Source organism: Archocentrus centrarchus, chromosome 16 (assembly GCF_007364275.1).
Source record: "Archocentrus centrarchus isolate MPI-CPG fArcCen1 chromosome 16, fArcCen1, whole genome shotgun sequence".
Classification (NCBI taxonomy): domain Eukaryota; kingdom Metazoa; phylum Chordata; class Actinopteri; order Cichliformes; family Cichlidae; genus Archocentrus; species Archocentrus centrarchus.
The window spans coordinates 7899064-8035545 of NC_044361.1; the positions used below are offsets into that span (position 1 = coordinate 7899064).

The window sequence follows — 136482 nt, forward strand, 5'->3', positions numbered from 1 at the left end:
GACTGGACTTCTTTTGTTTCTTGAAGACGTTTCACCTCTCATCCGAAAGGCTTCTTCAGTTCTCAACCAAATGGTGGAGAGACCCAGGTATTTAAACCCCTGTGGGCGTAGTCCCCTGGAGGTGGTTATGACCCTCTATTGATCATGTGCTTGAACACATGTGCCCAGGTGTGAAGGGGGCGTGGGTCATATTTAATCAGTGGTTTCAGTTGAAACCAACTTAGGACTCCGCTCCATTGTTTCCTGTGGCCTATTGAGGTCACTGGAACAAAGGTGTGAATGGGGGTTGAGACGTCTGGGAAGGGAGCTCAGGACAGCACTGTAAGCGGGGGAAAGTTGGTGACGTAATCCACCTCCTCTGTTCAATGACAAAAACTGGTTCATCCCAAGGACAAACCGCCAAACACAAGATCAGCGATGTAGTGTATGCTGTTCAGTGCAGTGAAGAGTGCTCGGACCTCTACATTGGTGAAACCAAACAGCCTCTTCACAAACGAATGGCACAACATAGAAGAGCCACTTCGACAGGACAAGATTCAGCAGTACATCTGCATCTGAAGGAAAAAGGGCACTCTTTTGAGGATGCCAATGTCCACATTTTTGGACAGGGAAAACAGATGGTTTGAAAGAGGAGTGAAAGAAGCCATCTATGTCCACTGTGAACGACCATCATTGAACAGAGGAGGTGGATTACGTCACCAACTTTCCCCCGCTTACAGTGCTGTCCTGAGCTCCCTTCCCAGACGTCTCAACCCCCATTCACACCTTTGTTCCAGTGACCTCAATAGGCCACAGGAAACAATGGAGCGGAGTCCTAAGTTGGTTTCAACTGAAACCACTGATTAATTATGACCCACGCCCCCTTCACACCTGGGCACATGTGTTCAAGCACATGATCAATAGAGGGTCATAACCACCTCCAGGTGACTACGCCCACAGGGTTTAAATACCTGGGTCTCTCCACCATTTGGTTGAGAACTGAAGAAGCCTTTCGGATGAGAGGTGAAACGTCTTCAAGAAACAAAAAGAAGTCCAGTCGCCTTTTTCAAGCTCCAGAGACATTTAAGCCTTTAGGTTTCTGCGTGTTCGTTTCATCGAACAGGAATGACATAACACAAACAGGAATAAGGAGTTTAATTATTAAATTTAATAAAGCCATTTCAAACAGTTCAGATATCTGGGTCAGACTGCATGCCATGAGATGGCATGAAGTACTGGCACATTCTAATTCAACTTACAGTTTCATATAGTCACAGCATATCAGTCTTGATTACATCATTTACAAAACAGAATGTGGAAAACAGAGAAATTCAACAACAGGGTGACCTCGAAGTCTCCATTTCTATCATTGTGTAGTCTTCACAAAGTTCAAGATGACACGGAACATTATAAGCTTCTGTATTTTTAATCAGTATTGTTATTTTCCAGACAAATTTCTCAGGGAAGTAAATGTATGTATATATGTGGCATATATCATGAATATTCCTACATTAACGATCTGTATTCGTTGAAATAAACCGAAAACGTTAAAAAAAAAAAAAAACAAATAACAAAGGCAATCATATCATTTTGCAAGTAAACTAAGTGTATTTTAATGCTAATTTCACCACATTGCAGTTAAACTGTGCAAATGTTATCAGGCTGCGTTTGCCAAAATACGTGCCCCCTTCTGTAATGCACACTCACAGTGCTACCGTGAACTGTTTTATGTACTAAATAAAACAGAGTATGCATTATCGAAGTGTCTTAAAAGCTATTTCTTCTTAAACAAATGAAACTCTTAATGGTAGGGCTGTCAATGTGCATCACAGAAGGGGGGCACACATTTTGGCAGACGGAGACACGCAGCCTAACAAAATCTGTAGTGGGGATACAATTTCTGTCAGGGGTAACTACTTTGGCACAACATCGGCTCAGTGCATCTTATTAAGAGTGGAATAAACGCTTTTATGAGCCCGATCATCCTCGCATCATCTCATTCATCATTCAATCATTTCCAGGCTCTAAACTTAGAAACTGACAGTGAGAGAATCAAGCACACTGCCTCCTAGTGTCAGTGTGCGTTATTACCACCAAAACACGAAGCACCAAAGACATGAATGAAAGTGTGAAATGTAGCTGAGTCAAAGACTGAATTCAGGAAATTTAATAGAATCTGTATTTACAGAAATAGTTGATTTTCAGTCTCTTGATTAAAGATTGAAACATCACTCTGATCCCTTTAGTCACTGAATCTCAGCAATAAAACCAAATACTGAACATTGTTACTAAGTGAGTACAAATGGTTCAATTCAATTCAATTCAATTCAATTCAATTCAATTCAATTTTATTTATATAGCGCCAAAATCACAACAAACTGTCGCCTCACGGCGCTTTGTATTGTGGGTAAAGACCCTACAATAATACAGAGAAAACCCAACAGTCAAAACGACCCCCTATGAGCAGCACTTGGCGACAGTGGAAAGGAAAAACTCCCTTTTAACAGGAAGAAACCTCCAGCAGAACCAGGCTCAGGGAGGGGCAGTCATCTGCCGCGACCGGTTGGGCTGAGGGGAGAGAAAGACATGCTGTGGAAGAGAGCCAGAGATTAATATCAATTAATGATTAAATGCAGAGTGGAGTATAAACAAAGTAAATAAGGTGAATGAGAAGAAACAGTGCATTATGTGAACGCCCCAGCAGACTAGGCCTATAGCAGCATAACTAAGGGTGGTTCAGGGTCACCTGATCCAGCCCTAACTATAAGCTTATCATAAAGGAAAGTTTTAAGCCTAATCTTAAAAATAGAGAGGGTGTCTGTCTCCCCGAATCCAAGCTGGAAGCTGGTTCCACAGAAGAGACGCCTGAAGCTGAAGGCTCTGCCTCCCATTCTACTCTTAAGTATCCTAGGAACCACAAGTAAGCCAGCAGTCTGAGAGCAAAGTGCTCTGTTGGGGTGATATGGTACTATGAGGTCTTTGAGATAAGATGGTGCCTGATTATTCAAGACCTTGTATGTGAGGAGAAGAATTTTAAATTCTATTCTAGATTTAACAGGGAGCCAATGAAGAGAAGCCAATATGGGAGAAATATGCTCTCTCTTTCTAGTCCCTGTCAGTACTCTAGCTGCAGCATTTTGGATCAGCTGAAGGCTTTTCAGGAAGCTTTTAGGACAGCCTGATAATAATGAATTACAATAGTCCACCCTAGAAGTAATAAATGCATGGATTAGCTTTTCAGCATCACTCTGAGAAAGGATGTTTCTAATTTTAGAAATATTGCGCAAATGCAAAAAAGCGGTCCTACATATTTGTTTAATATATTAATATTTGATAGGTAAAGCTGAGTATTATCTGCATAACAATGAAAATTGATGCAGTGCTTTCTAATAATACTGCCTAAGGGAAGCATGTATAATGTAAATAAAATTGGTCCTAGCACAGAACCCTGTGGAACTCCATAATTAACCTTAGTGTGTGAAGAAGACTCCCCATTTACATGAACAAATTGGAGTCTATGAGATAAATATGATTCAAACCACTGCAGTGCAGTACCTTTAATACCTATAGCAAGCTCTAATCTCTGTAATAAAATGTTATGGTCAACAGTATCAAAAGCTGCACTGAGGTCCAACAGGACAAGAACAGAGATGAGTCCACTGTCAGAGGCTGTAAGAAGATCATTTGTAACCTTCACTAATGCTGTTTCTGTACTGTGATGAATTCTGAAACCTGACTGAAACTCTTCAAATAAACCGTTCCTCTGCAGATGATCAGTTAGCTGTTTTACAACTACTCTTTCAAGAATCTTTGAGTCAAAAGGAAGGTTGGAGATTGGCCTATAATTAGCTAAGACAGCTGGGTCAAGTGATGGCTTTTTAAGTAGAGGTTTAATTACAGCCACCTTGAAGGTCTGTGGTACATAGCCAACTAATAAAGACTGATTGATCATTTTTAAGATTGAAGCATCAATAATTGGAAAGACTTCTTTGAACAGTCTAGTAGGAATGGGATCTAACAAACATGTTGCTGGTTTGGATGAAGTAACTATTGAAGTTAACTCTGAAAGATCAACTGGAGCCAAAGAGTCTAAACAAATACCAGCAGTGCTGAAAGCAGCCGAACATGAAGAATAATCTTTGAGATGGTTATGAATAATTTTTTCTCTAATGTCTAAAATTTTATTTGTAAAGAAATCCATGAAGTCACTACTAGTTAAAGTGAAAGGAATACTCGGCTCTACAGAGCTCTGACTCTGTCAGCCTGGCTACAGTGCTGAAAAGAAACCTGGGGTTGTTCTTATTTTCTTCAATGATGAATAGTAAGATGTCCTAGCTTTACGGAGGGCTTTTTTATAGAGCAACAAACTCTTTTTCCAGGCTAAATGAGCATCTTCTAATTTAGTGAGACGCCATTCCCTCTCCAGCTTTCGGGTTATCTGCTTTAAGCTGTGCGTTTGTGAATTATACCACGGAGTCAGGCACTTCTGATTTGAAGCTTTCCTTTTCAGAGGAGCCACAGTATCCACAGTTATACGCAGTGAGGACGTAAAACTATTGACAAGATAATCGACCTCACTGGGAGCAGAGTTTAGGTAGCTGCTCTGCACTGTGTTGGCACTGAAGAGCATAACAATGAAGGAATTAGATCCTTAAACTTAGTTACAGCACTTTCAGAAAGACTTCTACTGTAATAAAACTTATTCCCCACTGCTGTGTAATCCATTAAAGTAAATGTAAATGTTACTAAGAAATGATCAGACAGGAGGGGGCTTTCAGGGAATACTGTTAGGTCTTCAGTTTCTATGCCATATGTTAGGACAAGATCCAGAGTATGATTAAAGTGGTGGGTGGGGCTCATTTACATTTTGAGAGAAGCCAATTGAATCTAACAATAGATTAAATGCAGTGTTGAGGCTGTCCATTCTCAGCATCTACATGGATGTTAAAATCACCCACTATAATTATTTATCTGAACTGAGCACTAAATCAGATAAAAAGTCTGAGAAATCAGACAGAAAACTCTGAGTAGGGACCAGGTGGACGATAGATAATAACAAATAAAACAGGTTTTTGATTTTCCCAATTAGGATGGACAAGACTAAGAGTCAGGCTTTCAAAAGAATGAAAACTTGGTCTGGGTCTTTGATTAATTAATAAGCTGGAATTGAAAGAGTGCAGCTAATCCTCCTCCTCGACCTGTGCTTTCGAGCATTCTGACAGTTACTGTGACCGGGGGTGGTGATTCATTTAAACTAACATATTCATCCTGCTGTAACCAGGTTTCTGTAAGGCAGAATAAATCAATACGTTGATCAATTATTAAATCATTTACTAACGGGACTTGGAAGAGGAGAGACCTAATGTTTAACAATCCACATTTAATTGTTTTATTTTTGGTGCAGTTGATGAAGCTGTATATTATTGTTTTGAATTTTTATGCTTAAATAGCTTTTTGCCTGATTTTAGCTTTGTTTTTGGTGGTCCTGGAAGCAGGCACCGCTCTATGGGGATGGGGTTTTTGGGGGGGATGGCAGGAGGAGAGAAGCTGCAGAGAGGCGTGTAAGACTGCAACTCTGCTTCCTGGTCTCAACCCTGGGTAGTCAGGTTTTAGGAGGGTTAATAAATTTGGCCAGATTTCTAGAAATGAGAGCTGCTCCATCCAAAGTGGGATGGATGGCCGTCTCTCCTAACAAGACCAGGTTTTCCCAGAAATTGCCAATTATCTATGAAGCCCACGTCATTTTTTGGACACCACTCAGACAGCCAGCGTTCAAGGAGAACATGCGGCTAAACATGTCGCTCCTGGTCTGATTGGGGAGGGGCCCAGAGAAAACTACAGAGTCCGACATCGTTTTTGCAAAGTTACACACCGAGTCAATATTAATTTTAGTGACCTCCGATTGGCGTAACCGGGTGTCATTACTGCCGACGTGAATAACGATCTTACCAAATCTACGATTAGCCTTAGCCAGCAGTTTCAAATTTCCATGAATGTCGCCTGCTCTGGCCCCTGGAAGACATTTGACTATGGTCGCCGGTGTCTCTAGCTTCACGTTTCTCAAAACAGAGTCGCCAATAACCAGAGTTTGTTCTTCGGCGGGTGTGTCGCCGAGTGGAGAAAAACGGTTAGAGACGTGAACAGGTTGGTGGTGTACCCGGGGCTTCTGCTTAGGACTACGCTTCCTCCTCACCGTCACCCAGCTGGCCTGTTTTCCCTGCTGCTCGGGATCTGCTGGGGGGGAGCTAACGGCGGCTAAGCTACCATGGTCCGCACCCGCTACAGGGGCCTGGCTAGATGTAGGATTTTCCAGGGTGCGGAGCCGAGTCTCCAATTCAGAAAGCCTGGCCTCCAGAGCTACAAACAGACTACATTTATTACAAGTACCGTTACTGCTAAAGGAGGCCGAGGAGTAACTAACATGTGACACCCAGAGCAGGAAAGTGCAGGAGAGACAGGAGAAAGAAGCCATGCTGGTAGTGAGTCGGCTAAGGGCTAAGCTATCAGCTGAGCTAAGCTAGCGAATTTCTAAAACAAATAAAGTGAGTAATGTGAATACAGGTGATTCAGCAAAGAGTATGCTATTTAAAGTAGGTGAAGATTACACCTAAAATATGTTATTATCCAGATAAATCGAGTTATACAGATATAACAGCTAACAGGACAGCAAAACACTGTGCTCCGAAACAGGAACAGGAAGTGATACAATACCGCAGTGAGAGCCAACACCAAGTGGCTCCACTGCGGTAGTGGTTACAGTGTTGTTTCGTGGTGCAAGATGTGCGGCTGAGATCTTAGTCAGAAAAGAAGGTGGTTCTGTTTACAGTCACTTCTGCTAACTCATTTTCACAGTCACAGTGCCGTTTGTGTTTGTTCCTCATTTTATATACATTTTGAACACTTCTTAAAAAACTCATATCTTGCAGATCATACTTCATAACCATCACTCTACGGACCTTGTCAGAATGTAAGTTCATGTCTTTAATATGGCACAAATATCAGAGTTTTAACCAAAGACGACATGATTTTTATTAATTCTTTGATTCACTGCTGCTGAGAGTAACCGTCATATTTTTCAAAGTCTGGACAAAACTAAAGAAAAGGTAAAATTTCCACTGGAAGAAGCTGAGGGGTTATCTTTTTCTAAATTTTGAGACATTAATTTACTGTGTTCAGCAGATTTTTCCTCCTCAGTGTTTCAGAAACACAAATTGTGTTTATTTCAAAACATTACAATAAAATACACAATTTATTTCAAACTTCTTCACTGTCACTTTCCACCATAACAACCTTTCACTGATAATGGTGAACAAATAATCATGTAAATTGTTTCATGTGTAAACTTCAGATTTCTTTAAACGTCACGTTTTTGCAACAAAGTGGCTGCAACCTGAGCCTGATTCTCATTAGTTCTCTGCTGCAGGGTGAGTGCAAGAAAATCAACATCTGCTTTTTATAAACAATATTATGTTATTATTATTATTAATAAAATATACTGTAGCTAATTTAAAACATTTTACATGTTAGTATATCAGTGTCTATGATATCACTGCTTAAAATGAAAGATGCAGCAAACAAGTGAGCCTGTCCATTATTAGTATTTACCTGTAATATTTATTAGTATCTGAATTTAACACATTAATGCCTTTTTTAAGAGTTATAATTTTGGAGAAAAACAACAGGGATAAAAGCTGTTGCTGTAAATTACAGTTTTTCATTTCTTCTTTATAAATCATTGTGTTGTGTTTCAGGTGGTCTGTGTGGATCGTTCGGAGTCACAATGCCACAGAGTATAAAGGCTTTGAGTGGATCCTGTGTGACCATCCCCTGCTCCTTTGATGTAGAAACCAAACATGACAACGACTTAAATGATCAGTGTGTAGCATATTGGCACAATATACTTTCATTTACCAGTGCAAATGTAAAACTAATTGCAGCTAAAGAAATGACAGGAGACTTAACAAAGAAAAACTGCACCACAACTTTCAACACTGCAAGTCTTGCTCAAAGCAGTAAATACTACTTCAGAGTGCACTGTGAAAATGATCTGAAATACACTTTTAATCAAGCTGTAGATATTTCAATCACAGGTAAGTTTTTATATCCATTTCCAGATGATTCATGAACAAATGACACTTGTGGAGCTGCTCTGACTTTATTCTGAATTCACTTGATTTACAAAGCATAAAAACCCTGAAAGGAATTGCTGCTCATTTGTTTATTGTCTTCCCACCAGCTGCTCCTCCCTCACTGACTCTGACTCCATCCACACTGAAGGTGAAGGAGGGAACCTCAGTGAGTCTGAGGTGCTCTGCTCCAGCTCCATGTTGGTCTCATCCTCCAGCTCTGACCTGGACCCCTGACCTGGGTCAGAGTCAGGAGACACTGCAGGAGAATCAGGACAAAACTAAAGTCAAGACCTCTGTTGTGAATTTCACTGCTTCTCACCTCCATCATGGAAAGAAGATCTCCTGTACTGCAGTCTACAGGAAACAAGATGGCAGCTCTGATGCTGCTAATGAAGCAAGTTTAACTCCTGTTATTTCATGTGAGTTTGTTCTCTTCTAAAATGAAATGTTACTGCTACTGACTGACTTTTCTTTACTTGGTTTAAATTAGATGAAAACAATTACTCAGTTAAATAATTGTTTTCGTTATTATGCTATTATAATATCTTTGGGTTAGTAAAATATAATGGAGGCTTTAAAAGTTTGGACTTAATGATATATTTGCAAACTTTTCTTTTCAAGTAATTACTGATTGCTTTGCATGATTATCTTAATCATCTAAGTGAACAACAGGTCATCCTGACAGGATCTAAAATGTCTGCTAATACTGTACATACGTAGTTCTGTTATAAACTTCTCCAGGAACTCTCTGACTCTCTACTGACTTATATTTAAACAAAATCACATCTAGTGAATCACATTTCACAGCTGATTAAAGTGTAACCTACAGTTTTTCTTTCACATCATATTATTGTGTACTTTTCACACATTATTGTGTTTTTTTAGTTCACACATGAGCTTGCGTAACCTTTAGATGCTGAAACATGAAAGCAGACTTGCAGACAAATGTTGCCTTTGTCACTTGGGTTTGTGGTCTGCAGTGAGTTGTTCCACTAACAGTACAGTCAGAGTGCAAAAGGAGCTGTGCTCTTTTTCTTACACAATATTACATTTTAAAAAATTATCTTCGTGTATTTTTTAAATTTTGCTGTGGATATCACAGACGAACACTATTTCCACCCAGAGATGTCAGAATTTCAGTCAGTCCCTCTGGTCCACAACCAGAGAACAGAACATTAACTCTGACATGCAGCAGTAATGCTAACCCAGCAGTAAGGAACTACAGCTGGTACAGAGCTGATGGAGACCAGGAGACTTTAACTTGAACTGGATCTATTTTAAATATTGAAGTCAACAGTCATTTTTTCTGCAAGGCTGAAAATGAGATTGGAGGTGGACATTCCAGCAACATGAAAATAGATGTTCAGTGTAAATGTCACATTTCATATCTCTTTTACATATCCTGAAATTTACACACTTTTTGAATAGTCATCAATAGAAATACAATTTTTTTTGGGGGGGGGGTTGTAAAGGAACAAAAAAGTGTCAGCATTCCTAAACTGCTATCCTAGCTAATATATACAACACAAATGATGTTACTATTTCAACCAGACTAACACAGCACATCATCATTTATAAGAAAACAACTTAAATAAGAGACACATTCCTCAAAATGACCTGAACATACTTCATAGGATTGTGTATTGGCCTCTACAGAATGTAAATCTGATTCTGTCAGGGATCCTGTGCAGAGATGGACTCTGAAGGCAGACTGGAAAAAACAAAACAAAAGAAAAAAAAACTTTGCTTAAGCTGAAGCAGGAGCCAAACAAAACAAACACACACACTGGCAGAATTGATGGGGGACGCACATATTTAAATATTAAAACCTTACTTGACTGACTTTGAAATTTGAAAATTAGTTTGAAGTCAGTGAAATATGTCAGTGATAAAGTATCCCGTGTTCATAAAGGATTTCACTTTGACTCATGACCATCTTCACTCACAACTTTTTATCAATTGTTTTGTCCTTAAGTATTTTCAGGAATTTTTGTTAAATTTATTCCCCGTGCCTTTGACTGACTCCTCTCTCTCTCTCTCTCTCTCTCTTTCAATGACAGTTCCTCCACAGATCCTGCTCTCATCTGATTGTGTCAAATCTTCAGGTCAGGTCAACTGTTCCTGTGAGACTGTGGGAAACCCTCATCCCACTGTGCAGTGGTATTTGAATGGGCTACCTGTCAATCAGTCTGGCAAATCTGAAATATTCAGTGAAACTCAAAACAGCACAGTTCTGAGGAGCTTCTTCACTCTGAATCAGCCACATAAGAGGGATGTTTCCACCCTGCACTGTCGCAGCTTCAACTCTCTGGGATCTGCCACTCAGCGATTTTCTTTAAACACCTCTGCAGAACATCAAGGTCTGTCATTTGTGCACTTGTAAATATAACTGGTTAACCTGCATGCATGCTGCAGTGGAGACCAAGGCTATCTGAAACCTTAGTCAGTGGTATAATGTACTTTATAGCGTGTCAGCCTGAGCACGTGACTGACATGAAAGGGTCTGGAAAGGCATAGAGAACATTATGCTGCCTGTAAAATTGTTCAGCCTGAACGGTTTGGAGTTGTGTCAGCGATGGTCTGGGGAGGCATATCCATGGAGGGACACGCAGACGTGTACAGGTTAGGAAGCGACACCCTGACTGCCGTTAGGTACTGGGATAAAATCCTTGGACACATAGTCAGACCCTGTGCTGGTGCAGTGGGTCCTGGGTTCTTCCTGGTGCACAATAATGTGACAAGCGTCTGCAGGCAGTTCATGAGGATGAAGGAACTGATACCACTGACTGGCTCCCATGCTAGCCTGACCTAAATCTTATCTGGGACATTATGTTTTGGTTCATCTGACACTGTCAGGTTGCACCACACACTGTCCAGGAGCTCAGTGAAACCCTGGTCTAGTTCTGGTTGTCAGGCATGTATACAAGCATGTAGGGGCCAAACAAACTCCTGAGTACCATTTTGAGTTGCTGAAATATAATTAGGCAAAATATACCAGGCTGTCACATCATTTTTTTTCACCTGGATTTCAGGGTGTATCTGAATTCAGCCATCTGTAGGTTGATAATTTTTGGTTCCATCAAACGGTCTGTCATCCTTGCTTACACGTTGCCCAGTCCATGTCAGTGTAGATATCCAGCATGATTTTGTTTTGCCTTTGACATCTGATGTGTTTTCAGTGTGTTACTTTAAGCTTTTGAGCAGTATATACAAGTTAGATCCTAGCCAAGTTGAATTCTTTACAAAAACCTTTTTTTTTTATCCAGTTCTGTATCCAGTGATCATCTCCACTCTTGCAGCGTTACTGCTAGTACTAATATGTGTTCTGCTGTTTGTTATCAGGTATGTAGACAACTTAAGACTCAAACTTTTTAAGCAAATTTGCACAATTTACTTGGCCAGCTTTTCAATCTCTGACTGAATACAGATAATTACTGTGTTTGTTTGGGCCTTCATCCATCAGAAAAAATAATGCATGGATTTAACATATTCCTCTGAGTTCAGTTCTTGTTAGTTTTAGTTACTGTTGACATGCAGGTGGTTTCTAATTAGTTCCCTTTTGTCCCTTGGTGTCCCACTTTCATCCACTTTTGTCTTTCAGTGGGTCCCTGCGCAGTCCTTTTGTTCTCTCCTATGTCAGTTAACCCTTGTTTCCTGTTCAGTTGTCTTCCTGTTTCATAACTGTTGTTTCTGTGGCTTGTGTTGTGTTTACTTCCCCTGCCTCTCTAGGTCTGGAGTTTAGAGCCGTACTTCCCATCTGTTATCTCTCCTCCCATATGTATATTGTCTCTGTCTCCTGCTATTTTTCTTGCATCTTCCCTCAGTGCTGTGTGCTCCAGTGTTCCATGTTTTACCGTGATCCTAGTTTGCATTCTTGGTTCCGGCCCAGCTCTGTTGTATTTTGTGTTTTTGGAAAAGTCTTCAGTCTTCTTTTCAGATCACGTTTTGTCAAAAAGCCAAAAGCCTGCACTTTGCAGTACAGTAATAACAAGTGCAAACTTCTTAAAATGCATTTTAAAAGAACAAAGAAAACAAAATGAATATATACAAAATACAATTTTGTTCCCTTAAAACTAAATACTGCCCAGAGAGTGAGCTGCCTTGGAGCAGGTTGGGAGTGCTTCTTATTTTAACACGTTTTCATTATCAAGTCTTTTGTCTGTTAATATTCAGTAATGCTTTACAGCTGAATTATTGCTTGCTAGGTGAAAGCTAATCTATCATAACCCACCTTTGTAGAGGTGGTTGATCTGATGACACTGTGTTTCAGCGGCTCTTGTGAATTCATCCTGTGAACAGTGACAAATCAATGTATGAATTATAATCATACATGCTTGATGTTGTATTTATTTTTTCAGGGCTCAGAAGAATCACTGTAAACCTAAAGGTCAGTTATCAGATGAAAACCGCACAATTGCGTCAAGTCACCCTCAAACAAGAAAAAAAATGAGGTACTTTGACTTTCTTTTGCCAAAGTCTGATTCTTTTAAATTATACAGGGAGGAGTAGATTATCTTTACCATTGATACTGTCTATGTAATTGTAGGCACCAAACACAACAGACGAGTGTATTTATGCAAACACTGATGGGCTGAGAGGGGCTGAACATGCCTACCCTGCAACCATTGCTGAGCCAAGCAACACCAACTTTCCAGGTTTTGGGCCAAACAATGCAGAAGGAGGAAGTGAAAACTCAGGGAAAAAGGGGACATGTGTGAAGTGATTTACTCTGATGTGAACTGGAAGACCAAGAGCAAGAAAAAGAAGAAAAAAACCTCCGTGACGCGTGGCAGTTCTTATCTGGAAGAGGAGAACAGCATGGAGGGGGGAATTAACAGGAATTTTGTCAGCAATGCACTAGAGATGGGAAGCCTGTATGATGAAAGTGGAGCCTAAAAATGTGAGCAAGGAAGTGGAGTGTCACTATGCTCAAGTGAAATTTAAAAAAGAGAGTGCTATTCAAAAATAGATATACGGTACTGTGAAAAGGTATTTGCCCCCCTTCCTGGTTTCTTTTTTGCACATTTGTCACACTTACATGTTAATATTAGACAAAGATAAATGCAAAATACAGTTTTTATATGATTGTCTTATTTATTAAGGGGGGAAAAAAACTATCCAAGAAAATAAGAAATCAGGAAGCTGGAAAATGCTTTTTTCACAGCACTGTTCTCTGAATGTCTTCAGTCAAACGAGGACATTCAGAAACACAATTACATTCCCTTTATTTGGGTCACAAGCTTGTCGGGCACAGTATTTAATGTTCGAAACAGTCAAAAACTGGTTCACCACCACCACAGCTGACACACCTAAAATTCTGAGTGCTTCAGACCAGTCTCTCTGATATCATGAAGTAATTTGAAAGGCTGGTCAAAGGGGAACTGTCGGAAACGGTTATCATTAGCCAGCAACATACAGACTGTACTCTGAGCAGTAGTCTGAGTGTTAGTCTAGTATTATATGTGGTGTGAAAAAGCCTTCCTGTGGTTGATGGTGCAAAGCAAGCATTAAAATGCAGAGCTTAGAAACCAACAGGAAATACTGTATTTCCTGTGTATTTTATATATACTCTGTGCTCTAGCCATTTCTGACCAAATTTGTCAAATACAATGAATATTTTTGTTTTTTGAAACCTTCAGTTATGAAAATCTGTAAGATGATAAAAAGCACAATGTTTGCAGATCACTCAGAAGTTGTAGAATATCGTTGCTTGGTAACTGAACATCAGTAACAACAAACACCTGAGTCTTATTATTATGATGATGATGATGATGATGCAGTTTCTTCTCTATTTTAACTTACAGTCTTTCTTTTGCATGCCTTGACGTGAATGTGCTTATACTTTCTCAAACATTTTAACATTGATATTTTGACATGTAATTGTAGGAAAATAAGAATTATTAATATTAGTTGTGTATCCAATTACACACTGTGTATTTACAAGATATTCATATATTTACAGTTGTAACGAAGAGGGTTTTCGTTACTCGTTTATATTATGTGTATGGTTTTGGGTAGTAAATGTTGGGACACCTTTTGCACTTTAGTAGCACTTGGCACTTTTTGACATACACTCAAAAAATAAGGACTCCTAAATATTTATTCTTTATTAAGTATTTTAATAATTGATATTGTTCTGTCTTCCAGGCACGTGAGCAGTTACTCGGTGTGTGGCAGGCAGATGCTGCAAAATAAAAAATTAGTGTTAGCCATAATTATAATTGACCTGTGGTTAAGAAAAGTGTGTGTGTTTAACTTATACAGATATAGTGCAAGTGGTTTGTGGTGTAGCAATCACTCACCTGTTTCTTCCTTTGTCCTTCCAGGGTGTTTCAGGCAAATGTGTCCCCGGGGGTCTGAACACTATTTAAAGTTTCCAGGAGAGACCAAGGAGGAAATTAGGTGGGGGAGTTGTTTGGGATTTTTGAGGTATAGGTTTAGGTGTTTTGTAGGGGTATCTGGTTTTATTGTAGATATTGGGTTATGGAGATGTTGGGGTGATGGTTTTAATTGTAAATGTTGTTGTTTGACTGTTTGTATTTTATTGTTGTTAAAATGTGTGGTACTCCTGCAAGTTGTGGAGCAAGGTGTGGCTCATCAGCAGCTGTGTATAAAGGGGTTTTGTCTTTTGATGGTTGGGGCTCTTCTCTCTTTTGTACTTGGTTGGGTTGCTGGAAAGGTCACACCTGCTTCACAGGGCAATGGAGTTAATTGTCTAAATTGAGCTTGAGAAATAAAATGGAAAATGGGGTATAAAAACAAAGTCTGCCTCCCATGATTTAAAGCCTTGCCGCTCAGGTTCATCTTGGCGTTACAACAGTATTTTGATATTATGACATCCAGATATGACAATTATGAAAAGTACTAAGATGATTAAGAGTCAGCTGTGCCTGATTTAATTTTCTATCTTGTTGTAGGCTATATTTATATTAAACAATGTGTAAGTGATTAATGTTTCTTTTCTTAGTGGGGTTTTTTTAAAAAGTAGTTTGGAAAACATTTTAAAAATGAAGTACCTTGTGATCTTAGTTTGTTGTGTTTTTTTTGTTTTTCTTTGTTTTTTTTGGATTTATCTTTTTTATGTGTTTGGTACTTTTGAGATCCTCGTGGGGTTTCTTTCATTTTCTTCATCTCTCAGTAGGTATTGACTTACTACCAAAGACTATATGGGAGTGACCGACTGGCAGATATGTAGTTGGTCTTGCTCTTTTCTATACCACTGTCCTCTATTTCCAGAGACAACTTGACATCATTCCACTGAGTGGCTGTTGTTAATTGCACAGCATTTTGCATTGTGTGCCAAAAATTCATCTGTTTCATGCTCCATCACCTGGTTTGAATTCTGAAGGCTCACTGTCATTTCTTTCTTAGTGTAGTTTTTAGTTAAATAATGAATAAACAAAGACTGAATACATAATTTTAATACAGGACAGAAAAAAAACAATGCATTTGTTTTGGAGGAGCTAGTTGCAGATTTCTTCCATGCATGCTTACTAGTGTGTCTGCATTAAAGGTGTAGTGTGAGGAGTATTATCAGCAGAGCAGTTGAAGCAGCTTCAGCGCTCTGCTTCTGAATTTAATGTTCAACAACTCATGAAGTGAACTAGAAATTTGGAGAAATGCAACAGAGCCTCTCTTTCAGGGTTTCTCATTCTTCAGCCTGACTGCCTTAAATGAGCTCAGCAAGTTTCCTGTTTGAGGCTGAATAGCGCAGAGGGTTGTAGAGGGATTAGGTTGTGGTAAAAAGGTGGACTTAAGCAATGAAGCAGACTAAGAGCCTTCGCAGAGACACTGAAGCAGCAGCTCGACTGCCCTGGTACGTTTCTGTACTTGCTTTCTGAAGAACTGATTATTTATTTAAAGTTCAAGCTTTGTTGTACTTTAGTCAACCTGGAAGTATTTGAGGACTCTAGTATGGGGAAAACCAACTACAACACTAAACACCTGCTCAGCAGCTGTTTTTTGTGTTGTGATCTAATATAAAAACATTTTTACAGCTACTGTGTTTCAGAAATTAAAAGGTAAAGGTGGACTCCCTGGACGCTGTAAACTACTGTTTTCATGGAGGCTGTTCATCTCTTTACACTGCTGAGCTTGATTACTGGTAATAATGACCTGCTTCTATCTCTGGTTCTGTTGCTGAGTAACATTTTTAATAGATAATACAGTATAATAACAATTAGTGTCATCTGAAAATGACTAAAATGCCAGATGAATGGGAGAAAACAAACAAAAGAAAACAAAAACAGCATCAAAATTGCATAGTTCAAAGTATTACTGTATTATCTTCCTGTAGCAATGTTTTTGGTCTCTTTGATAACCTGAATTGAAGTCCTAATTGTGTAACCATATCAATTTAATCTTTAGTAATACTTTAATCAATTAAAGTAATGTATATATTTTAGAATTTGTATTTTACAGGAAAACAAAATATCCTATAACTTCTTTACCATCATGCAGCAGGTTCCTTTCTGAGATGTCACTGGTGGTGGTTGTTATTTTTATGCTGCTGATGCCTCTAGATGCTGCAGCAAACCTGAGCTTTAGTGGTTAGCCAGCTTTCACAATAGCATCTCTCTGTGCATCAGAGTTTCCAGCTGTGTGTCACATATTTTATTTTATTATTCATCACCAAAGATATGATTACAGTGCACATAAACTGCAGCATTTATGGTATTCTAATGTTTACCATCTTCTCTAATACATTTTCACTCACCCCTTTGAGGCATCTCAGTTCTCCAGCAGGTGAAATGCTGGAGCATTAGGGTACCCGAAACAGTTACTGCTGTGGAAGGGAGCTGTGTTGTGGTGCCATGTCAGACAGAACCTCATCAACGAGTCATCTGGTACAAGTACGATAATATGAAGTATCCTGTTGTTTATGATGGACTTCATCCTCATAAAGTGGAACGCCAGTTCAGAGGACGCACCAAAGTATTGGGCGAAGCTGCAGAGGGAAACTGCACCCTGATGATTGATGATGTGAGCGGAGCTGACAACCACCTACGCGTTTATGTGTTGATCGATCCAGACTCTCAGACAACTCAGAAATTCTATAATCAAACTGTAACTATCCTTGTTGGTAAGTGAATATTGGTAGACTTCCATGTTGCCTTTATTCTGAGACCTTTCAGGAGTTTGATAAAAAATTTAAAAAATCAGAAAACCTAAAAAACAGTAAAGAAATAATTTGGAAAACTTAAAATGTTATTTCAGCATCCTGTAGGTTTACATACTGTATACTTAAAGATGTACTTTCACAATATTAAATTGATGACTTTACTGCGACTGCATCAAAATTCACCTTACATAAACTGTGTTTGTTGTAATGTAAAAGGAAAACCTAATAGCATTTTGTCATACAGTATGCATGTTATTTACACAGTTGTAAATGTAATGATAGCCTTCTACATACAATTTCTTTATATTGCACTTTTTTTGGACTTCTAGACAGAAGCGCTCCCATAATCTCCCTTCAGAGGCAATTAGTGGAAGGGGATATTTTCCTGGCTGACTGCAGTATTTCCTACTCTTGCCCTCACTTACCTCCATCACTTCAGTGGAACTTGAACACGTTTCCAGAAAGCTACACTTCAGTGGATTCCAGCATGGAAGTGCAGGGGCAATGGTTCTACCAAAAGACACTGCGTGGACTAGCAACCCATCTAATGCATAACAGTGGGATTAGCTGTTCTGCAAAGTTCAGAACCTTTACAACGGATAGTCAACGTATGACTCTTGACATTTCATGTAAGTAAAACAACATGTCTGTTCAAAATACAGTAAATAGCAGTAGTACATTTATTTCACTTAAAGTGCATTCCTACATCCACAGACAAGCCAGTCACTGTGACTCTGGAAATGGAAAAGAAAGATGTGGTGGAAGGTGGCAGCATCACCATTGACTGTGCTGCCAATAGTAACCCTCCGCCACACACATACTCGTGGTTTATAAGGCAGTTAGACCAGAATAAGAAGTTAGATTCAACTCAGAGTAAAATGTCCTTCAACAACATTACACGAGATACATCTCTGTCCTGCATGGCTCTCAATGACCTTGGAGAGCAGCAGTCCATCTGGGTGGATCTGGATGTTCAGTGTAAAAAAATAATCCTACCTTGTACTAGAAATTAGTTTGGTAAACTATGCTTCCCATAATTAATACTAATGTGAACTGTGGCTATGTCACAGCATTAGCTGTTTGTGTGATCCTCTGCTGATAAATTGATTTGACAAAGGTCATCACTTGCTACATTTTCCAGTTACCAAATATGTTCATGCAGTAATAGCTGCCATTTAAGGAAATTATAGTTCTGTGGGAGATGTTACTGCATCTCCAGTGGGATTGTTTACATGCATGATCACTTAACAATGTAATCTATAATATTTCATTAACTTACTGTTGTTAAGCGTTGTAGGACATTTATATTTATCGTATATTTGTTTATCTGCTATTTTTTTTTGTTTTGCATTAGAAAATTTTAAGCTTCTAAAACCTCAACACTCCTACTGGCTAAGACGCATTTGACTAACTTTTATCTCTACCAGAAGCTAGTCTTTAGCTATCGTATCGTCTGTCAGATACATCATGCAGTGTCTTCTGAGAATTTTTTTTAACAAATAAATGTTAAATAAATCTCAAGTATTAATATTTGTCTTTGGTCTTTTTAGATCCCCCGGTAATCCTACCTGAGTCCTTGTGCCACCTGAAGGGAAATGTTCTGAGGTGTGTCTGTTCAGTTGAGGCATCCCCTAATGCTTCTATAGACTGGATTATTGATGGAAATTACACTCTTTTGTCTTCATTCGCCTCTGCATTCACTAATAAGAAACATGCAGTGTCTGTGGAAATACAGATTCCAGCTAAAACCCAGACCAATGTATCTTGCACAGCCACGAACCGACTCGGAAGTTACACTAAACAGATGTCTACAGAGTCAGGGTCATGTAAGTCAAGCTCAAGATAAAGACTGTGTGTGTGTGTGTGTGTGTGGACATGTACATATAGGGATACATTTTTACTTAATAAGTTTTGTTTGTTTTGCAGTCTCTTGGCTCCTGTGGTTCATTCTCCTGGGAATCGCTTTGCTGTTTGGATGTGCTGTCTTCATTTACAGAAAATATCCCAGGTTGGTGATTTGTAAATTTTTGTTAAATACTTGTCAAACATGTATCTTACTTTTGCTAAATTCAAAACAAACTTTACATTTCTTTTTAGGTCACAAAATTTTGAGAATGATATTAAACAAGAACAGAGATACAGCGTTTGTCAGAGGTAAAGAAAACTATCATTCTTATTTATTAGCTACTTAAGTTATATTGATATGACAGTATGCAATAAGTGAAGTGAAAGAAAATATGAGCCTGTCTTATTGGAACAGTCTCTTCTGTAAGACATTAAATATGTGTACAAAAATCGAAGAAATATTGTTGTGGGGAAGAAGAAATAAGATGGGGTATATCTAAATGAGCAGAGATGTTTAAAGTTTCTGGGTGACTCTTGATAGATCACAAAATAAAGACACACCATCAGGCCTACAGAGACCTGACAGAAGCCTGGAGATGGAAAGACTTTCTTGTGTTTATGACAATGATTTCCTGGAAGAAATTGAAAGTTTAGAGAGACCTCACCAGCACCAGAACAGTGCAACACCTCTCCAAAGCAAAAGTGACATGCAACCAGTGGCAAAGGTCAGGGGAGTTTCATCACAAACCATCATTCATTTCAAGCATAAAACCAAAGGCAATGGGTCAGAATGGAAGTTGATGTAGTCCTTGTCACCACAGAATCAAATGACTCAAATCTGACTGTATACTCTTTACTGCTGGACAACTGGATATTTTCTGACATTTTTTTTATTCATCAAACATCTAAAAATATTAAAACCATACATTTGACTTCCCACAGGGTCTGCATTGCAACATGGAGCTCTATCTAAACTGCTAACCAGAGGAAATTGGCTGCTGTCTTGCATAGTAGGTTCCATACAACTGTGCGTCCAGCCAAAATAGCTGGAGCAGTACAGTCTTCTTATTGGTGCATGTCAGTGCAATATTTTTGCACTCTACAGCTTTCTTTTTCATAGTTCTGTTAGACTTGTGTGTGGTTTTGCAAAAGCACCAGTGATATTTTTCAACATATATGTGTCTATCTTTATTTCCGCTTGCAGTGTTAACTGTTATTAATGCTAACAGGGTTCCTACAAATGGGATTGTGCTGTCACGAATGGTAGCACTGTTAAAAAATCTGTCAGAGAACTTCAGATCGCGGTTTCACAACTTCAAAATCCCACAGCAACTGCTACTGTTTGTGCGCAACCCGTTCGCCGTTGCTGTCACCGGGAGCTGCCCAGCAGATGCAATAAACGCTGTGCCTGCTATCAGCGAGGGCGCTTTCCAGCTGGAACTGGTCCAGATGCAGGCTAATGATGTCCTAAAAGCCAAGTTCAGAGAGAGAGACTGTGTGAATTTGGGCACACTCTGTTCATCAGTATCCGAACTCTAAAAGACTCGCTATATACATTTTGACAATGTTCGGATCCACTTACATATGCGAGTCGGGGTTTTCAGTGATGAATCTAATTAAGGACAAAAAGCGCAATAGCCTCACCGACTCACATCTCAACCAGTGCTTGCATATTGCCTTGACCTCTCAGAAACCAAACTTCAGTAAGCTCTCAAAGGAAATGAGATGTGTTACCTCACATTAAGCATGTAGTCAATAACTAATAGTATGTGATGCATGAAGAGGTTAAAACATAAACATCTGATTACATACCTGTGCTGTCTGTTCCAAACTTTAAAATAACTGAAATATAGTAAAGCAGCTTTTTATTTTAATTGTATTTCTGAACTATTCCAACATTTGGTGGCTTGCACTGTGCAGTTATGTGTTTAATATATTTTATAAACAGCTTTCACACCAAAAGAGCTGAAACATGTTCATTCATGCCTAAGAATTGTTAATAATCATTTTCATTTTTGAATTTGTCCAATATTTGCCTGCATAATAGGAAACGATCCAGCTATGCTGTTCAAGATGGTTCAAAATATATCTTGCTGAATTGCAGTGGAGCTAATAAAATGCATCAAAATATGAGCACAAGCTATCAGTCTTTTTTAAAGTTTGCTCATTTTATATGAATGTAGTTTAATGACTGGCCCTCGGCCACTTCTCATTTTCCAAATGTGGCCCTCGGCTAGATCAAGTTGAGTATCCCTGGTGTACATGCTCATACTTTTCATGTTCATACTTTTCAGTTGGCCAATATTTCTCAAAAATTCCTTTTTTTGTATTGGTCTTAAGTAATATTCTAATTTTCTGAGATACTGAATTTGGGGTTTTCATTAGTTGTCAGATATAATCATCAAAATTAAAAGAAATAAACATTTGAAATATATCAATCTGTGTGGAATGAATGAATATAATATACAAGTTTAACTTTTTGAATGGAATTACTGAAATAAATCAACATTTTCATGATATTCTTATTTTATGACCAGCCTAAATTAACAGAGAGCCGATTATCTGGACAAAAGCCAACTGCAGTTTTGCATTTTAGTTAATATTAACTCAGCGACGGCTGCTATAGCTCATTAGAATGTGTGTGTCAGTTAGATAAAAACATGTCATATCATTTTTATATCAGCTCGTCTTCAAACTCACAAGTTATAAACCTGGAAGTCTTTGATGAAAGACAGCTGAGTTAGGCCCAGCATTTTGGAAATCTTCTACTGCTCGGTAAGTAAATTATTTACTTTATCAAACAAAATGTATACAAGATCCTTCTTTGTAAGTCATCAGCAGTTACATTTATAAATAATTATATCCATATTGTTATGAAATTGAATTATAAACACAAGTGAGGTTTTTAACTTATCGATTGATGAAAAATCATCATGAAAATTTAATTTCTAAAAAATCAAGTCTTTTATGTAACACTTTAACTGTAATAGAAGTCTAAATGTATGATGTAAGTAAACCTACAGGACCTGTTAATGTGTGATTCATTGCAGGTTCCAGTTGTGTTTCAGTGGTGGTTTATTGTCTTAAACTTTAAGATAATATGAAGGGGAAAAAAGCTAAGCTGCTTCCTTCTTTACGCAACATGCATGCACACAAAGTTTTTCAGAGTATAAATATATAAAATAATTTTTACATTTTGTCGGTCTAACCGCAAAAATTCTAATCAATATGTGTGTGTGGTTTTTTAAAATTTTTTGTTTGTTTCAGGTTCACAATGGAGTTCATAGTGAGCAGTGAGGTCATTCTCTCAGTTTACATTATTTCCTTCCTGATCGGCTTCCCCTGCAATCTCATCGCTCTCTGTGCATTTAGTGTGAAGATCCACTCAAAGCCACTTCTATCAGACATCCTGCTGCTCAATCTGACCGTCTCCGACCTGCTCTTCTTGATCATCCTGCCTCTCAAGATGTACGAGGCCGCATCTGGTATGAAATGGAATCTGCCAAACTTCATGTGCTCCATCACTTCCTTCATCTTTTTCTCCACAATCTACACCAGCTCCTTCCTGCTGATGGCAGTCAGCGTGGTCCGCTACATAGGAGTAGCATACCCTATCACCTATCATCAGCTGCATAAACCCGTGTATGCAATTGTTATTAGCTCTGTTATTTGGCTGATCTCAGCAGCACACTGCAGCATCACTTTCATCATCCAACACCACCCATCTCTGGCCAGCAAAAACTCCAGTGTATGCTATGAACACTTTACAGAGAAGCAGTTGGGGGTCCTACTGCCTCTACGTGTGGAGTTTTTCTTTGTACTCTGCCTCATACCTCTTCTAATTTGTATTTACTGCTACTTGCGCTGCATCTTGATTCTGTACAGCCGCCCCAATATATCCCAGATGCAGAAACAGAAGGCCATGGGCATGGCTTTGGGGACTCTTGCTGTGTTCCTCATTTGTGTTCTGCCGTACAATTTATCTCATATAGTGGGTTATTTCCAGGGAAACAGTCCGGAGTGGAGATACTACACACTGCTGCTTAGCTGTTTCAACACCTGTATTGATCCCATCATCTTCTATTTTTCCTCCTCCACCTTCCGATTCTCAAGTGAAAAGTTCATTTTCAGGGAGTGGTGGCTCATTGTTTCAAAATTGCAAGGGAAGGTCACCACCTCTAGCTAAGAGTACAGAAATAGTACATAGTTTCATTTCTATTATTTACTGTAAAAAAACAGATATAATATCAGAAATGTAATCCCATAATCAGCACCATCTGACACCTTTAACATATCCAAGCTTACTGCTGATGATGATCTAATGTTATTCATTAAGAATGTGTACTCCGACTCAGGCTATTTTTCCCATTTTTTACCACAAGCAAAGACATGTTTGATACATGATTGATTTCAATACGTTATTGTTTTATTATTCTATAGAGGTGAAAATTATAAAATGTAAAATGAGCCATGCAGCTCTGTTATATTACTTCCTCTTTTCTTTAATTTGGATTAGCCACTCTTCTGCACTCATGCATTCTGTGAAAGAACTATGCTGTTAATTACCAAAACCAATATTTTTATGCACACACATTAAGTATGAAATGATGACACAAGACACATTTTTGGTAAATTAAATATTTGTTGAGAGGGCAACTTTAAAAGTATTCATATGGCAGAATTTTATTTCTGATTCAAAGGAATTTAAAGAAAAAAGCATTGTAATTTGGGAACAGTCACTATTTTACTGGATTTTTAAAAGCTGTTTCATATAATAGCTGATTTTCTTTACTATCACCATGATACAGTAATATATTGTAGCATACATTAACTGCACTCATTTATATAACCTAGTATGCAAAACTCACAAGAAGGTCATATGTAAATGCAATGATCAGTTTAGTGGTATACTACAGTTTTGTTTTGTTTTTTGGTCACAATGAGGCTAAACATTAATGTATATAAGTATATATCACACAACAATTTCTGTTGTGAAGTACGTTTTCCACTGGCCCTGAACTTTGTTTAAACTTTGTATTATTGCAAATGCAGTGCGTCATACATTGTGAATCTGCAGTCCAAAAGAATACATTAATTTGGTTATTGAATCATAAAAGCATGCCTGCCATCCCGGTATTCCGAGTTAAAGGTGAGATGATGACGAACAACATGTCAAATGCATGACAGCAAAATTTGGTGTTCTGCAGGGTTCCAAGCTTTTATCAAAAAAGTCAACAAAGAAAGCATTTGATGTAAGTGGAATTGTGTTGTTGTTACACTAAGTGAAACTGTGACACCTTGTTCAGTTTGGTAAAATTTTCTCAAATCCTTTTGCAAGTCCAGTTGCAAACATTTAATTTGCATTCCTGGGCTTCTGCAAGATTCATAAAAAACAAAAGTTTACCAAAAATAAAATAGAAATTTTAATGTAAGTGGAACCGTTTTTCTTGTTCAAAATACATTAAATGGCAGAATCACAAAGTCCAAAACACCACACTGGTCTTCTGAGCTAATTTATTTAAATTTACTTTACTCCGTTTTTACATTTGCAAACATTTTATTTGAATCTATGACACATGATATGGTAACAGTATATGGCACATCACAGTGCTATTGGATGTGAAAGAGCATACCCCTAGATAAGATAAGATTACTTTATTGTCACTGTACACTCAGCAAAATTTCCATTGCAACCACCGTGTTAAAAAAAATACACAGTAAGTTAAAGTAGATCTAGTGGTACATTGGTAAGAAACTAATTGCCAAATGATTCTAAACTCTAAAGTCATGAATGCTCTGATGGCTCAATACTGGCTGAGTTCCAAACCTCCTCTGACATTAAGATCAGAAAAAAACTGTGTTTTATGGCATGGGTTTCTGCGGCCAGACAGCTACTGTACGTGTAATGTTTACAGTGCTGTGCAAACATCTTGAGTCACCCCTCATTTCTTTACATTTTGCTTCCAAGGGGCTAGGCTTTCTTTTTCTTTTCTTTTTTTTAAAGTGGCCTTGAGCGATAGTTCTCCAGGTTTTCTGTGTCATGGTCTCATCTATGCTCTCAGATTCCAACCTGCCATCTTTCTGTTCTCCTCTACATTCTCGGTCACTCTTTTCTCTGGTTCTTGTACATGTGTTTGTCCACATGAGTATTAAGTCTCCTCCCAGAAGAATGTGTAACATTCTGAAGGTCTTTCGAAGTTTTTCCTTGGACATTCGTTGCTTTTTTCACTTTTTCAGTCCAGTCCTTGTACCTCACCATTTCAGAGAAAAGTTTTGTTTTTGTTTGTCTTTTAAGCCACTTAAGATTCACCTATGAATATTTCAGTCTCAAAAACTCTTGATTCAATGGATTAAACTGTATTATGTGTACACATAATAGACAACTTAGCAAGGAACCATTTTAAATTTGTATCTTCAAGCTTGTCACACAAACGGTCATTGATCGGCTGAGTAAAACATCACGGCCATGTCACAAGATATGACAGTGAAGGAAAGCTTCTTCGTGGTTCAGAGGTCGCTCAGCGTGTTTGCTAAGCTTTATAAATGCATTGGTCAGAGTGAAGATGTGAAAATGATTGTGGAACTAGTCAGAATTAGCCCGTGAAAACGTAATAAATGTCAGTCTTTTTTTTAAAACAATTATTTTTGAAATAATAGAAAATAAAGCCAAATGCTACATCAGCTTCTAGCTTTGTTTGACAGTGTGTAGAACAACCCTGATGACACGAACTCCCAGAATGCTTAAAAGTCAACCAAACATGCAAACTTTTTTTTCCAGGGGTGGCAAAAAAATTAAACTGAGCCCAAAGACAGCTGTGTGATTATCACAATAAAAATAGCAGTCATTTCTCAGTATATTTTTTATAAATTGCTTTATTTCCATCCATCCATAAGAAAATGGATAGCTGGATGGTTGGATGGAAACTGGTTTATTGTGTGTTCCACTGAATTACTCAGCAACTGAAACAGCCTCACAAATGTTAACATAGAGAAAACAGTCTTTGTTGAAACACTCTGTTCACTACAGTCACAGATTGCTGTCTTCCTCCCAAAAAATTACTGATAGTCAGGTATAATCAGTAGCTATGTTTGGACTTGTGCAGGGCTTGTTTGTCATCGTTTTATAGAACAGCATTAGAACAGCAAGTGGCCATAACCAAATTGTCCAGCAGGTGTCACTGTGGCGTTTCAGATCGTTTCGAAGCGTCGATACATTTCGGGCACAAATGCTTAGAACGCTTTAAGTGTTTCACAAAGCCTCGCTTTGCCCATCTGAGTACGACCACAAAGACAGCAACAATTTATTAAAAGGCGGGCTTTTATTCCAGAGGAGTGATGAGGAAATGGGAAGCAGGTGTGCAGTCTGTGGTAGAAAGTATCAAAAAGCCAAATGACAGAACAGCATGCCAGGGTACTGCCCAAACTCCACCTGAGAGCATGAGAAAGCAGGAAACAGGACTCGCGCGAGTGTTTCCTGCCTGAAGTTTGAAAGCTTGCGCCATCTCTGATTGGCCGAGCCTTTAGTCGCAGGACCTTGCTGCGGTGGATTATGGTCTATGGAGTTCACGGTCCCAAAAACCTAAATTAAAAACGTTTTTTCCAAAAACATTCACAGGATATAAACTCACCTGGTGTGACGTAATAATGCAGACAATTTACCTTGCAAGTCTTCTTCTGCTGTTCCAGTTTCTACTGAGGCGCTTCCGCGTTACCATAGCAACGAGTCAACCTGCAGGAACTCAGAGAGGGTTAGCAGAGAAGCTAAAATTGTTGATTTTACGCTGACAGGTGAGTAGTGGGGAGGAGCTGCACCTGCAGGCTGTGAGTGTTTGTTACCAGCAGAGGATCAATAATATCACCTATAGCTGTTGATTAACCCTTTATAGACCAAAATAACCTCAGGAAGCTCTGAGCTCAGGGGTGATTGATCAGACCCCCGTCAGAGATCAATAACGCCTCTGCCATAGATAACCTGGTTCTGAGGATTGATTGCTTCACACACCTGCAGCCTCTCAGATGATCTGATGGATAAGATCAGTGAGCATGAGCACTGCAGGATCTCCATTAGCCCATCAGAAGAGAACCCAGTGATCAGTCAGTTATCTCTGCATGTCTCTATCCAGGTCGGTGTTCCTCCTTCAGGTCCATCATGGCGTCCAGTGTGTCCCCTTCAGGTAAAGAAGAAGTGAAGGTGAAGAGGAAGCGTGGGAAGGCGGAGCAGATGGAGATGGCAGACATTGAAGAGTTAACGTCCTCTGGGCACAGAGCACTGCATGAGGGACATCCACAGGAGGCGCTGAGCTGCTTCAGAGATGCCCTGAAGGCTGCAGCTCAGGTGAGGTGGTCACAGGTACAGGTGCAGTATCAGCAGTGTTAGAAACACACCTGGCCCTACATTTCCCATCATTCTCTCAGCTGCAGGACTCGCGGGTTCTCCGGGCCTGCTCCTTTAATCTTGGGGCTGCCTACGTGGAGGCCGGACGACCTCAGAAAGGTCTGACTTCCTGCGGCAAGCTCAGCCAGGTCCAAAGGCTGACCGCCTCCCAGACCTCCAATTCAACCTGGCCCTGGCCCATAATGCTCTGGGGCAGAGCAGAGAGGCCGCCATCTATTTCCTGCGAGCTGCCCAGTTGTACAGGTCACAGGGAGATGGCGGCAGTGAGGGGGACGCCTGCATGGAGATGAGCCGCTGTTACAGCAGGTCACAGGTCAGGACCAGAACCCGAATCTGAGTTGGAACAGGTGAGTCAGGTGATTCAGGTGTCTCTGTGTGTCATAGGACTGGATGCTGGCGGCTCAGGGTTTTCAGCGGGCTGCAGAGAGTTACCGAGTGGTGAACATGTTGGACTGTGCAGCCACCGCCCTGAAAGAAGCAGGAAGTCACATGATCCAATCAGATCAGTGCACTCAGGATGACATCACCGGCGTGCTGTCAGAGTGTCTGAGTTTGATGGACAGCATTACTGACCCGAGAACTCTGGGTAATCATCTCTGACGAAGACTGATGGATTTAATCATTTATTCATTTATAACCTCTTCTCTGTCATTCAGGTGAGTTGTACCTGTCGGTGGGCGTGTCTTACTGCCAGCTCAGGTGTTTCCAGGAGGCGGCGCAATGTTTCCAGAAGGCTCTGGCCCCCGCAGCTCAGTGGCCCCCACTGCTGGCCAAAGTGTTGCACAACTTGGGAGCGGCGTTGAACTCTGTGGGCCATTTCAGACCTGCTGTGGCCTACCACAGGCTGGCCGTTGGACTTTACGGTAAAACTGCACACCTGCGTGTTACCTGTGTAACACTAACTCAACTCAATTTGATTCTGTTTTATTTATAATGTGCCAAATCACAACAAACAGTCACCTCAGGGTGCTTTATATTGTAATGTAAAGACCCCACAGTAAAACACAGAAAACACAACAGTCAAAACGACCCCCTATGAACAAGCGCTTGGTGACAGTGGGAAAGAAAACTCTTTTAAACAGGAAGAAACCTCCTGAAGAACCAGGCTCAGAGTCACCCGATCTGCCCCTAACTATAAGCTCTATCATAAAGGAAAGTTTTAAGCCTAATCTTGAAAATAGAGAGGGTGCCTGTCTTCCAAATCCAAACTGGGAGCTGGTTCCACAGAAGAGGGGCCTGAATGCTGAAGGCTCTGCCTCCCATTCTTAAGTATCCTAGGAACCAAAAGTAAGCCAGCAGTCTTAACAACATATATTAATATTTGTCACATACATATACATGCAGCTGCAGGGGGCATCTAGAGAGTACCTGTGGGTAAGGGCCTTGCTCAGGGGCCCACAGTGATGCCAGTCCAAGGATTCAAACCAGCATGCTCTCAATGATTAACCCTCTTCTTCTCCTCTAGGCCACCATAATGCACATTTAACTGCATAGCATCGTCAATTACAAGTTAAGGGTGCTATATTTTTCTTTCTATGTGAATTTTTATGATTAAAAAAAAAATGTTTTTTTTGTTTTTTTTTTTGGTGATGTGGGAGAAGGCACCGTCTCTAAGGGGATGGGGTTTTGGGGGGATGACAGGAGGAGAGAATCTGCAGAGAGGTGTGTAAGACTGCAATGTGTGTAGATGATGTCAGACTGTGTTGATTTCATCCATCAGTGAATCGTGTAACGGCCCAAAGCAAACTAACATTTAACAGCCACCATTGAGTCTCCCCCTGCAGGTCATTAGAGGGAATGCAGGTTTAACACAGCTTTACGTGCAGATGGCAGAGCAATGAAATTCTGCCTGCAGGTGTTTTCAACATTTTGTGACCTACAGAGAAACTCCGACCTTCATTTACAAACACTCAACATATCCACGACCTTTGACACTGACCAATCAGAAGTCTGAGATGAAAATCAATTTAACCTTAACAATTTTTTTTTTGTGCAGGATCTCTAGGTTGCCGTGGCGACCAGGCTCGATGTTTCAGTAACCTGGCGTTTGCCTGCAGTCGGCTGGGTGATGAAGAGGAGGCGGCAGAGAGCCTCATCCTCGCGCTACAGGGATTCAGAGACACTGGTAACATCCGGAACATCCCACCCTGTGTGTTTATATCAGGCAGGTGAGACTCTTATGCATCTCACCTGAATGTGTGTGTGTGTGTGTGTGTGTGTGTGTGTGTGTGTGTGTGTGTGTGTGTGTGTGTGTGTGTGTGTGGTGTGTGTGTGTGCGTGTGCGCGTGTGTGCATGTGTGTGTGCGCTCACACATAGAGGACTACCTGGCACAGGTTCAGGTGTGCGGGGCCCTGGCAGAGTGTTACCTGAGGCAGGGGAAGCAACACAAAGCAGTTCAGCTCTACAAACAGGCTCTGAGCGCGCTCTCTCACTGCCAGGTAACCACGAGTGGTAATGTGAGTATGTCAAAGGTCAGCAGGAGTGAATTAACACATAATCACCTGATGAAGGTCATTTGATCAGTGAGACTGATCACAGCTATATGATAATTGTATAAACTAATCATTTGATCCAGACAGTAAAACGTTACCACAGAGCAGAGTCACCCTGTGCTGTTGTTCACCTGCAGCCTCACTTATTTATGCTCTTGTTGAGTTTGGTCTTATTAAACACAGACACAGAAAAACTTCACAAATAGTTTCTAGAAATAAACATGTATCTATGAATGCATTTATGGTCTTTGGAAATAAAAAAGAGGTAATTAAAGAGATAAAACTTAAACTCAGTGGTGTTGAAATTGTATGAGTTTTTGATATAAAGTTCTTAGGGGTGGTAATTGACAGCAGGCTAACATGGAAGCACCATAATAATTAAAGTTTAAAAATCTCAAACACTTGGTATTTTGTATGAAGTTAAAGAATTGCTTACTTATAATGCCTTATTTATAATATACTGCACACTGATACTTCCATATATGACTTATTGTGTAGAACTGTGGGGTCCACTTTCAAAACTTTAGTTAATGATATAGTTTTATTATACACCTGATAAATAAGGCAGGCTATTATGAACACACAAATTCATTATATTTAAAATGTAATCTAATGACATTTAAGGACATAGTTTATTAGTAAATAATTCAAATAATCTTTAATGCTAAATCAAAGACCCTGTCAGACTGTGTTTAAAAAATATTTTGTTCTTTAGCAAACTAAATACAGTCTAACAGATGAATGTAATTTTAATGTGCCTAAAGGCAGAAAAGGGTTCAAACAGAGATGCTTGTCTGTCCTTGGAGCTCAGCTGTGGAACAACATTAGCCCAGACATGAAAACATGTAATTTATTATTTATATTCAAAAAGAAAATCCGATATGAATGCATGGACCAATTTCTCAGTCACTTTGAGATGAGAATTTTCTAAGTGGTAGAAAGCATTTCTGGTGACCTTATTAATACGATCATAAGATCTCTGTCCAAAATGATGCCAGGGTTCCTGACTCATTGGCTGTGTTTCACAGACAGAACACATTTTCTGTCTCTGACCTTTTGGACCAACAACAAATACTTCTGTCTCGTCTCTGTTCACTTCAAAAAAGCTTTGAGACATCCAGCAGTTCATGTCATCAAAGCAGCTCATTAGTTTGTAGTAATCGCTGTACATCCTGTAACTGGTACCAGTATTTATATTCACTTACTGCTTCAGTACAGTCACCAGTAAAGTTGCCTGCTGGGGCTCTAATCTGAAACCCACAGACTGTAAATAATAATGGAAACAGTTCCATAAACCTGCATTCTTTCTAAAGTCCAGCAGGGGGCAACTCTTCTGTATAGAAGACTATGAGACAATGAGCTGCACAGCTGATCTCTGAGCTCAGTAAACTCTTTCCTCATGAGTTCATGGTCTCAGTTGCTGGTTTCAGGTCTGACTGAGTAAAACATGAAGTTCATTTTGGAGATGATGGTCCCATTAGAGTCACGGAGGAGCAGGAAGCAGGGGTGGATTTATGGTGGGGGCTGCCTGTGATTGACAGGCTGTATGAATGGCCTCAGTTTCTCGGTCAGATCCAGTCCTCTTTCATCACGGCCAGATACTGACGGTGAAAATAGGACTTCACGAACCAGTGGGTGGCATTAGGGTGGCTTCGTCCAAACAGTCTATAAGGACCCAAGAATCAAACTCATCCAGAGTCACATTATTGTACATAAAAATAATTTCTTTACAGTTTTGTTGTTTGTTCAAGCCATCAAATCCAAGCTGAGAGTCTGAACTTCAGACACATGTTCATAGTTTCATGTTAAATCAGTTGTGGTGGTGGACAGGCATGTTACACATACAGCAGTGTGAACTCTGTCCAATCATTTGTGGACCTGTGTGTCAGTTAAATTAGGTTCTGATGACTCTCCTTCAGCTGGAACAGCTTCTCTGTCAAGATCTCTGTCAGATGTTACAGCAGTGCATCACAGCTCATCTTCTTCACTTTCAGGACAGCGGCGGCGTTCAGGACCGACTGGTGGAGCGGCTGACCGCAGCGCTGCAGCAGACTCTGACTGTCAGTCCACAGGTCAGTGTTACTAAAGGTCAAATAACCTCAGTGTGTCTGAATGTAGAAGGTGAAAATCAGAGGTCATTGTTGTCCTTACTTTGTTTTTGTTTTTTCAAATTTAGCTCTTTCCTCAACTCGTAAGTCCCTTCCAGCAAAAAATATGTTTTCAATGTTAACAATACTCATTAAATTAAAACTATTTTAAGCATGCTGTAAGAGATTGAAAATTTTCTAGAAAAACTTCTTGATAACCACATCCTAGAACAGGCACAAAACATTTCCATGGTAAACAATTTGGAGAAAGTACATATTGCACTCTTGTACACGGGTCTATACAACATAATATCTATTTATATAACCTATTACAATAAGCCAGATATAATGCATATTTACAAGGCTGGTCAGCTGCTAGATATGGGGACCCCCCTGATCACAGGCTAAGCCAATGAGGCATGAGAAAGAGGCTGCATATCATTAGCATATATTATCATAGCATTAGCAGCCTGACATGCTGAATGTTGTTTACTCTCCACTTAAGATAAATGCAGCCAACCCTCCTTGGCTAGGGCATTGTTTTTGAGGACCATCAGGAAGTGGAGCCATTGATTTTTCCAGGTTAGGTCGTCATCCAGGTGCAGGCCCAGAAACTTGAAGTCATAGTCCCTCTCCACACTTGTCTCCAAAAGTATTGGAGCAGTGAGGTCGATCCTTTATTTTTGCTATTTGATTTTGACATTAAAAGATGAATATGAGACCAAAGATCAACAACTCAGCATTTATTTCCTGGTATTTATATCTGGGTACACAGTTCAGAAAAGTATTAGAAACTGTGACTGACAGTTTTTGTTGCCCAGGTATGTTCTGTTATACTGATTATTCAAACAATAAATGTCTGTGCTCAGTTTCAGATTTTGTGTTCAGATTTTCTGTGCAGGCTGTGCATTTATAGTAAGAGGAGGAAACAACATGAAACCAGAGAGCTGTCTGTGGGTGAAAAACAAGGAATTGTGAAGCTTTGAAAAGATGGGAAATCAATCAGAGCCAGCTTTGGACCAAACTTTGGCCATAGCCAGTAGAACTGTTTGGAATGACCTGAAGAAGAAAGTCACCACTGGTGTACTAAGTAACAGGTGTGGAACCGGACCAAGGGAAACAACAACAGTTGATGACAGAAACATTTTAAGTGCTGTAAAGAAAGACCCTAAAACAACTGTTGGTGACCTCAGCAACAACCTCCAGAGGGCAGGAGTGAAGGTATCACGATCTACTGTTCACAGAAGATGTCATGAACAAAAGTCCAGGTACTTCACCAGAAGATGCAAAACATGAATTAGCAAGAAGAAGAGGAAGGCCAGGCTGAATATGCCAAGAAGGGCAGAGACAAGCCTCAGAAATTCAGGGACAAAGTTTTATGGACTGATGAGACAAAGATGAACCATTAACAATGGGATGGAAGTGCTGAGGTTTGGAGAATGGAAAGATCTGCTCAGGATCCCAAACATACAAGCTCATCTGTGAAACACAGTGGAGGTGATGGAGAAGAAGAATGCAAAGGTTTAATGATGCCAGTCTTGATGCAGTTATTGCAGGCACAGGATTTGTGGGCAATACTTACAAATCCTTCCTCACAAAAAACTGGGTTCTATCTACTGAACTGTATATATGGGCTGAGGGTCAGACGTACTGCTCCTGAAGTCCACTATTATCTCTTCAGTTTTTGTGATGTTGAGGACCAGGTTGTTAGTGCTGCACCATGATGACAGTTTTTCCACCTCATCCATGTATGCAGTCTGTGATGTCTGTGATGAGCCTGACCACAGTCGTGTTATCCATAAACTTCATAGTGGAGTTGCTGGAGTGGGTGGAGGTGCAATCATGTGTGTAGAGAGTGTACAGTAGGAGACTGTGGGGAGCCGATGTTGAGGCTGAGTGCTGGTGAGAGGTGGGGCCCTAATTTGACTCTGAGGTTGATTAATTTTATTGCCAGTCTGTCAGGGATGATTGCGTAAACTGCTGAGCTGAAGACAGAAGCCTGGCATAACTGTCCTTCTGTTTCAGATGGATCAGGGTTGTGTGCAGGGCTGTGGCATCCTCTGTCGATCTGTCATCCCTGTATGCAAACTGGTGGGCGATCAAATGTGGGTGGAATTCCTTGAAGGATGAAATGACTTCTGACCAGTTTCTCAAAACACTTCCGAATAACTGGAGTGAGAGCCACTGGCCGTAAGTAATTTAAGCTGCTGATGGTGGTCTCTTTTGGGACAGGGATGATGGTTGAGGACTTCAGGCAGGGTGGGACAGTACCTATGCAAAGGACAGGTTGTATATAGAGTCCTGTGAGCTGGTCTGCACCTTGCCAGCGATGCTGTCAGGACCTGCTGCTTTTCTGGAGTTTACTCTTCTTACTCTTCTCCGCCTGGTGTTGGCCGGTGGATGTGATGTGGCTGCTTCTGGTGTTCTTTGTTCAAAGTGGATGTTAAACTCCTCTGCCAGCACAGCATCGCCATCCACAGCATTGGGTCTGGGTTTGTAGTTAGTGATGTTTTGGACCCACAACCACACTTACCTTGAGTTGTTTCTGTGGACGTGGTCCACAATTTTATTTTTATAATCCAACTAGGCCTGTTTGATGCCCCTTTTCAGGTTCGCCCTGGCTCCTCGTCAGCTCCTCGTCACCAGACCTGAAGGCAGCATCTCTGCTCCTTCAGGTTTTTGGTTGGCATAAACCTGGATGCGTTTGTCAGTGGTGACGGTGTCTATGCAGTGCTTGATGTAGGATAGTACAGATGTAGTGTACTCCTTTACGTCCTGAGATTCAAAAATACACCATTTAGTATTTTTTAAATAGTCCTGAGCTGTGAGGAGTGCATGTAGCACAGGCTACATGCTGGTAGAATTTGGCAAGCACTACTTTTAAGTCCACATGATTGATGTCCCCAATATTACGTTTGCTGCTTTTGGACATTTACTCAGCTGGGAGAGAATGGCACTATGTAGTAGGCTAAGGGCCGAGCTAGCTCTAGCATCAGGGACTAAATACACCGCCTTGGTCAGAATAGCTGAAATCACAAGGTGGAGGAAAAAGGGTCTGCAATGAACTGTCAAATACTCCAGTGCTGGAGAGCAGTGACTGTCTGCAGTCTGGTGTCTGTCATGGTGGTGCTGCATCACTGGGTGAAGCCACAACTCTCAGATAATCAGAGCACAGCAGTCCCTGAATAATAGTTTGGCAGTGATCATTTAGATTTAGCTCATAAATATGAGTTTTTTCTTTTCTTTCCTTTTTTTTTTTTTTAATGTTCTGTTGAGTAAAAGCAGCAGCAGTCTCTGTATTAACCCAATAAAATCTCACCGGAAAAAACATTTGAAATATGAATATTTCAAAATTTAGCATCTAAATACAGACTGAGGGTGAAATCCTACAGGTAAAGAAAGGAGACACTGTTTGTCAGACTGAGTTTATGGGAATGAAACTAGTTTTAATGCTCATTACCAACTGGGACAAACAGGTTGACCACACACACACAAATGCAGGCGCACACACACACACACATACACAGCTTTATTTAAACCTGTTTCTTTCATCAGACATGTTTTCAGAGAATCAGTTACAGACAGTTTGTGAATGTCAGCCAGGTGAGAAAGTTTTCAGTCTTCTCAGTGATTCATCTTTAGTTATTATTGTATTAAATCTGCCTTTAATAGGAGACTGTTGATGTGTGCAATTTATTTTATTTATTTATTTATTTTTGCTCTGAAAGGCAGCAGCATCATACAGAGTGCAGTCTGTTGCTCTTACAGTATAAGGCAGAGGTACAGTGATGGTAAAGAAATCACAGAAGGTGTGATGGTGCCTCAGGTCGGTCCAGTTTCCTGCAGAATGCCTCGCCTGTCAGTTTGAATCAGTCCAGGTTAAACATGTTGAAACGGGTCCATGCTCTATATGCAATTCCCGAACAGAGATATGCAAGTTTCTCCCATCACTGCAGCTGTCAGTCAAAGCTGTCATTGTGATGTCACGCTCCATTTTCACAGGTGTATGACCTATACTGCAGCAAGACACCAGGGGGCAATAGAGACATTATGGTTTGACTTTTGGGGAGCTGTTAGGTCATCCATGTTTTCCATAGTCAGTGGTCCCAGTACCCTTTAGAACAGGGATCCTCAAATCCAGGCCTCGAGGGCCAATGTCCTGCAACTTTTAGATGTGTCTCTGCTTCAATATACCTGAGTCAAATATAGAAGTCATTAGCAGGACTCTGGAGAACTTGACTGCGTACTGAGGAGGTAATTCAGCCATTTGATTCAGGTGTGTTGGATCGGGGACGCATCTAAAAGCTGCAGGACACCGGACCTCGAGGCCTGGATTTGAGGATCCCTACTTTAGAACTTCATGACCAGTTTTCATCTCTGAAGACTCCTTTTTTACATGTGACATTTCAGATAAATAAGATTCAAACCACTGCAGAGCAGACCTTTAATACCTATAGCATGCTCTAATCTCTGTAATAAAATGTTATGGTCAACAGTATCAAAGCTGCACTGAGGTCCAACAGGACAAGCACAGAGATGAGTCCACTGTCAGAGGCTGTAAGAAGATCATTTGTAACCTTCACTAATGCTGTTTCTGTACTGTGATGAATTCTGAAACCTGACTGAAACTCTTCAAATAAACCGTTCCTCTGCAGATGATCAGTTACCTGTTTTACAACTACTCTTTCAAGAATCTTTGAGAGAAAAGGAGAATTGGCCTATAATTAGCTAAGACAGCTGGGTCAAGTGATGGCTTTTTAAGTAGTGGTTTAATTACAGCCACCTTGAAGGCCTGTGGTACATAGCCACAGACAAATCATCTTTAAGATTGAAGCGTTAATAAATGGAAGGACTAATTTGAGCATTAAATACTGAAGTTAGCTCAAATCAATAGGAGAGAAGCAGTTATAATAATATCAACATGTCATATGACACAAGACCACCTGTCCACACCTATGAATCAGCACAGGTGATATGAGTAAAAAAAAGCTGATTATTCTCCTGACAGCAGTTTTACAGAAGATGTTTTCATTAATAAATGCTCCTGTTTTAAATTACTCAGAGGCCTCACCCACCAAGACTACACCCCTTCACGCCCCACCCACACAGTACACCTGTTGGACGGCATGTCAGGTAACTCTCACTATTACACACATGAGACAAGGTCAGACAGGTCACTGAATAGTTCTATACTCACAGGAAGTGTGACATCACAAAGAGCCCAGGCACAGCAGCTAATCACCAACCAGTTCAAATGGCAAATGTCCCAGGTGAGTCTCAGCTGTTACAGTTGGAAACTGGATTTCGTGGGAGTTTTTAGTTGTGTGATTAATGTTTCTGTGTGTGTGTGCGCGCGTGTGTGTGTGTGAAAACAGGATCTGAGCAGGAGGCCACAGGTAGGCAGGAAGCAGCAGGGGGCGGAGCCTCTGAAGCAGTTGGATATAGGAGCATGGCACCTGGGCTGCACAGGTAACATCAACACAGACCAGATCTGGACCTCAGGTGGGCACCGATCCACAGTCTGGTCACCTGTTCCTTATGTTTCTGTTTCCAGTTCAGACCGGTCAGACGAGCCACAGCACAGTGAGTCACCACCACCTCAAATACCTCACAGCACAGCTGGGGGACAGCTGGGGCACACCTGGTGCCTTGAGTCAGATTTATAAATGTGTGCACAAACGTGTTGTCCGTTGAATGTCTGTTTGCGGAAAGAGGAAATGCAGAAAGTGAGAATCTCAGCAGACAATTGGAGAAACAAAGTGTTTTATTTGCTGGACTCAGTTCAGAGTTTAAATTGTGAGTTCAGAGGAAAAAAGAGAAGCTAATTAATCTCCACGGTTATCATGAATAATAAGAAGTCTGATGTAGGTCAGTACAGGCTGAATTATTCACAGTGCTCCTTGTGAATGATAATGCAGGTTCATTATTATTCCATCTGCAGCGATCTATATTTGGACGTGTTCCTCCTGTTCTGGGACCTCTGTGCATCTCCATGTGTAAACAGCAGCAGAGTTAGCAAACGGCTTCCTCCCTGTTTAGATTTGAGAGAGCAGCAGCAGAAAAGCAGGCAGAGTAATTCTGAATGAATGATGTAGGCTCTGAGTTTATGAAGATGTTTAAACTGAGTTTTATCTGAGGCAATGCTGAAAGAAGAGTGAGCTGCTGAGGATGATGACCTTTAACAGAGGAAGTAGCTTTTTGGATGGTGTTCAGAAGCTGCTGACCACAGGCACAGACAGAATGAAACACACCTTAAACCTGGGTTTTTTCTGATGTCCAGCAGGGGGCGATAGCTCTGGTTTCAAAAAGATTGAGCGTGACCCTCTGCCCTGACATCAATAAACTCTTCTGCTGAGTTTATGCACTCACTCATTTAGGATCTTACTGAGTAAAGAACATAAGGAAGTCTAAACATGAAGTCTGTTTTTGGAAATTTTGATCCATGTCAACATGTGTTCCTTTATTCTTCTTGTGAATTTTGCTGCTAACGGTCAAGCCAATATAAATTGGATTGACGTTGTTCAGTAGAATCAGAGTTTACGGTGTACAGTCCAGTAAATCATGCTTGAGTTTGTTTATTCTAATTTTTTTGCACACATACTTGCACGTGGTTTCCTCCCACAGTCCAAAGATGTGCAGTTACTGGGGTTTGGTTGATTGGTCACTCTAAATTGTACATAGGTGTGAATGTGAGTGTGAATGGTTGTCTGTCTCTCTGTGTTAGCCCTGCAACAGGCTGGCAACCTGACCAGGTGTACCCTGCCTCTCACCCTATGAGAGCTGGGATAGGCTCCAGCCCCCCCACAACCCTGAAAAAGATAAGAGGATGGATGGATGGATGGATGGATGGATGGATGGATGGATGGATGGATGGATGGAAGGAAGGATACTAGACAGATATCAGTTGGAAATCAGTAGGAATGTAGTGCAGGTAAATTTGAAGATTTGAATGAATTTCTAATCCAAGTGAATCATGAATGAAGAAACTGATTGCCAGCAAAATTCACAAAAAGAATAAATGAACACATGTTGATTGAGGAAAAAAGAAAAGAAGCTACTGGAGCTAATAGGGGGTCATTTGATTGTTGGGGGTTCTAGTATTGGTGGTCTTTACCTTACAGTTTAAAGCACTTTGAGGGACTGAATTGAAATGAACTGAAACAATTAGTTTGGGTGATCACCTTGTCAAACAAGTGTGTCTGTTTTTAAGATTTAACTTTAAATGTGACAAGAAGTGGAGTTGATGATGTACCTGTGTGTGTTTACAGGTGAGCTGGGGTTGGACAGAGCGAACCCTCATGCTGACAGGTGACACATCCATTAATCAAATTTTATTAATAAAAAAAAATTGAATAAATAAATGAATAGTTTTTTTTTTCTTCTTCCAGCGACACCTCACTGACTCAAGACGCAGAGGCTCCGCCCACCATCTCAGGTGACACCAGAGAGAAGTCCTCCCTCGTCTCCAGGTGGAGGTCTCAGTTTTGTTTGCTGATGTAGATCAGCACTGTCTCCTGATTGGACAGTTGGTAATCAGTGAGGACAGTATTCCTGTCAGCACTTTCTGCTGTGGGTCATATTGTCTCTGAAGTCATTACAGCATCATTCTGCTGATACAGCATCTGGACGCAGCAGCTGGATGCAGAGGCTGCGTTACTGCAGCCTGAAGCCACTTCCTGCTGTTACTGAGACTCAGAATCAGATCTAATCTATCACAGTCTGCTCCTTCTACTGTCTAAATGATGTGCAGACACTTCAGGATGTGATCCAACTCACACAGGCAGATAAAAAGACTTTCCTAAGGAATTAAAAACATAAAACAATGAAATAAAATCTGTAAAATTTAAAAAATGATTAATTCACATAAACGGTGGCATCTTTGACTGACAGGTGGATGGTGCCACAGGTGGCTGTAGCTGCTAGCTGTCTGCTAGGCTTCACCTCAGCTAATTGGAGTCTCTGAACTGGACCTCTGGACTGTGTTTGTGTTGTTGGACCCTTTTTAATGCAATTACCTGACCAATAATAGGGCTGCTGTGCAGTTCATTGGACTAACAGACCGTCCAAGAAGTCTGAGCTTCAGTTTTGGTGAGAGATGCTTTATTTTCATTGGCTGTTACTAATTAGCAGGTGTTGGTGTCTGTGTGATGCACCCATACAGTCTGTGGATGCAGGCTGGTAGTCCACAAACCTATCTCTCTGTCTAGCTGTCATGTTCACAGTCCCTTCTGAAAATGTGTTTATTTTTGGCTGTGTTTTTGTTTAACATTGAAGCAGTTATTATATAAAACAAAATCATTATATGTGATTAAAATGACGAGCTTTGGTAACAGATCAGTGACTCCACCTGATTTTACTCCTTTTACAGGAGGTGAAAGTTTCACTTTTAGACTGTAGATCAGAATCTGCAGTTAAACAGAGACCAGCAGGATTATCTCAGCAGGAAGCTGAAGCTGGATCAGCTGCAGTCACTCGCGCACACACACACACACACACACACACACACACACACACACACACACACACACAGACAGGGCAGTAGCTCCTCCTCCTCGCTGCAGCCTGTCTGAATCTTTCAGTTTTTCTCCTCACTGCTTCACATCGGCTGCTGCTGCTGAGGTTCCTGATCTGGATCAGAGCCAGTTCTGCACCTCCCTGGGTGGGCTCTACAGGTTCTTCTGGGTTCTGCTGTGTTGGAGTGCAAAAGGAACATGAGGACTAGAGAAGAAGAACAGAGGAGTCCAACCTGAGGAGGAGAAACAATTCAGAGCTGCTGAGCAGGTAAAAACAGACCCTTTCACAATAAAAGCCTCACAGAATGTGTTTTAGACTGTGTGAACTGAGCACGCTCTGTTGGATGTTTCTGTTTAGCTGGTTTCCCTTGGATGCTTTGTGGTTTGTGTTTTGGCTCAAACTCTCAGATTTACTCTGATTACGCTGAACCTTGTCACATCACCCCCCCAAGGGGCGGGGCTAATATAAGGAACAATGTTTATCTGACATCGCTGACACCTGATCAGTTGTTTGATGATCTCAAGTTTTATTTCCTGTTTTATTTGTAACACTGCAGAGAAGTGACACTGAATGCTCTGCTCTTCATCTTCTTTGAGCAGGTGAAGAGCTGCAGATGAGGAGTGGATGTGTGGGTGGAGTTAGAGGCAGGCACTAACATCATTATTCATGATACTAAAGAACATGAAGTCATTTAAAACCACAAGGGGATGATTTGGATGGCCCAGAAGAAGAACTTTAACAGGAAGTTTGTGCTCATGTTCACTGTGGCGTCATTGCGGGTTCTGCACCTCCAGTGCAGGTCGATCTATAAAGGACACTGTGTGAAACATCAGCGTGTAGGTCAGAGAATCTCAAATGCTGCAACAGATGGAAAATCTCAGGAAACACCTCAGTGCTCACTGTTTCCTTTCTGAGCAGCGCCCCCAGCTGAGTGAGTATAAAAGGGTATATCGCTGTGTGAAAGTCACAGTTCATTCGAGCTCTGCTGTGTAGACCGTAACTGCAGCTTAAAATGGCCTGAAGAGGACCTGCAGGGGGTCTTATCTGGAAGAGAAGATGTTTTTAGCTGACTGAAGGTCAGCTTTAGGCTCTTATAGAGAAAGTTAAAGATCCCGTGATGGAGAGAAATTCAATCACTGAGCCGCACACTGAGACAGAACCACCAAAGGATGTGAGGGACAGAGATCTGCTCACAGCTTCAGTCATCTTTATATGGACTTCTTCCTCCTTCTTTTCATGCTGTGAGGGAGTCTAAAGAAGAAACAGACAAGGAGAATCGAATCATCCCAACATGTTACAGCTGAGGGTGCAGGTCGTTTCTGTCATTTCCCGTTTTACTTTGATGCCTGACCTGTTCCTCAGGTGGTTACTCACCCCTGTCCTCCTCAGGTTCTCTTTGTGTTCTCTGAGATGGTCTCGGTGCCTTCCAGCCATTCCTTGTGGATTCTTGATGACATCCTCTTGTACGCTTGTTTTTCCAAATGCTCTCTGTGGTTTCCTTCCTGGTGCAGCTTAATTTTCTCGGTCTCAAAGCAAAACATGAAAGAGGAAAAATCTTTGAACACAGATGGCCCGTGTTTTTTATATGGCAAGTGTTTCAGCGGGCAGAAAGTGAAGGGTGTACGCTTCATACTCACCGTCCTGCAAACCAGGAAAATGGAGATTTTTAAAAGTGGAAATAATTCAAACCACCAGCAGCCTTCTCCAGCCTCTGAACAAGGACTTCTCCCACTTTGAAAGTGGAAAATTCATGTTCACCGACCTGAGTCAGGCAAAATGAGACAATCTGAGGAAAAATTTGTGTCCAGAAACATGAATGAACAGATTAAATGTAATTATTTGGCAAACTGCTGGGAGTCTGTTGGAAGTTTGGATTTCTCAGAGATGTTCCTCTTTGGGTCAGGCGCTCCGATTCAGGTGTTTATGCAGAGTTTGGTCTGATTCATATTAACAGCCTGGTTTTATTCAGCTTCCCCAGGCACACCGAGCCTTACCCACACATTAACACATTCATTCATTAAACTGTCACACACTCACTGATGTTTCTCACCCTGGCCCTCTGATTGGTGCATGCGCCGCCTCCTGAGCCTCAAGACGGGAATGTTTGCCAGCCAAAGAGCTCATGCGGGGGGCGGAGCCAGAACCTCTGCAGTGACAGAGGTGGAGGTTGCCAAGATGACACACACACACACACACACACACACACACACACACACACACACACACATACATCCTGGAGCCAAAAATAGCTACAGACCTCTCTGAGCTGTAACCTGACCTGTGTGTGTGTGTGTGTGTGTGTGTGTGTGAGTGTGTTTGAACTCCCAGCATGCTTCAGTTTTCAGAATCCTCCAATGTATTTATTATTGGATAAACGTCATTTAAACACTCAGAGCTTCCTGGACCTCAGAGTCCTGGTTGTGATACGGTTTAGAGCCTCCAGCTCCCATGTGTGTGTGTGTGTGTGTGTGTGTGTGCGTGCAGATGTTTCTTGCTGCAGTAACATCACCAGCTCTGTTTGATGTTTAGCGAGTCACTGCGGGGAGAAACTGCAGCAGCTTCATTTTCTGACAGGAAGTCACTCTATGAAGGAGCTCACAGCTGATTAGTTGCTCTGAGGCAACTGCAGCAAACAGACCATGTGGACTGGGGCAGCTGATCACATGATCAAAGCAGAATCACCTGACAAACACAGCTGGAAGGATGATGCTGAGGAAAGGGGAGGGGACAAAGGAAGTGAGGTCACTTTCCACATTCAACCAGCATAAAATTAGGAAAACATTAAACTGTCATAAAAATCTTTCTTTCATTTAAAAATGATATGAATGAAGCACTCGGACACTAAAGTATGCACATCACATCAATGACCCATACCCATCAGAGGGATACCAGGCAACTGGAGCCTTAAGACCAGCTGTCAGCGAATAGCTTTACATGTGAGTTGGGCTTTACACATCCGGTCCTCTGTGGTGCTGCCGGAGCCGTGGCCATCTGATATCCACGTGATATCGATTCTAATTCAGAGGCACCAAGCCGACAGTCGGTTCAGCTCTCTGTTGGTCTGTTTCCTCCAGCACGTGTCAGCAAAGTCATTCAATTCAACTTTATTTATACAGTACCACGTACAACACCTACGATATGAAAGAGATGATCCACAGGACAGGGATGGGCAACAGTTTCCTCTCAGAGGTCACGCTGTCTGAGCAAAGGTCACGCTATGAAGAGCTGAGTGGAAACACGATGCTCATGGAGCTGAATTACACTCAGGTCTGACAAACCTGCTGTGGTTCCTGTCAGAAAATGTGAATTATTATGACATTGGACAGTTCATTTAAGGGTAAACTGACATAATTTCATATTTACTATTAGACTGAAGCAGTTACAGTTTGGAGAGAAAGGTTAGAAGTCATTTATCTGTTGATGGAGGTCACAGCCAGATGCAGATTTCAGCTTCTTCTCCACCAGATCTTTGAGGGTGCACTCCACGATCAGCTGAAGGTGCAACTTGGATTTGGGGTTTACTGGTTTCTGCTTTTATAGCACAGACAGAGAAAAGTACTCGAGGGCACCTTCAGTAGCAGAAATTAACCTGAACAGACAGATAACCTCCTGCCACAGGTGTGCAAGTCACCTGACAGGAATACAGAGACTCCTCAGATACAACAGAGGTGTTCACACAGTTGTAGAAATACACCTGAAACACTCTGAATGCTTTCACATCAACAGATTTACATTCCTGGATATTTTGGATTTATCAGTGTGCATTATTGATCCTTGATCTATTCTTTTTTTTTTTTTTTTTAATGAACCAGCACTTAAAGGCCTCTAGCTTCTTGCAGCAGCTATTTTTATCCTCAACAGGTGAACCTGAGTCAGCTGACTCCCCAGTTACCATGGAAACCCCATCCCCTTCTCCTCAGTCTTTAGGGAGAATCTTATCTATGGTCTTTACTGAGCACCAACAGAAAGGAAGTCTCCTTCACAATATGAGCTGATGGACTGCAGGCAAGTAGATAAAGAGACTGACAGACAGGTGATCTTCTGCATCTTCAGCAGGTGAATCAGCTTCTGACAGTTTCTACCTGCTTTCAGTGTTTGTGCTAAGCTACCCCTGTGCTAATAATTCATAACGCTTACATTTTCCCTCTTCTTCTGTGCAGATGGCGGGTAATTGGTCCATCCTGAGGCTGCCATCGCTAACTCCGTCTGCCAGCTCTGCAGCCCCACCCCTTCTTAACACTTCCCAGTACCCCCCTCTTACAGACTGGGAGGCTCCCAGCTTCACCCGGGCCGCTCAGTTCCGAGTTGGAGCAACCTTTGTCCTCTTCCTGTTTGCCGCCTGCAGTAACCTCGCCCTGTTGGTCAGCGTGTGGAGAGGGCGGCGGCTGGCGTCTCATCTGCGCCCGCTGATGCTGAGTCTGGCATCGGCCGACCTGATGATGACATTCGTGGTGATGCCTCTGGATGCGGTGTGGAACATGACAGTGCAGTGGTACGGTGGTGACGTGCTCTGCAAGCTGCTCTGCTTCCTGAAGCTGTTTGCCATGCATGCCTCCGCCTTCATCCTCGTCGTCATCAGCCTGGACCGACAGCACGCCATCCTGCACCCACTGGATGCTCTGAGCGCACACAGCAGGAACCGACGCATGCTGCTGCTGGCCTGGACCCTCAGCCTGCTGCTCGCATCACCGCAGGTAACTATCAGCGCAGGTAGATGGCACAGGTGACTGTCAGCGCAGGTAGATGGCACAGGTGACTGTCAGCGCAGGTAGATGGCACAGGTGACTATTAGAATAGGTGATTGATAGCACAAGTAGAAGCTGAGCTGTGAAATAAAAATCTGAGGACAACGATCACAACTTCAGGTTTGTGTCTGAGTCACTTCCTGTACAGACAGGTGTTGACTTTCAGGTAACATACAGGTGTTTGTATGCTGGGTGACTTCTAATGGCTGATGGTTGGGAGATTCTTAGTTCTCTCTAACACTTACTTAACAAACACCTGTAGATGACTGACTCACCTGGTTATGGATGACATGAGTTCATTCCACAGGTGAAAGTGACCCTGGCAGTCAGAGGAGAGGCTCTGATTCATTCAGGTAAAATAAAAGATTCATTTGTGCCTCGCTGCCACCTCTGCACCTGCTGCTCGCTTGGAGCTGATATTCAGCCTGAAGGTCACAGCAATAGCTGGACACACGCTCGCCACACTTCCTGTCTGAGTGCTGAGCAGCTGCTCCACCTGTCAGCACAGACAGGAGACCTTGGATCTCAGGTACAGCTGATCCAGGTGAAAGTTCCTCCAGTAAATCCTGACTGAGTGTTAAGCCTTGCAGGAATGTTCTGGATTAGCCTCCTGCTGTTAGCTCGAGCTAAGCCACCCTTTGGCTTCTGTAAGGTATGTTAACAACACTAGAAGCCAGCAGCTGGTCCAAAGTCAGAGACGCTTCAGATCTTAGAGCAGGGCTGAATTTCTGGATTTCTGTCAAATCTCAGAGCAGGGCTCCACATCTGGATTTCTGTCTAATGAACTGTTTATTAGTTGAAATGTGAGGTCTGCAGAGTCTGCCTCTGTCTCTCAGCTGTTTATCTTCAGGACCATCAGAGTGGACTCAGTAGACTTCACTCAGTGCGCGTCTCACGGCAGCTTCAGCCGCCGCTGGCAGGAAACTGTTTACAACATGTTCCACTTCACCACGCTATATGTCATCCCCCTGCTGGTGATGAGCTGCTGCTACAGCCGCATCCTGCTTCACATCCATCAGCAGCATCTGAGGGACAAAGGTAACACACCTGTGAATGACACCTGTAATAATCAGACCTACATGCTGCCATAACAGGTCTCCCATCTCCACCAAGAAAAAAAATAAAAAAGCATTCATGATGGTGTTTGAAACTGGATCTGACTGAGAAACTGCACAACTTGTGATTGACAGGTCATTAGCCAATGAGCATATCCTGGTTAACCCTCATTTGTGTCTCTAATGGGACCACAATCTCCAAAACGAACACCGTGTTTTATTCAGTCAGAGACCCACCCCACCCTGCCCACTTTTTCCTAAGGCCCAAACACACAGCATACAGGCTGAGGAACAGCAGAGCAGACAGCATCATCACAAACAGGACTAGATTCCATAAAAGTTTCTTTGCTGCCATAGTCAGACTGATGACGTCCATTAACTCTGAGTAAAGGACAGTTTGCAACTAATATCTAATGTGCAACATTTTTTTTTCCATGAAATAACATTTAATGGTGTAGTCTAGAGGTGTGGTCTAGAGCTCTGCACAAGAATTCCTATGTACCCAAAGCTTGTGTTTGAGTATAAATGGCAAATAAAGTCTCTTGAATCTTAAATCTTAAATAAGTTTAATCTGTCTTTATTAATTGACTACATACTACAGGCCGCAATTAAATCATTACTTAAAAAGCCATCACTTGACCCAGCTAATTATAGGCCAAGATTCTTGAAAGAGTAGTTGTAAAACAGGTAACTGATCATCTGCAGAGGAACGGTTTATTTGAAGAGTTTCAGTCAGGTTTCAGAATTCACCACAGTACAGGCACAGTATTAGTAACCCGGGTGGCTTAGTGGTGAAGCCGGCAACCACATACATATGGTGCGGGCGGCGTGGGTTCAAGTCCTGGCCTGTCGCCAGTTTGCCCGCGTGTCTTCCCCTGTATCTTTTCCCCATTTCCTGATAAAAGCCGCTGTGGCCAAAAATGCAACCCCCCCCCCCCCCCCCCCCCCCCCCCCCCCCCCAAAAAAAAACAAAAAAACAAAAACCCTTCTTCTAACCCTTTTCCTACCACAGGGGTCAAGGCCACCAGTGACCCCTGCTGCTTATTGTGATTTGGTGATATACAAATAAAATTGAATTGAATGTAGCCACTCCCTCTTTCAGCAGGTGAATCACCCCTGCGTCGCAGTGGCACTGACATCATCCCAAAGGCCCGGATGAAGACTCTGAAGATGACGGTGGTCATTGTGCTGTCCTTTGTTGTCTGCTGGACGCCATACTATCTGCTGGGGATTTGGTACTGGTTCCAGCCCGACATGCTGCGCGTCACACCAGAGTACGTCCACCATGCCCTCTTTGTGTTCGGGAACCTGAACACCTGCTGCGATCCCATCATCTACGGTTTTTATACGCCATCCTTTAGAGCTGACCTAGGTGCTTGCTGCCGCCAGGCAAGGAGCAATGCAGACCCTTCGCCCAAATACATGAACCGACTGTCTGCCAGGGAGGGGCCTCACAGCAGGCAGCATGAGCCACAGCCCACCACCAACATCCAGTCTGCAGCAGACTGATGCCAACCAGTCAGAGGACTGGACTTGAACATGCGACTCCAGTGATTGATCTGCAATTTTCTGCAGGTGTCTGAGCAGAGTTCTTGCCACAGAATCAGAATAAAACAGTTTTTGTCTGCGTGTTGGCTTCGACTTTAGAGCCTAACAATGAGTTTTCCGGGGATTCCAGTAACTTGTAAATCTGTTAATTAAACTTGCTAATCAGTGCTTAGTAACATCCAAATAAAATCTAGAAATTCACTCAGCAAAACTGGTGCTCACCCTTCTTGGACAGTCTGATAGTCCAATGAACTGTACAACAGCCCTATTATTGATCAGATAATTGCATTAAAAATGCTCAAAAAAGCGCCAACAGCACAAACATGGTCCAGAGGTCCAGTTCAGGGACTCCAGTTAGCTGTGGTGAAGCCTAGCAGACAGCTAGCAGCTACAGCTGCCTGTCAGTCAAAGAGGCCACGCCCTTAATAATGTAAACTTTAGAAAGCAGTTTCTGTATCAGGCTGTAAACATGTTTAACATACAAGTCCTTGAAGTGGCTGTAGCTCAGGAAGTAGAGCACATCATCTACTAATTAGAGGGTTGGTGGTTCAGATCCTTGGCTGCTCCAGTCTGCATGCCCAGTATCCTTAGACTATACTGAACCCCAAGTTGCACCCGATGTGTTCATTTGCGTGTAAATGTTAGAAAGCCTTGTGTTAACTTTATACATGCTGTATAAAGTGCTTTGAGTGCTCTGGAGGTTCATTCTTGGTTTGAATTAGTTAAATGCAAATTTGATTAAATATGATAATACCCATGATGCTCTGCTCTTTTGCAACAGAGAAGCGTTGGTGTGAATTGATTCAAACCCAAACTGCATGTTGTTTGTTTTTTCAGGTTTCTAACACTGTGGTCTTCTTTACACACTAAAGTTAATTATGGAGTTCCACAGGGTTCTGTGCTGGACCAGTGAGCTTGATGTATTGTATGCTTCCCTTTGGTATTATTAGAAAACACTGCATACATGTTTATTGCTACAGAGATGATACCCAGATTTACTATATGGATAAAAGCACTCGACCACTTTCACATTACACCAACAGGACCTGCTCGGCCATGTCATGAAGCTCCTCGTGCACAGTTTTAGTGCTGATGTTAATGTTAGAGGAGGTTTGGAACTCTGCAGTTATTGAGTGAGCAGAGCATTAGTGATCTCAGCACTTAGCGAGCCCACTCTGCAACTTCACGTGGTCTAACACGTCCTGGCTGAGCTGCTGTGGCTCCTAAATGCCTCCACTTGGCAATTCCACTTACAGCTGATCCTGGAATATCCAGGAGGGAAGAAATTTCATTAGCTTCCCTGTTACAGCACCACTCTTGAAGTCAGTAAACGCTTTAGAACAATTCTTTTTTCTACACCTTTCACTCTGGGACTGAGCACACCTGAATTCAAAGATGAACAGGTATGGCCCAATGTTTTTGCCCACATAGTGTAACATTTATCTCTGAATCAAGATGACACAAATCAGTTAGTTAAACATGTCTTACATAAATGATTCGAGTTCTCATCTTTGTCAACAGCTTACATGACTGAACCTTAAACTCACCTTTGAATGTTTCCTGTTCTCAGGTTAAACCTCAGGTGTCAACAACTGAATTGGTCGTTAATAAAAGTCACTGCATGAACGACTATATTCGCTGAATAAATAATGAGTGGAGACATGTTTTCTACTTCAGTTTTATTTGGTTTTTAAGTGTTTGAACAGCAGAAAGCAGAACAGGCAGAGTTCAATCTGAGGAGTAAATCTGCAGCACAAACAGGAAGTTACAGCCAGGCTCTGAATTCTGTCTGAACGTAACAGGTAACTGCTCTGTTCGGTTTAAAAACCTGTTTAAAGCTTTGGGTGCTTTTTTCTTTATTAATGACACATTATTCAAATATTTTTATAGAGAAAAGAAAACAAACATTAAAGCATCACTTTTCTCATTGGTTCTAGCCTTCAGTCACTACAATCTCTACATCTCAGCTTTAGTTACTACAGTGTGTCGACAGCAGGAGGTAGACTCAACTCAAACTAACAAAACAGGGTTTATATCCAATGGCTGTGGCACAGCATGGCTTTGACATCACGTATGGCTTATGGTAAAATATGGCTGATGTCCGTGTAATCAGAGGCTCTACCTTCAGCTGGAAACAGCTTTTAAAATCCTACAAATATCTTCACATCAATTAACTACCAACATAAAGAATCTGAAAAATCAAGCAACAGAAAATCAGAGTCAAACTGGAAGAATCATATTATTAGAATTAAAAATACTCATTTTAACATCTTTTTTTTGGCAGATTTCTTCTTCACTGCCAAACGGCAATGACAGAAAAATCAGACTGAACCAAAGGAAGAAAGTTCTAGAAAAAGAACAGCCAAACTCATTAAAATGTCTCAAAACACTTCAGTTTGTTCCACTTTCAACTTTTAGAAACACTCCGCTCATTTCAGAGCAGACAGTGGGGAGTACCGTAACCTCTGACCTTTGACCCCAAGCACAGCAGGGAGGGTGACCTAAGATGTCAAACAAGGTCAATTTTTGTTGAATAAATTTAGACTTTATGAATGCAGACCATTACAGACAGAGCTCGATGAGACCACAATCAGTGCGCTCTAACACCAATCTATGAATCAATCACTTCAGTGTGCACCTACACTGTGATATGCTTTACACTTCCTGTCTGTTAAAACATGTGCAATGTAAAGTGTTATGTAAGTTGAGGTTGAAAAAAGTCACAGCCGTATGCTGTATGAAGTAAAATTCACAAGAACAGCTGCAGGAAAAGGTTTCTCTATATTTCTGCATCAGTATGACCCAAAACATCACCAACAAACAATTAAATAACATTAAAATATTAGACTTTGTTTATTAATGTAAATGATGTATTTGAAACTGCAGGTGTTTTCAGGTGAGCCGTCTGATCTTCACATGTTGTAGGAGGTGAATCATGAATAGATGAAAAGTGTGAGGACTTCAGAAATGGATGTTGATCTTCATCGGGCTGGTAAATGTTCCAGAAACTTCTTTAGAGAGTTTTGACTCCAGACCAGAGTACAGTAGAAATGGAAATGATTTAGAAACTGTAAGATGCTGAAGGCATCTTTCACACCTGCTGATGTTGAAGCTTATGACTCCACCATCAGAAGAACTCTGAACAACAATGGTGAGCATGGCAGGAGAGTGCAAAGAGAAAGCTCTGCTTTCCATCACTCCTGTCCAATGCTACAGATCACATGGACGATGCTGAAGACTGTTCAGAGGACGAAAGAGACCAAATATGAGAAGAAAGAAAAGCATTCAGGATCAGAACTTTGTCTCATCTGAGAAAAGTTCCTATGGTCAAAAGGCAGCTATGGTGGCAGTAGAGTCGTAGTTTGGGTCTGCTTCATGCATCTGGACGAGAACAGCTCACCATCACTGATGGAATAATGAAGTTTGACAAGATTCTGAAGGAAAAGTCTCAGGACATCTATCGGTGGACTGAATCTAAGGAGAAAGTGAATCATGGAGAAAGACAGCAAACCTCAACTCACAAACTGTTCTACCAAAGAACGTGCAAGAAGAACGAGAGCGTAATCCATCAGAAATGTTCATGTGAGGAAAACACCAACACCCCAGACATGAAGCTCAAAGTCCTCAGAGATGATGTTCACCACTGATCAACAGTTTAGTTTAGCTGATGTTACTGCTGCACAAAGAGGCCACAGCAGATCCTGGAAGCAAAGAAGACACTGGATCATTTTCATCAGTAAATCAAGTCAAATCTTTTCATTCTGTTTTTCTACTTTTTGAATTGTTTTAGGTCAGACTGATCCCAAAATATCAAAAATCCAAAAGAGTTCAACTTTCCTGCAGCTGCAACAGTGAGTAAATATCATTTATGAGTTATATTTGTAGAACGTATTTTTGGAAGTGATATCTGTGCTGAGAGACAGAGATGTTTCCGATAAACCTTTCTAGAGATGTAATGTACTGAAAAATGGCCGAGGGGTCACTCTGGTGAAGCATGGACTAGAATCCTGAATCAGATGTCCTGTTGCAGTGACCGCACTAAGGACCTGGTCCAGTTCAGAGGGTACTAAGTCTTCAGGATCAGGAAGAGGGGGGGGGGGTCACTTGTAGAGACATTAATCCACACAGTGAACTCACACTCCCTGTGGTGTAAATACAAAGATAATATCTGTGAATATTTCGGAGCTTTTGGTCTGAATGGTTCTTTCCTTCACTTATTTGGTTTTCCTGACACTTGGAGCTCATCTTGTGACAATATAAGAAAATATATATTCACTTCTTTTTTTTCCAAAGTGTTCATGACAGACATAAAACGTGACAGCAAGGAATTATTTTGGTTTTGTTTGTTCTTCGACTCAGACAGGAAGCGGAGTGAAAACAAACAGAAAATGCAGGAAAACAAGTTTTTCTTTTTCTTTGGACGTCGTTCAGCTAGTTTTAAAGAATATTTGGCTGCAACTCTACAGAAAGCTGCTATTTATCTACATGAATTCATTTCACACATTATAAGACATTAGAGGTCAGTTTAAACATGGCTGACAGGGCCGGACACACCTGCAGGCAGGTGACAGGAAGTGGAAGCCCTCGCCAAAATAAAAAGTGAAAACTTTCATTAAAGTCCGGATCTGAAAAGGGCAGAGATGTCCCACACTGAGACATCCAAACTTCCCTGTTTCACCTGTTTGCCTCCCAGGTGAAGTTCTTGTCAGATCTTCTCAGGTAGATGAGCAGCAGAGACACTTCTTCTATCCTTCATCAGCAGACACCTGCTTCAATCTGGAGAGCTGTGCATCTACAGACAACAATGGACAGGTCCAGCACAGGAGGACCGGGTTCATACAAGCAACATTTAGAGTTCAGAAAGTTTTGTGGTGATGGTTGGGCACAGGATGTCCTGACAAAAAGGTAAAATGTGGAAAGAGCCCAAATGAGGCTTTTGGTTTTGAGGTAGGTTAGCTTGACCAGCAGCAGGAGGCTAACAGCAATGTAGAGGTTTGGCGTGAAGCCCGAGGTAGCTCTCTTTGGAGGTAGAGTTTGGTGGAGGAGTTTGGAGAGAGGGATGGAGGGGTAGAAAAGCCAGCTGACTGTGGGCCTCATCTACATCCTGACTGGAGGCGAATTCAGTGAGACAGACAAACACTGAAAGGCTAAAGTGGAGCAGAGGAATATTAGTGTCCTCTAAGGTCACCTGCTGACCAGAGAAATAATCATTCCCTTTGGTTCTGGGCCTCTGAGGACCAGCAAATGGCAGGTAGACTACCTGCACAGGTGGATCTCAGAGGGCCTGTCTCTGGTCAGACCAGTGGAAGGCCTCATCATCTCAGGAAATTTGGCACCATTGGTGACTAAATCAAAATGAGCCCAAACTGAAGAAAAAAGCTTTTGGTTTCAGCAGGAAGTAAGGAGGACGTCAGCGTCTGATCGCACAGGAGGAGGAGCCGGAGTCATGTGACCAACGTTTTGTGACCAACGTTTGTTTAAAAATGGAATCAGAAGAATTCAGCTTTGGTTTCAATGAAGACAAACTCGTGGTGAATTGGTGTCAAAGCAGACGGACATCTGAGCTGTGCTGGAGAGTTGGGTGGTGTGAAGGGTTCAGTCCTCCTGTGGGACCAGACGCTTTCTCGTCATTATCATAATCTCAATCATTTCTATGTTAATCTCTCATATTGAAGGCTATAAGAGGCTGTAAGGCTGTCAGGAGGAGAGGAGGCACCATAGGCCAGCGTTCAGGAGGTGGGGTGGAGGGGTTGGGGTAATGTGTGGGGTTTTATCCTGTGCCGGGCTGGACGGGTGGAGCCGGTTCGACCATGACCATCACGGGAGCAGGGGTGGAGTCACATCTCTGTGGGTGGAGCAAAGAGAAAGGTGGTAATAGACAGGAAGATTTTCCCTCAGACAGATATTTGGGGGTAAATCTCTGAAAGGTCAGGCAGGTTTGGGAACGTGTGATTCTTTCTACAGTTCTCAGCAGAATTTAGCTTACTGTAGGTTTTAAGGCCTTAACTTACGGACTCTACAAATACTTTTTTGTTTCTTTGATGTGAAAGAACATGAGGAGTTTCTGAAGTCCTGAAAGCTGTGATTTCTTTAAAGTTTGAAGAGTTTGGGTAAAAAGTAAATGAACTGGGGGGGGCGCCAGTGATCAAGAAATGGAGTAGGTTATGTGTATAAATGACTGCTAAAATATGATTTAACCTTTTTTTTTTGGCACCCTGCATCATTATCAGTGTTCAAGACAGCTACCCTAAGGATCTTCTGACATTTTTAGCTGCACTTATTTCTCATTTTATTAAATGGCAAAGACTCCTGCTAGCAAAACGGAGGCTACTTTACCTAGCGTTAGCAGTACATCCAAGCAGTGTTAGCAGGCCGCCATAATGAACATATGTATTTGTATAGTAAGTTTATTATTTGCCCCTTATGAGTTTTTTTTCCTCTTTCTTCGTCCTTTTTTAATTTTTTAGTATGCATTCATTACCTGTCTGCACTTTCTATCTGAAAATTATGTTTCTTACTATCTTGGTCTAAGGGGGTAGGGGCATGTTTGGGTGGGGATCTGGAAAAAAATTGTACTTTGCAATTTAAAATCATTTTGTATGCATTCAAAAAAACAAATAAAGAAACTTTGAAAAAATAAAGTAGTTGGATGGTACTTGCATAGTGCTGAGCATTCAAAGGCCTTAACAGCTGATGTGGAAGGTCTAAATCTGCTTATATTACAACCCTGCAAAGTTTGGCTTCTGAATCCTGCAGGATCTTCAGGTTTGATGTTTTAGAGCAAAGTACAGAAATAGAAGTATGAAAGTCTAAACTGTGTGAAACCTGGAAATCTGGAATGTGTTTTTAGATTTTAAATCCTGAATATAAGTTCTGGAAATTAGAGTTTAGGCCTTCATAGTTCTACATGTTAATTTGTCACAAGGAAAACCATCTGGTTTATGTTTTTATAACTGCTCAACATCAGGACTGTGGTTTTTTTGTTTGTTTGTTTGTTTTTTAAAGGCCACTCTGACGTCTGGTGACGTTGGCTTTTATTTTGGAAACTCTTAAAGAAAATAGAAGGTTGTTGGACCTTCACACTAAGACGTGAGATGAACAGGATTCAGTACCAAGCTCTGGATCAGGAGCATCGGTTAGTGAAATAAGTATCTAGGTGTTTCTGGTTTAAAATGGACGTGTGTGGGTGTGTTACCTGGCTGAGCTCAAAGCTCTCAGGTGTGTGACCTTTAGGACCTCTGACACTGTTCAAAGTGGGCGGAGTCTCCCAGCTCTCCGCCTTCCTGCAGAAAAAACTGAGTGAAGAGAACACAGTGAGGAGCAGGATGATGATGGTTGTGAGGACATTAAAGGTCTTGCCTCAGTTAATCCCTATAATCTGGATTTGAATATGTAGTATCTGTAGATAAAGTAAGACTATTGGTTCTCAAAGGTTTGAATATCGATCAATCAGATATAACCGAGCTTTGCAGGTAAACAGTCCACGTGGAGAGAAAACTGAAGATTAGATTCGTGAAATCCTGAAACCATCGACTATGATGATTTATCTGCATGGGTGCAGGAGCAGCACCTGAAAACCTGCTGGCTACACCTGAAGCCTCAGAAACTGCTCTTTGGCTCCAGACTGCTTATCATCTTCCTCAGATAAAGAGGAAGATTATGATGGTTGTGGTGTTGGTGATAGTGAAGGCCTTACTTGCGTCTGTATCCCAGCAGGATGAGCAGCAAGCAGCAGAGGATGCAGGCGAGGCCGCTGTGAAGGCCGACCAGCAGAGTGGACATCGAGCCGTTGGACGGATCACAGTTACAGCTCGGACCAGCTGAGGGCCACAAACATCATGCGTTAGACTGGTTCCACTGGTGTTGGTGTGCTATAGGTCAGAGGTTAGGTTCCTACCTGCTGCAGCGCTTTCTCCCTCTGCCAGAGACACGAGGCGGCGGTTAGACGGACTGTCTCCGTTCCCATTAAATGCCACCAGCTGGATCTCATAAACGGCCGCTGGCTCTGCAGGAAGAAAACAAAAGGATTAACCACAATGCTGCGTTCACCAAGTCTCCGTAAATACCAACTTCCAGGTGTCGTACTCACCCAGGTGGGAGATGGTGTGGGTGTTGATATGTGCTGGGAAGATTTCCTGCCCCTGCATTTCTGGGTTGGAAACCCCGTGGTACTCCAGTCTGAAACCCTCCAGCTTCCCTGGCTTGCTGGGAAGCTCCCAGTACACCTGCATGGCAGTCTGGTTCAGGACCTTAGTGAAGAAACTGGGAGGACTGGGAACTGTGGGGTGGACAGAGACTGTGGTTACTCACTAACAGAGACAGCATCTTCAAAGCTTTTAAGCACAGCAGAATATTTTTATTCAGAGTAGGTGAAATCGCAGCAGAACTTCAGGTGTATTTAAACACATAAACAACCTGACACCTGTACCCTCTAAGGCAGGGCTCTTCAACTCCAGCCCTCGAGAGCCCCTGTCCTGCAGGTTTTAGATGTGTCCCTGATCCAGCGCACCTGAATCAAATGGCTGAATTACCTCCTCAGTATGCAGTCAAGTTCTCCAGAGTCCTGCTAATGACTTCTATATTTCACTCAGGTGTGTTGAAGCAGAGACACATCTAAAACCTGCAGGACAGGGGCTCTCGAGACCTGGAGTTGAAGAGCCCTGCTCTAAGGCATACCTCATAGCAGTCAAACTGAACCATTTGTCCGTGTTTGTTTTTTATAACTTAAACCCATCAAAATGTGAAAAGGTTTTTCATGGTTCATCCTGAGCTGAAATGGAAAGATGACGCTAGAAAAGCTGCACTCTGGGTGAGTGTGCCCTCTGGTGGCAGATGTGTTGAGCAGCTGGAAAAAAGGTTCTGCAGCCTTTTCTGGCCCCAGAGTCACTCCTCCAGAGTTTTTCTACCAAACGTCTAAATAAAGTCATTAGATTATTGCTCCTTAATCTGGACAAAACTGAAGCAAAGTGTGGCTGTTTATCTGCGCCTGTATATAATCTAAATATTAATCTGAACCCATAATTATACACCAGAAAAACCTCCTTATTGTGGGAGCATTTGGTAGAAAGAAGTGCTGTTACACTGGTGGATCTTTATCATAGCTTAATTTTGGTATAGCCAGGTCTCAGTTCCTACAAACTACAATTTCATCACCTCCTATCAGGATCCAGCACACCAACTCAGAGGCTGCAGCTCTTTAACATGACAGCTTTCTGAGTTTTGCGAAGGTGGTGAGATGTCTGTGAAGGTGAGAATATCTGAAACGCCTCATAAACTCAGAGCCAGATGATTAGTTTTAGGTGAAGGTTAATACACTGATGAGACAGACACATCAGTTACTGGGTCTAAACTGGGATTAAAAGGAGGAGACAGATTCTTCTCAGAGGCTGGAAGACTGAGGCGCTACTTTCAGATGGTGAGATTTTATAGATATACTCTAACCCTAACCCAAGGCTCCTGACTTTGAGCATTTCAGCTGACAGTCTGCAGGTGTTTGAAGGTGTTTCAGGAGACAGCGTCAGGTATTACAGGTGACGTACCGCCCCCCAGCGTGGTGGCCATGATGCTGTTGGACTGCTGACTGCCGCCCAGAGCAGAGTACGCCTTCAGGTAGATGGAGTAGGTGGTGGCTGCTTCCAGGTTGTTGAATTCATGTTTGAAGGTGGTTTTACTGACGGCCTCCTGCAGCTCAGCGCTGTCCGGCTCTGAGGAGGTCAGAGGTAAAACAGGTTAAACCATGCACAGTCAGTATTACTGCTGCAGATTGATTGGTTGGGATTATTGGTTACATCCAACAATCAATCTCCAGCCAATAAGAAACAAGAAATTGTGCCTCCCACAGTTCAGGTTCATATTATATATTGGTGTCATTCAGGTGTTTCTACAGTCAGACTCTGAGGAGATCTACTTGAACCTGAGTATCTACAAGGAGCCTCTCTCTTTCTGTTAACCTCATATCATCACCTCTAATCTAATGTCTACTCTTTGACCTCGAACTGTTTCTGATAATCGCAGATTCAAAGATCTAAACTCCCCTCTCCTGATAGTCTCTTACCCCCCAGTTTCCTGATATGCAGGACATATCCGATGATCTGCTGGCTCACGTGCTCTGCCGGCTGGTCCCAGGTGAGTTGCAGACTGCTGGAGCTAAGCGGCACTACCTGGAGGCCTGTGGGGGCCTCGGGTTGCTCGGACCCTTGGCTGATGGCGAGGCGGGCACTGGCCTGGTTGGTGCCGGCACTGTTTTCAGCAATGCACTGATAGATGGCCTCGTCGTCTGGGGTGATACGTGTGATGGCAAGCGTCCTGCAGGGGGAGGAGGAGAGAGAGGGACATCAGACCATCTAGTAACCTCACAGAAATAAATTCAATTCAATTTCACTTTTTTATATATTTATAAAGCACAAAATCACAACAAACAGTCTCCTCATGTCTCATTATATCATAAGGTAAAGACCCTACAATAATTACAGAGAAAACCCAACAGTCAAAACGGCCCCCTATGAGCAAGCATTTGGCAACTGTGGGAGGGAAAAACTCCCTCTTAACAGGAAGAAACCTCCAGCAGAACCCGGCTCAGGGAGGGGCAGACATCTGCCATGACCGGTTGGAGGTGAGGGGAGGGAGACAGGACAAAAGACATGCTGTGGAAGAGAGCCAGAGATTAATAATAACTAATGATTAAATGCAGAGTGGAGTATAAACAGGGTGAAAAGAGGTGAATGAAGAAGAAATATTCAGTGCATCATGGGAATCCCTCAGCAGCCTAGGCCTATTGCAGCATAACTAAGGGATGGTTCAGGGTCACCTGATCCAGCCCTAACTATAAGCTTGATGATAAAGTAAAGTTTTAAGCCTAATCTGCAAAAATAGAGAGGATGTCTGTCTCCTGAATCCAACCTGGGAGCTGGTTCCACAGAAGAGGGGCCTGAAAGCTGAAGGCTCTGCCTCCCATTCTACTCTTAAGTATCCTAGGAACCACAAGTAAGCAGTCTGAGAGTGAAGTGCTCTATTGGGGTGATATGGTGCTATGAGGTCTTTAAGATAAGGTTATTCAAGACCTTGTATGTGAGAATAAGGAGTTTAACTTAAATTCTGGCAGAAATAAAGAGCTTCTAGACATAAACTTTAACTGTGATGTAGTCTGATGAGAAACAAAAGGATCTTACGTGTTCCCGTTGGTGAGCTTGACGTTGCCACTGGGCATCAGCAGTTTGCCGTTCTTCAGCCAGATGAGGTGTGGGTCAGGGACACCGGACGCCGTGCAGCTGAAGACAGCGCTGGCCCCTGCTGGTCTGGAGACAGACTGCGGCCACTGAACAAACTCTGGAGGAGCTGCAGGCCAGAAGACAGAGCGTAAGAGATTCACCTGAGTCTGAACACTGAATGGACAGTTCATCCTGCCACTGAGAGAAATGACTGTGTGATCTGTGTGAGGCGCTGCAGCACAAACACAAGTGTAGCCAAAGTAGGAAGAGCAAAACTGTCAGAATCAAGTCGAAAAATACCCCTGTCTAAGGATATGCATTTAACAGCTGTACAGATGTATCACCATCACTACTAATAATTACAGAGTAATTATTACTGCATCATCATCAGATGAACGTTGAAACCATCTGGTCCTAATCTGCGACCAAAACTGTAAAAGTAGTATGAGTATTATCTTTGAAATCGGTATTCAAACAGCTTGTGTCCAAACTGAAGCTCAGATTACTTCTTTACTTTTCTTGGCTTGCAGTGATCTGATGGTTATGAAGCAACTTGAGGCACACGCCGTTTATTGCTTCATGTTTACCGCTTCGTGTTTACCGCCACCAAGCAGCTCATGTTTGCAGGAGCGTGTCATCCTGTCTATTAACACGACAGCTCAAAATGTTTTGAATGAATTCTGATAAAACTTTGTAGAGGTGCAGCGTGGGGTTAACAATCCGGTAAGATTTGGCTTACATGCCCCAAGGTCTTTAAGGTCAGTTTCATGATACAAACACACACAAACAAGAACCACAAACCTCCACAAGGCAGCACCCTCTCTGCAATATTTCCTTTAAGGGACAGTATTTTGTAGCTATTTAGTTTGCATCATTTAGTTTTCTTTGTTCTTTTAGACGTACTTTAAGAAGTTTGCAGTGCAGTGAAAATCCAATGAGGGCAGCATGACAGAGGATTGATTAAACAAACATTACGTAGGAGCAGATGATGGATAATTGGCAGTGATCTGTAAGTAACTGGAACTTATTGTGTAATATTATACTGCAGTCCATTTCTAACTAACCAGGCAGCTCATTCTCGTTCTCCTGACACTTTCTTTAAAGATATAACGCAGTTTGGGTTCAACCTAAAAGAAAGGCAGATGTGAACTGTGAAAGTCAGGTCAGAGGTCAAATGTGGGATGATATTTGGATGCAAAATATAATGTGATATTTAGGATCAAACACACACACACACACACAGATGTCTCCGTGCTGCGAGTGCTCGTCGTCCTCGAAGTGGAAACTTGAACTTGTCTTTGTGTTTGAACACCACTTTGACCTTTGACCCATCCTCCACAGACAGACAGGCAGGTGCTGTTTGCCTCCACCCGTTCCATCTCCACAGCAACCGAGAAACCGCACACACACATCACAACAGCCCCACCCTTTCCCACTCTAAATGTAAAGAGGGGGAGGTCGGGGTCAGAGGTCACAGGGGAGGGGAGAAAGTTGGGGGGGTGAATAGGAGTCATTTATCAAAGAGGGAGACAGTGTGTGTGTGCGTGTGTGTGTGTGTGTGTGTGTGTGTGTGTGTGTGTGGACGGGGAGTGGGGGGAGATATAAATTTTATTTGTGAAGCGATGGTTGACCTTTGACCCCCTGAGACACAGAGAATCCCAACACGCCAAGTTCAAGAGCAACACACACACACACACACACACACACACACACACACACACACACACACACACACACACACACACACGGGGTTACATTTCTGCTGCAAACAGACTTTTGATTGTTTAAATCTTTTTCATTAAAAAAGTGAAGAATTCTTGTTATTGATTATTATTGTTGATTATTGATGATTGTTATTATTGATGATTGTTATTAGGGTTAGGGTTTGGAGTGTTGATGAGGGCAGATTTAAGAAGTTTAAGAAACACGGCGCTCCTGCTGCTGAAACTAACAATGTTTCCTGTTCACTTTCAGGAGATTCCAGTTTGCAGGAGCGTCGCCTTTTCCTAAACTCTCCTCGCTTTGTATCCCGGGCCCTCATCTTTCCCATAAACTCTCATTTTTATTTTAGTTTCAGTGATAAAAATGTTTTTTCCTACTTTAAATCTGCAGTTCATTGTGAGTTCACTACAAACATATAAAGTGATGAGACCCACATGTTAAGCTCATAAAAATCACAAATATTGAATAAGACAATAATTCAAAGCAGCAGCAGAGCAGCAGAACAGATACTGCAAGACTGATAAAAGAATGAGAATTAAACTGAAATAATAATAATAAAGGTGAGCGGCAGACCAGTAGTACCATTAGTTAATAATAGTATATTGTTGTATGCTAACACAGTTTTCGTATACTCTGTAAGAGGAAATCACTTTGGGTGGTTTTACTTGTGAGTCAGACTGACTTCAGTGGCTGAGCAAAGATGAACCCATTTCTAAACACGTTTATGACCTTTCTGGCGCAGGATTATTGAAAGAGGAGAAGCCTGGATGATGAGGGGAATGTTTTGTGACAGTGAGAATTTAGTTTTAAATGAGACAGTCATACACAGGTTTAGACTGAAGCTGTGCCTGAAGTTTGTTTGTGATATAAAAGCTTCAAACTTTGGTCTGTTCGTGTTTTTGTGATGAGGATCGTCTGCATATCTGAGTGTCAGAGTGACAGACGGAGTTTCAGTGGGAATAAAGTCCTCATTGTGAAGTGGAACTCTTCTCATGCTAATCCAGATTCTAATGAAGCTCTCAGTCACACACATGCTCACAATGAGTCTGTGTGACCTCTGACCCCTCCTCCTACGTGACCTCTGACTGAGCTGCAGCTGAGCGAGCAGGATGGGAGTCACTGAACGCCTCACGTGTCTGTGCGCATGTCGGTGATGCTTTAGCGGAAACCATGCTTTGAGCTGTATCTGTCTGACAGACTCCAGTTTATTCATTAACGAGGAGTTCCTCAGGGCTCTGTGCTGGGACCGATACTTTCTACATTATACTTGCTTCCCTTAGCAGCCTGATTAGAAAACACCGCATACATTTTCAGCTGTATTTATCCATGAAGCCAGATGACACTGATCAGTTAGTTAAACTGCAGAAATGTGGATCCAAAAAGCTGCAGTGAGAGTTCTGACATGTTCTGAAACCATATTTCACCCATTTTAGCTTCTCTACACTGAGAGAAAATCCTTCTCCTCACGTATAAAGTTCTGAAAGATCAGGCCCGTCAGGTCGTGCAGACCTCATAGTCTGAAACTGATGTTTCAGTTTTTGTTCCACAGAGAATCGGAAAAAAAACAGAATGTGTTTGACACTCACAGACGTTTTCACTTTAACAGGAAGTGAATCCCGAGGCGCTGGTGTCACCTCCATCAGCCCCGCACTCTGATTTACACAGGGGGTCAGAAGTCAGAGGTCAGAGGTGAAGAGTCCGACAGCAGCAGACTGAACCGAACTTGACACACAAACAGTCAAGTTCAAGAGCTGACAGATGGACGGACGCACACACACACACACACACACACACACTCGATGTGTGTTTGCACACTCAACATGATGAGTTTGAGTTGCACAGATGGTGCAGCCGATGTCTGCCTGCTCTGCAGCTGCTTCACTGCGACCACACGTCGGTCCCAGCTCGTGTTCACAGTTTGGTTCTGATTATCAGCGGAAGCTGTCAGTCATGAAGGAGCCGCAGCTTTGTGTCAGTCTGCAGACCAACACATCAGTGAAAGGTGTTCAAATCAAACTCACTGCCCACTATCAAAATACTCTGAGGGCCACTTCAGAACCAACTGCTTCCTTCAGGAGCTGCTGGCTCCAATTGGCCCAAATAAAACTGTGACTGCCAAAAAGCAACAAGATAATCCGGTCTCTGCTCTGAGGTCCTCCTCAGAAGTTCAAATTTAAAAAAAGAAGCTTTAAGAACCAAACCATGTTGGGACAGATGTATACAGAGGTGTACTGGCATAGATCTGTGGCAGTCCGAGGATCTAGGGTCAAACTCAGACCTCAGACCAGCCTGAAACCAACACCCAGTTTGAAAGGAGATAGGGAGTGACTCATTTTCTATCTGACCAATGAGCAGCAGCAGCTCCATGACTGTGTCCAATAGGTTTTTCCTGATAATCAGAACCAGCTGGTTTGTCTGAAACTTACTGTGAATGGAAATAAAGATTGATTCAAACACACAAACAGATTCTGGAGTGATGGCCTAGGGGAGAAGAAGAGGGTTCGTCACTGAGAGGACCCTGGTTCAAATCCTCGGGCTGGCATCACTGTGGGTCCCTGAGCAAGCCCACCCCCCCAGGTTGCTCCCCGGGCGCCCTTTGGCTGCCCCCTGCTCCATGCTGTGCTGTGTGTACTACATACTCAATGTGTGTGATGGGTTAAATGCAGAGAATGAATTTCACTGCATGTAAATGTATGTGACAAATAAAGCTCTTTCTTCTTCTTCTCACATTCAGGATAATCTCAGTTACATAGCAGATGCCGTACATTGAGGAACGCTCCTCAGTCTGATCAAAAATCAAAAAAGATCAAAAATCTAACGAGGTCAATCTAACCCGGCAGCTGAAAGTCTCCGTTTGCCCTCAAGCTGGGCTTTGTGGGTGAACTGACAGTTGGTTTGAATCTTCAAGGCGAGGACGGTTCAATAACGTTTCTGAAACATGCCAAGCTGATGTGTTGTGTTGCTGCTGTGTACGAGCGTACCTTGTACGACGAGGCGTCCGAGCGCCGTCCTCCTGGACCTGCTGCCCGGTCTGTTGGCTGAACAAACATAAACTCCTGAATGCTGCAGAGTGGCATCAGAGATCATCAGGTTTCCTGTTCCCAGAACCTGTATCCCCTCCACGCCGATGGACCGGCCGTCTGACCGCACAGAGAGACCACCATTAGCACAGCTGATCATTACAGGAAATCAATACAGGTGATCAAATCAGTGAGTGCAGGAGGAGGCTTTACCGAGGCGACTCCAGGACACGATGGGCCGAGGGTTTCCTGTGGCAACGCACTCCAGGATGGCGGTCTGGTGGACGTTGATGGTGAGGTTCTGAGGGCCGGACAGGATGACAGGCTCCTTGTAGATCCTGGATCCTGCAACTGAGCCCACAAAACCAGAACTCCTCAGTAACGTCATGAGCCATGAGGGGCCCACAGGAAAACTGCCATAGGGTGAATTTGCCCTCAGTCTGGACTCTGTGCTGTAGATTTAGTTTGGTTTGGTCCAACCTCATTTGAGATTTTCTTTACCCTCTGTTTAGCCTTACAGCACTTTGCACTAGTTTGGTCTTACCGGTGACAGACAGCTGGGCCTCATGGCTGTAGCGAATGTTGGCGATGTTTGAGGCGACGCAGCGAAACAAACCGCCATCAGTCCGTCGAACGCTGGTGATCTGCAGCACGCCGTTAGGAAGCAGGGTGTACCTGTACACAACATACACACATTAATAAACACATTTGAACCCTTACACAGTTAAAACATGTTTATCACATCACACTTCACAGAAGACATACCTGTGGTCTTCAGTGCTCAGTGGGTGTCGGTCTTTCTGCCAGGTGATGTTGGCCTCTGGGATCCCATTTACCTGACAGGTTAGTCTGGCCACACCCCCTTCATCCACATCCATGGACTGTGGGTGAGAGAGGAACTTAGGGAGGGCTGGGGGGAGGTGGAGAGGAGACCATTTAGTAAAAGCAGCTCACGTGTGTGTTACTTTGAGGTTTATTTGATTACACTATACTGCCAAAAATATTTGCTCATCTGCCTTCACATGCATACGAACTTGAGTGGCATCCCTGAATAACTTAATTCAATGATTTGGATAATTGATGTTTGGCAATATAGCGTAAGTCTGAGTCGAGCGGCATCTCACATGCGAGCTGGACACGGGCCTTGCGGCTGACCAGCATGCCGTAGCGGTTCTGCGCGGCACACTCGTACTCTCCGGCGTCTGTCTCGTTGCTCTCTCGTCTTTTGGAGAAATTTCTGATGAGTAGCGTGCCGTTGGCGAGCACCGTCACCCTGGTGCCGGTCGCTATGGGAACCCCGTTACGTCTCCAGGTGATGGTGATGGGCCCTTCCCCCTCCACCTCACAGTCCAGCATCAGGGGGCGGTCCCTGACTGCAATGACATCACTGGGCTCCTTCAAGAAGGCCAGCTCTGAAGCTCCAAGGACACCTGAGGGGAAGCAGGAGCGTCAGGACGAAGTCTCAGAGAGAAAACTTTCTGCCAACATTTCACATTAATAGTCTCTCAGAGTTTTGTTAAGTATAAATTTACATCACTACTTGTGTTACATTTTATTTTTTAGAATTCAAACAATTTCCTGTTTCCATTAATAAATTGGAACATTGTTCACGCTTTGCAGAGTTTGAATTTCTTCACTTAAGAAAGACTGAAACTAGAAGAAGATTAAACTGAAGTGCTGTGGAGCCTTTAACTGGTTAATTGAACAGATCCAGATCACACTAAATGAATCAATGATGTCATCAGGATGTGATGTAATAATCAGGAAGTGCAGTCAGATGCACACATGGAGGTTTCTCACAGTGAAGCAGGTTTAAAAACACAAAGACTCACTGACAGGAGGGCAGCTGTAGAGATGAAGGTGAGGGTGAAGAAGATGATGATGTTGGTGAAGATGGTGGTGGTGGTGATGATGACAGGATTCACTGGTGATTACAGAAACAGGAACCATCAGATCAATGCAGCATCCAGGTGACGCCTGCAGGCAGACTCAGGGCTCTGCCCCGCAGGTGCGACACAAATGTGACGATGTGGGCTGAAATGATTTCAGATTCTAGAAGAACTTATTTACTGAAAGGCAGCCGGTCAGAATCAGTGATTGTTATGAATCGACTTGTTCTCGTCCTGGGAGCATCAGACGACCACATCCACCCACAGAGGCATCAGTGGGTCTGTGAGTCCAGCTTGTGACTGTTTGATGTGAATTTAAGAGTTTAACACAAACTACCATCACACCCTAAACCAACCAGTAACAGTAAAACAAGTTGAAACAAAACTAACCGTGGAGTTCTACTATGACATGCAAAAACAACAGATTTATAATCCATCCACAAAATATCTAAAGATCCAAACTGTCTCAGCACAGCAGGAAACCACAAGATCAGGAGTTATATTTAAACTTTGACCTTTGAAGAAAAGACTACTGATCCAAACTCTGAGAAAAAAAAGAAGACAGAGTTGTTTGTTTCTGACACACACACACACACACACACACACACACACACACACACACACACACACACACACACACACACACACACACACACACACACTTATGCTCAATAAGTCTGCAAATAGATGGGGGAGGAGGCAGCGTTCAGGTGGGCAGTTCCTGCAGTGTTTGTGAATCTTTTGATGGAGATAAAACCACAGAAATGCGTATTTGAAGGCTTTCAAAGATTTTTCTGTTATGACGAGACAATCGGGGAGAGGAGCTAATGTAAAAAAGTTTCCAGCAGCTGAAACAAAGACAACAGAGCTGCATGAAGAGGTGAGGTCCATCAGTCCACACTGTCCCTGAACATATCACTGAAATATGAATCAGAATCAGAGCAGGAAACAGAAAATGAACTCACTGAGGTTTCCTCTCTGTGAATCCACCACAGAAAGAGACTTCCTGAGAGAGTTTTCTATTTCAGGACTGTGACTGAATCATCTTCAAGAACACATCAGGTTTCCATCTTCCTGACCACCGTGAGGAGCTGCTCCTGTCTGCTGAAAACCGTAAGCTTTCAACCAGCCAACGAGCAAACTGGAAACACATCCAAACACTGTTTATGCTTTGTTCTTCACCCAATCAGAGATCAGTTTTTTAGTCATTCCACCAAAGAAAAACTGAGATCTGAACCTGAACCTGTGGTTTTGAAGAATTATTACACAACTAATCTTTATCTCATCGCCTCAACTCTGCTGCACCGTTGCCTGAGAACATCAGGCTGGTGTCTGAACTAAAACCAGATGCTGAAGGGGGACATCAACCACAGGACAGACCGAAACTGGGACTGAGGAGGAGAAGAAGGTGAGAGCAGAACAGGAAACAGAAAATGCCCTAAATGTGGGTTCACGTCTGCCGGGCCTCACCAAATGAGCAGGTCTCATAATGTGGTCTGGTGTTTCACTGGATGACATTTGATTAACATCAGATTTAATTTGTTCATTTCATGTCCAGCCTCAGCTCCGAGTCTGCAGCACGTTTCGGTCATAAACACAGCACGGACGAGTCTCTCTGCAGGCGCCGCAGACCACATCAGGCCACATCAGACCCCCCCCGGTCCTGCAGACCACCCCGGTCTTGTGTCTGTTTATCATGCTGGTCAGTGAATGCATTCTTTCTCCTCCTCCCTCCCCTGGTGCTTTTCAACTTGAACTTGGTCGAGGTGACTTTCCCAGGCTCCCCCACCCCCCCAAGCCTTGGTCCCAGCTGGTCTTTGAGAGGATGCTGTGGGAGGAGAGACTGAGACGACGACCGGCAGCAGGACCAAATCCTCCCCATCCCCTCGCTGTCTTTAGCATGAATGACGACAATAAAGAAACAAAAGTTAACCGAGACACAACAGCCCCCACCACCACCACCAAATCCTTACAAACAACCAAACACACCAAACCCCGCAGCTGCCGTACCCCCAAAATCCCTCCAGACCTTCAGCTGCTTCCCCTCATAAACATCCATCACCTCAGCCTCTTTATGCGGCTTCACGCTCATTTCCCGAAGAATCTGAAGACAAATCATTCAACAGTCTGGTTTCATCTCATCAAAGAACTCAAAACATCTCATCATCTCAAAATCATCCATCAGCACCACTGCTGCCCAGGTGCTGGTGTTGTGCCAAAAAGTAATTTCCGATTATTTCCAATGTTTCTGTGTGTTTTTGATACATAGTATCTTTGCTTATATTGGTAAATAGACTGTAGTCAACAGGATTTGTGAAGTGCTTATATATAAAATAAAGAAATTACGAATTTTACATGTATCTTTATGACTCTACGCTACGCTATAATCAATATAGTCCTTTTTGGCCTCTTCAGATATCTTTCTAGAACTTTGATGTTATATTTGTTGTATTTCTGCAGCAATCTTGACCAGATTTCTCTTTAAAAAGACATTTTTAATGTCACTGAAGGTTTTCACCCTGATAAATAAAGAATATATAAATGTCACTTTGCCAAAAACTGATTGCAGCTTCTACATTGTGACAGGAGTGTTGTTTCTGGTTCAAAATGACTTGATATCATTAATGACAGATATGTTTGACACGTTTCACAGATTATAGGCCAGAAATCATGTTTTGGCAGGCAATCGTTTTTTGGCACAACACTGGGACTGGCCTGACCTTACCCCTTTTTATCAAGGTAGTGTTGGATGAATCCTGATGATATCGTTTCAGGAAAAGTCAAAACTCTTAGACATCAGCAGGACATTCGATTCAGGGAGGCTTCATTTCTTTTTTCAGGATCAAATCCAACCCGCAGCCTTTATTTATTCTGGATAATGTTATCTACCTGTGGTGCTAAATAGACTCATGTAATGACATCTTGTGGATAAGGTCGGCTAATTGACCCAAATTCCTTCCCCAGCTAATGTGATCCGTGATACTAGCTGTGTTGATGATGTCAATGCTGATTGACCCATCGGTGAGCAAAGATGCATCATCAACACCTGCATGGCACGAGGAGCTTCATCACCTCCACGCCAGCTTTGTGTCGTCACGGTGATACTCAGGTATCCATACACCTGAGTATGAGTATATACAGTATTACCAGAGAGAGCAGTACTAGGGCAGACTGAAGGACTGGATCATGATGCACACAGTGGCCTAAATCCATGCTTCAAAAACAAAAACTTTATTCAAAAAAGGCCCGTGTGCTCTGAAGGGCTCGGATCAGACGTGGTCTGTAACATGAGGCTACATGGCTGCATCAGTCAAAGAGAATGGATGGATGTTCATTGATGCACATCATGGACAAATACAAGCTGAGACTTGTGAACATGAAAGAATTAAAGACACTTCCTGTTTCTGTGAAGGTGCGTCGCTGAATGAGCTGATGGTCCCTCTATGAGCAAACACGGGTAATGTGATAACACAGGTAAGAGTAAAACTAGGCGGAGCTCAGCAGTATTTTGTAAAAAGAAGCCATCACAGTGTCTACAGAGAGGTCTGAAGTCCGCAATCAATAACCAATACCTGAGTCCAGTCTGTCATATGTTGGGGCCTGTAAGGCCTGTGTATTATATTCACCTTAACCTGAGTTACATTACGCCACAATCACATGATCACATGACCTCACTGAGTCATGAGTGCTGTCCTGTTGCTGTGCTGCGTAGCATTAGTGTTGTATATTTTGTGAAGGACTAGTGAAACAAAAAAATGAGGAAGAGGAGGAGGGGAGGAGACGCGATGAAGGTGGAGGACAGCAGTCTGATCAGCTGATGATGTGACATGTCTGCGCCTGCAGGATTTAATCCTTCGCCTCCCATCTGGGTCCTCGCCATAAGAGGGGGGGGGTATTTAAGACACTGGGGCAGACAGTCTGCCCCCCCTCCCCTTTAACCCCGACCTGCCCCCTAAATCCCCTGAACTGAACTGAACCCCCTGAGGCCCCTGCAGGTCGTGAGAGCCCCCCACCCACCCGCGGTGTGATGTCACACGCCCGACTCTGACCGTGAACTTCTCGGTTTCATGGTGGTGACAATGCGTCCCCCACAGACAGAGGAGGACTGAGCCCTGAGAACCAGACTGAGGTCTCTGCCCACCCCCTCCTCAGGTCACATGTCTGCATGTGTTCCCCCTCCCCCCACTGCTGCTAATTACACCAATTAAGAAGCTCGTGAATCACTTCCTGTCCACAGAACTTGTTAACCTGCAGAGTGATGAGAAGGTTCAGGTGATCCAGTCTGAACAGCACTCAGGTGTGTCATTCAGGAGCGTCCACAGACCAGCTTAGATCTGAGATCAGATCTTAGATCAGTGCAGACAGCATGGATCAGATCTCAGGGTGCTGTGAGTCGTACGCTGACTGCAGATTTTCTCTCAGCACATCGAAAAGTTCAAGAACAAAACACACTGAGCGCGCTCAGTCTAGATGGAAATGAGGCTGATGAATATGACCATGGCCTTCTGTCTGCATCACACACACACACACACACACACACACACACACACACACACACACACACACACACACACACACATACATACATACATACACACACACAATCAGGGAGTGTATCACTTTACTGATTTCATGGAGACTCAAACTTTACCAATTACAAACCAGAAGCTAACATAAAACAAACCAACTCACAAGCACAGCACACTGGGAGCAGTTAAAGCCAGCAGGTAGAAACAGGAATAAGAGCCAAGAAAGCAACTGTTAACACCTGAGATGCTGCAAACAAACAAACAAACAAAGAGAGGAAGAGTGGATGCGAGGAGGATGAGAGCAATCACAGATACACTGAACAGAATTAAAGTGAAGGAGGAAGAAAAGGAGAAGAAATGAAAGTGTGATAGAAGGTAAAAAGAAAAGGAGGAAAGAAAAATAATGGAAAGACTGAAAGGAGAAATGAGGAGAAAGGAAGCAATAAAAGGAAAAGTTTAACACCTAGAGGAAGAAAGGAGAGGATGGATCACAGAAAACCAGGAAAGATAAAGAAAATAAAACTTTTGTTTTGTCCCAATGAATGCTTTTTATTTTATTTTCCCATCAGATGATTTCACATCCTGTTGTCTCATATTCTGATTTCCTATGAAACTATTTCAGCATCTTTTACTGTCAGAATCTGATGTGTGGGTTTGTGAGCTGTGGAGAACAGCCGGCAGTCACGTCCTGCTTTCTTTCAAACCCTGAAGTGCTTAATTTAACTCAGAGGGTCTTCATTAACATGCATGTCTGTGATGTTTAAACATGTTAAATGTGAGTCAGACCTGAGCAGCAGAGACCCTCCAGCAGCAGCAGCAGCAGCAGCTTCCAGCTCCACATCTTCTTCATGGTTTCAATTAAATCCAGAACATCTGAGGCATCCAGCAGATTCACACAAGTCTCAGTCCTGCTCCTCTTCCTCTGCCCTTTCTTCTTCTTTTTCTAAAATCTGTGCAGCTCAGAGGTGCTGCTGAGGTCCTCAAGTCCGAGTTCACACTGAGTCTGCACTGAAGGGCTGAGAAGGCGGAGCCTGCAAGAGGGGGTGGAGTCCGATCACGGGTGTGGTGGATGGCTGTTTGAGAGAGGAGGAGGTGACATTGACCCTGAGGTCAGGAGGAGAATAGAGGGGAGAGGACAGAAGTGAGGAAATCAGAGGAAGGAAGCAAGGAAGGAAGGAAGGCAGTCCTTTTAAAGAACCCATGAAAAGATGCGGATGAGTCCTTTAACCCGCAGTGTTCACAAATGCACTAATAAACACATCAGATAAAACCACATGGAAGATTTTTGGAGCTTTTCCCCTTTAAATTCTTATCATCCAACTATATTCAATTAAAATGAAACACACATTTAGTAAAACCAAAAGTATCGTCCACTCATTTAATAAATGTTCTTTTTATGTTGCCAACATTTTTTTTTATCTTATTAGGTAAATGTTGCATGCATAAAGAAACCCCATCATTAATGTTATTTTTAATTGAATTTCAATTTTACTTTGTCTCTAAAATATGTAAAAAATAACTATAAATGTTTTTCAGTTTTACTCGGAATCCCTTGAATGAGATTTACTGCCTCTTTATTTAGTTGCTTTTTTATTTTTTTTAATGTAATCATTTATTTATCATCAACGGGAGCTCACTCATTTGTTTCCATTCTCATACTGAATTTATCTATAAGTTGTGACTGTCTGAATGTCTCTTTCCATGCTCCTGTTATATTGTTGAAAATTAATCAAGATTAAAAGAGAAGTTCTGACCATCTTATTTTAGTGAAAATCTGAATGGACCTCGGGTCACGGGCATAGCTGGTCAGGCTGGTCAGGCCCAGATCCAGTTCAGGCTCCAGTCATTTCCCAGCTTATCTTATCCGGATCTTTTCATGATGGCTTCATTTTTCCTGACACAATCTGCTTTCTTTATTTAAAATGGCTCATCCTCCCAAACATCCCAAACCCGGACTGAAATATTTTAAATCTTTAAAGCTCAAACATTTCTGATAACATGAAACTATGACTAACCTCTGACCTTTAACAGTCACTCAGTGAAACATCATCTATCAGTGAAGTTGGCATTAGATCAGATGCTTAGACTGGAACATTAAAGCAGATTTACTCTAAATCTCATGAAGCATTTTTATCCAGTAACAGCAGAAATAATGACATTATCCATTAAAATAAATAAATGGTGAGATTGCTGTTCCAGCAATAGATTAAATTTTACTGAAGGATAATTCATACAATGAAATGGTCATAAACTGCCACAGAAACTGTTTTTATTAAAAATAAATAAATAAACAAACTGACCTGAGGGCAGATCTTCTGCTGTCTGGGTCATCACAGCTCCATCAGCAAACTGACTCTGTTTCTGCATTTTATCTATCAGGATGCAGCAGATTTAAAATCAGATGTAAAATTAGGATTCAGCTGAATCTGATGAAAGTTTACTTTAGGTAAATGATGACAGCAGACATTATAAAATAAATTATACATTTGATATCAAACTTTATTCATTCTGTGACGATGACAGACGGACCGAGCAGATTAAAATGACTCTTTTCTTCCTCCTAAGCTAATTATCACGGTCAGCAGAGACATGTGTTCATGTGGATAGAAATGGAGCCTCTGTTGTTCATTTACCCGTTGCCATGCCATGATACACTGATGGTGAATCCTGGTATCGGAGCTCCATTGATGATGGCTTTCTTTCCTCACTCACGTAGGAGCTTAACTCAAGGTGAACATACTCTGCTCAGCTGTTCTGGAACCGGAAACGGAGTCTGTTTTAAACTTAAACCTGATCCTGGATCAGGGTTCCGGTCTGTGCCGTTAAAGTGCCAGAAACACGCAGACCTGCAGATGGCAGTGGCGGACCGTAGCACACCACAGAAGAAGAAGAAGAAGAAGAAGAAGAAGAAGAAGAAGAATCTGCGATGGCGCCGAGCAGTTTGTAAACAGATGTGAGCAGATGTTTTAGCGCGTGGACTCAGGACAACGGCTTCGTCACATATCCGAGGAGAAGATGAGACTGAGCGTAGATCGCCAGCAGCGACAGGACGGACCGACCCCGCAGAAAGAGTCGCGCTGACGGTCAGGAAGCCCCGCTAGCCCCGGCTAACAGTGTTAACAGTGCTAGCAGAGGTCCACTTCACCTGTGCGCTGATACTCGATCACCTGTCCGCTGAACTCCAGATGTTTTGGTTTCTGATAGGTCAGATCGATCAGTGGGAATAAAGCGAGATAGAAACATTAAAGTGACCTGAGACTGTCATAGAGTGTTGATCGAGTGTAGATTTGATGTAGTGATGTGTCTTTCTGTGTCGAGGCTTCGAAGCGTGTGGCAAGTACTTTTTTTTTAATGAAGCACGCATCGAGGCTCGTGGTGATGACATTTGAAGCCTCGCAGCTAGCCGACTTAAACTATAAACGGCAGCGAAACCTAAAGGACCCCGCCCCCCCCCCGACGTACAAAGCACACACACACAGTTTATGGATTTGGGACTTTATTGCGAGTTTGTTTTCTGTTTTTTGGATTTTTTTTGCGATGGAACCAGCAAGAAAGAGGAACGAGCTCTCATAATAAGATATGCATTGTAATAAATTGAGTAATAATTACGCAACACATTCACATCACAACCCTCTGCCCAATTTACCTAATTTACCCTGCACGGTGGCGTGGTGGTTAGCACTACTGCCTCACAGGTAGAATACCATCTTGAAGGCCTGGGTTTGATTCCACCTTGGCCCAGGCCCCTCCCTCTCTCTGTGTCCAAAGACATGCACTTAGTGGGGTTAGGTAAATTGGCCACTCTAAATTGCCCAATGTCTTTCTGTATCACTTTGCCTATTCTACATTTTCTGTCCACTTGATGGCGCAGTAGAGCAAATGAAGTGGCCCATGAGTATACTAATTGGATGGAAAGCTTCAATGCTTCATGAAGCTTCATCTCACCATCACTAATTTGATATTGTCTTGACACCTGTGAAGATTAAAACATGTTTATTGCATAAGTTTAAAGATGTTCCCGATCCCCAGTTAAGGTGTTAAGCAGGTGGACAGGTGAGTGCAGGTAAAGGAGAGTGTGACCAGCCAGAGACATCTGGAATCCAGATTGGAGCTAAATGGCCAGTTAAACTGGAACACCTGAGCCAGCAGGTGGAGTCACACATCTGTTCTGATAAAAATTCATGGCATCACTCGTTCATTTGCAGGTGAGGCTGAAGTGGAGGTAGAGCTCTAGCTCCACTGTTTTGGAGTCAGCTCTGATTGTGTCTTGTTTGTTCTGATTCAGGTTCTCCTCCAATCGTGATCCGGTCCAATCAACAGTGGCAGTGATGGCGTCTCGTGGGCGGGGCCAGAGGATGCCGAGTTTCACCATGGATGCAGTTAGAGGAGATGGTCTGCCTCCGTCGGTGCAGCAGCCGACACCTGTGTTTCCTGTAAGAGACTCAGAAGGGGTGGGGGCGGGCAGGTGTGAGCTCAGCCCACAGTGGTCCTGTTTCATGTTCAGGTTGGGTGTGGCCTGGTGTGGTCTCTCAGTAATGTGGTTCCCACGGGTCATTGAAAAGTCTGAAAATAAAATCAAGAAAAGTAAAATCTGACAGACTTTACTCCATATACACCACAAGCCTCGCTCCACCTGAGCAAAATAAGTATGATAAAATGCTTGTTACTCTCAGCAAGTTGGCTTCATGTACTCAGGTCCTCTGAGATTATTGATTATTGATCTGTGCGGAAGTTTGGCTTGTTTGTAAAAACTTGACGTTGGTCTAAAAAAGAATGAGAAAAGGTGCCGAGAGCTGCCGAGGAACCTGCTCAGAGGGTGTCTCATTTTAGCTTCCATCACTCATCAAGAATCTGATCAATAACCACTCACAGGAAGCTGTTCATGGAGAGCCTTTAGTTTGAAAGTCTGACTGTACATAGACAGGAAACGGTGTGAAATAAAGTAAATGTCTGATTAGTAGGTGACCTGCTCTACCTCCTGAGCTACAGCCACCCCGAGTCAGAGGGTGTCTCTGAATTCAGGCTGCATCCTTCCACGGCCGGAAGTGAGCAGCTGTGAAATGGGGCATTCATATCCACATATCCACATATTCCTGCTATTCCCGCCTTCACCTCAGTGTAGCTCCTGTCACCTAGCAACCGTGACAGCATGAAGCACAGCTGTAGAAAAGAAGCTGTAAAAAATGGAGCCCGAACTTTTGTTCTTTCTGGGGGTTTTTTTGGTTTATTTAATCTTTGAAGACCTGCAGGATTCTCTGTGCTACATCCACGAATAAAGATGAGCAAATTATTTATTTCCAGACACACTGACAGTTCTGCACTGAGACATTAAAGTTAATAATTTCCTGTTGTCGTGCAGGTGATGGAGCAGAAGCCCCTCCCACTGACAGGTGGGGAGGAAGCAGAGTACCTGTTGGCCCTGAAGCAGGATTTCAGAGGCGCCATGAGGAGTCTGCCCTGCTTCATCCAGCCAGTGGTGACTCGCAGAGGTCAGCGGTCACACTCAGCTTATTTATCAGCTGATGTTCTGGAACTTTATTGTGAAAGGCTCACCTGTGCTTCCTGTTTCTTGTCCAGATGTGGAGCGTTACTCTGATAAGTACAACAGGAGTGAGCAGATGGACAGGCTGCTGGACTGGGCTCCAGGTGAGGCTCCGCCAAAAGTAGGTGACCGATCAACAGCCAGCAGCGTTAGCATTTTTTGGGGGGGGGTGTTTATCCAATCAGAAACAAGGTGAAAGTCTGCACATGCTCAGTAGTAGAAGTTTATATAAAGAGTAATTTTCAGGTATAAAAATTCATTTTAAACCACAGTTAAACATCGTTAGACCAATTCAATTCAATTTTATTTATACAGCGCCAAATCATAAGTCGCCTAAAGCCTCTTTATATTGTAAGTTAAAGACTCTACAATAATTACAGAGAAAACCCAACAATCAAAATAACCCCCTATGAACAAGCACTTGGCAACAATGGGAGGGAAAAACTCCCTTTTAACAGGAAGAACCCTCCCACAGAACCAGACTCAGGGAGGGGCAGTCATCTGTTGTGAGTGGTTGTGAGTCAGCAGTCTGAAAGCAAAGTGTTCTATTGGGGTGATACAGTACTATGAGGTCTTTGACATAAGGTGGGGCCTGATTATTCAAGATCTTGTATGTGAGGAGAAGAATTTTAAATTCTATTCTGGATCTAACAGGGAGCCAATGAAGAGAAGCCAATATGGGAGAAATATGTGTACCCAGATATTACTGTGTACTTTTACTGTGTACTCAGGTATTACTGTGTACTGTTAATGTGTAGTCTTTGCTGTTAAAGATGTTGACCATTTCTTCTTCTCCTCTTGCTCCAGACTGGAAGAGATTCCCCAGAGAGCTGCGAGTCCACGTCAGGAAAACTGTTAGAGACGGTCAGTAGACTCAGTACTCTGAGTACACTGAGTTCCGTTTATTTGAGCAGCAGGTGATTGACAGGTCATGTGTTTAACGCTGTCCTCGGTCTGTGTGTTCAGGTGTTTTGGCCACAGTTCAGTCTCCACCGCCTCCTCCTCCTCAGATGAAGAAGAAGAATGTGAAGGATAAAGAGGAGTTGCTGCTCAAACTGGAGGTGAGACAGACTGAGTCATTTAAGGTTTGCGAAGGTTTAAAGTGTTTAGGTGAAACACTTTCAGTCATATTTAACTTTTTGGCTTTTGAATTCAGAGATAAGATTTCTGTATCCAGGATGTCACTGTGTGGGATTTCTTTCTTTTTTAGCTAGTTTTTATGACCTTAATCAGACAGTAAACTGTGAAGAGAGACAGGAAAGTGGGAGAGAGGGGAAGGCACGCAGCAAAGGCCCACGGGTCAGACATGAACCCGGGCTGCCTGCTCACCCACACAGCCACCCTGGCACCACACTGTCTGAGATTTCTTGATTCAGGATTTCGTTACCCAGGATTCATTTATGTTTTTCCAAGTTGCTGCAGGCTGCGTTATGTGTTTGATGATTCTCTAATATTATTAATTTAGTCCAGAATGAAGGTGTTCCTAGTAAAGTGGATTTTTATTGACCAAAGTTCAGTGTGAACTTTCTGCTGGTTCCACCTTAAACTAACGAGTCCACCTTAACTGTGTCAGAGTCTAGAGAAGAAGGAGGAGCAGGCGGCCTCAGAGGACGAGGAGGGAGACATGAAGAAGAAGCAGGAGGAGGAGGCTGAAGGAGAGGAGGAGTACGATGAAGAGGAGTTTGAGGAGGTGAGAGCTAATCAGTGATTTTGTTCGATTACTGAGCAGGAAGTGAAATTGATTGGCCGTCAGTGACGTTCTTCTCTTTAATGGGTGTGTAAGCAGATGCTAAAACAATCCCAATAATCTCTGAAAATAATCTCTGTAAACTGGGATTAAACTGGTGTCAAACTAGGATTAAGCCAGAATAAATCTAACTGCTATTAAAACTGGACTATTATGGGATCCGTTTGGGATTAATCTGGTACTGAACTAAAATGACTGTGATTAATTTGGGACTAATTGGTACTATACAGATATTAAACTGGTATTAAAATAGGATTAAACAGATTAATCTGAGTTTAATCAAGACTAAGCTGGGTTTCATATTGGACCACACAGTGAGTAATCTTGTATTAAACTGAATTTAAAAGAATCAATCTGAGAATAATCTAGGACTAAACTAAAACTAAACAGGCATTAATCTGGGATTAATGTTGGATTAATCAGTTGGATTTTCTTCACACTGCAGGAGACGGATTACATCGCTTCGTACTTCGATAACGGCGAGGACTTTGGAGGAGACAGCGACGACAACATGGACGAGGCTATTTACTGAAACACCAGCACCATCATTTCCTGTCACATGACCTTCCGGTCTGATTGAACTGAACTGAGTCAGACTGATGATGATGAAGCACCTCTGATGGAATTTTTTTTCTGAATGTTTTTAAACTTTTGTATTAAATGTGGTTCCTTTTATCTTCTGCTGCAGCTCAATAAACATGATCATTACAGACGCATCAATAACAGCGCACACACACATACACGCACACACACACAGTAACAGTTACTGGAACTGGATCTTCAGTAACTGTTGAAGGTGTAAAACGTGTTCTCAGATAAAAACATATTAAAGTAAGCTGAAGGCCACAGAGCTGTGACATCAGAACTAGGGCTGCACGATATTGGAAATTAGTGCGATATGCGATATGGAGGTCTAGTATTGCGATAACGATATTGTCGCGATATTTTTTCTTTTTACCTAAAAATGCAATATACATGACCAATAAGAAAAAAAAAATCTATAAAATGTATACCAACAACAAATATGCATTTCAAATGTTGCATTTATTTAACATATAAACAAACATGTTCACATGTTTGTTTGTTTTTCATTTAAATGTTATAGTACATTAGGGCTATATGTCTTGAGAGTAATTTTTTATCTTTAACACTTACCAATTGCCAGATGCAGGCGATGGCCAAAGCACTGCACTCTGAACCAGTTGTTGACCTCAGCAGCCTTCACCACGTTCGCTCCCTTATCTGTTGTGATGGCCACTTGTTTGTGTTTGGGCAAGTTCCAGTTGTTCAAAACATCCCGCAGGGCAGCAGCAATGTTTTCACCAGTGTGTTGTCTCGGGGAAGTATGCTACTTATAGGCAGCGTGTAATGAGCTCAAATTTGCATGTCAAAAAGTGCACGGTAAAACTCATGTATGGCTCAGTGGTTCAACTGGACCACAAGTCAGTAGTGCTAGCATAAAAATCCACTTCACTGAGCTCTGCCTTCTCATAAGGAGCGGCAGAAGCGAAACTATCATTTATGTTAGTTTGTGAACTTGCCTTTCGTTTGCTTGACTTTACCGGAGTAGGCTGTGGGTTTTTAGATGTTAAATATACGTTGTAAAGTTCCTTGTGGTTGTATTGAAGGAGGTTTGTCGTGTTTCCTCTTGACATAGCCACGATTTTTCGGCATGACTTGCAAAGAACTTGTGTCTGTGACTCGTCCTGTGTGGAAAAACCGTAGTCGTCCCAAATGCTCTCTGTTTTCGTCTCGACTCGTCTCTTCAATTCCCGCCATGCTTGTTTTCCTTCTGTGTGTGTACGTGCTCCCTGCGCCGCTGAGAGCATGTGCTCGCTCTGGCCAATAGCGACGCTGCACCTTCACATTTAAGGTCGCGCGGGATTGGTCAAAGTGCGGACATAAAGAAAGACGTGATTTATACATTAAATAATTAGAAATTATCGCGCATTTTTTAGATATGCCTATCGCACGTGCCAATATCGCGATGACGATATTTTTTCGATATATCGTGCAGCCCTAATCAGAACCACAAACAGCTTTCAGCACTTTAGCTGAAACTAGTATCAGGGCTCAATTCAATTTCAATTTATTTATTTATATAGCGTCAAATCACAACAAACAGTCGCCTCAAGGTGCTTTGTATTGTGGGTAAAGACCCTACAATAAGAGGGTACACCTGAGAATGTGAGGTCAGAGCTACGCCCTCCAGGTAGCACCACACCTACAGCAGACTCGAGCAGAAAAGGAATCTAAAACATTTAGCAGCTGTGCGATGGGCTTCAGATCCAACAAGAACATGGAAACATTTTATTCTCCAGTAATTTCCTCTGAGAGTACAGCAAGTACTTTTATTTCATATCCTGGATAGATTCCCAGCCCCCCTGCTGATGACACAACGGGATGTGGTGTACACCGATTAATTGGACCGATTAGATATGGTGACCTGCAGCTTGCTGGCTGAAGTACTATCACTTTTTTAGTTGTCCTGAAATTTTTCCTGTCGCCTGACAAGTGCTGGAGGGTTTTACAGAACGCTTCCTTTGGTAAAGAAAGAAAACACCCTCACTACACATCAAACGATCACATGAAAGTAAAAGTACTTCAATAAGAAATCATTGGGATAAATTGAACAAGATTTATTGATAATACAAGTAATTGGCAATTAGACTCTGATGGCCCAGTGAAGCTGAAGGAAATCCTATTAAAGACCAGGATTGTAAAACAGCTAACTGATCATCTGCAGAGGAACGGTTTATCTGAAGAGTTTCAGTCAGGTTTCAGAATTCATCACAGTACAGAAACAGCATTAGTGAAGGTTACAAATGATCTTCTTACAGCCTCTGACTCATCTCTGTTCTTGTCCTGTTGGACCTCAGTGCAGCTTTTGATACCATAACATTTTATTACAGAGATTAGCACATACTATAGGTATTAAAGGTACTGCGCTGTAGTGGTTTGAATCATATTTATCTAATAGACTCCAATTTGTTCATGTAAATGGGGAGTCTTCTTCACACACAAAGGTTAATTATGGAGTTCCACAGGCTTCTGTGCTAGAACCAATTTTATTTACATTATACATGGTTTTATATATATATATATATATATATATATATGAACAGTGTCTCACACAGAATCAGGACACAAGGTTGTCTGACTGCTCGCTCTCTTCAGCCTGCTCCTGTGTTTCTGTGGTGCTGCCCTCTGACCCTTCCATTTTCCTTCTTCTCCTCCTCATCCCCAGCAGCAGCAGGATGGCAGCGAGCATCAGGCCGACTGGAGCTGAGATTACATAAACTCTGTGAGAGCGTGATGACTCCGCCCTCCAGCTCACCTCTAGCCGGTTGTCCAGGCTCAGGTGAGACGCCTCACAGGTGTAGCTATGCTTCCTCTGTAGCTCCTCATCACTGACCATCAGTATCTTCCTCACCTGGTACAGGCCATTACCATTGGGCAGCACCGAGCCACCAGTCAGCTCGCCTTCATCCACAGGCCGGCCGTCACGCAGCAAACTCAGATTAATGTGACGAGGGTAGAAGTCTGTGGCCAGGCAGGTGACCTGAGCACCACCCACCACTTGCTTCGTAATAAAGCGGACTCGAGGCTTCACCCGTCGCTTCACAAGGTGCTTCTCGCGGTCCAGGAGGTGTTGGAGCGTCCGCACACAGAGTGGGAGGTAGATGTTGGAGTAGAGCATCTGGACATACGTCTTTTTCACAGCATCCCATTGGATCTCCCAGCCTTCAGCCCCAGCATACGTGAAGTGCGTCATGTTGTAGAGCAGGCTGTCTGCGTCCTGCCCATTGGAGCCATCTCTGAACATGATGAGCACCGGCTCGCCGTCCTCCAGTACCTCGCAACCCGTCATCCTCTGCTGGATGTGAATGGCCTCAGCAGTCAGGTTAAAGCGATGTTTCACCAGATTCAGCCTCTTCCTCATGCTGGAGAAAATTTCTCGTAGCACATACACGGCCTCCCGGCCCAGGTTAAGCTCTGCCCCATGCTCACCTGCCCCGCTGACCCTCATCAACCGGTCGGCCTTTGAATCAAAGTATGCCACCTGGATGTCGTCCAACATCAAGACAACAGTGAACTCTGGGAAGTGGGTGGAGCCAGGGATGTAGGAAGCGAGCACCCAGAGGGAGTGTCGTCCTGAAACTGATGGAGCAACAACACAGTGAGATCTACAAAAAGATGAAGCTGCAACTGAAATGCACACACTCAGCTTTAATTCGATACAATACTTTTGTTAGACCCCCTATCTGTTTAGAAATGATAGCCATTTTATGCACAGCCCCATTTTCAGAGGATCAAAAGTAGTTAGACTGATAAACAGTTTCATGGTGAAGTGAGGCCTGTTCCCAAATTATCTCATGACAAGTTATACGAGGTCCAAAGAGATGTCACTGTGAGTGAAGAAGGCCATCATCAGGCTGAAAACCCAAAATAAACCAGAGACAGAAAGTCTAGGTGAGATCAAATCATCCTAAAAAGCAGGACTGCACTGAGCAGCACCTGAAAATCCACAGGAGATAATGAAAGTGCCTGATGGCAGAATTCTTTCCATGCTGAACAAATAGCATCACAACACTGATCCAAGTCAGGACCACCGGAGGAGCTGCAATTTAAGGATTCTTTGCTCAGTTGTCTGTTGTGCGTGGACAGCACTGGTCCATCCCTGAGTTTGGAGCCTCTGAAGCCTGAATGACTCTGAGCTCAGAGGCTTAGCAAAGAAAAACATTCCTGTGAACATGCTTGGGTGCAGGTGATGGGCTCAAAATGAGGGAAAAAGCAGCTAATGTCCAAAGAAGACCCTTAAAGACCTCCAGAAAGCTGGACAACTGTTGCTCAAGAGCACTTAAAAAAAAAAAAAGGAAAAAGAAAGAAGCACTCACACAAGAAGCACAGAAGGACAGCGCCCTCTCTGGGCAGCAAACATGGTTGTATTTTGTGTTAATTTTGTCTTTTTTTTTCTTTTTAATTGAACTTAAAGAATTTTATCATGCAGTAAAAACAGAGTGCAGGCTTTTATTTGCCCTGTTGAATCCCATTTTAATGTGCTTCACATTATTTTATGTATAATTATTTTTTTATTATATATATATACACATCTATGTGTCATTAATTACATTGTTTAGTAAAATTAATGTTAAATGTTTAGTAATAAATATCAAGTGAAAAAGGTTTTTGATCACAAGATTATTCTGGTTTAAAATAAAAACTTACTCAGGAACCCTGTACATTTGCAAATGTATTTAATGGTTATTACCTGTTAATGTAATGCACATAAAGTCATAATAAAATAGAGATCTAACGCATTTTTGGGGTGAGGTCAGAGGCCAAATGTGACGTATATGGATACAGCTATTTAGGATCCCCAAATACCCGCATCATTCCCTCTATGGCGGTAAGAAACAGCGTTAAATAGCTCTCTGTAGCATTGCTGCCAGGGTCCCGGGTTTGAGTTTTGGACCTTTGCATGTTTACTTTGGTCGGTTCGTTGTCGGCAGTATTTTCAGCTGCTTTTCCTGCTGTTTATGTTTATGTGCTCAGGGTTTCTTCATTTTTGTTTCACCTGCTTAGCAGTCTCGTTTCTGTTTGTAGTGATTGTTGTGATTGGTTGTCCCTGCGCTTCCCGTTAAGTCTCCATCTCTGTGTAAGGTGTTATTTGGGTAGTTACTTCCTGGTTTACTTTTGTAGTGTCCGGCTCTTCTCCAGGATTGATATTGTGGGCCGTCCGGTTCTGGGTCGACCCGCTGACACCGATTCAGGTGATTTTCAGTGAAAATGTGTCTCACCTTTATCCATCAGTGCCCCCGACGATCGATCACTGATCAGCGTGATGTAAACAGTGATTTTACAGTAAATGTAATTCTCTGTGGGCTGTACAGAGGTCAAACTACAAAACATGCGTCACTGTCCAAAGACTTCTGACACCTGTATACAGTCAACAATCAGACAGGTGAAGCTGCCGTTTGCAGCAGGATTTCCGTACCTGAATTCATCGTGTGGTAGAAGAGCAGAGACAGGAACATCAGCTGGAAGACAAACATCCCGATGAAGCTGCTGATCAGCCCTGATCACCGTGTTTGTTCCGTCTGTGTCTCTCTGAGCACCTCTGCTTTCACTTTCTCCACTCCATAAAAAAATATAATAAAAATGACTCCTGGGCCCTATTCAGCAATCACTGATGGGATCGCTCTCCGTCTGTAGCCCCTTAACTGGCAAGGGCCCGGTGACGGGCCGTTTGTAGTCCCTTTTATATGGCAGGCTAGACCCTCCCATTTTTATTGACACGTCATTCGGCCAATCATGTAACTGGCTGCACCAAATCACCTGACAAAGCTACGTGACGCCCTCTGAGTATTATTGGCTCTGGGAAACCCATTTCTTAACATGATTGGCCGAATGAGGTGTCAGTCCAAATGGGCGGGTCTAGCCTGCCATATAAATGCACTTCATTCGGCCCGCGGACCAGACGCAGCCGATTAATAGGCTATGAAATGGGTTGTTCAGAGCCAATAATAACCAGAGGGTGTTATGTAGTTGTTTCAGGTGATTTTATTTGCTGCCAGTTAAGGGGTTAAATGACCGATTAGAAAAGCATTGTTGCGAATTAAAGTCTAACTGAATTCGCTTCTTTGATCGCTCTGACAGCGACTTAATGAATGAGGAAGTTAAATCCAGTGTCAGGTGGTTCCGGTGCAGCAGGAGCGGTGGAGTCAGTGAGACATCTGACAGCAAGCAGGTTAAATCTGTTACCATCGTAACTGACTCAGAGTTGAAGTTAACTCTGGATCAGAAAACTCAGAGTTTCATCTTGTAGTGTAAAATATGTTTCAGCTCTAAAAACAGGTCATGATGCAGGTCATCATCATGCTGGGAACTAAAACTCCCCATAGTTAACAGAATCCACAGTGTGGGTGCAAAGGAGCTTTTATTATTTTGCTAAAAAGTGCTTATTGTAAAACAGCTCACAGCCTTTCAAAGTTAACTGAAACATCAACAGAACTTAAAGAAACACTCACTATGATCGGCATGTCGAAAACAACGCGTCATGTTGAAGCGTCATCAAGTTTCATGTAATACCAGTTTACACCACAAGATGACACAGTGGATCAGTATTACCTATTGAACGGTGCTGTTTCATTTTGGCAATGAAAACAAAAGTGAGTCAATAGTGCAGCGGTTTGGAGGTGGCATAGAAATTTGCCAAATTAAGAATATGGAGCTGGAGCGACACTGCAGCACTGTGTGTCACAGGCCACTCAGGCCAAAGCAAAGTGATGGACTCAAGTCTCTGGAACTTGAAAAAGTGCAGACACAACAGATACAGCTTTTCACTGCAAGATTACACTGGGGAAACTGGGGCTGACCACAGGGAGGGGGGTCCATCAGGGGAGAAGAGCAGGGAAAGTTGAGAGCTGACAGGATGTTGAAAGTCTCTTGCTTACTTGTTGGGGTAAGTGAGCCCTTTGTGGGGGAAGCTGTTGGTTTGTTTGCTTGCAGAGGAGTGGCTTCCAGGAGGGCGGGCAGGTAAGCAGGTGATGGGAGGCAGTGTTCTGGTAAGAGTTTGTAGGTGAGGAGAACCAACACTACAGGAGAAGGTAATTCAGTCTTTTTGGGGGGGATGCTGGAAACAGGGAGACAGGGGAGCACAGAGGAGCGAAAGGTTCATAAGACTGATATAACCCGAATTTACAACTGGTCCTTAAATACCAGTGAACGATGGAGGCTGATGAGGAACAGGTGACCCTGGCCATGGAGTGAGAACCAAATCACCTTGATGAGTGGAGGAAAGCACTAGTGCAACCTGAATTCAGAGGATGAGCAAAATTCAAGCAGCACACCAGCACAGACTGTGACACTGAGATACATGCACTGGAAAAAAAAAAAAAAACAAGTAAAGAAGGTAAACACAGTGTTTTTTACACCGATGGTATTTTTTATGCTGTCAGATGAAGTCACCTACATGACTCACACTCATGTAGTGTGATGGGTGGGCTTCAGTTTACAGAGCAGATCATCTACGACTAGGAAGGTCGGTGGTTTGATTCCTGGCTGCTCCAGTCTTCATGCCAAATAATCCACAGGCAAGAGACTGAACCTCGAGTTGCTCTTGATGTATGAGACATGTTGTATAAAGTGCTCTGACTGGTCATGTAGAGTAGAAAAATAGCTTTGGGTTTACCAGAGGAGCCTTGCTCTCTCTGCAGTGTAAATTACATGGAAGCTGTGGCTGCTGCAAAGAGGAGAGGAGAGCGGGACCAGGTGAAACTCATGAGGGCAGGAAAACACAAAGACAAAAACTAATAGAGACCCACAGGGAGAGATATTTCCAAAATATAACAGGAAGTAGCTTAAAAAAGAGGCTCATTAGTGTGATTGGTTGCTTGGTGCTACAGGTACAGCATCTGGACTCAGATATTACCTGAGCTGACTGCAGCACCGGCTGAACTTTGCCCTGCTTTCTTTCTGCAGGCTCTAAAAGTGGAAGCAGTGATGGAAACATTACTCTGTGAACAGCTGACCCTCAGCCAAACACTCTGCCATCCAATCAGAGCAAAGGCAGGCAGAGAACGGAGGAGGAATGAAGTCAGCTGTAACATGATGAAGATAGTCTGACCTCAGATCAGGTTTCACTCAAATGCAGGTTTTAATGTAAGAATTGAAGATCAATCAGTTATTAATCAGCAGCCTGAATAGTTGCCAGATAGAGGCAACTTCAGAGAGGCTGAGTCCATACGATGAGCTGGGGAGGGAGTAAACAACCGATTACATTACACACACACACACACACACACACACACACACACACACACACACACACACACACACACACACACACACACACACACACACACACACACACACACACTCTGCAGTGAGTCTAACCCTTCAGAGCTGTTTCTAAACAGGTCCAAACTTCTTCACCTGTTTCTTCTGCATTAAATCACCTCACAAACTGTTTCTGGAGATGTCTTCATGCTAATAAAACGTCACTTTCATCAGTTTGTAAAGTCAGTCGAAGTCAAAATGTCCCTCACTTAAAATGTTCTCGTCCAACACGTCCCGATCTTTCCAGGAAAAACTCAAGTTAAAAATAAAGATGCACCTGTGCAGCTCGGAAATACATGGCCCCCGTTTCTGTTCATCCAACTGACCTCTCACCCACTTTAACTCTCACACGCACACGTTTTCTCACGTTTTCCTGCACCTCCAGTCTGATATCAGTAGTTTACAGAGGAGGAGGAGGAAAGTGAGGATGATGAGGAAGAGTAGGAGGAAGAAGACATCCTGTTTCTGGATGTCAGCAGGAAGGACCTGTAAAGAAGCCATGATGACTTCTTTAAATGACAGAAAGGAAGTGGAAACCTGTTAAAACTGAATTTATTCTTCCTCTCAGGCTGCGGCCTGGTTTACGACAGGCGAACACTTCCAGAAAGTATCTTACACTAAAAAATGTTTTTTTTAAATTAATCCGACATCCCTGGTCTCTGCATTTTATTGTGGCGGGGGTACTGCACTGCACTCAGCTGTTGAGGCTTTGTTTCTTCAGAGTAAAAGTAAAGTGAAACTTTAATATCTACAATATTATATTACTATAAAAAAGCAAAAATTATAAATGTTAGGATTCTTTATGATCAGTTTATTTTTTGGTGTTTGGAAACAAACTGGAAACACACAAAAGGCGTAAAGATTTTCAAATAATTTATTATGAGAATAAAAAAAAAAAAAAAAACAGCCTCTTATTTACAAAATATTACACATAGGCAACTCCTGTTACTACAGTAAATAAATCAACAATATAAAAAGAAAACACACACAACAACCATTTTCTCTGTGTTCACCTGTACAGCAAAGCACAGGAAACAGCTGAGTCACCGGCAGAAAACAGTCACTAACAGGAAACTCTGAATCACTGACAGGAAACTGCTGAGTCACCACTGACTCTGCGCTCAGCAGATGGGGAATGACTTCCGGGTCTGAGGATGAATCCATGGTGATGGAGATCTGAGGCTCCGCCCTCTGCCTGCATCCTGGCAGAGATGGGACGTTGGACCGATTAAAGTGGATGCCGTCCTCAGATGACGGGAAAAACCTGAGAGTTCTCAGAGTTTTGATCCACCTGACAAAGAAACAGAAAGATGATTGGATGGGATCATCAGGACAGTGTTAGCTAATGTCAGAGAGCTGAGCATGGAATGACCCTCTGGTAATCTCAGCCAATTTCGGCCTCAGTTTAACATCAAAAGGACTAAACCAAACCAAAACTGAACCAAAACCGGCCCTCGTGGGATGGGCTCTCACCTCGCTGTAGACAGGGGGAGGGCAGAAGTATAGTTCAGGCTCTCTCATGATGAGCCCGCCCTCTTCATCGTCATCGTCAGCGCCGTCGTAGTCGTGGAGCAGCGGCGTGCGGGGGCCATCCACCTTGAGGTCGCGGTGGATGTTGCTGTAGCTGGGCGGGGCCGAGGGGAAGGAGGCCCAGCTGCTGCTGGATCCAGCCTGGCTGCACATGCTGCTCGTCCTGCTGCCCACGCCACTGAACGGGATCGTCCCGATGACCAGCGGCAGCTCCAGGGTCAGCTTCTCGCTGCCGGGGATGTGCAGGTAGATCTGAGGGGGGGAGGGGAGCTACAAGTTAATCTTGCTTCTGCAACATCATCTCATTTTAGTCAATGTTATCTTTTAAAAATCTTTTGCTTCTGCTTTATTGACATCATCAGTGACTCACCATGACAGTGTAGTCCACCTTGATGATGTCACAGCCGAGCAGTGTGGGCTTCAGTTTGGGGACCCTGATGGTCTTGCCCTGCCACATATCACACATCCCAGAAATGATGTGGTTTCCTCGCACTGCCGACAACTTCTGACGCAACACCTGCACACAGGAAAACAGCAGAGCTCGCACTTCCTGTCACACGTACCTGATGTCTGAAAGGGAAAAACATGCAAGGGCGTCACCTTGGTGCGTCCGTCCACAACGTACGAGTGTTTGGCGATGATAGCGGCCTTCGGCACCACAATGCGGGAACACGTGTTCTCAAACTTGGCGTTGATAGAGATGTCTTCACCCTCACAGAAGCCCTTCCTGTCAATCTGAGCGCTGATTGACACCTGACCGTCAGGGATGAACATACAGGTGACTTTTTTCTGAACAGAGGCGGCAGCTGGGGCCTGAAGAAGAGGAGGAGGGGGAGTTAGTGTTTTCACAGGGGAAGTCTCATAGGTGAGCTTCTCTGCATGACTCACAGTTCAGAAAAATCTTTCTTTATCTGCTACTAAGCCCCTCAGTTTAAGCTCCTCCCCCTTTAAGATTATTGTGGCTACCCAGCAGATGGGTGGGGCTTCTACCCCTCTCTATGACATCACAGAGATCTGTTATTATCTAAACACAAAACACAGAGGTCTGTGACATGAAATGAGGAAACACAGAGAAACTTGACCAGGTCTGTGACACATTAGCGCCTGTGTGGATTAATCAGGAGCTACTTCCTGTCTGTAGTTTGATTGCCAGGTATTTCGTACCAGCAGGTCAGCTTGGTTCACATCCAGTGGCTCCTCCACCTCGAACTCCTTCTCACACTGCAGTGCATGCTGGGAGGGCCGGCGCAGCTCAGCCTGCACGTAGTATCGCACTGAGCCAAACTTCCCTCTGAAAGACGACACCAGACGTCTGAAAGCAGAGCAGAGGAGCTGTAGTTAGCAAAGCCATCAACATGCCATCAGAAACCAGCCACAGGATCGGATGCTCACCCGGGCGGGGGCAGCTCGAAGCCGAACTGGAAGCTGAAGGTTTTACCAGGAGGAAGCAGGAAGCAGCCGTCAGAGTCTGAAACACAGGAAACACGTAATAAGCAAATGAAGCATCAACTTGCTGGAAATATCTCTGACAGCAGCATGGCTGCTGAAGGAGCCACTTTCTGTTTCTGTACTTGTGGCTTAAATCCACCAACCATTGACCTCCACAGTTGCAGTTCCTCTGCAGTCCAGCAGGGGCGCCACAGGAAGTCAGTCTCCATAGACTCCCACATAAAATTTTCCAGCAGAAATAAACATTTACAGCCTGAAACAGAAACTGCTCTGGTCTCTGTAGATAATTTCCCCCTTCATAAAACCTGAATATGGGGAGGATGCATTTCTTACTTACCTGTTCAAATAATGTTTGCATTATTAGGGGCGTGGCCTCTCCTTCTATTTCAGTAAGAATTTCAAAATAAAAGTAGCTGAACTCTCCATGAACAGCTTCCTGTGTGCAATGAATCAGGATGTTCAGAGAAAAATCACAGAATCTCTGAGAGTCTGTCTCTGGTTTATGATTCAATTTATTTAGAAATTTAAACTCCTCTGAGGGAGATAAATGGATCCTCTGAGTCCCTCAGTGACATGAATCTGAGAAAACCAGCTGCTCATCAAGCTAAAAAATAACATTTAATTTGAATCTGATGCTTTTCTCTGATATTAAATGGAATATTTTAGCTTTCAGATGGGTAAGAAATGATGCAGTCTGAGGATTTTTATATTTCCAATTAGACTGATTAATGAGCAATTAAAGTTAAAGCTTTATTTGTATCTTCTTCTGTGATACTTAACATTAACTGATTAATTTATCATTGATAAAATGAACTGATTTTACTGCTTTTAATATTTCTGCTTTATTTTGTGGAGCTGAATTACAGCTATCACATAATTATATTCATATTTCAGTTTATAGTTTTTCTTTTTTCTTTCATCCTGTATTCAGGTTTACTGATTTACATATACGAGTCAATGAGTCTGAATCAATCGATAAAAGATGGATTCATTGATTTGTTATATTTATCACTGAAGCTATAACCTGACTGCTCCTCTCTCCCTGATCTTGGAGCTTCACCTGGGCTCAGCGCCTCCTCCAGCCGCACCTGCTCCTCATACTTCAGGTACTCCACCTCCGGGCTCCTCCCGCGCTTCTTACTGCCGCAGGACTCGACACGCGCGCGGCCGGCGGCGGTGATCCGCAGGCCGGACAGTCTGCAGGGCTGCGCCGCCTCCAGCTGCACGGAGCCCGACAGCTTGTCCCCGCTGCTGTAGAAGGCGCGGCTGGGCTCGGAGAACACGATGCGGAACACCCGTAGCTTGGTGGACGTGGACAGAACCATGACTGCGGCGGAACGGGGCGGAACGGGCCGGAAGTCCGGGTGGTGGTGTGGGGGGGGTCACAGTATCACAGATCAACAATCAAATATCCGGTTAATGCTTAAAACGTTGCACAGAGAAAATAATAATACGCAAATGACTATTTAATGAAATGAAACCCAGCAAAAGACAAATGGGAGAAGGTATAACTGAGCTGTTTGTGGGTGCTGTCCGTGATTCTCTCTGTAAACAACCACTGTGCATTTTATACTGGGGGATCCCGGGCCCCTTGGAGCTGCACGTGTGAACGGCGTGAACTCGCCAAGCCTCTGCAGTAGAGAGCTCTGTGATTGGCCAGCCTGGGCTGCCAACCCAATCACAGCGCAGGGTGGACGCGTGGACAGCTCGTGAAGCGGATTGTGGGCGGGGCGTGAAGCTGGCGGGCCATAAATGAGAGCGCCTCTGAAGCGCGGAGTCATCAGAGCGAGAATAGAAACGGATTTACTGTAAACACGCAGAGTGGCAGAAAACAGCAAAAACCCCCTCACAGTAAAAACATCTAGTGCTCATCCCAAAGAGGAAAATATCAGAGCTGACACAGCAGGAGCCTGGAAATCACAACACTTCCTGTCCCCTCACTGCAAACTGGATTTTTGTGAACATCCCCAAAAAAAAAAAAAAAAACTGCTTAAGAAGCTATCACAGGAAGTAGCAAAAAAGCTGCAAATCCAGTATGTGTAATTCAGGCAGACTCACAACCATCCAACAACCGTCCAACCTGAAACCCTGAACAAATGCTGCGTCTGGGCTCGGTTTTACTGCCCGGGCCAGAATGACAGAGTTTGCATGATGTGGAGAAACTCGGAGCTACCTTCAACATTTCTGTTTGAATCATTTGTCCTGTCACGTGTTGTTCAGCCTGTCCATGTGAGCAGCAGCTCCCATGTGGAAAAGCTTGTTTCCATACTTCTTTCTACTCCAGCCGAGTACAATAAAGAATGAATCTCTTCCCAGTTTAATGGCACATACATTTTCAGTCCAGGTCAACACAGGACAGAAACCAGCTTATGGGAGAGATCTAGAGTTTAATAATGACTAAAGACTGAATGTGGAGGGGTGCATAACACACAGGCTGAATAAAGGAGAAAGGTTCAGCACCATAATCACACTTTCTACTCACACTGTTTCAATGTGTTGGATATTCAAGTTGTGAAGAAACATTTTGGTAAACGTTTCAGAAACAGCCTGACTGAGCTGAAATGAGTTTTGGGTTAAACCTGACCTAAAGTCTGAAGAAAAGAGGAAATTGTTTTCAGTCTGATGAATGTCATCACGTATACATAGAAACTTTTGCTTACAATGATGAAAAATACTTTATTTAAAACATACTGGGGAAAGTCTTTTGTTACAGCAGTTGAAAAAACATGAATAGGATTATTATCTGGCAGATGCAACAGATATAAACCCCTTTCTGCTAACAGTCATCATAGGAAGTGTTAACTCTGCCCAATAAAAGTGATCAGCTGGAAGTATTGGTGAAAAAAGTGTACCATGAGTGCAGTTTCATGTGTTTTACTGAAATATGGTCGAACCAAAACATCTCAGGCTCTGATGTGAATCTACCTGGTTTCACTCTCATATGGTCAGACAGAGATGCTAACGCTAGTGGCAAGAAAAAAGGTGGGCGTGTGGCTGTATTTGTGAACCAAAGATGGTGTAATCATGCACATATCACTGTCAAGTGATATGTGCATGATTACACCATGATTAGGAGAAAATATAATATTGAGTTGTTGGCAGCTGGTATATGACCATCTATTGAACCAAAAGAATTCAGTCATATAACAATACTTGTGTACATTCCAGCCGAGGCAACAGCCGAACTTCCATGTGAAGTTCTCTGTGAAACTGTTGCTAGGATACAGACTAAACATCCAGAGGCTCTCCTCATCATTTCAGGAGACTTCAGTCATGTTGCTCTTTCTTCCCACCTGACTGGATTCACACAATGAGAAAAAATGCACACTAAAGATGGCAGAAGCCTCCTGAACAACTCTGATCACCCGCTTTATAACGTGTTTATGGAACAAAAAACATCAGTGCTGGAAGACTCCTCTCTCCGCTGTAAAACAACTGTTTTGATAACAAAATCCTTGCTTGTATATTATAGACTGTACAGGTCGTTATTACCATTTTATATTTCTCTGTAAGGTAGCACAATAAGAATAGCATAACTTAAATGTTCTGAATTCAAACCACTTTCTAATTCCCACTAAAACAGATACATTTTTAAATATATTCAGAAATGTGTCAACTAATCACTTGAGTTAGCATTCACTAGTCAGCTAAGAAAATTTCTGCTACTATTCTGATAATCTAAATATGACTGTCACCTGACCAAAGGACCAGCTGAATTTTTGTGCCGAGAGTAACCCAGCTTTACAGCTTTACTCTTCACTGCAACACGTCACTCCTTGTTGAGCGTATAATGTAATTTATTGATCCGTCTCCTCGACAGTTTCAGTCAGATAATTGACTTCTAATCATTCATGTCTTAGAGGGATTCCCTACCAGGACAGCTGAGCGAGAATGGCCTATCATACTACACCATTCCCATTTAAGAACTGAATATTAAATAGCTTATAAATGTATTGAATGGACTGATTTTTTTTTCACATTATTGGTGCTACTAATCACCAATAAATAATTCATATTTTTAAAATCACAGTAAAGACGCCAATAGAAAAGTGAAGACACGGCTTCTGTGATGCATCCAACTTCACTTTTTGCCATCAACTTTTACTGGTTACAGTATAGAAATTTATTTTGTGAAGCCAATGAGCAGTTTTTACAGTGTTGCTCAAAATGTTTTGCTATATAGAGTCTCATCTCTGCTTTTTTGTGGATGATGTGGTCCTGTTGGCTTTATCATGTGGTAGCCTCCAGCTCGCAGTGGAATGGTTCACAGCCGAGTGTGAAGTCGCTGGTATGAGAACTAGCATCTCTAAGTCTGAAGCCATGGTCCTCAGCTGGAAAAGGGTGTAGTTCCCACTCCAGCTCAGGGATGAGTTGCTGCCCCAAATGGAGGAGTTTAAGTATCTTGGGGTCTTGTTCACAAGGGATGGGAGAAGGGAGCAGGAGATTGACAGATGAATTGGAGCTGCATCTGCAGTGATGCAAGCACTGCGCCTCTCCGTCGTGGCAAAGAGAGAGCTGAGCATGAAAGCAAGGCTGTCAATTTACCGTTCAATCTACGTCCCTACCCTCACCTATGGTCATGAGCTTCAGATAGTGACCGAAAGAATGGAATTGCAAATACAAGCAGAGGAAATGAGCCTCCTCCAAAGGGTGGCTAGCCTTTGCCTTAGCAATAGGGTGAGGAGTGCAGCCATTTGGGAGGGGCTCAGGGTAGAGCCGCTGTTCCTCCATATTGAAAGAAGCAAGTTGAGGTGGTTCGGGCCTCTGACTAGGATGCCTCCTCTTGGGTGAGGTGTTCTGAGCGCGTTCTACTAGGAGGAGGCCCCGGGGCAGACCCAGTACTTACATGGATGGATGGATGGATGAGAGAAGAGGAACAGACATGCCGACAAAGGACAAAGGGAGACTGGTGGGTGATTTGGCTAAGTGGAGACAGCTGGAGAAGATGAGGCACAGGTGAACAAGAGAAGAGAGACACAAAAAGCAATACTCAAGGCAACATACAAGGAACACAACTCCCAAAGCAAAACAAGAAAAAAGGTAACTGAACGCAGATATAATGAACTTAATGCAGGAGACTTGACACATGAGGTAAGTAAGTAAAATTTATTCATATAACACTTATCACAGATAAAAATCACAAAGTGCTTCACAACAAAAGACAAAAAATAAAAGTACAACAACAGAAAACAATAGAAAACAGCATAACAAGTTAATTAAAAACTTGTCCTTATAAAAATATCTTCAGCTGCTTTTTAAAAGAGTCAATGGAGTCTGTACAGCGTAAAGACAGTGGAAGAGAATTCCATAACCTGAAAAGCCCAATACCCACGAGTGTTGAAACGAGCGTGAGGGTACAACAGTAACCTTTGACCTGATGATCTAAGAGTTCGGGACGAAGAATATGGTTTCAACAGGTCAGAGATATACTGGGGGGCTTGGCCATGTAAGGCCCTAAAAGTTAAAACTAAAATTTTAAAATGAAATCTAAATTTTACTGGCAACCAATGAAGAGAAGCCAAAACTGGAGTGATATGAGATCTTCATTTGGTGCCAGTTACAAGTCTTGCCGCAGCATTGTGCACAGTTTGAAGATGATCCAAAGCGGGAGGGAGGAACACTGAGTGCGAAACTAAACTTAAGCAACCAGGAACTAAGGACAAGATTTAATATACTCAAGAGTAACACACACACACACACACACACATATATATATATATATATATATATATATATATATATATATATATATATATATATATATATATATATATATATATATATATATATATAAATAAACAAAGAAGCAAAACAAGGTGTCAAAGTCCAAAAGAAAAAAAAAACCATCAAAAATGCCCGATAACTGACCCAGGACCAGACATATTGTATATTTTATTTTTCACATGTTAGTTATTTTATTCTGTATATGTATTATTTATTGTGATTTCACAATACATTGTGGGACAGTATTTCAATTTTGTTGTACTATTGCAATGTAGAAATTAAATTAAATTAAATTAAAGCAGTGGCTTATGGTCATACCACCCTGGGCATGCCAAATGTTGTCTGATCTTGGAAGCTAAGCAGGGTCAGGCCCGGTTCCTTTAACAGAAAGACACTGCTCCTGATGTGTGGAAAAGGAGCATTGAATAAATAAGGCAGTGGCAAATCAACATGATTGCACATTTAGCACAGGCGTGTTGAATGACTTTAGTAACTTCTAAAAGTCATACATGTCTTGTTCTGACAGTTTAGGTTAATGGTCTGAGCAGCAATACTTTCCAACAATACTTTAGGAGAGCAAATAATTCTGATTTGTTAGGCTAATGAACCAACATTTTTTGAGGAATGTTTCCTGTGCCTTATGTACTCAGTGCTGCAAATAATTAAGGCAGTTCTTAAGGCATTCTGGGGTCAAAACTTGTACTAGCATTGTGTATCCAATGAAGTTGCCCATGAGTGCGTCATAAAACCCAGAAAACAATCTTGAATTCTTTACTCTGGAGTCAAGTCTTTGTGGGTATGTGGTTTAAACTAACAAGGATCACTTCACATTGTTGCAGTGTGTCATGCTGAATGCTGTGGCTATAGGGCAATCATTTTTGAAGAATGTTGCTGTTAACTTCACTAGAAATTTGGACAGTCTGTAACTAGGAGTACTAAAGCAATTCTGTGAGATTGTTTTGCACCAACAACCTAATAATGCACAATAAAACTAGTTTTATCATTTAATTTGTCACCACCTGTGGGTCTTTAGGGTCAAAGGTCACTGTAACTGTCTTTTATGTTCTGGTTATAACCTATAAACAGAGCTGCACGCAGAGATTGTACAGAGATTATGCATAGATGCAGTAATAGAAATGATCTTGTTGCTTGCATTTCCTTTTTCATACTCAAGATGGGAGTGTTGCTTTATGTTTGTCTTCTCATTCCACACCAGTGCAATGTTTGCTTCCCAGCAGATCCAAATGAGTGTGTATGATAGAAATTTCCTATGACAGATGTTATTAAGCAAAATTATCAGTAAATATCTAGCCATGATCACATCTTACCAGTTTTGATTCACTAAGTGACACAGAACTTCAATTTTCTTTCAGATTCTTGTCACATATAATTTGGTTTCACATTCTCTAAACATACCAAGGGTTTAAAGATCTTTATCCCATATTACCAAAAAAAAATTATTTCCTTTTCACTGCCTTTTTTTTTTTTTTGCTTTCATTGTCCAGGTACTGCTGTGTTTTTCACATCCTGATTGGACTGTTCAGTCAGTTTATTCACCTCTTGTTGGATTTCACTTTGACTGGTTGTTAGTTCTGACCTTTCCTAAATGCTTGAGTTGAAGGTATTTCTGACAGCAATACAGAAAACATGGCCACGTTCACCCCCCCAAGACTCAGGAGGAAGGGTCACTGCAAATAACTCTAAAATTGTTCAGAGTGATCACCTTTATTCTATGATGAAGCATTTCTATCACAGGATGGAAGTACTCTCTATTGTTGTGCCAATACCCCATCAATAGGGCATGAGGGCTCACAGCCACCAGATCCTAGCCTAATTAATCAGTAGAAGATTTTTGGACAAACTCTTTAGAGAGCACTCTTGAGCAACATCATCACACCAGATGAGGGAATATATTTAGGAAGAATGATTTTTATCCTTTCAAAATTCATTCCTATTTATACAGTTGTATAGTAGAATCAGTACATTTGTTCTACTCTTGTGTGAGCATAGAAGCCCCATCCTTCTGCTGTTCAAAAGGAGAGTTTGTGTGTGTGTTATATTAAAATAAAATAATATTGTAACTTATCAAAGTACAAAGCAGTTCATTTTAAACTACCCATATTTTATCCTTTTGCCTGAATGAAAGTGATTCCTTCATGTGTTGTTTACAGTTGTAATAAATTCAGTCATTTGGAACAGGATCTTTACATTGCTGTTTTTCCTTTAGTGAAGTCTCTCTCTACTTCTTCCACAACCACATCAATTAATTAAACGCAAGATGCACATGTAGGAGAGGTCGAGTGTCATCGCGAGATCTGAGCGCGTGATTTCCCTCGGTGGTAGGTGGAGACTGGACAGCAGAGTGGAGTCGGTATCCAGACAGCTGCTCTCTCTCTAATTCTACCTTTGTGACAGCTAGGCTAGCTTGTAAACAAGAGTAAAACCCCCCGGCAGGGTCTCGGAGAAATTTCATGATTGAACACACCGGTGTTTTTTTGTTACTTACAGCTCCCGTGTACGCCGGTATTCTTTTCTTCCCGTTTCCACTACATGTCTTTGCTTTCGACTCTGCAACATACTGAGACGCTGATGCTGCCCAAATGAGCTAACCTCTTAACTGTTTTCAAAGATAAAAGCAACATTTTCCACTGGAACCTAAGGTAAGAGTGACAGTTCAGGTAAAGCTTTTTACTTGTTTGTTTGGAACACAGCGCTATTCTTGCGTTCATGAAATTCCTGCAGCTTCGTGGTCACTGGGCTTTGCCTTTGCAGGTGTTGGTAAATATCAGAGGGGAGCATGTCCAGCGGCTACGTCTCCTACCAGCTCACATACAGTTATAGATACTTTAATGGACGTGTGTCTGTGTGCAGGACAGCCTGAAAAATACATTAATGCATGTAGCTAATGCTGATTGTTTTAAACTACTGTTTATGACATTTCCCTGCTGAAATTTAATATTTTAAAATAAGTTTTTTTTTATTGTTTGTTTTTCATATGTTTCATTACATTATTATGATGAAACCATTTGTTTAAACAATCTAATCGAGGTCATGATCTCTTTTTTTCTAGACACACCTGTGTCCAAAAACAAAAAGAAAATGGATGGATGTACAGATTATATACTATCACAAATTTATGAAAAAACACATCTAAGAGTAGTTGCAGAAAAATAAATATAATCTCCTAAAATGTTCCAGTGAAATCAGAGAATGTAGCTTTGTAGTTTTTTTGTTGCTCTTTCCATTTATTGGCAGCAAAGAATTTAAATCAAAATTTTCCAAGTTGCATATAAACAATATCACCGTAATGAAGCACAGACAAAATTGTGGATCGTAAAATGATCCTGTGAATTGTGAAGTAGAAACAAGATTTGTTTGTATATATAAAGTCCAGTCATTGGCTGGATGTCATGGTTCACTTAGAGTCCTAGTATTTATAACAATCAACAATTTAAATTTTATGACTGTGAAGGGTTTGAAAATGGACTTTTTGGTGACCTTGTTAATAACATGCACTTAGTTTTGTCAGAGTTTCAAACAAGTTTATGTGTGGGAAGAGATATCAAAAGAAAACTGTAGATTTGGACTGGCCAGATCAAGGGAAGAGCCAGTAGCATATGAACCATGACATTCTTAAACCACATAATACAACCAAGGTATTTTTGAGCTGTAATTATAATATTCAGTAGCACTTGACTCCAGTCAGTGATAATCTAAGACAAACCTCATTCATATGCATCTATAGCTGTATTTTCGTTTGAGAAGGGGAGGATTAATCCCACACATCCCCTTTTGTCATATTTATTTATCAGCTGATTGTTTTGACAGTACTTATTATTATCAATCATTCTGATTGTGGTTCTTTGGTGTGCTGCAGTGTAACTGAACACTGAGCAAATGAAAACTGGCTTCCCAGTGGCTTCATATTGGTTGAGTTGAGATGTAATGACACCAGAACTGTGAAAATAAAAATATCACAATGCAGCTTGTGTGGCATTTATGGTCAATAAACTAACAGACAAGATGCTATTTCACTTCCCTGGACTTTACAATAGTTTTCTTGGATGTTCTGACTCAGACATCAATCTGAACAGCGTAATCAGAATGTTCTAACTAACACTGATATGATTTGTTTTAAATTCATTCCCATCCAATTGTAGGGTTTCATCCTCCAAAATTAAATTAAAAGTGTTTTATAGCTGTTTCAATATAACACAATGCAGCTTTATCACAAAATCACATTTAACCTTTGAATAAACTTGTAAACTATCCATCGATCCATTTTCTTTTGAAAAACCATGTTCCATAATTTACCCCAAAATTCAAAATCCATTTACCTCGAATACTTTTTTTAAAACTGTGAAAGAGCAAAAACCATGTATTTTGTGTTTAACATTAGCAAGCCAAAGCCTACGCTGTAATCACAATCCTCGATAGAGCGATAATTATTTTTCCATGTAAACCAGAAGAGTTACGCTTACATATCATGCATTCAGCATGTCTCAGAGCACAGCTTTCTTCCACTAATGGGTTTGCAGAAATCACACAAAAAGTGTGCATAACAAAAACATTATAATCTGGATGTATTAGCGATCCGATCAGCTGCTAAAAGCACGTTTGCGAAATCAAGCGTGAACAGGACCGTCGTGAGCTCCTGCATGCACATTGTGAACAAAACTGGCCGTGCTCGGTGGTAGGTTGCAAATTGCTGTGAAATAATACTGTAGTGTGGCGATCAAGCGAGAGAAAAAACAAATACGAGTCTGGTATTGGTGACGGGGCAGAGTGCTAATTGCAGTCATTGAAGAGTTCTGATAGCGAACCACTGAAATTCGCAGCCCAGTACAAGACAACCTCTTGTCAATTTTCCAAATAGCTTTTTATCCAGGTATGTGTTACTCCTCTGGTCCCTTACTTCTCCAATTTTCTCAATAATTCACTGTAATCTGTTGTATTAAAAGTTTCTGTTGATCAGCATTGCGGCATTTTGTCAACCATCTCCACTAATGCATAGGTAGTGCTTCCATTTTCCCTTAAACCATACTTGTGTTCCTTCAGTAATTCATATTTACCAATAAAGTGATCCAGTTGTGATCTTGTCACATCGTGATTACATCACCATATGCGATTTGACTTCATGTGTCACCTTCCTTTGTTTCTCTGCCTTCTTTCATGTCAGGAGTGAGTGGAGACATTCAGCAGGGTCTTGTGTTACAGACCTGGATCTCTCCTCATTATACTGCAACTTTGATCTGCATTTCTGCTTTTGTCTTTGGGAATAATTCAAAGCCAATTGCTGCAACTTTTCATTATAGCTCTGGCCTGTTCAGCAGATTGAATTTGAATTCCCTTCTGTGAACATCCATACATTTTTAACTGGGGACATACCTGATATTCATGCATTTCCACATCCCCTAACTGCTGAGCAGCATTGACTTGCATGACTTTTTACAGCAGCTCCAGTATCCTGCAGTATGGGGTTCAGTTTGTGAGAAAGCAGATTATGCATTAGGGAAAGCCTAAAATCATACCACTTCAAAGGTGCACAAATGTCTCTGCAGAGAGATTTTTACCATAAGAGACTTCTTCAGGTGATCATAGCTTAAGAGACTGGTGGTGGAGCTGATGTACACGTGCCTCAAATAATCAGTCCCATGTGTCAGATAAATGAAAGGCATCATTTCTGGCACAGTGACCTCAATACCAAAAGAGGCGCATCCAGTCTGTTGGGGCTGTTTTTTCTTTTCTTTCTACATGAAAGTCTGAAGTCATCAACTGACTTTTTGTTTAGATTTTTTTAAAAATTGAAATTGACATTGATTGTTTTTTTGTTTTGTTTTTTTTTTTCCTGCATGTTTTACGTGATAATCTAGCACTCTCTGCACCCTTTGTTACAAATTCATTATGTATGTACTGAAAAATGCAGTTAGAAAACACTTTCGATATCACATGAAGCCCCCCCCTTCTTGTACTTTGTTGAACTTTGCATTTTTCCATGGGCTCAATGTTGCTATCACATATTTATTTGGATGAGCCACAGAGATATATTAATGGGTGGCCAAGTATATCTGGCAGTTCACTGCTGAATTGTTGATTGTCATTTTTCATCCATCTGAGAGAGACTTCATCTGTTTTACTAGCTGAAAACCTCATTTTTATTTTGAAAGTTCAGTCACTGCTAACCAGCTAGTCCCATCATTTCATGATTTCCATACCAGCTGGCCCAGTGACCAGTTTACCATTGTAACGGTTCTTGATATAATTCGGCTGCTTCCCCAGAGAGGATATTGTCCCACTGACATATTCCAACCCTTCTGTCTTGGACTGCAGTTGGTGATGGTAGTGTTTCTTCTGTTATAGAGATCTGCTGTGAGCTAGAATTCCACTCGAACCAGAATCTGCAGGTCATAAAGAGCAGGTTTATCTGCTGCTAGAGCAGTCGAGTTGTAGTTTAGACTCAGTGGAACTCCACTGAGACTTGCTTGTTTACTTAAATTTTAAATTTATATTGATAGACCCTGAACACTCTGCTGCTCAAATAGAGCTCTAACTCTATGGGAAATGCTATGGTTACATTGAAAATGAGGGTTCTGTGACAGAAGGTCAACACCTCAGCTAGTGTGGCCCCATGTCAGCAAAACAGAACAACGAGCCAACAGATGCTGTATTTATATAAGGCTCTGATTATGTTGGCATAGGAGGTGTAATTCCTGTACTGTCTCCTAACAGCTATGATGATGGCATGTTGATGGCATAAGAACTAGAATACCCACTACAGCTGTGAAATACCTGTGGGTGGTTTTGGCCTTTTGGCCTCAGGAGGCAACTATGTGGCTACTATGCTTGAGGCCAAAGCCAGTGCCCTAATATGCAGTGCCACCATTGGATGTTCGCTCCAAATGATTCCTATTCAAAAATAATCTTTATTTTTAGTTCATTGAATAATTATGCTCATTCATTAAGTTTAGGCTCTCTAATTTTGGTGCTGGTAGGAAACAGTGTTGCTGGTTTATAGAAGATTTAATGTCAGACACTTAAATGAGTGACAGCTGGCTCATGTTTCTCTTACCAGCTCTTAAACTCATCACATTGGACATTTGGAGCTGTGTTTGTAGTCAAAGAGTTACACCACAATAACCTTCACATAGAACTTTGTTAGGTTTGGCCTTTTCTTCAGAGTGTTTTCAAAACATGCAAGTCAACACCCACATTTTACTTGGAAGGTTGGGGCTCCAAATGGAAGAAGCTGTGTCTCTGAGCAACTAACAGTCTCCAGTGCAGACCGGTGGAGCCTGTTGCTTGTGTAGGTTTGACCAATGTACTACACCTACACAAACAATAAACAGCTTTATACCTTAATAGAAGTGTTTCCTAGTTTCTCTGTTTTACACAAGAAATTATCTATAATACAAAGACTAAGTGGTTAGTCTGAAGTTTATCACTGGGAATCATCCAAGATTGTCTCCCAGTCAAGACAGTTCCTCACAAGGCCTATGACCACTGCAGGATACCAAGTGTTCAAACACTGTGTATTTTTAAATCCAGTTTAGGCTGGAGTAAAATTAAATCTGTATTTGGGTTTTCAAAGCAATATAGCAGTTCAGTGAAACCTCTGATTGTCACAAAGTTGATATGAATTATGCAGGGAGTCTGTGAAATTTAATGATCCTGTGAAAAAGGCTGCAAGCTTTTGAGCACCTAAGATTCAGGTTCTTGACTGACTTAATATTTTATTTGGCCTGCCTAAAGTGTCAGGGACAAGAAGAATAAATTTGCCAGAGGCTTCATTGAAAATAGAAAGTATCTATTTGGATTTCAGTGTAAAGGTGGTAATAAGTTGTGTCAGGTTTTCTTTTTTTTTTTTAACCTTTAAAACTTCACTGACATCCCTTTTGTGTTTACGTTCTCAAAGTCGTGCTATGCCAGATATTGTTTAAACCCAAAAAGGCTTCTGCACCTCACATATTCTACAGGGAATGTGGAAGAAAAACAGATGCTTAAAAAGGGTTTGCTGATCATTATGAGACTTCTAAGCATTTTTACAAAGCACATGCATCAAGTGAAAAGAAAACTATGTCAAGAATTCTCAGGAGACAAAGCATAATGCATTGGCTCAAATATAATTGGGATTAGTCTTATAGGAGGAGATTTATTTTAGAGACAATTGTAAAATAAATAAATCATAATGTTCCCAGAGTTGGGGCAGACTGGAGATTGGCATTGCGTGAGATTGATGGATGGTTTGGCACAGTGTCTGCAGTGATGGAGACGGTGTACCGGTGCACGTGGAGAAGAGTGTAAAAGTAACGCTGACAGTTTACTGGCTGATCTATCCTCATCTATTCCTGCAAGCTGTGGGTAGTGACAGAATAAGATGTGAATACAAGCAGTGGAAATGAGGTTTATTTGAAGGGTGTCTGGGCTCAGGTTGAGGAGCTTGGTCATTTGAGATGGGTTCAGAGTATATTTACCGTTTCTCTCCATCAAACGAAGTTGTGGTTGAAGTTGTGGTTCAGGCACATGACTTTAATGCCACGTGGATGCCTCCTAGGTGAGGTGTTTTGGACATGAACAGCTGGCAGGAGAGCCTGGGGCAGACCCAGGGCACGTTGGAGAGATGATCTCTCTCAGCTGGCCAAAGAACAACTTTGATATCCCTCCATAAGTGCTGAAGGAAGTGGTCTGGAGAAGAGGGTTTGGATATTTGTGCTGTTTTTCAGACCTAGTTAAGCAGCAGTAAATGCATAGCTGTATGGATCATAATGTTCCCAGGACTAGTGAGTCTTTTCAAGTATGTTTGTAATACATTTTTCAGAGTTAATTGACTGTAAAGCGATTTTTAAACCCAGTTTTAGCAGTAGTGTCTAAAGGTACTTTTAGTGCGTTTAGCTACAGCAGAGGTGATAAATTAATGAGATAGAAGTTAATGGCGTCTCCTGCGGTTTTTACTCCACAAATGTAACTGAGAGAAAATCTTTCAAACTGCTGAGAATTACTGCTGTTACAGATGTGTTAAAAAATACACTTCACACAAAGATAAAGAACAACGATTCAGACGAATAGTTTGATGGCAGGTGACAAACTGAGCAAAACTTTTAGTAAGTAGCCAAATGATGTTGGATTGTGAAAGGGTTAAGTAGTTTCTCACATTTTATCAGATTATCTTGGGTGGGTGGGGGGGGACTTCAGTTGCTGGGCAGAGCTGGTAGCAGATGTCCTCACACTGAAATCAAACCTTTGCCCTGAGTCCTTGTGACACAGATTTTGATATTGTTCTTGTCTACCTTGCTGCACACAGACGTGATAATGTACGTGCTGACAGAACAGCACAAACATATCACTGTTTGCAGACAATTATAGCAGGAGTGAAAATAGAGTTCCCCTTTAACAGGAGTTTAGCACCAAAGGATACACAAGAGTTTCTTCCCCTGCCACCATGTCCTACACAGATTTGGATGGGTAAAATTCCCTCTAAATTTGCAGGACTCTCAAGTCTCCAAAAAGGATGGGCTCAGCAACTTGAGAGCTTATACACTGGCAGATATCTTCAAGTGTTCATCCAGCTTTCCTGTTCTATTTCTATCTCTTCTCTGGAATATTGCCTGTTGTCCTGGGGCAGTGCTGAAGTGCTGTGCTGCAGTGTTTTTAGAGGTTGTCCTTCTTACTTTGTTCCGTTTTGTCTGTCTGTCACTAACTCACACACATTCTGCAGATTGTCCACGCCAGCCTCTGTATCGCCTGCATCCCTGGGGGAGAAGAGACAGCACAATGTAGTGTACAGCCTTGATGTTATATCTGCTGTATTGCAGAAGGCACGGTGGGTCACTGTTAGCGAATGATATAGGGAAGCAAGAAAGTGTTGTTAAGGAGCTGGCATCAATCAGGCAAGTAATCAGTCTCAGTATGAACTAGGCAAGTGGTTAGACATGAGATGTGTCAAACACAGACTAGGGACATTTTTTTGACACTATTACCAGCAGCCAGCCCATTTTCTACCCCCGTGTTGGATGGCATGGCAGTGCATTTATGTAACTCAACGATGTGTGTGTGTGTGTGTGTGTGTGTGTGTGTGTGTGTGTGTGTGTGTGTGTGTGTGTGTGTGTGTGTGACTGTCTGTCCAAATGTGTTTGAGAAAGAGATGCAAAGTGAGAGAAAGGGTATGTGACTTGTCTTTGTACAGCCAGATAATGGCTACTGGGCCATTAATTCTCCCTAGTGCCACACAGAGCTCCAAGCAGCTTGATCCAATCTGACAGGCCACATTTAGTCCAGGAATAAAGATGACAACAAATAAGGGCACATCATCACAGCCAGAAGAGCTCAGCAATCAGGTGGCCAAAGGGAAAGAAAAACCGGTACAGGAAAGAAAAGAAAGGATCAAGTGATACAGCGTTTGTTTTTCTTTTCTTTTTTTTAAAATCCCTCTTTTGAAGAGGCATGGGTAGGCTCTCAGAGGTGATTTTCAAAGGAGAAGAAATTTAGCGAAAGACAGAAGGTTAACCCCAAAGGGGAAGGGATGGTGAGCTGCAAGGAATGACAAACACCTGGGACCAGTTGAACAGCTACACTGCAAGGCTACTGCTGCCACTCATCTCCCAGATGCATCTCATCTTTCCAGGATTCCTATTAAAAAACTAAATGCTGCTCCGTGCTGTCTTCTGCATCATCAGGGTGCGTATCATCTCCAGAGCAGACAAGCTCACCTTGTTAGCATGGAAAGAGCAGTGACTGGCAGATAGTTCAGAAGGGATGTGTTTTGGCCTTGAAGTGATTTTATATTAGGAAGATGAATCTTCAAGGATCAGTCGATCCAATCTTGAGGTTCGTAGGAAAACTATGCTTGAGAGAAAACTAGTGTACAGTTGTCTAAGTATACATCCACACTGTCCAGCAAAGCTACTCTGACATTATTTACCATCATCTCAGCACTGTCTGCAGTACATGTACATAAACTACTGTATATTGAAGGTATGTTCATACATGCTTTACACTTTACAGCAGATCTCCAGATTAGAGGGATTACTGGGAGGACTGCCACAACAGGAACTCGACCAGCCTTCCCCACAGCAAAGCACTAGATGGTACTGACCGGAGTTAGCTGACTAGATTTTCAAAGGAAGAATCAGTGGGCTAACCAGTAGTCTGTGGAGGGCATCATTTTCCTGAATGGATTCATTTTAATTAAAAAAAAAAAAAAAAAAAATTCTTGGGTGGCTATCAGCATAACTGGGTGGCATGCCCAGGTAAAGTGTTTTTTGAAAAACACTGATATGCTCACAGCACTTCCATGTCTGCTCCGACTGATCCAGGTGATACTTTTTTTTGATGATTCTGCCATGTACACCTTGTTTATCTGCATTGGGGAAAATAAACACGCAGTATCTTCTGGTGGTGTGCGTGGTTGGCATTTAAGCATTAAAAACCCCTACGATAGTTTCCTTCTTCCTTTATCAACATTTGGTGAAGCTTCACCTTTCTCAGCTTTGTGAACATCACTACATACAAAGGTTCCAAAAATTTTTTCTTGTTTTTTTTAAATAGAAATGTATAAACCCTTTGTTTATATTGTGCCACTGATCAATCCTCATTCTAAGCTTTTCCAAAGAAATGTTTACATCACAAATACTAGAAAATCACTAGGTCTTCATAATAGATGTATTACAGGTATCCTTTCAGTTGAATGAAAACTGATTTTTTTTTTTTTTTTTTTTTTTTTTTTTTTTTTTTTTTGGAAACATTTCACAAATATTTTTCTGGCTTTCAACTTTTCATAGTGGCCGGACCAACTGTTCCTACATATGTTGTAGTAACCCCCCCCCAGGCTCTGTTATACCAGCAGCTTTACAATAACTGCTCTGCATGGCTGCTTGTGACAGTATGGTTATCTTGACCTTTATCATCCAGAGTCAAGACTCAAAATGTTGCTTACCTTGGTACAACATCTAGTGAATCAGACATTAGTGGTTTCTGCACTAATGTGGGCGCAGCACAGACGAGGCTGCAGATGTCATATGAAAGCAGTACTGTTAAGTATTACTGATGATGCAATTATGTGGTGTCAGCCTGTAACTCAAGTCAATAAGAGGCAGATTTTTTATTTTTTTTTTTAAATGCAAAGGAAAAATTTATTTGCCTCACTGTACACTTGTTTGAATGATGTTCATAGTTCATACCATAAAATAAGTTGTGCATGTTTAAACATTTTTTGCAGTTCAGGCCAAAAATAGCTTTATTGTGCTCACTTTTACTTGAAGGCTAAGGCTACAGAACAGGCTGAAGCCTCTTTTGTGTACATGGACACTACTTTTGCTCGCAAATCATGTCTTGTTTGGGAAATATATTTTCCACATCGCTGCATGTACTTTATGTATGATATCTCGTGAATACTTTAGGCAGCTTGAGGAAAAGTATTATACATGTAGGCGCACCACCACAAGGTTTATTGGGCGGAGAAGTGCTGATGTGCAAAAATAGGTGAGCCATAGTACTGCGCAGTGGAGTGTGCTCAGCCCTGCTTTTTAAATTTTATTTGAATATTAGGAAAATAAGTGTCAAAACTAGTGCATAATTTCATTATAATGAAATCAGCCTTTGACTACCTCCAACCCTTTCTTTTATTAAACCCTTTGTAATTACTTGGCTACCAGAAAATGATAGTCAGAGTCAAATGTTGATGGAACTAGGCTAACAGGGGCCTCTGTTGTTACTGGCTCACACTGCTGTTACTTCAGAACTGAGGCTGTTGTGTTTTTAAAAGTAGCAGCTCTGTGCTCATTATTCAGCTAGGTTTTAGTGCTTTAATCAGGTATGCCTTTTAAGTTCTATTAATCAATATTTTCACATTTATAATAAATCAAAAGACTACAAGTAATCTGAAAGGGGTGGCTCATAGTGATGAACTCATTTAAATGTGCTGCTTCTCAGAGCTTTTGAGCCTGATTGGTTAGGATTCAAAGAAATGTTTGATGCTTTTAATGACCCTGCATTTATTTATTTTTCTTTACAGAGTGAGTCAATGGTGAATAGATGGGATATTGTTTATTGCCCCCCCCCCCCCCCCCCCCCCCAACTCTGCACGCAGAAATAAAGATAAAGGCAGCGTGTCTGCTCCGTGGTTAGCACTGATGCCTGGGTTTGAACCTGGGCCATTCTCTGTGGAGACTGCATGTTCTTTTGGGAGCTCTGGTTTGCCCTGACCAAGGCACCAGCTTACAGCTGGAGTTGCAAGGTGGCTGTCCACTAGTCCTACCACTTGACTAGATGTGTTAAATGCACAGAATTTATTCATGCGGGGATTAGGACTGTGCATTAATATTCAAAATTTTATGATATAATCAACAATTTAAATAATCGTATATTTATGGTCAGCTACGGGGGGAAGCAACCATTAAAAGTGGCTGTTTCCTGAGCTGCACAGAATGCAAAGCTGGATTTCTACCAGAAAAGTTGCTAGACCCAGGACTAATGGTACTTTAAGTACTATCCACATAATATTTGGCATACTGTGTAGCAAAATTAGAACATCTGTGTGGCATAGCAACAGGCTTCAGATGAAGGTGAATGGTTTAGCCTACTGCTATTATGGGATGAATATCAGTTAATGAACCGAAGGTACATGGTGGTAATTCATAACATTTACGTTGTTAGTTTTTTTTTAACCTTCTGTAGTTCTGATTCTTTCTGGCTGTGGTGGAAAAAAAAGCCTTAACATTTGTATAAGTTGTAGTTCCACTAAAATTAAGAAAATATTTTATAAGACACGTTTATGTTCAAATAAGTGTATCTCTCCAACTATTAATGCATTTCATATTGCACTGGTTTGTTCCCTTGTGAACATTATGCAATATCTGAATGGTTTAAACCTGTGGGTTTTTTTTTTCTTCATTAAAGAAAAATCAGCTGAACAGAAAGAAGACTGTTTAGAAGTGCAAGGAAGACCACACTTAAGCTTAAAGTGTTTTCCATTTTAAAGTCCTTTGTCTGCTACTGGATATTAATAGTGTGCAAAGTAAATTCAGAATTCGAGATGCCTCAGACTCTTGACCTGTTTGATTAACTCTCCGTGGATTAAACTGGTTTGGGGGCTTGTTTGATGTGTTAGCAACCAGATTGTTTTGTTGTTGTTTTTTTTGTTTTTCCCCCACGTGTTTGAGGTACTTGTTAGAGCGCCACTGTGTGAAGTGTGAAACAGAGTGTTGATAGGCTCTAAGAGAGATATTGTCATTGATTAGTCCCAGAATGGCAGAGCCATCAGAGTGTTTGTACTATGTGGTGACAGGGGATGAATAAGTGTATGGGACTGAGGACCTCCTGAAGGGCTCTGGTGTTGATGGTTGATGAGGATTCTGTGCCTATTTTTACTGTGATCTGTTGCTGAGGAAATTGTGACTCCAGTCGATGTGCAGTGGTGGAGCGCTGAAGGAATGCATAGTTGTCTGGTGATTCTAGATGTTGGGATAGAGGAGGCATTCCACAGTACACCGTGTGCCTCGTTTCAGCGTGTATACATAAAATCGACTGTGACATCTTGACTGTTGGCGTGATGTAATGTAGCCTCATGACAGTGCAACTGGTGAGAGGCAGGGGTTCTTTTATACTGGTGTATAACGGAAGATCCTGTGATTCTGAGAAGATGGAGTAAAGGAGTGAAGAATGAAGTATAATGTCTAGCAGCTGAAGAACAAGATCTTTTTCCTATAAAGGAGCCCCAAATATTTCAACTTGTGGGCCTTAATATGCTATAAATGACAGAGGAGCTGTTGCTGTTTTAATCCAGTTTGAATCCACAGTGTTTGGTCTGCTGCAGAGGTCATCCATATGACTGTTTTGACATACTGTATTAACACATTGGACTTAATATCACGCAAAAAACATAGAATCCAAGTAGAATTTCAGACACTTTGAAAGTGTCAGGGGTCATAAAAGTTATACCTGTGAACTCACTGAACATATTCACTTGAGTGAATATGTTCAGTGAGTATATGGACACTTTTCCAGGTAACTTGGTTATAGTTATGACACAATAGTTATGGTTGCATAATGAGCATATTTAGCAAAGTTAGCCTGTTTGTTTCCACAAATATAATTTTTTTGCACACCTTCTGCTTTGCACTTTTGGTTCTGTTATTAAATGGTTTAAACACATTTTCCCACTTTCAGTCCATTTTCAAATAATTCGTATGACAAAAATGTTTTTCTGCAATGTTTCAGAATCTTAATTCAGTTCAAGTTATGGGAGGCAAAATACACAGTCGCCGTGATATGCTGAAATGTATTCACGTATGAAGGCATCTGACTGAGAGCAGTGAATGAATGAATGGATGAATGAATGAATGAATGATTCCACTATAGTCACTATAGCTATATATTCACTGAACATTTTATCTACTGCTTTTCATTTTGGATTGTAAACATGGGACAAAGGGATCTCTGTTTAAACTGAGCAACGTTTTAGTGTTTAATGATTTGATCCATGTTCTTTATTTTTTTTATATTGTGATATGTAATATATTGTTAAATATTAAATAGTTTTAATTATACTGCCCTGTAAGAAGTCAGCATATAAAGCAGTTTGTTCATTATGCATTGCTTTGTAGCTGACAGTCACTTAAGTCACTTGCTTGAAAGTTGAGATAAGTACAACTTGCTGTTAGTCTCTTCTTGCAGCCACACACCTTTAAAAGCCTGAACCCTTGTCTGTAAGGAGGTCATCTGCTGGCTTTTTCCTGTGGGTGGAATTTTACTGGGGCAGATTGGGTCCGCTTATCTCCTTGGGGGAAATGGTCTCTACAGATCAGTGCACTGTGTTTCTGAGCAATGGTCTCCTTCAGACTAACAATGCCCCATCATCCACAGGGCATGATAGATCACTGAATGGTTTCACAAGGATGAGTCAGTGAAATGCTATATGTTTAATAACGTCACAGTCAGCAGATCTTAATCAAGTTGAACACCTTTTGGGCCAATGTGTTGGTCCATCATCAAAATCATCAAAGCACTAAATGTGACTCCTGTACTGAGAATAAGAAAGTTAGCCTGTATAACTGTGCACTGAGTAAAAAAATATAGATATGACATCACCCCTCAGCATAAGCATTGCTCAGGAGACAGATCTCAGCTCACATTTGATTATATTTGGAACTGCGGTGACCTTTTCCTTATTTGAACAGTCTTATTCTCTGGCAGTACATTAACTCACTCCAGCACACTGCCAAGGAGACACAAAACCCCTTGTCTTCAAGGTCAGTTTATAAATGACACAGACATCAGAGTCTGGAAAGCACCTCCATGTTTTGGACTTTAGCTCTGTGATATGACCGGATCCAGGAAGCAGCTTACAGTTGTTCAGGTCTCTGTTTGCAGCCTGTAACACGTGGTGATGCAAATGAGGGTGTTTTGTGCATGCTGTGGTGTCTTGCAGCGGCTTTGACATTTCGAAGCCTTCGGTTTCTTGGCTCAGTCAAATTACAGAGGGCATTCACATGCATCCCTGTGGGAGCCAGTGTGCAGTCAGAGGGATTAAACAGGACTGTTGGCACTGCAACCCGCGTCTTGTGCCGCCCTTGTCCTTGTGGAGCGAAAAGCGCATGCAGGCTGCCTGCCTAATGTTAGCCTCACTAGCAGCCTCCTCTTCCCACTTCATTTCACCTTATTTTGGCTGCTGCATCAGCATCAAGGTGATACTTCAGTATATGGTGTCTGTATGGTGCTCTGATTCCCACTGTGCTTCTTCTGTGACATTTTGTCATGGGAAATGGCATTAAGCATTCTTTATGAGCTTATTGTGCAGAAAGGGATTTTTTTTTGTTGTTGTTGTTGAAGGGAATAAAGAAAAAACCTTTTCCTCAGCATTCATCATGACCTGCTTGCTTTCTCTTTGAGTTCAGTGTATATATTTGCATATAAACAATAAATTTATCTCCCTTCTGTTTGCAGTTGCTGCTTATACATGTTAACTTTGTTCCTACCAATATGGTTCATCCAAAACCCTTTTTTTTTTTTTTTTTTTTTGGTTTTTCTTTTTGTTTTCTTAATAAATAAATAATATGCCACCCATAAAGCCTTTTTATGTGCTCTACCTGACTTAAGACAGTCTTGATAAGAAGCTGTCAAAGTGGGAAACATGGATTTTTGCCTCCAGGCCTAATTGTGTAAAGAATGACCTACAAATTCAGGCTAAGTTTAAAAAAAGAAAACAAAAAAAGCTTTGTGTCTCAATATCTGTCTTACGAGTGAGATAGCAAAAACACTTCTCTCTGACATTCCCATAGTTGAGCTCCCATCTTTTTAATATTCTAAGGATTGCAGTTTGTGAAAGAAAACAGTAAACGTGATAGAGACATTATAGCCAGTTTAATTTTTAACCTGTTAAAATGTGCATAGGGGCTTGGCTTCTGTCTTTGGAAAGATAAATATTAATCTGTTTGCTTTTTTTGGTCAGTTTTATATGTGACAGTGTGAGAGTTTCCTGTTGTTGCTTCCATTAATTATTTTGTAAGCACCTGAAGTCTTTATCAATTTAATTTCTTTTTCTTTTCTTTTTTTTTTTTTTTTAAACTAGCAAACTTAAAGCAGTCATTAGCGACTATATTACATCCTGTTTAAACTGTTATTCTAGTAACCCAAACCATTCTGGATGCAAATTTTAGTCGTTTGAAGGCTCATGAAGCCACTGTAGTGTCTGTTAGAATGAATAAAATACAGTTACAGTGATGAAAAATCTTTAACATCAAACAAAAAGTCAAAATAGCACGATTATGCAGCAACTGGATTACAGGTCTCGCGCAGAGCAATATTTTGGGTTTGAGTGACAGCAGCTGTGTAAATGAGTCAGTGGCATTTATAAAAGTAGAACTGTAGCATGAGAATTGTGACGCTAACTCGGGTGATAAATGCTGTGATCATTACATTGTACATCCCAACCAGCAACATCCTGTCCTGGTCTTCATGTGGAGAAAAATAATTAAATAAGATGCTTCAGCTTCCAAAAGCTTGGACTTAGATTGCCATGTTACGACAGACTGTAAGTCCAGCTGATGTAACTCTTCTTTATTCTCTGCAGCAGCTGTTCATTGCTGCATTTTGAACTGTCTATATTGTGCCTGTGTGTATTCAGTCAGTTTGATCACAAAGAGTGACCCTATTGGCAGTGACATATTGTACTTGCATGGATGTCAAAAATAGCCCAGGGAGTCTGCTCAGCTCCTGCAGAACAGAGACAGCATGCAAGAAACTCGGGGAGAGCGGGAGTGCAACAACAAGAGAGCAAAAAACAAAAGTGCAAATCTTGTACGACAGTAACAGGAGCAAAATGCTGCAGTGAACAAGATAAAGGGCAGTATTGGAAAAAGGTTAGAGCAGTGATACATACATTGTGAGATATAAATGGGTCCTGACCTAGGAAAGAGGATGGCACGCAAAAAAAAAAAAGATGTCTTCAGGCTGTGCACTGTGTTGTTCATGACACCTTGTATGAATTTCTGTGTGGTGTCTGTATGCTCTTAGTTTAGTCTGACCTGATTTAGTTTAGAAGGCCTGCTCTAGAGAGGGGACAATTCAGTCCAAATCTTCCCTTTTTTTTTCCTCTTTTTCTATATACAGCATGGCATACCAAAGTATAGATTCAAATTAGTCCTCTTCCTCCTCCTCTGGGTACATGCATCTGCAAAAATGAGGAATAACATATTAGGTAATTGATTATTGTGGAAACTGTTATTGTAAGCAAGTTAAGCTAGCCTTCAAGTAGGTATTTAGCATGCTAGTTGCCTCGTGTCTGCAGGCAGCTGCTTGCTATTAGCCGCTGGTTTGATTTTGAGTCTCTCAATGACTCACTTGTTCTCTCAGTATGCAGATGAGTAGAGTTGAAAGCAATAGTCTTGTTCTTTTCTCTGTGCCTCCTCACACTGTAATTTGTCTTTACATATAGAAAGAAGGTGACAGGGGATGTAAGGTTAGAAAAGTGTCTCATTTGTTCACCAAGGTAAACAGCTGCTATTCCCAAAGGTGAGAGCTGAGATCTGCTCAGATGAATCACCAGATTGTGTTGCTTTCATGAAGAGCACTGCAGCCATGTAGGTCTGATATTGATTTCGTAACTATACCATTGCTGTCTTTTGTGTCCTGTATTCTTAATTAGATAATTGCTTGCAGCAACCATGACTTTTTCTTTTCTTTTTAAATTGACTTTGTGATGTTTGTATTTTAACTTTTGTCTTTTATCTTCTCCCCTTTTTTCATCTCTTTTTTCCCTTAAGTCTGCTCCTTGCGGCGGATGTCTCGTCGCCTCCCTCTGAGGTCGGAGGTCAGTTGGAGTCAGGAGGTGGGTCCTAAGTAGCAGCAGTGATGCGGGCTTCAGTGGCAGGCTGCAGGATGAGTGTCGGTGCACTTGTTAATGGACTGCTGGTCTCTGTGGTCGCAGCACTACTTTGGAAGTATACCAAGCTGAGTGAGCATGCTGCCCTGCTGGAGGAAGAGCTGCATATGACACAGCAGTCTCAGGAAGTCTCGCAGGCCCGTATCGACTACCATGTTGCCCTGCAGGCTCTTCAGGAACACGGCACCCGCATGGTCTGCACTGGCAAGATGCATACCGACCGCATCTGCCGCTTTGACTACCTCTGTTACTGCTCTGAGGCGGAGGAGTTTGTGTTCTTCCACTCCAATTCCTCGGTCATGCTACCTAACCTGGGGTCTAGGCGCTTCCAACCTGCCCTGCTTGACTTGTCTTCAGTAGAAGATCACAATACCCAATATTTCAACTTTTTAGAGCTCCCAGCTGCTGCTTTAAAGTTTATGCCCAAGCCTGTATTTGTGCCAGATATAACACTGATCCTAAATCGGTTTAATCCCGATAACCTAATGCATGTATTCCATGATGACCTCCTCCCAGCCTATTATACCATGAAGCAGTATTCAGATTTGGATGACGAGGCTCGTCTTGTATTCATGGAGGGCTGGGGCGAAGGCCCACACTTTGACCTCTACCGACTTCTCAGCAGCAAGCAACCGCTTCTCAAAGAACAGCTTAGGAACTTTGGAAAGCTCATGTGTTTTACTAAATCTTATGTTGGCTTGTCCAAAATGACTACCTGGTACCAGTATGGGTTTGTTCAGCCGCAGGGACCCAAAGCCAACATCTTGGTCTCAGGCAATGAGATCAGGCAGTTTGCCAGAGCACTTATGGAGAAAATGAACATTACAAGGGTGGAGGAGGCAGAGAAGGATGGAGGAAGCTCAGAAGATGAGAAGGAGAAAGAGAAGAAGGATGAATACATTGTTGTGTTCAGTCGTTCAACAACAAGACTCATACTGAATGAAGCAGAGCTAATCATGGCGCTGGCCCAAGAGTTCCAGATGAGAGTGGTCACAGTGTCCTTGGAAGAACAGTCTTTCCCCAGTATAGTCCAGGTGATCAGCGGTGCTTCCATGTTAGTCAGCATGCATGGAGCTCAGCTTATCACCTCGCTCTTCCTCCCTAGAGGCGCTGCCGTGGTGGAGCTGTTCCCTTTTGCTGTGAACCCAGAGCAGTACACTCCATATAGAACCCTTGCCTCTCTTCCAGGCATGGACCTTCATTATGTCTACTGGAGGAACACTAAGGAGGAGAATACTGTCACCCACCCAGAAAGACCCTGGGAACAAGGAGGCATTGCTCACTTGGAAAAAGAGGAGCAGGAGCGAATTCAGGCAAGCAAGGATGTCCCCAGGCACCTTTGCTGCCGCAACCCTGAGTGGCTCTTCCGGATTTATCAGGACACTTTGGTGGACATCCCAACCTTTCTGGAAGTCCTCAGAGAAGGCATGAAGACCAAGCCCAGCTTAAAAAAGGCCAAGGTAGCCAGCACAGTCCATCCGGGCCGGGTCAGAGAACCCAAATGTCAAACTTCAGTACAAACCACCAATGAGGCTAAACTAACAGTCTCTTGGCAGATCCCGTGGAATTTGAAATTCCTGAAAGTTAGAGAGGTGAAGTACGAGGTGTGGATCCAAGAGCAGGGAGAGAACACCTACATGCCTTATATCCTTCCCCAGCAGAACTATACTTTTTCAGAGAACATTAAGCCCTTCACCACTTACCTGGTGTGGGTTAGGTGCATCTTCAACAAGAACCTCTTGGGCCCTTTTGCTGATGTTCTTACATGCAGGACCTAGTACGAACACAAGGCCAGATTGTTTGTGTGCTGTTTCACACTGTTCCAGACAATCGGTTTGGAACAGGGGACTGCTGGATTACAGTTTGTAAAGTGGGAAATGGTAAATGTCATAAGTTGTGGTTCTGAAATCTTAGAACAGGCTGTTGCATGGTGCTGCTTCCATGCCGAGCCCAGGATGAACTGCAAAAGACTTTGAAGCACAGGGTCAGAATTTAGCAGTAACAGCCGATATCGAATGAAAAGTTTATTGCTTTTACTTTAGAAAGAAAGTGCTAAACTATGTCTCTTCTGAAAAAAAGTAGAATTCAGATTTATTTGTTGAAAAATAATATATAAAATGTTTTGTGTATTAGTCAAAACACTGGTTCTTTACCTTTTACAGTATGCAATGCAGTTTCTCTGTAAGGAGCAAAAAGAGATTTTAGAAAAAGATGTTTTTTTTTTTTTTTTTTTATAAAATGGTTTCTGACTCGTCCAATGTGGTGTGTGCGCGTGTGCGCGTGTGTGTGTGTTTGCGTGCGTGCGTGTATGTGTGTATTACCTCTGTCCATTTGGAAAAAAAAATATTCAGGCCTAATATTAAAGATTATGTAATTTAATTGCACAGAAACTTTTAATTCTATCTGTTTTACGTAGTTTAAATGTAAAGTAATAAACATAATGTATATTTGTCGGTCAATGTTTAATAGTCTTCCATGGTTTTAATTAAAAATAATTAAGTGCTGTTTTTCCATCTAATTACAGAAACTCTTTCATTTATGAATAACACATTTCACATTATATTTCTATCACATTTAGTTATCACATTACATTTATTACTTGATGTTAAGACTATGCAATCCAAGTGGAATTAAAACTGATATGCAATTAAAATGCATATTATTTTCTAATATCAGGCCTAAATATCTTTGTGGTTTCTTTTACCTACCGATTGTTACATTCCATACAGTCATTTTCAGAATCTAGCCAAAACCAAAGCAACTTTTTCCACATGGTTTCAGCCAGTTATCGTTCATGTCAGCCACTGCAAGGTATAGATCTCTTGAAATTTCAAGATTTGCTAAGAACTATACAGTTTAACACCCTGCTTCCAACATAGTTATGAAGGACTTGCATAAAGTAAGCGTTTTCATAATGCAACAGTAATCAGAGTTAAGATGTGCCATTTCCGAACATGTCATGGAGAACTGCATATCTTTAGGTTCGTTCCTTTTATGTAATATTTATAGTACCACAGTGCCCGGTAACAAATCATTTCCATCTGTTTTCCTGCTTAAATAAGTTCCTGCATAAATAATGAATTTTTCTCTAATTGGCTCTAATTACAACTGTAATGTTATAATTTTCTCTGGAGTGTATATCTGTTACACCAGGCTGTAATTAGCATTAAGCAGTTTCCCCTGCTGTATCCAGCAGTTCGCTGCTGGACAGTTGGATTTCACTGCCTTGTGTAAAAAGCATTTTCATTGAGCTAACAAGGTTATTTTGTAGCTTAGTATTTCACCGCCTCATGTGAACTTCTGTTAATTAGGATAAAATTCCCAGTTATGTGTCTTTTAACTTACATTCCTCTAAGGTTTTTCTGGCTTGTATAAGGAAGTTTAATATTGAATTTTAGCTGGAAACAACAGACCTCAAAAGCTGCCTGTTAAGCTTGTTTTAGTGTCATTTGCAAATGAAATGCTGCTCGTGGGTAGCTCGAGTCCAGAAATGTATCGTTACATGCTTAAATTGGAGGAGTTACCATGTGGTAGTAGGAATGTAGCAAGAGATGTTTTATGAAATGGCAAAAACACTGCCATCAGCATTAGGAATTATATCGTTAAGATGATGTCACCACTTTTCTTTACTGTAAACTTTCTAATATCCTCCCTGCAATGTTGTGGCTGCTGTTCCCTTTGGACTTCCTCTTCATACCTTTTTAAGGTTTCCTCCATTTTTCATATGCAATTGTTTCTCATTGCATGTTTAAGAGATTATTTTAAGCAACTGCTGTGTGTGCAGGATGTGATGGATTAGATTTGTATGTGTTAGTATTGTTGATTACATTTGTGTATCTCTGTATGTGCCGAGTAAAACACAACTCTCTGTTTTCTATTAGCAAATACTTTTTTTTTCAGTGAGTGTGATTGAATAAAGAAGCATATTTCTTAAAGTATCTGTTTTCTTTCAGTGGTATGTGCCATAGATCCGTGAAACATCAGTCGGGTAATATTATCAGCTGGTACAGGTCTTGTTTTTCAAAATATCAATATTCAGTCAGGATTTCAGGGAAATGTCTTTTAATATTTTTGATGACTTCGTTTCCCTAGAAAGAATTGTTTAGGAGATGCAGATTGTTTAAATATATCAATTAATATGATAGAATAAATAAATACACACGTTACAGCAGCTGTGGTCATCCAGATCAGACCCAGAACTCCCAGCACCATCAGTAGACACAGATTGCTTTTTGAAGGCCTCCCCAAATAGTGAGACCTAACCAAAAATCCTTTACATTCCCCAGACCTAATCCAAAATAATGTTAGACATCTAGACAATCTGGCATTGTTTCAGCACTGAAGCTGTGGTTGCAGGCGATAACAGAAACTTGGTACCTGCATGGTTCACACAAATTGAAGTGAAAAATTAATTGTAAGCTAAGTAAATCAGTGAGCTGTAGAGATTAATGTTCTCTGGCAATGTGCCTCAAATCCAGAGTGGAGCTGTTTTTGATTCATAAAAGGGTAATAATATATTTCTAGGGAAATATTATTATTGCTGAGGTATGGCAATAAAATGGCCTTTAAGCCAACATCATTGTGTTCTTGTCTGTAGTTGCAATTTGCACCATAACCATGATCCATCTTACAGGGTTATGGGTATGTTTTTGGCATCTCTTATCAACAAAATAAGAGAATTAGGGATGCAGGGATGATCTCAGACAGCTCTGCAACAGCGTCTCTTCTTCTAGCACTCAAAAGCCTCAAAACCAATAAAGCTGTTAGCCAACAGCTAAAGTTTTTCCTCTTTAGAAGTGTTGGCAACAGAAGGAGAGATTGATGTAAAGCCACCCATCGACTTTCCCCCAGATTGATGGCTTTTAGCTGGGTGTGATAAGTAATGGCTCTAATAATAATCAATATGAATGTATGGAAATTGATCTTTTTTGTCTGCCCACACAGAGGTCAGGAGTCACAATCATCTGCAAAGCAGTTGTTAGGGATTCAGTGTATTGCTCAAGGACACTTGAGCAGTGCAGATCCCTGCTGAAGTGGGGTTCTAGCTTGATCCCATTAGAGGGAAGCAAATGAATTGTCCACAGTTTCATAAGATAAGAGTACAGGGGAAAATCAGGAGTCTGCACTGTGAGTTAAACCGTTTCAATTACCACCATCATTTAATAATTAATTTTGCTGAACCACTTATTCTTGTTCAGGGCTACTGTGGCCTGGAGCCAGTCCCAGCATGCATCTGGAAGAAACAAGGAAGAATCCAGCAATGCTTGTCAGTATTTTCTGTAGAACTAACCACAGTCTGCAGTCGCGTTTATTTGATCTAATTGGACTGTGGGTGAGAAACACAAGCTATCAAACGTTGCACCTGAAGCCGGCAATCAGACAGCTCTTTGTGGTGCTTTCCTTTTTTTCAAAGTAAAATTACAGTTTATTATTACTTTTAGTTCGGGATATTAGTCCTAATGCTTCTAATCTGCAAAGTTATTGGTGAGACCTGGGAATATGATGATGATCATACAGCCAAGCCTGACACACACACAAGCTGAAAGAATATTTTTCTTCCACATTATTTAACAATATCTGAAATATTGTAAATTATTACAGAGGGGATGGTTTGCTTTGTATAGAAGTAGTAGTACACACACACACACATATGATATATATATGTATGTATGTATGTATGTATGTATGTTTATGAGAGATACTGTAGTGGCTTCTTTATGCTTTATGCCACAGTGTGCTGTGGAGGGAGGGAGAAGGCAGCACTGACAGAGACAGGATGAGACTGAACAAACTGTTTAAGAGAGCCAGCTCTGTCCTGGGCTGTCCACTGGACTCCATCGAGGAGGTGGCAGACAGAAGGATGCTAGCCAAGCTGACATCCATCATAGTCAATCCCTCCCACCCCCTCCACCACGCTGTGAAATCCCTGAGCAGCTCCTTCAGCACAAGACTCTGACATCCCCAGTGCAGGAAAGAGTGATACTGCAGATCATTCCTGCCCACAGCCATCAGACTATATAATCAGAACAGAATAATGTCCATAGAAATGCAAGAAACCACATCACTTATCAATGCACCATGTTTTTTCTGTTGTCTCTGACTGAAATAGGTGGTTCTCAGATTTAGTGTGGAAGAAGAGTCAAATGGTATGTCAAACACCACCTTTTTATGTGAGAACCTGAAGCAGAAAGTGTGAGAAAACAGAGAAAGTTAAACACATATTCATCCAGGCCTCTTTCTATGCACTCTCACAGCTACACAGCCACACACGTGCATCAGGAGCAAGTTAAGGTTTGGTTTCTTCCCCAAGGACTAGCATTAGCCCGCTTTGCATCATGACCCGTGACTGCCCCAAGAAGAAGGCTTTTCAAAAATATTCAAATATAACAAACCTAAGGTCAACTTCCTGGAAATTTGGCACACTTTACTAAGCCTCAGGTTTGGTTCTGTTGGACCTTTAGTTACTAGCTGGCTGGTTTAGGCTTTTCCCAGTATTATGGATGCAGTAAAAGCTCACCCAGTGTGCTTAGTTTTTTTGTTAGTAAAAAAGGCTCCTTTTGTAAAATTGTGGACACATGAGTAGAAGTCAAAGATTACCTCCAATCTGTTTTAATATTAGTAAAGGCAGTTGCACAAAAATGAACTAAGATGATAAGGATTTGCATAGGTAGAGAGCAGGCTTCAGTTTCAGGACAATCAAAGGCCCCTCACACAAAGGCCCTGACTGTGGGTGCACAAAAATCAGAAATTTGGGACTTCAAAGGTAGAAAATATCTTTGATGTGAAATTTCTGAAAACAAAAGCTAATAACTAGTGTCATAAAAATAGCTAAAATACCCTAAGTTCTCATTCAATAGACTGAAGCCAAGTGAGAGATTGTTAAAGATACTGAGAATACATCTCCTGCTATGTACTCACTAATAAATTATGCAATCAAGCAGGGTCTAATGTATGCACGGCTCTGAGCAGCTGATGGCCAGCCTATTTTTGCAACAAGGCAGGTGCTATAACGCTGTATATTTTCCAGTGCAGATAATGAAATGGTTCTTCCCAACAATTGCAGGGACTCTACAATGTGTGATAGTTTTTAAGTGAAATATTTTCTGGACAATCTCTTGTTGATCTGTTAACCTTGATGCCTGTTTTTTTTTTTTTTGACAGGTTAATTCATCTGGTTTTTGTGATAAGAGTTAATTAGACCAACTTCTCTTAGAAATGAGAGACAATTTAGGTTTTCTTTATATCACATGTAGTGGTCCAGACTTAAATACTTCATGGTACAATATATATGGTTTACTGTAGTATTCTGGTCACCATGTTTTCAGAAAGCATATTGTCCAGAAGACATGTTAGGTACAGTTAAGTACAGTGACCCTCTCCAAGACAATGGGCCAGTTTGCCCAGTCAGAGCTGAGATTTTGCCCGGCTCCTCTCTTTAATTCCTGTGGTCGTCTCTGCTCCCAAGGCTATTTTCTGCCAGCTTAACCATGGAGACAAGATGCCACCTGACAGGTGCAGATGTGCAAGCGGCCGGATTAAGTGACATTGGCCTTCCCTTGAGTGGATGGGCTGTAGGTGTGTGATACAAAGCTTCACTGAGATTCAGCAAACATAATAAATTAATATTCTTTAATATATTAAATGAGCAAATGATTTCATTTGTACTTGTTAAGCCTTTTCATAGTAATTTATCTGAAAGTAGACCGGATTAATTTAACTCCAAACAGCTTTGATCTAAGCTGTCCACGAGACACTTTTGGTCGTTCTCTTCTCTTCTTCTGTGCAGAAATCTTGACTGTAAAGGCTCAGCCACACATTAGTTTCTTTGTGTAGAAGAAAATGCACACTGTCTTTTTACCAGTATTAAACTTGTAAAACAAGGCATTTGTTTTTATACAGTGTGCACAGTGTACTTGGATAAGCAGTTAGGAAAATGGATGATCTAATTATTATTATTATTTATTAATAATAATAATATTTAATTATAATATTTAATAATTATTATTTTAACTGGCATCGATTCACCAAAACGATCTCACTACAGCTGTTAGTTGAAAGTTGGTAAATCTGTTGTTGAGCACTTCATGAAAACTGGCTGTTTTTGATAGTGTGAGCTATGCAATTTACAGAGAAAATGTACAGAAGTACACAATTTGTAATACACCTAAGGAGAATGGCAGAGCCGTGCAGCCAAACCTTCCTTATATGAGGTGATCGGGGACTGTGAGCTGTCAGTTAATCTGTCTGATTGGCTGGCTGTACTTAGCTGATTTGAAGGCACATCTGTAAATCTCTAATTAAGTCTATTACATTAAAATATTTGATTAAAGGGGTTTTACCTGGGTGCCTCTTAGGTGAGGAGCGCCAGACGTGTCCCACTGGGAGGAGTCCCCGGAGCAGACCCAAGACAAACTGGAAAGATTACATCTCTTGGCTGGTTTGGGAATGCCTTGGTGTCTTCCTGGAAGAGTTGAAGGAGGTGGCCGGGAGAGGGAGGTCTGTGCATCTCTGCTTAGATTGTTGGCCTTCCAACCCGGACCTGGATGGATGGATGGAAGGGTTTTTAACCACAGCAAAACATCAAGTCCACTCAAAAGCTGCAGAGACAAGTGCTACTACCACGTTAGGCTAGTTAGGTAGTGGTAGGAATACTTAATCTGATGTTAATTTTTTCCTTCACTATGATTTAAGATTTTACTTTTATCTCTTTTGTCTGGCAGGAGATATAAAATTCCTTGGAAAACACTGAGATATCATAGATAGTAAAGATGATGGCAATTCATATGATTAAGAGACTCTCCAACAGTGTCCAGCTGCTTCGCCTGTCCGTGCTGGATGAGGCTGTGGCTGATTATTGTTCAGAATTTAGCTGTATTTGTATGTTATTATTATGTGGAGCTGTTTCCATTTGCATCTTTGGTGCTTTCATGGATTTCAAGAAAATCAAAGTTTCAATAAAATGCTTAGCAAGCTCAGCAATCACTGGATATACACAACGGCTACAACAAAATCCTAAAAGAACTGAAGCACAGACACGGCTACAGCCAGTGACACCTGTCATCAAAGGCTGCAGTCATAATCATAGCTTCAATTTACCTCAATCAGCTTCTGCGCCTTTCGATGACAGAGCTGCATGAAGCAGCTCCTACAGTCATCTTTGTAAACGTGATGCTGCAGACGTGCCTGAGCACAGTTCCAGGTACACTTTTATACATAAAATCGTTCTCTGTAGCTCAGAAAGAAAGTAAATCTTCTGTGAAGTAACGCAAATGTAATCCAGAAAAAAACAATGTTATTCTGAATTGTAGGATGATGACATTTGACCAAACAAGACGATGCTTTATGATATTGATGAGCATTAATAACTGGTTTACACTGAATGTTATGAGTAACAAGCAGGTGAAATTTTCCATCATATTCAGCTTAACCTAATTCACTTTCTTGTAATTTTTTAAAGTGCAGTAATCTTTCTCCAGGTTTTCTGAAGGCCTTTCAAAATTTCTATTTGGACATTGGCTGCTTTTTCACTCATTTTCAGTCCCGTCCGTGTACCTGATCATTTTCAGTGCACATTGGCCCATGTGTCCTTAAAACATCAGAAAGCTGGACAAGTGGAGGACAAATGAAAATGTAACAGGCCTGAAAACCTGTCTACAGCAGATGAACAGCATCCTAAAGTCCTTTAGAAATAGGAAAATATCTAGCAAAGTCCTGACACAGGATCTGTGAGATGATTCTGAAGTCAGCAGAGAGGTACAACCTCTGTGTACAACCACTTACAAAGCACGGTGGAGACTCTGTCATAGTTTGGGGGTTGGATTTCGGTCGGTGGTGTTTGGGATCTTGTTAAAAATTGATGGAATTATGAATGTAGAAAAGTACTGTCAGATTTTAATCCACCAATACAATCTGGAAAGCGTCTGATTAGCATGGCATTTTTCAGCATGCCAGTGATCCCAAACACACTGCCAATCCAGCATACCTGGATAGAAAAACAGAATGAAACACCGTCAGTTATGGATTGACCTCCTGAGAGTCCGGACCTCAACGTCATTGAAGCAGAGTGGAATCATTTTGATGGAGACTGGAATAAAAGGTAGCCAACATCTGGAGAATATCCTGAAGACTACTTAGACAAGCTTTCTTTCTTATGACCAGCAGAGGGAGACTAAAATATCAACATTTTCATTTTCCAACATTTAGTGAAGCTACTTGGCTGTTTCTCAACTAAGTAGATTTAGTCTTGAATTTTTTTAGCCGCTTGTTAAATATCACAGTGATGCAGCTTGCTGGCTTAATAGTATCAGCTTAGAAAATTTACTTGTCCAAATATAAGATGGTAACAGTTATAGGCAAAATATGAAATTCTGTAACAAAAAACAGCTGCCAGCACAAACTTTAAACAGGAACATTACGTTTCCCATAAAAATGCATTTCCACAGGGTTAGTTGAGGCCAGAACCATGTCACACCTTCAGCTCAACCAAAACACAAACTTTATACTCGAAGTCTTTGCTTGTATTTGTTAAATTCCAAGTGATCCATCTGTCTTACATCTTCTCTGGATATTTTGAAACCTGATGTTGGTTTATATTAAATGATGTGAGATATGATTGATAAATAAGTATCAGTACTCCAGTAATAATAGACCAATAATTGTTTTGCCATATGCAGCCATGTGACTTCATGACAACATTAGTTATCACTGCCAAATGTCAGTCACTCACCAGCATGCCTGCTCTCTGGTTCTCTTCATGCCACCATTAAATTAGGTATGTATTAGTATAAGGCTACAGTCTACTATCTCTAAGAGTTAATATAGTTGTGTTTTCATGACAAAGTCAACACTAATGAAATGCTGCTGTGTTGCCTGTACAGGTGTATTTTGTTGTAGTTTGGCCCCACTGTCCTGCACAGTAATTCATTTTCTGTTTGCTTGTTTTGTTTTTTCCCGGATTCTTCTGCTCAGTAATAAAGATAAGTAGGCGAGCTGAGTTTCTGGACGGAGTCTGCTTCTGTGGTTGGCTGTTGAGAAAATGTTACTGTCCTCTATAGTTGAAGTCACAGCTTAGCGCACCGAGCTTGACAAGAACGTTGCTCATGTGTAAACAGAAGCTTCACCCAAGCGGATAATCACCATCCCCCACTGGTGTACGTAAATGTGAGTTCCACTGAACACAGTGATGGGTGTAAGCACGACGATGATGAGCATAATCTGGGCCTCTAACGAATTGTAAATCTGTTTTTACACTTGACAAGAATAATGGTGTCTTCATGAGCTTCAGGAAGGGAAATGTTTCTCATTTCCTTCACAGGCTTTGAATATTTGAATGACTCCCTGGAGTGGATTTATCATCATTACGAATGGAATTACATGAACTCAACCTACCAAATGTGTTATTTCCCTCCTCCACTCCTCCATCAGAGTTTTATTGGCTTTGGTGGCAATGCAGAGCCGAGAAAGAAATACTTGTGTAATTTTTAGCTTTTTTTTTTTTTTTTTAATATCACAGAAACAGACGATTAGAGATAAATGCACTGAATATTCTCTCTCTACACACAGTGGGGGCAGTTATGCCACCTCAAGGTATTGATATTTTCATCTGTCAACAGAATGGAAGTGTCTACCACAAAGACACATTTAATAATAATAATAATACAGCCGTATTTCTAGCCACTATCACTCCAGACGTCAACCCTTTTTTCTTTTCACTCTGAATATATAGACATTTTCTCAAAGGTGCTTGATGATTACCCTTTAAGAAAGAGAAGAAAGGAAAAAAACTCTCCTGCCTTATGTAAAAGTATAATGTGCTGTTCAGCAGCTGCTCAAAATGAACACTTTTTTTATCTGGAATTTATGGAGCATGAATGGATTCTAGACAGCTTTCCTCTCTGATTACATCATACACCTGACCCTGCAGGCTTCCTGCAGGCTGCTAGCACATACAGAGGGAGTCAGAGGGGATCAAATGGAGAAAAACATTGTTTGGAGTATAAAAGTGGTGAAACATGGAAAAAAGTACCACATGTTTAGCTTTGATGGTTGGAAGGCATTTACTTTCAAAGTATTGATTGACATGTCACATGGATACATGATGCCACAACATGCCGAACACAAAAATGCAGAACCTTGCAATGGTTTCAAGACACTAATTCTACATAAAAGTTCAATTTAAGCCAATAATTCAATGTATAATGTATAAATATCAAAATATTACATTTTGTTGATGAAACTTGCACAGTCAGACCATCCATTATTCCACGAGGTCGTTTCCCTAAGCCATGTTTTACAGCTTCAACCCTCAACAGTTTCTCTCCCTGAATGACCTCTCTCTGTCCTGCTCTTCTTCTCTTCATATTTTATTGTCTAAGTTATTCAAGTTAATAAGCACCGCTCAACAGTATCAGTCTCGACTGTGATTTTGTTCCAAGAAATTTGTCTTCATTTAACCTCTGCTGAAAAACAAAGACAAATTCAACCCTGTAACTACAGATCCATCTAAAAGTTATCATTTATAAAATCTTAGAAAATGCTTTCAGGAAGCACACCTACGTTCCTGGTCCTGGTTTGGCTCTTCATTACTAAAATAATGTCCAAATGATGACCGCTCTTCTGCTAATCCTATGCTTTGATAACGTTCCCCTTCCAAAGAGTAATCTTTGCAGCTACTGATGATCCACTCTTAATATATACTTTCTGACCGTTAAAGAACTTATGGTCAACAACTTTGTTGCTAAAATATTACTCTTGCTAGCCATTCAGAGATGTAGGGGAAGACACATGGGCAAGTTGGTGACAGGCCGGGAGTCGAGCCTGCACTGCCCACACCGCTACGCAGCATATACATGTGGTTGCTTGCTCAACCACTGAACTACTGGTGAACCCACGCCATTGCATTTAAGAAAAAAAAAAAAAAACTCTTCTGGTATTTATTTCAAATTAAAGGCCCTTTACCATTTGAGTAGACAGAAGCCATTCCTAACTTAATGAGGCTTTTATTGTGAACCATTTGCAGGGTATTGCAGCAAACATTAACCATTTGACAAGTGGTTGACAATTAACGTGTTACAGTAGAACAGCAGGGGATGCAGAGAAAAAGAGAGGGAAACCACAGGAAGACAACATATCCAGGTGGAGCACTGAAACGTGAGAAATGTGTAGAGGTTGACCAAGATGGTCCGAAAAACAGAGATGGAAAGCTGGAGATGATCCATTCATAGAGTCAGTTTAGCATCTGACCGCGTGCTGTTATAGTTGAATAATGGTAAATAATAATGTAACCTTACTGTGGGCCAAATAAAATATAGCTGTGTGCTCCAGCACTTAAACACACAGGCCTGTGCCTCTGTAGGGGAACCAGTTGCAGTTGCACACTTGAAGCTGTTTGTGTTCTCGCTCAGGACATTACTGTAGTACTTAGCACTGACAGTTTGACCCAGTGGGACTGAACCCTTTATATGTTGAATGGTGACACCTGACATATCAGTCTTGAACACTGCAGGCTCTTCCACAACAGACTGCTGTTTGTTTCGTAGATGTAGACTCAGCTGCCTTGACCTGAAGCTGGAATTGTCCCGGGTCTGTTGATGGAGATCCTTGCAGACAATACACAGGCACAGACTGTATTTAATGTGACAGTCTGGCTAAAGTTTGTGGCAAATGAAAAGCTCATGGTAGGAAAGAAGAACATCCTGGTTAGATTTCAGGCAAGTTTCACAGTTTATTTTTCAATGCTAAAGACACTATTTTTTCCCCTTTAGCTACAGCTGTGCACTTAACACATTAATATCAGTCTTCTCATCCAATTCTGGTAATAAAGCAAACAGAATTCTAAAAGCTGCCTATTCCTTGCTGCTGCTGTGGGGTGTGTTGCCTTGAAGTGTGTTCTTGTCAAATACCTTATCTATGCCCTTTTTCTGAACCTGCATTGGCTTTTTACTCTTTTCAGGTCAACACACATACAAACTCTCTCTCCCTGTGCAAACATTTTAGGCACAGATGAACCCAACACAGCCAAAGGGGATATCTGTACCTTTCTCATCTCACAGAACCATATTTTACACCAGATAATTGAACCTTCATGTTGCATGCTGGCTTTTTCTTTAAAATGTGACCTAACCTCAGTTTCAAGTCCTTCTCCTGGCATTAGTCAGACCATAGAAACTCCTCCATGTTCAAATATTTATGTTTTTCCATGAAAACAAAGCAAAAACATTCCTGTCTTAAATGACTTGCATGTAACTCTCCATTTGTAATTCCTTTAGTATCTGCACACTAATGAATAATGAATTAATGAAAGTTCCCATATCTATGTATCATTTACTCCTCTATTGCTGGTGTGCAGCCTACTCTAGTCAAACACTGTGAAGCTACTCTGCCCAAAGGCAAGTTGTAATTGTGGAGTCATTCAGAACAGCAAATTGTACACTGCTGCCCACAGGTCAATACGATAGATATATACTGCTCAATAAAACTTTGGAAATAGTAATAATTATATTGCCATTGGCTTCCATATTCCCGACTGTATCATGACCTTTAAGCCATGGAGGTGGGCTGGCTGTCATGTTAAAAAATGCTTTCCCTTGTCAGCTGGTGAGTTTCTTATCAGACTTTTGTGAATTCTTATTATCCACCATCAAGTTGGAAAGAATCCTTCTGCTGGGGGATTTAATTCTTCATGTTGATGAGAGTTTATTTTCTGTTGCTTCTGACTTTTTTCATCTTTTAGAATCTTTAAATTTTATTCAAAATGTGTCCAGGTCAGCACATAGTGGACCTGATTTTGTTACTTGGTCTGGATTTTTTAACCAGCCTGTTGTGAGGACATTTTTATTAGTGATCATGAATGTATTTTAATCTTACTTTTAGACTTGACACCTTGCTCCACTGCACATGTGAAGTGCTCAGACATATTACTGACTCTGTGTTGGACACGTTTGCAGAAATGTTTGATAGAAATCTGGTTGTACCTGTTGATATGGAACTGTTTGCTGTGTCCTTCAATTCACAATACTGCAATGACTTTTTACATTTTTTTTTTTTCTGAGATAAGATCAACGGTCAAAGAGAAAAGATCGCTCCCTTAGATAGGCCTTTCAATCATGATGCCCCAAATCCCAAAATTGTTGAATCTTTTTTTATCCATTTTCCTTAGAGGACAAATCTGAAACATTAACCCAGTGAGCCCAGCCGATACTTTACCCACGTCCTTGTTTCTTAAAGTTTTTGACTCCATTGGTCTCTCTGATAAACTGCTCTTTGTTGTCAGGCTGTCCTCCCAGCTGTTTTAAGCAAGTGATTGTCCAACCCTGTTGAAAAAAAACAAACCTGGACCTGTCGCTACCCTCAAGTTACAGACCCATTTCAAAAATTCTTTGTATGGTCAGTTATATAGTACAACAGTTGCACTAGAGGGGCAAGAATGAGACAATCCTCAAAGCAGGAATGGTTTTGCAGGTGGAGGCCACTGACATTTTTCCCTCCTCATCTTTTCAGTTTTTTTTTTTTTTTCTAGTTTCGCTTTTGGCTAGGGTCAGTGTCACTGCTGGTAGCATGAGGTGATATCGGGACCCTACAGAGGTTGCACAGGTAGTCCAACTCCTTGAGGATGGCACATCAGCACAGTCTCAAGAACATCGAAGACATTCCAGGAGACAGGCAGTTACTCTAGGAGAGCTGGACAGGGCCATAGAAGGTCCTTAACCCATCAGCATGACCGGTATCTGCTCCTTTGTCCAAGGAGGAACAGGATGAGCACTGCCAGAGCTACAAAATGACCTCCAACAGGTCACTGGTGTGAATGTCTCTGACAAACAATCAGAAACAGACTTCATAAGGATGGCCTTATGCTCACTGCCCAGTACTATGGAGCCTCCTCAGCATTTGCTATAGAATACCAGAATTGGCAGGTCCACCACTGGCACCCTGGGCTTTTCACAAATAAGAGCAGGTTCACAGGTGATAGACGTGAAATGGTCTGTTGAAGCCCTGGAGAACGTTATGCTGCCTGTAACATCGTTCAGCATGACCAGTTTGGTGGTGGGTCAGTGATGGTCTGAGGAGGCATATCCACGGATGGATGCACAGACCTCTGCAGGGTAGGCAATGGGCCCTGACTGCCATTAGGTATCAGAATGAAATCCTTGGACCCATTGTGAGACCCTACACTGGTGCAGTGGGTCCTGGGTTCCTTATGGTGCACAACAGTAGCGACCTCATGTGGCAAGAGTATGCTGGCAATTCCTGAAGGATGAAGGAATTGATATCATTGACTGGCCCCCCAATGCTCGCCTGACCTAAATCCAATAGAACAGCTCTGGGATATGTGTTTTGGTCTATCCAACACCACCAGGACACCATCAGTCATCTCATTAGGAACATGCATTCAAGCACGCAGCATACAAGCTAATGAGTACCATTTGGAATTGCTGCAATGACATTTCAGCCAAATTTTCTACCCTTAATTTTTTCACTTTGATTTTCAGGGTGTCTTTGAATTCAGCCTCTGTAGGTTGATAATTTTCATTTCCATCCAACAATGTGGTATCCTTTTATTCCTAATACATTACCCAGACCATACCGATGTAGACATCTAAAATGATTTTTTTTTCCCTTTGAGATCTGATGCATTTTCAAAGCACTCCTTTAATTGTTTTGAGCAGTGTATGTAACAGAATGCTAAATGAACTGTTCGCCCCAAACCTCAGAAACCAAGTGATGATGTGAATACATGGTCTCAGACCTGCACTCAAATGACATGTCTGATGTTAAAAGTTCACTCTGGATTGTATTGTTATTCAGGTAAGTAACTGCAACGAATGAATGAACCTTAGAAGTCAGAAGACTATTTTATCTCTGAACTCAAGATCCAGCTGTGTCTGTTGACCTTTAAGCAACTCTTTTATTAACCTCTCGATAAAACTTCTGATAATCCTTTTTTCACACCTGTGGTTGGTGAAAATGTTCATATGTATCCATTTGTACAAACTGAGGCAGAACCATTTCAGCTGGCAGGAATAACCTGCTGTATGTGAATTGAGTCTTCAGGTGGATTTTTTCAGTAAGCTTGTATTCAGACAGTGTCGCTGCAAAGCCCCACCTCCCACCAACCCCCACCCCATCAAGATCTCCCAAAAGAGAGCTTGGACTCGCTAATAGGTTTCTGGCTTTTCGCAGAAACAACATGCCGCTGTGAGGAGGGGTGTAAGGTTAATCTGTATGTGTTTGAAGTCAGGTTGTGCCTCATTGACTCTCTCCCTCTCTTCTCTCATCACTTTCTCCATCATTCCTTTGCACTTTCTCTTACACACACTCACACACACACACACACACACACACACACACACACACACACACACACACACACACACACACACACACACACACACACACACACACACTTCAGTGCTTTGAACTGTGACTAAAGCTTTCTTGTGTCTCTCTCTGTATTTTTTTTTTTTTTGCCCCTCTTTGATCTGTCTTAAAAGGTTAAGGTGACTTTGGGGGATTGTGCAGGGCAGGGAGTGTGCAAAGTTCATGCTAGAGAGTTTCTGTCGGTGCCAGTCATTGGATAATAAAACTTTGCACTTTAATAGCATAGAGCTTGAGATTACTATGCAGTAATGTCTTTTAAGAAAACTGCTGCAACAGACACCTTAGACCAATGCTCCTTACTTCAGAGGGAATGATGATGCAGAATGATAACAGGCAAGATCCCAACAGCCTTTAAATCTGACAGAATTTTATCAGATCTCCCTTTGGAGTCTTTGTTGGCTGGTAAAACAAGACCAGCAATATGATGCAGCTTACTAACAGCCATAGGTTGTTCAGGAAAAGACCACCACCCCTAAATCATCCCCATGTGAATGGTTTTTATAAAATGATTTTCTGGAAGACTCCAAAAACTTATGCTAAAGGAGTCTAAAGTTCTCTTTAAAATGTTTATTTCTTTTGTCATGTCAACTATTTGGATTTACATTAGTGTTTCTTTTACCCGTTAAGCTGGTTTTCCCCTTTGTTCATTGTCTGTTAGGTAAGCTTTGGTCAGGTTTTGTTGTTGCTTGACCCTCTGAGTTTTAACTCATCATTTGTGTTCACCTCAGCTCTAACCCTGTCAGCAATCACTAACATCTTAGACGTACAAGTGTAGAAAAAAGAAATGTGTCCTCTGTCTGAGGACACGTGGAGATCTTGAAAGGTCTCGAAAAGTGTCTCGGATCATCCAAGAACAGGAAGCAAGTGAGGGAGGTCCAGGCAGACAAGTAGTTAGGTAAGATCTTTTTCATAATGCATCTAACAAGTTGTGCTTCTGTGAATGCATTGACATTTCAGTTCCAAGAAGACCATCCTCCTGCAAATAATCAACCACATATTTCATGCAAGCAGCTTATGATGACCTATAATTAACTTTCAAAATTCAGTGACCTTTAGCAGCTGTAGGAATATGTTTATGTGTGCTGGCATTGCCATCTTTGGCTGGTATATTACTTTTCACCCTGGTGACCTAGAAATGGGCTTTTCTAACATGTTGCACGATTTTAATTCAGGAGCTTATCTTTGCTTGAGCTCTTTGCCTGAAATTGTAAAGGGCCCTGAAGGCTCAGAGGAAAAAAAAATCAACTGACAAAAAGAAACAAAATCACCACTGTGGGATTTCTTACAGTGTGTGATACTTCCTGTCAGCCTCTGTAATACACTCCCACAATGCCTATAGAAAAAAACTGTTTAGCACAAATATTGGTTCATAAATATTGCATAAACCGCATTGTTAGCATGTTGTTGCCAGAGGGGCACAGACATGCCTCTTCTAACACTACTCATGTTAAGTCTTAACTTATTCACTTTGTTCTACAATTTCACAACCTGAAACAAATCCTTTACTGCAGGTCAGGTTAACACGAGGACATGAAAATATGACAAATATATAGTTTTCATAAAACAATTAAAGGAACTGCAATTCTATTAGTCAAAATATCTACAACATTTACAGATTTATTTACAGAATCGGATTGGTCAGGTTCTAATAGGTTCTAATAGCAAATACTGCAGCTTCTAACCTGTAGTCACAATGTAGAAGCTGTAGTCAAATTATTTGTTACAAAGCTCCATTCTGCTCTGAATGGTTGATTAAACTCAGTTTGTTGTGATAAGTATTTTTCTACTATGTAAATGTAAAGCATGTATATGACTTATGGATGATTCCTGAATGCAATAGGTCTCCAACCAAACTATGGCAACAAGTGGCCTAGGAATAATGAAAACATTTTATTGGATAATAGGTTGCAGTGGGTTAACTGAATTTTCTGTTTTTTTTTTTGTTTGTTTTGTTTACTCTGATTAGTTGCTATTGAATTGATTTCTATGGTCTTTTAATCATTAATCATATTAAATTTGATGTAGCAAAGAAAGTCAAAGTGTAGTTAAAGGTGAGTGTTGCCATTAGGCAGGACAATAGTTGATTTGTGTTTTGAAGGAGTGAGGGCTGCTGACAGTGACCTATTTATAATTCAAACTAGGATCATCTTTTCACTTTGTAAACAAACAGTTTTAGTGCCTAAACTGTGAGGACCAAAATGGAAACTCAAAAAGAGATGAAAATATAACACTCTCACATAGGGCACAAAATCCAATCCCTCTGGTTGAATGTCTAGCAAATAATTTGCCGTATGCCACCATTAGCAACACCAAGTGGCCCAAAGCGGTTTGTCACTATTTTAGCCAACACTCATGTCAACACTAATAATGCAATATTATACATGGAGGTGTGTGCCAGAAAAAAAGCATAAACTAGTGCAAAGTCTGTCTTATCTACCCGAGCCAATGAGAAAGCAGAGAACATCTGGAGAATTCACAGTGAGTGTATCTCTTGTGGTGTGCCCCTGCATGCTCTGTCCTGACAGCACCTTCACCCAAATAATACTCTGTATTTCCATGAGTGAGAGCACATGAGGCTGTGAATCTGCTGTTGTGTATCAAAAATAAAAATGGGTAACTTTGGAAAAATCCCAGACTCCAGACTCCATGGGCTGAAGCTCATGTGTACAAATTAGGCTTTAAATTTCAGGGCACCGTGAGACTGTAAAATAAAACCACTATAAAAGTGTAAAAAAAAAAAAAAAAAAAATGCAGTTTTTCTGATTTAAACTTGGGGCTGGCTGCAAAACTGGGTCCCTCCCTGTACACTTCCATATTAAAATACCCAACTTAACAGCATTAAAAAGCATATTTAGTGTCTTAGAGCCTCGTACAAAAAAACAAACAAAAATAAAATCTGTTTCAGCTCTATGAATAGTTTCCTGTAAGTTGGGTGAATTTTTTCTTGTATGAATCATGCCCTCAGATACTGATAAGACTTCAATTTAAGCACATTCCTGCTGTTCCAACACGTACAACTGTAGCTGATAGCTGTCTAGACCCCACCTCTGCTAATTCAAGTCACTGACTTGGACGAATAATATTGCATGCTCTTTGGTACAGACCATCCAAGAAGTTTGTGTGACAGCTTCAGTGAGTGAACTTCTAGTTTTTTATCAGTCTGTGACTCTGCACTAATTAGCTTATGTGTGTGTATGTGCTTTGCTCCCATACTGTAAAATCAGTTAACCAACTTGCAATTTTTAGACTTTGGCGCCTCACCTTCTCATTAAAATGTGGTAACTTCTGGCTCCCAAAACAGTGTAACTCACTCCCAAACCAACAACTCACTACACCCGCTTTTATATGCGGTCTGTGAAATGGCTGAATGAAGTGATAACTGATAACGGTAATTTATTAGACAGATAGAAGGCGCTATTTCCACACACAACCACAATTAGTGACAATGATACGTTTTGATCTAGCTTACAGCGTTCATCCCTGTAAACACTGACAGTGGTTTCTTGACAAGTGTAAAAATACAATAAGTTGACTCCATATTTACCCGCTCCCAGAGGGGGGGGGGAGACAGGGTATTGTTTTTGGTATGTCTGTCTGTTTACAGCAAAACTGTCTAATTCATTCCAAATTTGCACGAAAAATGGCTGGTGACCCTTAGATGACCTAATTAAATTTTTGTGATAATTGGGTCAAGGTCAGAGGTCAAGTTTTTCTGAAAATCTTGTGAAAGTGATAGCTCGAGAACAATGTGAGGTAGGATTTTCAAATTCACACCTTAGATGCATCTACTAAAAATCAAAATAAATGAGTTTGCATCTCAGCAACCTTGACCTCAAGCTGAAGGTCAAAGAAAATTATGGGCAGAGACAATAGGACCTATGTGTTATCTTGGTGATTCAGTGTTTGGAAAGTGACATGTTTGTGAGACAGACAACATTCAAATCAGCTAAAACGTCTGCCGGGGGCGGGGCTTGTTGCGCTCGGCACCACTTGTTGCATTTGTGTTTGCTGTAAGGTTTTTTCAGGTTATGGAATGACAAGGAAAGGTACATTTGTTCCCTTTGTCCTTGAGGCAGCACATCTCTAAATACCAGTTGAAATTCTATCAGAACATTTCCTAGGAGGACGTGGTGAGTTAAAGGCTATGTCTTCTTCAGTGTTTGGGAACATGATTGGCTGTTTTCACACATATTAGCACACAAATATACTACAAATCCTCCTGCACAGAGGGAGGTTTGCACCTGCATACAAGCACCACTACATTTCTGCTCATTACTACTATGGCAGTGCACACTTGTGTGTGCGTGTGACTTATTACTGTGATACACAGCTCATCATTGTTATAGTAATTCACCCAAGGGAGGATCTATGTGTTCAGTCTGGTTAATGAGGCAGCTTCCAGTGACCTCTTCATGAGGATGGATGGCTGCAGAGAAAGCTGCTCTGCACCTATCTATGCATTCGTGCTCTCGTCTTTCCTGCTGTTCTGCCTCTCTGTGTGCTGATTTTGCTTACAGTTCTTCCTGACATCATTAAGTCACCACTTTTCCATCATGTCATTCTCTTCTCTTCCTCCCTCTGCTCTTTTCCCCCTATCCATTCATTTGCAGCATTCTCCATCCA

The 136482-nt window shown here is 41.7% G+C and overlaps 8 protein-coding genes and 2 pseudogenes across 10 annotated transcripts; 7 read left to right on the plus strand and 3 right to left on the minus strand.

The window, feature by feature from the left end:
• The first annotated feature begins 7729 nt into the window (after positions 1 to 7729).
• Positions 7730 to 15056, plus strand: LOC115794705 (sialic acid-binding Ig-like lectin 7; annotated as a pseudogene).
• Positions 15057 to 16778: 1722 nt separating this feature from the next.
• On the plus strand, positions 16779 to 20284 carry LOC115793979 (myelin-associated glycoprotein-like; annotated as a pseudogene).
• Positions 20285 to 22348: 2064 nt separating this feature from the next.
• Positions 22349 to 23260, plus strand: LOC115793980 (free fatty acid receptor 3-like). The gene has a single exon (XM_030749203.1). The coding sequence runs from the start codon at positions 22349 to 22351 to the stop codon at positions 23258 to 23260; it is 912 nt and encodes a 303-aa protein (XP_030605063.1).
• Positions 23261 to 26868: 3608 nt separating this feature from the next.
• On the plus strand, positions 26869 to 39909 carry ttc24 (tetratricopeptide repeat domain 24). The gene is given in 15 exon segments (XM_030750577.1): positions 26869 to 27111; positions 27198 to 27409; positions 27490 to 27568; positions 27571 to 27782; positions 27854 to 28055; positions 28126 to 28332; positions 29466 to 29594; positions 29787 to 29908; positions 31957 to 32034; positions 37112 to 37182; positions 37249 to 37319; positions 37425 to 37518; positions 37604 to 37632; positions 39318 to 39357; positions 39438 to 39909. Coding segments are annotated over 15 exon segments (1671 nt in total). The 5' UTR covers positions 26869 to 27098; the 3' UTR covers positions 39550 to 39909.
• A 735-nt stretch (positions 39910 to 40644) lies between these two features.
• On the plus strand, positions 40645 to 48674 carry LOC115794269 (gonadotropin-releasing hormone II receptor-like). The gene is made up of 5 exons (XM_030749670.1): positions 40645 to 40830; positions 44425 to 44619; positions 44724 to 45257; positions 46145 to 46346; positions 47466 to 48674. Exons 3-5 carry the CDS (start codon positions 44724 to 44726, stop codon positions 47870 to 47872), a joined length of 1143 nt encoding a protein of 380 aa, XP_030605530.1. The 5' UTR covers positions 40645 to 40830; positions 44425 to 44619; the 3' UTR covers positions 47873 to 48674.
• A 910-nt stretch (positions 48675 to 49584) lies between these two features.
• On the minus strand, positions 49585 to 73030 carry LOC115794408 (immunoglobulin superfamily DCC subclass member 3-like). The gene is made up of 16 exons (XM_030749908.1): positions 72912 to 73030; positions 72579 to 72650; positions 71065 to 71382; positions 64985 to 65290; positions 64626 to 64770; positions 64405 to 64535; positions 64074 to 64211; positions 63822 to 63980; positions 59080 to 59245; positions 57966 to 58216; positions 57451 to 57615; positions 56001 to 56189; positions 55809 to 55916; positions 55608 to 55731; positions 55107 to 55206; positions 49585 to 53756 (listed from the first exon to the last, which is right to left on the minus strand). Exons 3-16 carry the CDS (start codon positions 71126 to 71128, stop codon positions 53682 to 53684), a joined length of 2121 nt encoding a protein of 706 aa, XP_030605768.1. The 5' UTR covers positions 71129 to 71382; positions 72579 to 72650; positions 72912 to 73030; the 3' UTR covers positions 49585 to 53681.
• Positions 73031 to 73173: 143 nt separating this feature from the next.
• Positions 73174 to 78277, plus strand: polr3glb (RNA polymerase III subunit GL b). Of its 3 annotated transcripts, none has more exons than XM_030749911.1 (8): positions 73174 to 73361; positions 74564 to 74711; positions 75638 to 75767; positions 75856 to 75924; positions 76628 to 76684; positions 76787 to 76881; positions 77394 to 77510; positions 78013 to 78277. In XM_030749911.1, exons 2-8 carry the CDS (start codon positions 74607 to 74609, stop codon positions 78097 to 78099), a joined length of 660 nt encoding a protein of 219 aa, XP_030605771.1. In that variant the 5' UTR covers positions 73174 to 73361; positions 74564 to 74606; the 3' UTR covers positions 78100 to 78277. The 3 variants fall into 3 exon arrangements, with proteins under 3 accessions (XP_030605771.1, XP_030605772.1, XP_030605773.1); XM_030749912.1 differs by lacking the exon at positions 73174 to 73361 and adding an exon at positions 73368 to 74483; XM_030749913.1 differs by lacking the exon at positions 73174 to 73361 and adding an exon at positions 73368 to 74427.
• Positions 78278 to 80706: 2429 nt separating this feature from the next.
• On the minus strand, positions 80707 to 83700 carry LOC115794409 (hereditary hemochromatosis protein homolog). Its single transcript, XM_030749910.1, has 2 exons — positions 83566 to 83700; positions 80707 to 81728 (listed from the first exon to the last, which is right to left on the minus strand). The coding sequence occupies exons 1-2, from the start codon at positions 83621 to 83623 to the stop codon at positions 80707 to 80709; spliced, it is 1080 nt and encodes a 359-aa protein (XP_030605770.1). The 5' UTR covers positions 83624 to 83700.
• Positions 83701 to 87317: 3617 nt separating this feature from the next.
• Positions 87318 to 91110, minus strand: LOC115794713 (thioredoxin-interacting protein-like). Its single transcript, XM_030750352.1, has 7 exons — positions 90448 to 91110; positions 89331 to 89406; positions 89103 to 89250; positions 88539 to 88751; positions 88309 to 88455; positions 87882 to 88190; positions 87318 to 87699 (listed from the first exon to the last, which is right to left on the minus strand). Exons 1-7 carry the CDS (start codon positions 90710 to 90712, stop codon positions 87655 to 87657), a joined length of 1203 nt encoding a protein of 400 aa, XP_030606212.1. The 5' UTR covers positions 90713 to 91110; the 3' UTR covers positions 87318 to 87654.
• Positions 91111 to 97469: 6359 nt separating this feature from the next.
• On the plus strand, positions 97470 to 116761 carry pomgnt2 (protein O-linked mannose N-acetylglucosaminyltransferase 2 (beta 1,4-)). The gene is made up of 2 exons (XM_030749051.1): positions 97470 to 97771; positions 114365 to 116761. The coding sequence occupies exon 2, from the start codon at positions 114453 to 114455 to the stop codon at positions 116259 to 116261; it is 1809 nt and encodes a 602-aa protein (XP_030604911.1). The 5' UTR covers positions 97470 to 97771; positions 114365 to 114452; the 3' UTR covers positions 116262 to 116761.
• The last annotated feature ends 19721 nt before the right edge of the window (positions 116762 to 136482 follow it).

Excerpts from the sequence above, each read along its gene's own strand:
- LOC115793980 (XM_030749203.1), top strand. The coding sequence starts at position 22,349 with ATGGAGTTCATAGTGAGCAGTGAGGTCATTCTCTCAGTTTACATTATT.
- LOC115794269 (XM_030749670.1), top strand. The coding sequence starts at position 44,724 with ATGGCGGGTAATTGGTCCATCCTGAGGCTGCCATCGCTAACTCCGTCT. Across the intron at positions 45,258-46,144 it reads TGCTGCTCGCATCACCGCAG|CTGTTTATCTTCAGGACCAT; the intron begins GTAACTATCAGC and ends TCTGTCTCTCAG. Across the intron at positions 46,347-47,465 it reads GCAGCATCTGAGGGACAAAG|CAGGTGAATCACCCCTGCGT; the intron begins GTAACACACCTG and ends TCCCTCTTTCAG.
- LOC115794408 (XM_030749908.1), bottom strand. The coding sequence starts at position 71,128 with ATGAAGAAGATGTGGAGCTGGAAGCTGCTGCTGCTGCTGCTGCTGGAG. Across the intron at positions 57,616-57,965 it reads GCATATCAGGAAACTGGGGG|AGCCGGACAGCGCTGAGCTG; the intron begins GTAAGAGACTAT and ends TGACCTCCTCAG. Across the intron at positions 55,207-55,607 it reads CTGCTGGGATACAGACGCAA|TTTTTTCTGCAGGAAGGCGG; the intron begins GTAAGGCCTTCA and ends CTCTTCACTCAG.
- polr3glb (XM_030749911.1), top strand. The coding sequence starts at position 74,607 with ATGGCGTCTCGTGGGCGGGGCCAGAGGATGCCGAGTTTCACCATGGAT. Across the intron at positions 74,712-75,637 it reads AGCCGACACCTGTGTTTCCT|GTGATGGAGCAGAAGCCCCT; the intron begins GTAAGAGACTCA and ends GTTGTCGTGCAG. Across the intron at positions 76,685-76,786 it reads CAGGAAAACTGTTAGAGACG|GTGTTTTGGCCACAGTTCAG; the intron begins GTCAGTAGACTC and ends CTGTGTGTTCAG.
- LOC115794409 (XM_030749910.1), bottom strand. The coding sequence starts at position 83,623 with ATGTTTGTCTTCCAGCTGATGTTCCTGTCTCTGCTCTTCTACCACACG. Across the intron at positions 81,729-83,565 it reads CTACCACACGATGAATTCAG|TTTCAGGACGACACTCCCTC; the intron begins GTACGGAAATCC and ends TTGCTCCATCAG.
- LOC115794713 (XM_030750352.1), bottom strand. The coding sequence starts at position 90,712 with ATGGTTCTGTCCACGTCCACCAAGCTACGGGTGTTCCGCATCGTGTTC. Across the intron at positions 89,407-90,447 it reads GGAGGAGGCGCTGAGCCCAG|ACTCTGACGGCTGCTTCCTG; the intron begins GTGAAGCTCCAA and ends CCTGTGTTTCAG. Across the intron at positions 88,752-89,102 it reads TGAACCAAGCTGACCTGCTG|GCCCCAGCTGCCGCCTCTGT; the intron begins GTACGAAATACC and ends CCTCTTCTTCAG.
- pomgnt2 (XM_030749051.1), top strand. The coding sequence starts at position 114,453 with ATGCGGGCTTCAGTGGCAGGCTGCAGGATGAGTGTCGGTGCACTTGTT.